Source organism: Perca fluviatilis, chromosome 13 (genome assembly GCF_010015445.1).
Source record: "Perca fluviatilis chromosome 13, GENO_Pfluv_1.0, whole genome shotgun sequence".
NCBI lineage: Eukaryota > Metazoa > Chordata > Actinopteri > Perciformes > Percidae > Perca > Perca fluviatilis.
In genome coordinates this window covers 28,477,412-28,621,590 of record NC_053124.1, presented here as the reverse complement: position 1 = coordinate 28,621,590, position 144,179 = coordinate 28,477,412, and the positions used below count along the sequence as shown (strand labels likewise).

Genomic DNA, 144,179 nt, shown 5'->3' with positions numbered 1-144,179 from the left:
TCTTTACCTTTCCTTGTTATGTGCGTAACATCTGGGCTCTCTGTTCCTTCCCGCACTGATTCTTTTCCAACGATAACATCTAAAGTGGCCATGTCAGAAATGCATAAAAACGAAACAAGTTATGTACGTGCAGGGTGCAATTTGTGCAGAAAGCAGGGTTGGGGGAGATGTTTTTTGATCATGCCCAACAAAACAAAACATGCAAGAATTAAATCCCCCTTTCAATAACATGGATTTTGGCATGACTCAGCCAGCCATGCCAAAACATTGATTTATCAATGTCAATATCCAATCACTAGAAAATAATCTCAAAATGAATTAGGACAATATGCTGTCAACGTACAACACAGCGCCTTCAAGCCGGAGAGCAGAGTTCACTATGTGCGAGTGTTTTAATCCAAACCACAATCATTTTCCTAATTTTGGTGCCTAAATTTAGCTGTCATCGCCGCATGATGCTCACGTTTTCTGGTTAAACTCAACTTCCGCGGCCCCTGAAAGGAGCGTCATCTGGCGCTGCCTGTAGCCGGCTCACAGCCACCTTTGGCGGCTAAACAACTGCCGCTGGTAGCCGGCGTCCCGGAGCTCTGTAGCAGCTAAATACAACCAGCAACTGCCGCTCAGATTTGATCATGTTCACGTTACAGCGCTTTACATTGTTTAAAATAGGCTACTAATATTTAATATATATATGGTCTAGGCTATTGGTGAAGTGGATGATCACTTTGAGGTGGGGGATACATTTTGTCCCCACCAGGGATAAAAAATAATTCAGCAGAGGCAGTGACATGTATACCAGAAAGGGGGAAATCCCACGCACCCCCACACCGTAAACATCCGTTACATTCAAGCCATTGCAAAATGAGTCGATAAAAAGCTAATTAAGACACTTCATAAAACTCTCTCTGTATCGAGCGAAATATCATTACCTCTTCTGAAGAGTCCATCATGTTTTTTCAATCATCCGTGTCCATATGCAGCAATTTAATGTGACCAATATTTGGTTAAGGCAGAGATTTTCAAAAGGGGATCCGGGACCCCTAGGGGGTCATCAGAGTCAATGCAGGGGGGCAAGTTTTTTCTAAAATTAACATATTATTAACAAATATAAATCCTCACTGATGATAGGCTTACTGGCCAATAGGCAAGGTATAGTCACCAAGGTAGCCATCCACAGATACAGTTCATCCTAACGATTCACTGTGCCAGATTACCACTGTGTAACATTAAAAGATTAATAAAGTCATGCCAACATTTATTATTTTAATAGCTTAGTATTCTATGCAACAACAAAAAAAGTAAAAAGTATAAAGGCTTTAGGCTGCCCTACACATTATTGCAGGCCCAGTTTAATATGCAACTTAATTTTATGCAATATATGTAGTAGGGGGTCCCTGCTCGGTCCCTCTTTCAGTTAAGTGGTCCTTGGCTTAAAAAACGTTGAAGACACCTGGGCTAAGGAATAGGTTGAATAACAACACCACAAATGACACATTATCTTTATCGGGGTTGTCTGTCCGTCCGTCCCATTCTCTTAAAGGCCATGTCTCAGGAACGCCAGGAGGAAATCTCACGAAATTTGGCACAAACGTCTATTTGGACTCAAGGATGTGCTGTCAAGTTCATCGTACACCAAGCATAAGTGTGAAAACATTCCGGTTACGTGCATGTGATCAACTTCTACCTAGAAACCAAAACAAAAAACAAGGTCTTTGGCCGACATATTTGTTCGATGAATAATCAACACCAACAGAAACTCGTAGCAGTGAGTTTTTTTTTATAACCTTATCAGATAAGTTGTCAAACGGAATGATAACAAACTAAGTTGTGTCTTTGCTTTAGTTAGTTTCCTTTAGCAGTAAGAGATTAAAAATATCCTGCCCCATACCACAGAACAATAATGTAAATAGGGCAAGATTAGAGAACAGTATAAAGTATGCAGAGCTTTGATGTTTAAAATATGCTTTACTTTTGCAATTACTGCAATGCTTCTTGATATTTTAGTGATTAAGTATTTAATATGAGAGTTCCAAGTAATTTTATCATCTATAATAACTCCTAGAAATTTGATTTCATGCACCAACTCTATAACAACACCCTCTATCTCAATTGCTTCGTGAGCATTTGAATTAACGTTTCCAAATATCATCATTTTGCTTTTACTCAGATTTAATGATAATTTATTTAGTTTGAACCACTTATTAACACGTTTGAGTTCCAAGCTTACAATTTGACACAGTTGTTGTAAATCGTTTCCAAATGCCAAAATATTTGTATCGTAGATAGAAGGAAAAGAGCATCATGCTCAACCAAAGACAAAATAGGAAAGTGGGATGTTACACACACAGTCACATGTCAACAGTGTGCACACTGAAGAAAGTATAGCCGAAATGTGAAATGAGCTTTATTTAGACTTTGGGAATTGAATATACCAGTTATTTAGTTCTAATTTGAAACAGTGGTTTATTAATAGTCAAATGTCAGCGCTAAAAACACTTTCTTTCTCCTGCTGCCATCTTGTCAATGTAAGTGTATCTTGCGCTTGCATTTACTGTGCATTGTGCTTGTAATAATATTTGCTTAATGCTCTTATGCCCTTTTTTGCCAATGTTATCACGTAATTGTTGGATGTATTATTATTAATGTCATTATTTTTGTTAATGTTTTACAACGAGTTGCTGCTTGCACCCTATTTCTATCACTGTGTTTCATCTTTACCTTTCCTTGTTATGTGCGTAACATCTGGGCTCTGGGTTCCTTCCTGCACTGCTTCTTTTCCAATGATAAAAACTAAAGTGGCGTGTCAACATGTCAGAAATGCATAAAAACAAAACAAGTTATGTACGTGCAGGGTGCAATTTCTGAAGAAAGCGGGGGGGGGGATCATGCACAACAAAACAAAACATGCAAGAATTACATCCCCCTTTCAATACCATGGATATAGTGCGACTTGGCCAGCCATGCCAAAACATTTCTTTATCAACTTCAATATTCAATGGAAAATAATCTCAAAATGAAATCAGAATCAGAAATGCTTTAATAATCCCAGGGGGAAATTATTATTGTTACAAACTCCAGCTATACAAACAACATATATTATCCAGACAACAAATATATTAAAAAACAAATTTATAGTAATCAGTGTTCGAATTACGTGGGAGCCAGAGGGAGCCGAGCTCCCATAGAGTGAGGACTGGCTCCCATGAAAGCACCAAAGTCAAAGATCTGAGGGGGTCTCTCATATCTGAAGGTGTCTGCCATATGTGGCATTGTAAGTTAATCTTGATCAACGCTCATTATCCATCCCTGTGCGATCTCTTACCATTAAAGATGTTAAATTAAAATATAGTCTACTACGGGCGTAGACCTGAGCCTACCCTACGCTCATGAACGCAGCATGACTGCACTTCAACACCACACCAAATGTGGCGGTGATCAAAGATTTGCAGAAAAAATATAAACGTTGGAGGCCATTAATCGGCACGCAAAGTCCTTGAAATCCATTCTGCAGTTAAGCATCATATATAGCCATGGCAAAAAGAAAACAAGGCAGTTTAATTAATTTTGGTTTTCCTAAGAAATTGTGTAGCGATGACGTTAAAAGCACGACTATTCACCTGTTGCAAGCCCTGTTGGGACACCTCCCACCGGGGTGACAACGCAAGAAGAAGCTGAAGAAATAATGTCCTCTCTGGCTGAAGATGATCCTAACCCCTCTTGCTCCTTTCTCTCCCATTAAATTGGAACAGCCAGCAGTGGAGAGACTGGAAGGATGGAATGGAAGCTTGCGGTGCGTCGCTAAGGTCTAATTGAACGGAGGAATTATGGTATTCTTCGGTAGCCTGAGTAATATTAATCTCAAAAACAGATTGGTGCTTTGTTTATAGACTATTTGTGGGTGGCTGCAGGGCCGGTACTAGCCCTTTGGTTGCCCTAGGCGAGATTGAGTTTTGCGGCCCCCTCCCCCCCAGTCTTGCATTACCAGATCTCCACAGCGCAGTGTCAGCAATAGAGTAGCAATGTATGTTCATTTTAGTTTCTAGCTTCCATGTAAGTTAGATGGCACCAACATTTGGTCCAATCATAACTGGTCTGGCAACCCAAAGGCCAGTTTTTTGTTTCCAGATTTGTGTGCATGGTGACTTATGATGGGGGGGTCTGGGGGTCCACCCCCTGAAAATTTTGAGCATTAAATACTTCATTTTCCTGCATTCTGGTGAATATTTATGCACTTTATTTATTATTTTTTTATTTTATTTTTTTTACCTTTTTCTGAATCAATTTATGCTGGAAATATCTTTATCTAAAGGGAAACATAGATTACAATCCAAATATAAAAACATAATGGAATATTTTGCAGTAAGGCTCTCTGTATTGCTTTCATCTATTTATTCTCCTTTGAATCGATGTTTCTAATTATATCGGAGTCAGCACACATGTAGCCTATAGGCATCATTTACTCTTCCCACTTTCGCTTCTTTTGTTGAGGAAGTAACGAAGTAACCTGAATGATATATGAATTCATTTTAATGAATTAATAAACCCCTGGACTGTAATATTTCAGATGTGTTTGAGCATGTTCAAAACTTTGTGCACATTCAAAATACAATATATCTCATCTGTGTTCTCTGAGGTTTGGAGGTGGTGTGATATTGTGAGAAAAATAAAGTGATAATGCAATAGGCTACTACAAGAATAAAGTCACTATATTTCAGAAAATAATTCACCTGCACCATAAGTCTGCTGTGCATTACGTGATTGCTCTGCTGATACGGTAGATCTCAGACCTGCTGCCAGACACAGAGCCCCATTTGGGATGCTGGTCTCTGAATGAGACAGTTTAGGGAAGTGGCTGAACGCTGCTCTACATCGGAGGTGGAAACACAAAACTACGCAGAAATAGGGACACATCTGCCGCAGCATGCCCACAGCAGAGCGCGTCCATTATAAACCTGAAGCTGCACAGACCAGGGAAGGCGCGCTGCAGCAGCTCCGTGTCTGTGCCGCTGCTCGTCTCTATTTCTACAGCGAGAGTGGACACTAAGAACGCTGCTCGTCTCTATTTCTACAGCGAGAGTGGACACTAAGAACGCTGCTCGTCTCTATTTCTACAGCGAGAGTGGACACTAAGCGACGCACAGCTCTGCTTCAGAGCTCCGTGTGTTTGAGTCTGACCCAGAGACTGGAAACGTCGCGTAATGAAAGGTTGACAAGTAAACGTGTGACTGAGGGGGCGCCCTAGGATGATCATGTTTAATAAACACGTTTTATTTCGCTTGTCATTCATAATTCTATTATTAATGGGAAGTAGACCTAAGGGCGACACGGCACCCCCAACACTTTTGACGCCCTAGGCAATCGCCTAGGTCGCCTATAGCAATCGCCGGCCCTGGGTGGCTGTTTGCAGTTTGACCTATCTATTCCTGTCGATAAAGTATAATAGGGTAAATCCTGTATAGTGCATACACTTGTAGCTGTTATGTATCTCTGTAAGCCATTACAACCGACCCTGCCCCCCACCCCTCCCCCCCGTGGAAAAAAAAGTGGTATTGTGGAGGAAGGCAGGGTGTCGGATCTAGTGTTTTTGAGCTTGAACCACCAAAATCTTGGCCTCGGCTGCTACTCTTTTTATCATCTGCCTCTCGTTAGTTTCCCAACTTGAAGCAATGGAAACAAAAAAACTGGAGAATCACTAAAATGTAAATCGAAGAGGAGATGCCTTTGATTCAGTTGCAAGATGTAGAAATACGACTTCTTTTCTCTCTTCTTTTGGTAGAAAAGAAAAACATCTTGCACAAGGAAATGAAAGAGACAATTGTCATAATGTGAAATGGGTGATTTGTTTTCCTTTAGAACAATTTAGGGACTTTCCCCTCCCGCAAAATGTCTCTTTTATTTCCTTATGCAAGATTTTTTTCTTATGTTAATGTTAATGTTCATGGCCTTCCTCTTTCTTTTCCTTGTTGCAACCCACTTTTGGGTGAGGTTGTCAGTGCCCACATTCCAGATGTCTTACGTTTATTTACGTGTGTAGTACCAACATGCAAAAATATTTACTGACACTGAAGATTTATTGGCATTGCATGGGACCAAGATGCCCTTGAGCAAGACACCTAATTCAAACATCTGCTGCAGTGGATCTGCAGTTTGTACTGAGTGCCTCCAGCCTGTCTTAGTTTTGATGAACAGGTTGAAATATTGTAACTATCTTGGATTAAAGTCATTCTGAGAACAGGCGTGACATTCTTAAAATCACTGAACTCCACTCACACAAACTCAGATGCCCTACTGTTATCAAGTAAAGGAGCCATCTGGTTTACTATCAGATTTACATTCTGCAGTAGAAACCTCATTTGCAATCAAAGTCTCAGGTAACACTAAGGGCATTTCTTTGTGGGAATTTGGATATTTTAACAACCTAACAACTGTGAACAAATTATTTTTTGTGGGGGGGTTAGTTCTGATATTTTTGAGATTCAGTATATTTAATGTGACCAATGTGACCAATCAGCAGTACCTTATGTAACAGATTTTTAAACATTTAATGTAAGGAACTGGCAAACAATGCATATAACCTTTTAAAGAGCACACGTTTATAACAAACTTACAAATACTGCCTATTTATGCCGTTTGTATGCTGTTACTGTCATTCTCTACAGTAGGTTGCTCTTTGTTGTCACTGTCTGTCCATTTGTCCGTGTTTCTCTCTGTTGACACTGTACATATTGTCTGTCTGTTTCTCCATCTTTTTATCTGTTTTTAACTTTCTAACTGCAATAAAAAAAAATTTGTATGGCTGTCTGTGATTATACTTGAGGGTTTTTCCTTGCTCAGAATTGGTCTTTGGGGGAACACATATAGCAGGGGGGTGTGGAGGTCCTTCCCCAGGAAATTTTGAGGGTAAAAGACTTCAATTCCTGCATTCTGATGCATTTTTAGGCACCAATTTATGGTAAAAACGTCTATATTTTTGGCAAGGAAATCACAAAATTCTGGTGGCAGGTAACAATTCAAAATGCAAAATATATTATTATATTCAGTAGTCCAGTAAAGGGGCTTTCACATCTGGGACAACAGGGGTTTATGGTAACTTTTTTTCCCCAAGGAGCACGTTTTTGCTCCCAGGTTGAAAAATGTAGGATTGACTTACATAGGGCTACTGTTTTTACTGCTAAATTGTACAATAACACAATTATGTTATGGATACAAAACATTGTGAAGTGTAATGTTTTCTACAGCAGTCGGAGCTCCGACGAAGTTCTGCGCCCGTCAGCAGTAGCTTCTCGCTGCGTGGCTGGTCCCCCAGAGCAGCATGATCACCGAGAGGGTCCGGTACAGCCTGAACACTGCAAACGGAGATCCCGTTGGCAGGTGACATGCTTGATTTTGACTGGACGTCCCAATTTGAGTAACCTCTGATTGGGTCGGTAGACCCATCTCGGGACCCCTCCTGTCGGCCTGTAAAGACAATTTATTTGTATATTGAAAAAAAAAAAAATCTACTCAGATCAAATCTACTCTGACATTTGCCAGAATTGCCAGATGGCCAATCCGCCCCTGTGACCAATATTTGGCTAAGGCAGAGATCTTCAATTAAAAGGTCTTAATATAATTCCAACATATTATTATCAAATATAAATCCTCACTGATAGGTAAGGTATAGTCACCAAGGTAGCCACCCACAGATACAGTTCATCCTAACGATTCACTGTGCCACATTGCCACTGTGTAACATTAAAAGATGATGAATAAAGTCATGCCAACAGTTATTATTTTAATAGCTATGCAAGAAACATCCCCTGGATGCACTGGAGGGGCTGGGCTGATGAGAGCTTTGTTGGGTTTGAGCTCTTGTTCCCTCAACGGATCGCTCACGGAACTACTTTGCAGGGATTGGGAGGCTCTGGTACGTGGAGGGTATGGGCTCTGTGGGGTGACCCTGGCCGGGCTCCTCCTGCGTCCCACCAGGATTAAGACCTGCACGTTGCACCTCGTTCTCCCGCTCCAAACATTTCATTCTGGCCTGGTAGATTCTTATGCCACTTTGGTTCTTGCACAAAAGTCCGTTTGCATGGGTCGATAACATTTGGTCTGTCCGATTGGAGATCTCATGCTCCCTCCCTCTCGGAATCTCCTGGGCCCTGTTTTTCAAAAGTAATCCACTAGGATTTTGGATAACGGATTGAATCAAATCTTGAAAATGGGTTTTTCAAAAGAAAAAACGGATTACATAATCGGATTAGATCACGTAATCCAATCTTGGTTTTGATCCGGCTCAAACCTTTAGTTTGGGTTTTTCAGAACTTTTTTGTAGGATTTGGATCACTTTGATCCAAAAAATCTGGATTAAATTGATCCCATCAGAAGGGTGGATTCAGCGTGGATTTCATGCCCAAAATGTAATGAAAACATTAAAAATGTATCAAATAATACTATATTAGGATCATGCAGTATCTTACAAGAATTACGCTTTCACTTATGTAAAATCACACAGTGGCCAGAAACATTGGCTATCAAACGTTTTAACAAATAAAACTGAAAAGTAATAATCAGCCCCTTACTTTCAGTCAGCACTCTCTCAGAGTTCAGTGAGGATCCTGAATATCCAATGTTGACCTAAATGACTAATATGATAAATGAATCAGCTGTGTGTAATCAAGTCTCCGTATAAATGCACCTGCTCTGTGATAGTCTCAGAGGTCCGTTAAAGCGCAGAGAGCATCATGAAGAACAAGGAACACACCAGGCAGGTCCGGATACTGTTGTGGAGAAGTTTAAAGCCGGTTGGATACAAAAATTTCCCAAGTTTTAAACATCCCAAGGAGCATTGCAAGCGATAATATGAATGGAAGGAGTATCAGACCACTACAAATCTCGAAGACCCGGCCGTCCCTCTAAACTTTCAGCTCATACAATGAGAAACTGATCAGAGATGCAGCCAAGAGGCCCATATCACTCTGGATACTGCAGGATCTACAGCTGAGGTGGGAACTCTGTCCATAGGACAACAATCAGTGTATACTGCACAAATCTGGCCTTTATGGAAGAGTGGCAAGAAGAAGCCATTTCTTAAAGATATCCATTAAAAGTGTTGTTTAAAGTTTGCCAAAAGCCACCTGGGAGACACACCAAACATGTGGAAGAAGGTGCTGTGGTCAGATGAAACCAAAATCAAACTTTTGGCAACAATGCAAAACGTTATTTTGGCGTAAAAGCAACACAGCTCATCACCCTGAACCCACCATCCCACTGTCAAACATGGTGGTGGCAGCATCATGGTTTGGGCCTCTTTTCTTCAGCAGGGACAGGATGGTTAAAATTGATGGGAAATGATGGAGCCAAATACAGGACCATTCTGGAAAAAACCTGATGGAGTCTGCAAAAGACCTAGACTGGGTTCTTCCACACATATCAACTAACAAAATCTACAATGATGGTTCACAAAAAACATATCCAGGTGTTAGAATGCCAAGTCAAGTCACCTGATCATCAATCTTGGAAAACGAAAACTGCTGTTCAAAGCTCTCATCCAACCTCACTGAGCTCGACTTTTTGCAAGGAGAATGGGCAAAATGTCGTCTCAGTGCAACATAACACCCCAGCACTTACAGTGTACGCAGCAAAAGGTTATAGTAACTAAGGGGTGATAATTTATTTCATTTTTATTTTTAAAATTGTTAATTTTTCACAATTTATTTTATTCTTCACAAAATTACTTTATACTTTATTTTGGAAATTGGAAAAAGTTAGGGAATACTTTTCGAAGTGTATCCTATTTATTCATAAGGTTTTAATTTTATTTGTTCATCTGTCAGGCTACAGTGATTAGGTAGGCTTTAACGTATTCAGCCTTTCAGTATAGGCCTACAGGAAAGTAGAAAGAGTTTGGCCTCATAAAATAATCCCCCAAACAGCTGTCAAAATTGACCAAAAACAATAAATTTTATTCTATCACTAAGTGATATATATATTCATCACAATCGAAAATATTTTCGTTTTTAGAATATTTATTAGTGATGCATGCAATGATTACAGAATAACCAAAAAAATGCAAAAACAAAACAAATCCAAATCAGAAATAGTGTCTAACTATTGCGTCCCTTGTTGCACGTCCTGTTTGCTCGTTCTGGCAGAATGCAGGAGGTTGGTTAGGGTCTCCAAGGGCCTCAGGTGCATCATTGTCAGCGCAGAGAGGGACATTGCGCTTAGTAGCGATGTTGTGCAGGACAATACAGGCAAGGGTTATGTTGCATGCTTTCTGTGGTTCTGCTCTCAGGTAGTTAAGGCATGCAAAGCGCCTCTTAAGAACTCCATTTAAACGCTCAATTGCACATCTTGCTCTGCAATGAGCAGTGTTGAAGTGTGCCTGCGCCGGTGTATTTGCTGTTAGAAAAGGAGTCATCAGCCATGGTAGGAGTGGGTAGGCACTGTCTCCTAATATTATGCCATCCGGTCGGTTGGTTTGGAGATCTCTATATAGAGTGCTCTCCCTCAGGATGCGTGCATCATGGACAGACCCAGGTCACTTGACAACGCAGTTGGTGATGATGAGGTCATCACACACAAGTTGGACATTGATGCTGTGCCTCCCCTTTCTGTTCATAAACTCCCATTCATTCTCACGAGATGCTTGTATATGCACATGTGTGCAGTCAATTGCTCCAATAGTATTGGGCATATTCCCCAAAAGAAAAAAGCTGCGCTTGGCCTGGGCAATCTGGTTGTCCTTTGGAAAAGAAACAAATTCATTGACCAGGCTGGCCAGTGCGATTGACACATCTCTCACCACATCACACACAGCTGATTTCACCACTCCCATATAGTCACCAACAACTTGATAGAAAGTCCCACATGCATAAAATCGGAGAGCAATGAGGATCTGGTCTACCACAGACAGACCGTGACTCCTTTGTGTTCTGTGTTGAAGTTTTGGCCTGAGAAGGTTCACAAGGTACTCTATATCAGCCTTCCCAAAGCGAAACCGGACATACAGCTCCTCAGTGGTGTATTGCTCCAGTGGCTTGGTACGTCCAACATACACCCTTTGACGGTATCCTCTCCTGGCAAAGTGGTGGTGGCGGTGGACAACACCTGCCATGTCACTGTCTCTCTGTGAATCCTCTGAGGAAGGCTGATTTATATGGCTGTGTAGTTGGTCGTTTCAAACACACATAGACCTTTTTCACGGCAGACATGTTGACATGTCATAGTAGGAAAAGCACAGGTGTATTCAAAACCATTACTGATGGCTGCATTCCACTTAGGAGAGGTCCTGGTATTGTGCATGCTGACTCACTGAAATATCTTACTGGGACCCTTGATGGAATGGAGCCATCGTTAAGGTTATCAATTTCAGCTGTGCTTTTCCTACTATGACAAGTCAACATGTCTGCTGTGAAAAAGGTCCATTACAACTGATTGGTTTTGGCTTGTGTTCAATTGAGGCAATTGGACCCAAGGCTTATAATTGATGAACAATGTTCACTATAGTAAAGCAACGGAACCATGGACTCAAGAAGCTGTAACTTCACTGCTGCTGAAACCAATGCACTACTAGAGGGTGTTCGGTGCCATTATGGAACAATAGTGGGAAGTTTTAATTCTGCTAAGGATACCAACAAAAAGAAAAATGATGTTTGGACTTTAATCACAGAAAATGTGAATGCCATAGGGTCTGGCCATTGGAGGACCACAGACCAAATCAAATTGTGGTGGAAGAATCTTAAGGCCAGGGCAACAAAGGACCATGCTGAAGCCAAAAACCCACAAACAGGCAACAAGCCATTTAAGAGGGGAGATTACACAGATGTGGTCCTCGACATCATTGGAGGTGAGAAGTCGCAAGCTCTCCATGGTATTCAAGGTGTTGTAGGGGATGGCGAGCCTTGGATTGAGGAGGAGAATCTGCCAGTTCTTCCTGAGGCTGATCCAGAGAGCGTATTTATATTGGATCTCAGCTCTGTTCCTGAGGAAGAAGCTGGATCCTCATTGGTTGAGCCAGTGGTAGTTGCCACAGGATCTCAGAGGAAAGGCTTGAAGCGCCCTTCATCAAACAAAGATGATGATTACAAGGCACTTCTGCAAAAAGAGACCGAAAGGGCAGAAGCACAGCTTCGTCTGGCAGAGGAACATCTGACTCTGACCAAACTGCAGCAAACCAAGGCCAGACTTGAGATCCGCCTCCTAAAGGCTACGCTCAGACAAGCTGGTCTCTCCACATCAGATGAGGAAGTCTGATATTATTGTGGAGTATTTGACATTAAGTCTTTTTTTTTTAATTCAATCTATATACATCTATATTTGAAACTTGTTATTAATATCCTCAATGTACAGTGTTTGTGTTGTAGGTCTCAGATGAGCGGACTGCTGGAAGAGGATGGGGTGTGTTTTTTCTTGTTTTTAGTTTTTTTTTAAATGTGTGTGTTTTCATTTCAAATATAAATAAACTTATATTGACCCCACACTGGCTATTCTACTTGTTGCTCTTTACATATCTATAGTTCTACATTGTGATTTCCTATCCTGTTTGAGCACTGGTTATCCAGATTTGGTGATCCTGAAAAGTTCCTATCCGGATCAGATTGATCCAATCCGATGTTGCTTTGAAAAACTGCCTCAAAAGTAAGCTGGATTACGTGATCACGGATCGCAAAAAAAAAGGATTACTAAATCTGGATCAATTTTATCCGGATTAAACCTTTTGAAAAACTGGGTCCTGGGTGTATTTCTCTTTAGGGCTTTCTGTAGATTTTTTTGGGGTTCTTTCTCACAAAGACAGCTTAGTATTCTATACAAAAAAATTGTAAAATGTATAAAGGCTTTAGGCCGCCCTACACATTATTGCAGGCCCAGTTTAATATGCAACTTAATTTTATGCAATATATGTAGCAGAGGGTCCCTGCTCGGTCTCTTTCAGTTAAGGGGGCATTTCATAGATGCACTGGTGGGTAAGAAGGGAGACCTTATATTCAATCCTGGCGGAAACGGGAAGCCAGTGAAGTGAATAGAGAATGGGTGTGATGTGGTCGTATTTTCGCACTCTCATCAGGATCCTTGCAGCACTATTCTGAACATACTGCAGCCCTGCAGGCTTTTGTTAGGGATCCCGATGAGAAGTGCGTTACAGTAATCCAGCCTGGAGGAGACATAGGCGTGGACCAGTTTTTCAGGATCTGCTAAGATGAGTGAGGGAAGGAGTTTTGCAATATTTCTGAGATGGTAGAAAGAAATCCTGCAGAGGTTTTTGATATGGGCTTCGAAGGTGAGTTGTGGGTCAAATCTTACACCAAGATTGGTGACAGCCGCGGAGAGGGGAATGTCATGACCAGATATAGTTATACCGGTTATGGAGGAAGTTGTGTTTCATCCACACCTTTATCTGCTGTAATTAGGTTGTGTGTAAAGCACCTTGAGTTTGAAAAAAAGCATGATTAAGACACAGACAGAAAAAAGAGTAGCTTCCTTTTGCATAACGGGTGCAGGGGCGAGTAAATTTAATTGGAAGTGGTTTGTAGCGAGGGCATAGTGGACACGGGGAATGCAGGAGACGTCACAAATTAACAAGGACATTTTCAGCCCTTTTTTCTAAGTGTTAAGAGGTGGCGGCAGACAATAAGAGATGATGTTAATTACAAAATTAGAAGTATCAGAATACTGAGTACTGGCCCATTTCATAAAGAGATGATATTTTATACCCCAAAGGTCAACTTTACTGTGACATCATATTGTTCTGCAAAAACACTTTTCTGGCCATTAACGCCATAACTCAGGAACAGAAGGGGAGGCATGTGGTAGGACACTGAATTGCTGACACTATTAGGCTGCGTTCGTCAAAAACGCCTGCGGGCTTGCGGCGAAAAGTTGAGACCGACTCAACTTTTGGAAAAACTCAACGCCACGTCACGCTGCAGTGGCCAATCATGTAACCAGAGATCAGACTTGTCGGTGTGTTAAAGAACACAACAGGGAGTCCCATGAATGGGCCACAACCCTGTGAAAAATTGCTGGATCGATTTTGGTGTGAATGCACACCTAACTTTAATGAGTGACTTATTTGAATAAAATATTTTAGCATTGTACATCCTCATTGTTAAAGCTCTTGTTTTGTGAAGCTGACCAACACGTTAATTACTCATCATTTCCAGATGCATTTCAAGTCCTGCCTCATACTTGAGTGCTTTTGTTTTTTTCCACTGGTACACTACACTACAGCATGCAAATAACCTGTAACCACGCCTCATCGATACAAAGAAGAAAAACTGCAACTAACTGCTTAATCACTCCATGCACCTGCAGTTTAAATGTCTGATTGGTTGCTTTCAGTTATAAATTAACTACACATCTTCTTTTTTTTGTCAAAAAATGTAATTTTCAGATTTTCAGGTATTTTGTATTTCCAATATGTGTACCAAACTTCTACTATCTTGAACTTACATGTCCACACTATTTGTTTTCCCATTTATTAATGGGATCACCTAAACGTAATACATTTTTGTGAAAAAAAAGAAGAAAAAAAACTTGCATTTACACTTTCCATAAAAAAGGAAACTGTGGCAAAATTTCTTTTATTCATTTTAACAGTTTTTACCCTGTATGCACATTACGAAGTAAATGGACTACTGGCTGTTGTTACAGATGTAGTGTGTAGATAGTTTTGCTTTGCTCTGGCTAGTCCACACAGCATTCCGGGATGGGAGAAAAACATGCTCTGGTTTATTGGCATTTCTTTAAACCAATCACAATCTTCTGCGCCGGACACAATAACTGTGCCGCTGCAAAACAGCCTCAGGAAGGAACTTGTTTTGGTAGAACGTGTACGTTAAAGTTAAGTTAGTCGTGCAACAGAAAACTCAGATTGGACAGATAGTCTAGCTAGCTAGTCTCAATTTACCCTGCAGAGATCTGAGGAGCAGTTAACCATAGTCCTCAGAAATCGACCAACGTTTAAAATTCCAACACAAAGAAAGCGAAAAGGAAACGGACATCCGGCCGAAAAGAGTCGGCAGTACCTAGGCAATCCCGGAAATCATCTGGATCACAGACTGCACCTTTAAATCATGAAACTTGTTTTTTATTAATTGTGTTTATGAACTGTATACCGTAGTTACAGTTAACGCAGGTGAAACCTGGGTTGCCACTACGTTGTACCTGCATTCCTGCCATTCCAGCGCATTGCGTCTCTGCAACTGTCACATTTTGGCATTGCTTTGATTTTTGTTAAAACAATCCCATACCTAATTACAGTTATAGTTGAAAGCAATGAACCACAGCTGATGGTGTTTGAGTCAGCAGTTATCTTTAACCTGTTTAACGAATTGCTTCTCTGGGAAAACTCCTTCATTCCTAAACCAAGAGCTTCACCATACGGTTTCGTGAATGTTTTGGTTGACTTTTGGGATTTAATATCTCTGTCCTTTTCACAGAACCAATGAACTTTTACCATGATTTGTCCTGGGCAAGTAGTTTTAGCTGCCTAAACTCAACCAAGCCATAAAAATCAAAAAATGCTCGCAACTGCTGAACATCATATTCGACAAAGGGCATATTTTGTAGTTCAGGTATGATGAGCTGTTGATAAGAAAACAAGCAGCAGAGAATATAAGCACCATTGTTTGCTTTTATATTAATTTTACGGTAATTATACCCAAGTACAATTATAAGTATGTTAATTCAAAACGGGCTTATGACCAAATATCAATAAATAGATTAATTGATTTGTGAAAGGATTACATATCCTTCCTGGAAGTAAATGCTGTGGACTTTTAGTTTTTGCAGAGTTGGGGTTTCCTGTATTCGCGTACTACATGGAGAACATACACACCTGCATAAACATGTTCTCATATTGTTTAAAAATTGCTCCAATCTCATCAGCTGATGCAATGAAACCCATCTCTGAACTGCATTGGGTTTCTTCAAAATCCCCAAATAAGGTGCAGGCTGTCAAACTGTAACTGGTTTCAACGTATGCGTTCAAGTACAGTCACAACACTGACATCAGTTCAGCGTTGGCAAAGCAAACAGTCATTCACAAGTTCAGTAGTGACGACATAATTTGACCCATTACGTCTCAAATAAATGATTCATCCTTTGTGCGATTGTCCTAATTGCAGGTTTTTTTGTATGGATGTGAAGGAGTAAAAGGAGGACACAAAGACGTGCATCATTGAAAACATGCACGTACATGAACTGACTGAACCACAGTTTATTTTTAAACCTTGTTGATGTATTGTTTTATTTTGGAGTTAAGTTTCTGCCTTAAATCTATAGATTGCAACCTTTAAATTCAACTCAAATTAGACTACTATGGGTGCCCAGATGGCTCAGTTGGTAGAGCATGCACCCATACATAGTTTACTTCTCGACGCAGCGGGCCCGGGTTCGACTCCGACCTGCGGCCCTTTGCTGCATGTCATTCCCCCTCTCTCTCCCCTTTCATGTCTTCATCTGTCCTGTCAAAAATAAAGGCAGAAAATGCCCCAAAAAATTATCTTTAAAATTAGACTGCTATTAAACTAGAGACCATTTTGTGATGGGATCACACCAGCTGTGCCACAAAACGGGCCAATGGCCCCTTCCTTACCTCCCACCCCCCTACTTCCAGCACCCTTACTTGGATCACACCTATATTCAAACTCAAGCTTCATTTGGATCTCCGCTGCACACCTGTAAAGATTCGGGACTGCATTTTGCACGATTGTGACACTATTGTGGTGTAATCTGGCCGCACACAGACACAAAAGTACTCAGTAACAGTCTCTTCATTCCCGCTGCAGTGGTGTTTTCAGGACCATATTTTGCCGTGATGACACACACACACACACACACACACACACACACACACACACACACACACATACATAAACACACACACATACACACACACACACACAGACACACACAATACCAGTGTCATTGTCATGGCTTTGCTTGTGTGCATGCGTGCCTGCGTGTGTGAAACTTATACTGAATGTGATATTACTTTGCACAGCAAGTTAATATTTACTGCATCTTAACTATAAAATGTTGCAAAAAAAAAATGTTTTAAAGCCTGCTACTGATAACGCCGGTTTTGATCTCATCCACAATTTTCCACCGTTTGTGATCTTTGCAAAAAACTCAATTTGAGATAATTAAAAAAAAATGTATACAGAGATAGTACTTTGGTTCGAATTATTACCCATTATGTTAACAAGACAAAAAGTACACAGCCCTGGTGCTTGGAACTAAATAATAATATGACTAGAAGGGCACTCGGAGAGCGCAGACCTCCACCAAGGCCATGTACATCTCCAAGGCATTCTCATGAACTGGTTGGTAAGACATCGTAGGAAAATGTATGCACACCAATTCAAATGACATCCTGCAATTGTATCCTACGAAATTAGGCGACCCCGGCTGGTCCCGTAATGTCGGCTACAGAGCTCCATGAGTTTTCGCTTGTATCAGCGGCAGTTGGCGGTTGTGTTTTAGCTGCCAGTAGGTGACTGTGAGCCGGCTACAGGCACCGCCAGATGACGATCCTTTGAGGGCCTCTGGCAGTTAAGTTGCCAAAAAAGCACAAAAAAGTGAGCGCCGTGCAGTGACGACAGTTAAGTTTAGGCACCAAAACTACTAGTTAAGTTTAGGGAAAAGATAACGTTCCACATCCGGAATTGCACAGGTGCCGCCGGGAATTCCACCTGATGTCCTTCTTTTCGGCCGGATGTCCGTCATCTTCCTCTTTCTTTGTGTTGACATTCTAAACTCTGGTTGATTTCTGAGGACTATGGTTAATTGCTATTTAGATCTCTGCAGGGTAAATCCAGACCGCTCTGTCCAATCAGAGTTTTCTGTTGCATGACCAAAACAACTTTTGAACGTACACATGTTCCACCAAAACAAGTTCCTTCCCCAAGGCTATTTTGCAGAGGCACCGGGGGCTTAGCGCCATCCAAGACAATTCAATCAGGTTTATTTGTACATATGCATTATATGAAATGTACAGAGTCTTTGGAGATTAGACTCCATCGTTATAAAAATATTTTTTTAAAGGGGTAGAGAAGCCAAAACATGTCCCCCGATGGAGTCTAGACACTAGTGGTGGTGATGAAGGAATAGATCAGAGCTGCCGTTAGTGTTATTAGTACCACATATGCCTTTCCTGCTATGACAAATATCTCCTGTGAGCAGGGTTCAAAATTAGCACATTTTACCAGCCAATGTTTAATGCTGGTAAAGTTGAAACAATTCACTAGGTATTTTGGCTGGTAGACGAAAAAGATCATTTTGAACCCTGGCTGAGAGAAATTAGCCCAAAATGGCTCTCCGACAACACTGACGATTCCCACCTTGTGTGATCCAAGCAAGGGTGTGGGAGGATGCGCAGCTAACAGCCTTTTTAATTATGTCCTTTATTTCCTTGTATTTCTGCAGAGTTCCCAGTGTGCTTAGTCACTCCATCATGTTTTGTTGACTAATAAATGAAAGCATATTATGTGAATAAAACATTCCTCTGTACTTCTCTGGAACCAAATTATTTGTGTAATGAGGTACCGTGACTCTCAACCGTGGCATGATTACGTTTTGAAAGGAGTTAATTTAATCTCATCATTTTAGTTTAGTTTATTTCCTTATTCTGAAAACACCCGGCAGTCTTTGTTCCTTTTCAAAGTTAGAGGTAAAACTAACCCTGGGAGCAGAAGATGGAAACATACAGTGTGATCACTCCATGTGATTTAAAAAAAAACATTGAACTTATTTTCATTTAAAGTGAAGTAAAGACATCAGTTCCTGCATCACCTTAGTTGTGTTTATACTTACACACAATCCGAAATGTCACTGTCTCATTACTGGAACACCCTTTAAATGACAATTTTGGGGATTCACTGTTACTAATTTAACTGGAGCACATTTAGACCTCAGAACCAAACTTAAGTGTCCATCACAACCTATCCCCACACACACTGGGTTAACACAAACACACGTTTAAAGCTGGTCACTAAATATCATTTTTATTGCTACTTCGTAAAGTGATATAAGACGAGGTTTTTAACCCCTAGTCCTGAGAAAAAAAAACAATATTTCATTCAGCTATATTTTTTTTATGGTTGAAATTTCAGCACAGAAATATAAAGAAAATAAAGACGTGATCATACACTACTTCATACACTTTCGAGCTAACAAATGAATCAAAAGCAAACATGCAACTAAAGACTATCTTTGGATGGGATCACACCGGCGCAATGCCAATTCAGGCCATCGGCGTAAAGCAGCACGTCTGGTCACGCCTTCCTTCTCTGGAAGCCCTCATGCAACATCTAAAAACCAAACTACCCGTAATTCAACATAAGAGAGAATATTTGGGTGTAGGTGTTTTCTTTTTTTCTTGGCCAATGAATAAAAAGCATGTGACGTGCACCTCTACACTCCTCTGTACTTCTGTAGAACCAAATTATTTGTGTGATTTCTGTGATCCGTGACTCTCAACCGTGGCATGCTTACGTTTTGAAAGACGTTTATTTATTTTCATCTTAGTTTAGTTTATGTCCTTATTCTGATAACTCCCAGCAGTTTTTGTAGATCAGAGCTGCCGTTAGTGTTATTAGTACCACATATGCCTTTCCTGCTATGACAAATATCTCCTGTGAGCGGGGTTCAAAATAAGCACAATTTATTAGTCAATGTTTAATGCTGGTAAAGTTGAAACAATTCACTAGGTATTTTGGCTGGTAGACGAAAAAGATCATTTCGAACCCTGGCTGAGAGAAATGAAGCCAAAATGGCTCTCCGGCAACACTGATGATTCCCGCCTTGTTCATCAGCTGTTGCTAATTGTGCTAAATGTTGGTGAAAGGTTAAAACACTCCACCCTGAGGCTGAATGTCTGTTGCATGAGGGCTTCCAGAGAAGGAAGGCGTGACCAGAGGTGTGCTGCTTTACGCCACTGGCCTGATTTGGCGCCTGTGTGATGTCTTTCCGTAGAATGTTTCCTACTGTAGTATCCATCACCTTTCTGATTCCACGTTGAGCAATGACACAATGGTGATACAAGTTTGAATTATGATTTACAGTTTTAACATCTGCCTGCTTGTCCTCCTTCTCTACACCAGAGGGTCCCAACCTGGAGGCTGAGATAGTTTCCATCCTTTTCTATCTGATGTTCCTCGTACAGCAAGATACTTGTCAGGAAACTTTACAGATGTGACAAGATCAAAATGAAGGCCAGGTTGGAAGATAAGTGTGATCCAAGCAAGGGTGATAGGAGTTAGGGAAAGGGGCCAGTAAAGAAACAAAGACTGCCGGGTGTTTTCAGAATAAAGAAATGAACTAAAATGATGAGATTAAATTAACTCCTTTCAAAACGTAATCATGCCATGGTTGAGAGTCACGGTACCTTATTACACAAATAATTTGGTTCTAGAGAAGTACAGAGGAGTGTAGCGGTGCACGTAACATGCTTTTTATTCATTGGCCAAGAAAAACAGAAACCACCTACACCCAAATATTCTCTCTTATTCTGAATTAGTTTGGTTTTCGATTTTATATTGGTCCATGTTACATGAGGGCTTCCAAATAAGGAAGGTGTGACCAGAGTGACCTATCCAAACACCTGAAGCGCATTTTCAGTATATTTTCCTTTGTAATTATGTATGGTTTGCAAAAATGGGAACTGCTGCATCCATTTAGATGAGAGAAGTGTATGCGCGTTGTGCACACGCTACATTATGGCCAAGCATGCGCCCCTAAAATAGCATCTGAATAAGGCACTACTGACTTTAGACTAGCGCCACTGACTTTAGACCAGGTTTTTCCTGGTCAGTGGGCGAATTGTTTTCTGAAACTGCAGAATAGCACAAAGTAACGTTTGCGCCGGAACACGCCTCCTCTTTTCGCTGAACCGCCCCCAGGAGCGCAAATACATTCCCTAATTTACCGACGTGCGTCTGTGGAGGGAAAAGTCCGCTGTGCGTTGGGTGCAAAATAGGAATGATACATGCGTCGGTGTACAAAGGCAATTGCGCTGAGTGCAAGATAGGGCCCACTGTATGTTTCCATCTTCTGCTCCCAGGGTTAGTTTTACCTCTAACTGTGTTTTCAGAATAATGAAATAAACTAAACTAAAATGATGAGATTAAATGAACTCCTTTCAAAACGTAATCATGCCACGGTTGAGAGTCACGGTACCTTATTACAAAAATAATTTGGTTCTAGAGAAGTACAGAGGAGTGTAGAGGTGCACGTAACATGCTTTTTACTTATTGGCCAACTAAAACAGAAAACACCTACATTGTCTTATTCTAAAATTAGTTTGGTTTAAGATTTTATCTTGGTCCACGTTAAATGAGGTTTTCCAGATAAGGAAGGTGTGACCAGAGGTGTGCTGCACAGAATATATTACTCATCAATCAGTCAGATTTATCCTGTCGGTCTGGGTATTGAACCAACTGCCCTTTTGTTTACAGGTTTAAACACTAGCAAGGTGATGCAGGAACTGATGTCTTTACTTCACTTTAAATGAAAATAAGTTCAAGTTTTTTTTAAATCACATGGAGTGATCACACTGTATGTTTCCATCTTCTGCTCCCAGGGTTAATTTTACCGCTAACTTTGAAAAGAAACAAAGACTGACGGGAGTTTTCAGAATAAGGAAATAAACTTCAAGAAGAAGACTTCAAATTTCTTTTTTCATCACTCCTAATTGATCAGCTGTTCCATGGCATTCACTTGTCAGCAGACAATTGGATTCAGCTGTTTCATTGTTAGTTAAACCAATCAGATTCAGCCATGCATCACAAGCCAATCACAGCATGACATCCTGTTTTAAATCTTCTCTCTCCTCCCGGTTGTCAGCTGTCGTTTCAGGAATAGAGTGCGTCCCACCTCCTCCCCCTCAACCACCGGTCGTCTCACCCACGTACTCCGGGGACCGTCAGCTGAATGGCAATCTTGATTGGGTCCTGGGCGCCTTCATCACCACCACCAGTGTCTGGACTCCATCGGGGGGGATATGTTTGGGTTCACTACCCCTTTTATAACATATGGATTCGATGGAGTCTAATCTCCAGAGACTTTGCACATTTCATTTTTCATATTTTGTCCTGTACAATAAACATGTTCATATTTGCAAGGAAGTCTCTCCTGATTGAAATAATTTGGTTCTAGGTACAGAGGAGTGTAGAGGGGTTTCACATAACATGCTTTCATTTATTAGTCAGAAAAAACATGATGGAGTGACTGAGCACACTGGGAACTCTGCAGAAATGCAAGGAAATAAAGGACATAATTAAAAAGGCTGTTAGCTGCACATCCTCCCACACCTGTTTCATGTACTCATGTTTTTACAATCACATGGAGTGATCACACTGTATGCTTCCATCTTCTGCTCCCAGGGTTAGTTTTACCTCTAACTTTGAAAAGGAACAAAAACTGCTGGGTGTTTTCAGAATAAGGAAATAAACTAAACTAAAATGATGAGATGCATTCATGCCACGGTTAAGGGTCACGGCACCTTATTACACAAATAATTTGGTTCTAGAGAAGTACAGAGGAGTGTAGAGGTGCAAGTAACATGCTTTCATTTATTGGCCAACAAAAACAGAAAACACATAAACCCAAATATTCTTTCTTATTCTAAACTTAATTTGGTTTTAGATTTGATCTTGGTCCATGTTGCATGAGGGCTTACAGAGAAGGAAAGCGTGACCAGAGGTGTGCTGCACAAAATCTTACTTTGTCATACATTATCACTCTGCCCAGTATTAAAATCACAACATCAGATGATACTGAAAGAAGACATCAACAACAAGTTCTATAATCTTGGTATGACCTCAATGTAGTAGAACAATACAAATACTTGGCAAGAATCTTGGCTTAGATAAACACTGCAACCTGAGTAATTAGGCCTAATCGGTGTGCAACACGCAAGGCACAAACACTTCAGGTATGGAGGCAGGTGATCGACAAGTTCACACAATGGAAAGGACTGATAATAGATGGAGAAAAAGGACTGAATACTGCAATCATATATAAAAAAAAAAGTTACAGACCCCCCCCCCCCTCCTATTGGCCAGGTTTTACACTCTAAGATATATCTGTGTATTAACAGATGTATGACTGTATTTTGTAACAGAAATTGTCCATAGAACGTGATTGTATTGTTGCACACTTGTACTGTATTTTAGTTTTTTAATTTTCCAGTTGGATAAAGAGGTCAAGGTTGTCTGGTTTTCTGACCTTTTATGACACTTATTACAAAATTTGTGTCGCTTTTTCGACATGTTTTGAAACATTTTTTTTTACAATGTTTTTGATGGGAGGGGGGGTGTTTCAAAGTTTTCAGAAGTAAATTAACTGAACAGCTTTGTATGAGAGAATTTTTATTTAACAGGCCTAACAGTACATGTTCTGTATTTTAAGTGTAGCTACACACAAAATTTCTGTTTTATAATTACGGGACAAAGTCCAGGTAATGAGCTCCCAGAACGTCTTCTGTTATTTTACGGATTTATGTCTTACAATCTGCTTTCTTCTTCTTCTTCTTCTTCTTCTTCTTCTTCTTCTTCTTCTTGCCATTCTTTTGGTCCTTGGGGAAAGTATGTTTTATTTTTAAGTGGAGTAGGGGCAACTATTATATCTTCTATAGTCCCTGTTTTCTCTTACTGGTCACAATCAGATTTAATCTTTCATCATGTTTATGCTATATATATATATATATATATATATATATATATATATATATATATATATATATATATATATATATATATGGTAAGAATTGAGAGAAAAAAAAAGCAATTCAAATTCTCTCCAAATGTGTTTAAGAGCAGTTTACCAAACAACCATTGAACAAGCAGAACCTGAATTTGCTAATCTCAGTTTAACCGTCCAGTCAGGCTGTACTGGACTCTCTCGATGATTTTATTTAAATGTTTTTGTCAATGGGGGTTTCATTTAGGCAAGCATAATAGGCATTTTTGTTTATCAAATTGTCAGAAATAACAGGCAAATGCATAGATTCCTGTATAAATAAAGTAACAGACTCATTGCCTTTACTGTATGCTGACCAACCATGTTTACTGTCTTGCCTAGTCACCCCCCCATCTCCCCCCTGGCCCTGTCTGAGTCAGGAAAAACCCTGTTAATAGATTGCCATTTACATGTACATTTTAATTCATTAGTACTTATTTTAATATAATCTCCCATTATTTACTTCCCTTTTTTATGATTATTATTAAACCGCAGTAACAGTGTGCATGAACCAAATACAGAGTGTGGACTAGTAGTTGGAGAGGTGCCAGTTCGCCTCCTGGGTACTGCCGAGGTGCCCTAAAGCAACTGAGTGGAGCACCAAATATGTGGCAGCCTCTTCATTCAATGTGATGACAAGTTTAAGCAGAAAAACGGGCCCTGGTGGAACACGTGTACATTCAAAGGTTGTTTAAGGCCGGCTACACACTGGCTGGCTAGCAGCAGCAGCGCCGCGTCACTCACGTTTCTCCACACAGCTGACACGCAACAGAAACACCACGCTCACGCCATGCAGGCAGTGTGTAGCCGGCCTTAGTCGTGCAACAGAAAACTCTGATTGGACAGATGGTCTACACACAAGCCACAAACACTTCAGGCATGGAGGCAGGTGATCGACAAGTTTATACGATGGAAAGGATAACATATACCAAAGACCTGTGACTGATAATAGATTGAGAAAATGGACAGAACACTGCAATCATATGAAAAAAAAAGTAAAGACACCCCCCCCCCCCATTGACCAGGTTTTACACTCTAAGATATATCTGTGTATTAACAGATGTATGACTGTATTTTGTAACAGAAATTGTCCATAGAACGTGATTGTATTGTTGCACACTTGTACTGTATTTTAGTTTTTTACTTTTCCAGTTGGATAATTTGTCCTCCGACATCTTTTGTCAGCTACAGAGTCTTTTGGGAGATTAAAGAGGTCAAGGTTGTCACTTTTTTGACATTATTGCTTTTTTCTGACCTTTTCTGACACTTATTACACATTTTTTGTTGCTTTTTCGACATTTTTTGAAACTTTTTTTTTTTTTTACAATGTTTTTGATATGGGGGGGGGGTGTTTCAAAGTTTTCAGAAGTAAATTAACTGAACAGCTTTGTATGAGAGAATTTTTATTTAACAGACCTAACAGTACATGTTCTGTATTTTAAGTGTAGCTACACACAAAATTTCTGTTTTTTAATTGCGGGACAAAGTCCAGGTAATGAGCTCCCAGAACATCTTCTGTTATTTTACGGATCTGTCTTACGATCTGCTTTCTTCTTCTTCTTTTTGTCCGAAAAAAATAGCAATTCAAATTCTCTCCAAATGTGTTTAAGAGCAGTTTACCAAACAACCATTGAACAAGCAGAACCTGAACTTGCTAATCTCAGTTTAACCGTCCAGTCAGGCTGTACTGGACTCTCTCGATGATTTTATTTGAATATTTTTTTAAGGACTTTTGTCAATGGGGGTTCATTTACGCAAGCCTAATAGGCATTTTTGTTTATCAAATTGTCAGAAATAACAGGCAAATGCATAGATTCCTGTATAAATAAGGTAACGGACTCATTGCCTTTACCGTATGCTGACCAACCATGTTTACTGTCTTGCCTAGTCCACCCCCCCCCCGGAAAAACCCTGTAAATAGATTTCCATTTCCATTTTAATTCATTAGTACTTATTTTAATATAATTGCCCATTATTTACTTCCCCTTTAATGATTATTATTAAACCGCATTAACAGTGTGCACGAACCAAATACAGAGTGTGGACTAGTAGTTGGAGAGGTGCCAGTTCGCCTCCTGGGTACTGCCGAGGTGCCCTTAAGCAACTGCTAGGAGCACTGAATATGTGCTAGCCTCTTCATTCAATGTGATGAAGCTCCACACGTTCAGGCAGAAAAACGTGCCCCGGTGGAACACGTGTACGTTCAAAGATTGTTCAAAGATAGTCTAGCCAGCTGTCTGGATTTACCCTGCAGAGATCTGAGGAGCAGTTAACCATAGTCCTCAGAAATCCACCATCAAAATTCCAACACGAAGAAAGAGGAAGGTAATGGACATCCGGCCTAAATGAGAGAAATCCGGCAGGATTTTCGTCGGCAACGGAGCAATCCCGGAAGTGGAACGTCGTGGATATAGACTAGATCCACCTGGATGTACACACATTCCCTTTTTTTTTTTTTTTTAACTACAGCAGCTAAGCCCATTCATCCCTGAATTCTTATTTCAAATGCATTTTCAAGTCAAGTCAATTTTATTTGTACAGCCCCCAAAATCACAAATTCGTCTCAATCATGCAGCATGAGACACCCTCCGGGTCAGTCAGAACAAATGGAATCGAGATTCATTTTTTCAAATTCAACACTTTTGTAAAAGCTAAATCAGTAAGTTGCAGAAAGTGTGCAGTGCTAGCTTACACAGAAAGCAGAGCAACAGGAGACACAATATCAGATTGTGTGTGACACTTGACCTGCGTGATATGAAGCAGGTGACATGTTTTCATAGTGCTGCACGGTTGGTGTAATCTATCTGTCAGATAATGTTTCCTTCACACGAACTATTAAGCCATTAAAAATGAAGAATCTACTGCTCCCTCTCGTGGTCAGCTCTGTGAAGCAGATAAAATGCTTATTTTTAATTTGCTAAATTAAAAACAGGCCATACAGCCATTTACAGACTTATTATCACAGTACAAGACATTTTCAAGTATCAAGTTATTAGAGTATATGGTGAAAAGCAATCACTGGAAACGAACCGTTATTGGAGATGTTCATCACAGCTGTCAGTGTTATCATCCATCAGTTGGAAATAAACAATAGGTTGTTTAGGAAACTTGTCCTTTCATAAAAGGCTTTAATGACTTGAGGGTACATTTGTGGAAGCCACGACATTTGCTTTTATTTTGTGGAATGTAAAAATATTAAGATTCATTTTCCTCCAAATGAAACCGACATTGAACACGTATAAGTGAGCAGGTCACTGTAGTGAGAACAACCGAGCCATTCCATTCTCTGCTCTTTCACTGACCCGACTCTGAAATGTAGATTTAAAGTGCTCGTATTATGCCCATTTTCAGGTTCATAACTGTATTTAGAGGTTATATCAGAATAGTTTTACATGGTTTAATTTTCAAAAAACACTGCATTTTAGTTGTACTGCACATTGCTGCAGCTCCTCTTTTCCCCCTGTGTGTTGAGCTCTCTGTTTTAGCTACAGAGTGAGGCATCGCACTTCTGTTCCATCTTTGTTGGGAGTCGCACATGCGCAGTAGCTAGGTAAGGACTACTAGCCAGTCAGAAGCAGAGTATGAGGGCGTGCCACGCTAGCAGCTAGGCGAGCATTATAACGTGTGTTACAAAGTGACCACGTTCGTCTCTGAAGTAAAGGCTGGACTACAACAGAGCTGTTTGGAGCAGTTTGTGAACAGTGTTTTCTGTTGGAGATGGTAAGTCCCCTTTGGGGTGGACTTTGGGCTTTTTCACTTTGTAAACCTATAACGTGCACAAAAAAGATATATAACACAATAAAGGAAAGGGAAAAAGCCAAAAAGCATAATATGAGCACTTTAAGGACCTGCAAAATGAATGATGAATCTACTTTAAGCCACTTTTGTAAGGAAACCTGGCCGTCAGTTTACGCTGCAGCTAAAAGTGCAGCCGATTGATCCCGTGTGGTAAAAGCGGTGAGTGAATTCTGGCACCGCACAAAAAAAAAAGATTTCCCCTCCTTTCCTGATGGTAGGGCCCTTAACGAACAACACAGCAGTCCTCAAAAGAACCTTTCCCCATCACGTTGTTTCTCTCCAGCGCTCAGTCTGTCCCGCTGAAGTTTTTTAGGAACCCGAAAAAGAGACAGTAACACAAAAACAATAAAAATAAAAAATCAGGGATGTGACCATGAACTGCTAAAAAAAAAAAAGACAACAAAAATCATCCATTCGCCATCAGGTGGTGGATTTTGTCCCGAAACATAATTAATAATAATAAAAAAAAAGGAAAGAAAACACACCCCTGACAAATAATAATCCACTTGAACTCTACTTTAAAACCAGCATTTTGTTTTCCAACCGTTTGACCTCTTCCCCCTCCTTGTCCACTCGGCGGAGTCTCACTCGTACTCGGCGATCAGCACCATCATGCCGACTCCGAACAGCAGCGCCAGAATCTCCATCAGAGACTGGCCGAAGCTGGAGCGGCCCGCCAGCAGTTCTGGCAGCACGGTGACTGTGGCGATGTAAACGAAGCCGCCGGCCGTGAACGGCAGGATCCAGGCGGTCGCTGCAGCGCCCACGCCCTCGGCCAATAGGGAGCAAGCTGTGCCGGCCAGAGCTCCCAGGGCAGTCAGCAACTGGAGACACATGGCCTGATGGGAAAGATATAGAAGATATTTACTACTGTCAATATTTCAGAAGGGCAAGTGACACAACATAAAAAAAATAAAAATTCTTTATTAATCCCACAATGGGGACATTCACTCTGTTGCAGCAGCGAGGGACAAGGGGAAAAGTACAAGACACAGTAAATAAATACACGTGAAGAGAATAAAAAGGAGCAACGCAATTCCATTCTGCCCCTACATGCAAATTAAGGACTTGATGATGATAATGGTTGACACGTGTTTTAGTAAAAGCCAAGAACACGTGTTTGCAGCTCCAGATAACCAGAGTTGTCCCATTGCTTCACTTGTTATTAACGTGCCTAATGTACTGGTTTGGCTGGTAAGTGTCTGAGTTATGTGAAAAGCGCTTTTTAACTAGGGCTGGGTATCACGATGATGACAATGATTTCCAAAATCAATTCTGATTCAAAAGGTTCCGATTTGAGTACATACATTACAAATGCTTAATTAAAAAGGTCCCATGACATGGTGCTCTTTGGATGCTTTTATATAGACCTTAGTGGTCCCCTAATGCTGTATCTGAAGTCTCTTTTATATAGACCTTAGTGGTCCCCTAATACTGTATCTGAAGTCTCTTTTATATAGACCTTAGTGGTCCCCTAATACTGTATCTGAAGTCTCTTTTATATAGACCTTAGTGGTCCCCTAATACTGTATCTGAAGTCTCTTTTATATAGGCCTTAGTGGTCCCCTAATACTGTATCTGAAGTCTCTTTTATATAGACCTCAGTGGTCCCCTAATGCTGTATCTGAAGTCTCTTTTATATAGACCTTAGTGGTCCCCTAATGCTGTATCTGAAGTCTCTTTTATATAGACCTTAGTGGTCCCCTAATGCTGTATCTGAAGTCTCTTTTATATAGACCTTAGTGGTCCCCTAATGCTGTATCTGAAGTCTCTTTTATATAGACCTTAGTGGTCCCCTAATACTGTATCTGAAGTCTCTTTTATATAGACCTTAGTGGTCCCCTAATACTGTATCTGAAGTCTCTTTTATATAGACCTTAGTGGTCCCCTAATACTGTATCTGAAGTCTCTTTTATATAGACTTTAGTGATCCCCTAATACTGTATCTGAAGTCTCTTTCCCGAAATTCAGCCTTGGTGCAGAATTACAGCCACTAGAGCCAGTCCCACAATGAGCTTTCCTTAGGATGTGCCATTTCTGTGTCTGTAGCTATTGAGCAGGAGAGAGGGGGGGCAAGGTGGAGGGTGGGGCTGTGGCCTTGACCAACTGCCACTTTGCTCGTTTGAAAGCCATGATGTTCACACTGTTGCAGCAGCAAGGGATAGGGGGATAAGTGCAAGACATAGATAAACAAACAATAAATAAATATAAGGAAAGAGAATAAATAGTAAAAAAAAAAAAAAAAAAGAATGACAGAATTCCTACAATTTGCTCCCAGCTCACACTTTGATGATTTGACACTCACATGTGAACTGGGAGTTTTAACATCAACAGTAAATTGTAGTGAGCTGGATGGTTGTACACTATAGTTACCATACCAATCAGAGAAGGGGGATCACCGTGCAGAGAGCAGAGGGGGATACCTCACAAAGCAAAGTCCATACCTATATGCCGATGACGGGGTCTATTCAATATTGGGCTGATAAACTTCATTCATACTCTTTTTAAAAAAAAAAACTCCTGCCGATTCTCTGTGACCGAAAGTTGTTTTTTTTTGTGCTTTTCTTTGACGTATATAAACCGAAGCCTGAGCAGTCAGCTACCTTTTTTTTGGTGCAGCCAGACTGGACAAGGATGGCAAAGTCTCCGATCTCATGCGGGACCTCGTGCAGCAGGATGGTGAGCGTGGTGATGGCGCCAACCGCTGGGCCAACCAGGAACGACGCTCCGATCGCCAGGCCGTCGGTAAAATTGTGCGTGAAGTCGGCCGCCAGGTTCAGGTAGCCCGACACCTTGATGTCTGTGTCAGTGGAGAGAATGGAGAATTAAGGTCAACGCTTATAGAAGGGGTCTTCAACGTCTTTTAGGCCAGGGACCCCTAAGCTGAAAGAGAGAGCGAGTAGGGACCCCCTACCGCATATATATTGTATACAATGAAGTTACATATTAAGAAATGGATATTATTTATGCATTAAATGTTAAACAAATATCTGGAAGGAACAGTGACACCTTAAGCTTAACGGTATGACTATCATAGATACCTACAGTAAGCCTACCTATGTGTAAATCTTTTTTTTCCCCCATCAATTTATCTTTGCAGTTAACATTTTGCATTCATATTATATAATGTATATTTGTCAGACTTCTTTCAATTTTTTGAAATAAGAAACTTTCAAAAGAATATATTTTTTCTACATCAGTTGGCAGCCCCCCCCCCCCGCACTAACTCTGAGGACCCCCCTAGGGGTCGTCCCGCCCTGTTGAAGATCTCTGGCTTATAGAATGTATAAGCAAACTGTTTATCAGCCTCAACTAGGGCACTGGATCAGGAAACTCTTCGGTAGGAATGAACCAGCCGTCTCTGTTAGCTGGAGGTCACAAGGTGCCTGCAGCACATACCTGCGGTGACGTGACTTTTTCCTTCTGCCCCTACATGCAAATCAAGGACTTGATGATAAATGGTTGACACGTGTTTTAATAAAAGCCAAGGACACGTGTTTGCAGCTCCAGATATCGGAGTTGACTTGAATCCAAAACCACCCCCATTGCTTCACTTGTTATTAACGTCCCTAATCTACTGGTTTTACTGGTAAGTGTGTCTGAGTTCTGTGAAAAGCGCTTTATAAATAGAGCTGGGTATCACCAATGATTTCCCAAAATCAATTCTCATTCAAAAGGTTCCGATTCAATTACATACATTACAAATGCTTTAATAATCCCACAATGGGGAAATTCACACTGTTGCAGCAGCAAGGGATAGGGGGATAAGTGCAAGACATAGATAAAAAAATAATAAATAAATATAAGGAAAGAGAATAAATATTTTAAAAAGCCACAGACTTCATTCAGGGCATTTCACTCATTTCCTTCTTAATTTTTACACAATTTTACAGTTTCATGTAAACATGTCTTTGCAAATAATTCTGCATAAAAAATTTAATCCTGTATATGGACACACATTTTGTTTAAGGGTGCCTTAAAATCCTATAATTTGCTCCCAGCTCACCTTTGATGAGAGAATGGAGAATAAATAAGGTTAAGAGCTTATAGAATGTATAAGGAAACTGTTTATCAGCCTCAACTAAGGCACTGGACATTTTCGTAGGTATGAATCAGCCGTTTTTGTTAGATGGCGGTCACAATGTTCAGACCATAAAGGTTCCAGCACATACCTGCGGTGATGTGACTGAACTGAAGTCAAAAGAGCAACACAACTACATTCTGCCCCTACATGCAAATTAAGGACTTGAAGCCAAGGACACGTGTTTGCAGCTCCAGATATCCGGAGTTGACCTGAATCCAAAACCACCCCCATTGTTTCACTTGTTATCAACGTGCCTAATGTACTGGTTTGACTGGTAAGTGTGTCTGAGTTCTGTGAAAAGAACTTTATAAATAGAGCTGGGTATCACCAATGATTTCCCAAAATCAATTCGGATTCACTAGGTTCCGATTTGATTACATTTCAGATACAATTTGATATCAATTAGGTTAGGGAAATTTCAGTTACAATACCAATTTTGCGTGGATATAAAAGAGATTATTATGCTGTTAAGAAGCTACCCTTTTAAACACACCAGGTTAATGTTAACAATAACAACTGACCCACAAAAAAGTTCTCTAGACTCTATTCAAAAACGATTCTCGATTCAAAAAAACAATTCACAGTATGTAAGTGTAGTTACTTTCCCCATGTGATTGCAGTAGACATACACATTAAAAAAAAATTATTAAAATGAAAAAATATGAATCGATTTTTGGAATTCTATGAATCGATTTTGAATCGGTAGAGCTTGAATCGCGATACGAATTTGAATCGATATTTTTTGCACACACCTACTTTTTATAGGACTAACACATTAACATAATAAAAACTCAGTTGCAGATTGTATTAACCAATATCAGATCCCTCAAACAAACTATTTTTAACCCAGACCTATGTACAATTAAAATGTATTATCATCATCATTTACTGAATAGAACTCTACATAATAAACACTATGTTCTACACCTGACTGAGTTTTAAATTTTTATTTCAGAAGCTAGAAAAAAGTAGTATTGGATACTTCTGTTTTCATTAGATTGTAGGAATGATTCAGGGCAGTTAGTGAGTATATTTTAAACTTAAAAAAAAAAAATTAAATTAAATTAAATGCACAAGCCTGAGCCTCTGGTGTTACATTTGCATAGGTCCTTCTGTTCTGCTGAACCAACCTCAGTTGAGCAAATTGGTAATTATCTGAGTTTTAACCCGGGTGTTGTCTTCGGGCCAAATTTGACCCATTTCAAAGTGTTTTAAATCAGAAATATGGATTTCTTTCAACCAAATTGCCCAAAAATAACATGGAAGGGTTCCATACAACGTTCTTCAGGTAAAAAAATTTTTTTAAATGGTTTCAAAACAGTATCCGGACTAAACTTTGACATAAACCAGTCTGTGATCCACTCAACATCCTCTGATCTTAACTATTAGTCAAAAGAATTCATAATTTCTGCCTTTTTAACTAAACACTTTTGCATAATTTGATATAAATGAGGTTTGTTGACCATGAATTCCAAGAAAAAGTGTAAAACCTATTATTAAACCAGCTCAGGTTTTAATAAAGGCGCCAAAAGAATGGGAAAAGTGACAAATACATCAGAAAAGGCGACATGATCATTTTCAATTTTGACTTGGCAGGACAAGTTCATGGTTGACGGGGAGAGGCCATACGAGGGTTATGTTGTGAATATGTTATGTGACTCGTCACCACACTGCAGTTCGGTACCTGACCAGCAGAGGGAGCTGTTGAGCTCACCTACTTAGTTCAGGAGTGAAATCTGTGAAAATCTAGGTTTTGTTCACCTGTGCTCTTCTCCTGTGTCTCCTCTTTCTTTGGCACCTTCTCGTCTTTGCTTTCTTTCCCCTTCTTCTTCTTCTTCTCCTTTTCTTCTTCTCCATCACTGTCCTTTTCCTTGGGAGCATCTGAAAATGTTACATAAAGTTCAAATTAGGCCCGTCTGCAGATCAACTATGGAGATCATGAGCAGTGGCTACAGAGGCCGATTTAATGATGATTTTTAAAGTTCATAAGCCCTTCTGGTCAATACACTGGACATACAAATATACACGGTAACACATGCGGGGGCAATATGAATACTTGGTCCTGCAGATGAATATTTGATGTACTGTATAACAGTGAAAAAAATGATTCTGTCAGGAAGAAGTTCCAGCGCCGTACCGTGCGAGTGGCCGTGGGAATGTCCGTGGCCTCCCTTCAGGGCCCGCACAAACTTCTCCACAACCAGGAAGGCGATGATCCCACCGAGAACCCACAGACCCACTGACATCATGTGATCGTGGGCGGCTCCTGTGCAGGCAGAGGACAATCAGCGCTGGTTAAAACTGCGATACATCAAAACAGTTCAGTACATACTGTCATTGTTTTCAGCCTGTTTTGATTAATGGTCAGCCCATTGAAGCGGTAGAGGAGTTTCAATAGATTTAGGAACCTTTTGTTGAGTGCACTTCATCTTAAGTTTTACAGCCAATACAGAATATTTTGTTTTTTTAAAGCGACGTCTTGCTGAAAGTGTTTAAACGTGTAATATGTGTGCGTGGTATGAGCACTTGGGGGCTTAGAACAAAACATGGGCAGTACATGATTGGGAAAGAGCAGAAACAGCTGGGATGCATGTACTGTATGAAATGCAGATGAAGCAAAAAGCCACACAAACTGTCCGATTCTGTTCACCCCCTTCTTAAAGAATTCATAAAATTTCCCTCAGGAAGACGCAACAGAGCCTCTGCAGCAACCAAAAACCTTCACAAAAAGCCTTTCGTACCGAATGCGATAACTTTGCTAAATTTGCAAACCCCTTTCACACTGTTATTGCTGTCTGTACTGTGCATGTTGTGCTATGTATTGTATGTATAGTGATTTATGTGTTTTTAACCAACCTGTAAAGCCGAAGTCAAGTTTCCACATTCATGGACAATAAAGATTCAGGGTTCATACGCATTTTAACCAATACTTTTCAATGACTTTTTGGCAAATTTCCATGACTATGTGTTCCTGAAAATGTCAGTTGACATTATACAATAAGAATAAAAATCTGTGTTAAAGTTTACCCTCAGAGGTTTAACTATAAAATGAATGATAATTTATGTGGTTCATAGTGGGATTCATAATATCGCTCCCCGAATAGAACGTTGAGGTTAAGACGACGTTTAAAATACATTTATTAATGACATATTATTATGCTGTGTTAAAAAAAAATTCCATGACTTCTCATAAACTTTCTGGGTCTTTTTATGTTTCCAAAACCTTTCCAGGCCTGGAATTTGCATTTTTCAAATTCCATAACTTTTCCAGGTTTTTTCAAAACGTATGAACCCTGAAGATTAACTATCTTTTAGTTAATATTACTTCTGCTGATTCCACTATACAGCTGTGTACATGTTATCATACATTAAAGTAGATTCACTTCAGTATATTTTTGGGGGCTTTTGTAAATTTCTTGGGTTGATTTTTTTTAAAAACTGAAATCACCCATCAACAACAAGAACAGTAACTGAACATCACATTAATTAAAAGAAAAGGATATTGCTGCGTACCGTGGGAGTGGCCGTGGTCATGGGACTCCTCACTTGCGTGCGAGTGTCCATGATCTTCTTCTCCGTGGTGAGAGTGGGGCTCTGTGCACAACAAATAGGATACACAAGAGGAAGCAGACATTAAACTCAAAACAGACAAACGGAACATCCTGCTACCGTGTCTGTGTTTTAGATGAGCATTCGGTTAGCTCGATGGTGTTTTAAGTCCCCAACGTCTCCTTCCAGGCACCGCTGCGACCGTTGACTTCAAGGCACCTAACCCTAACCATAACCCTAACCATTGCCTAATCCTAGTGCCTTCCAGGAAGCGCTGCCTGGAAGGAGACGTTGGGGGCTTAAAACACCGATAAACATTCAGCTATTGGTTCAGACGACTGAAAATATTTTTTTTGTATGGGTGTATATCAGGGCTGCTCGATTATTATAACTGTGAAATTTCCCTAAATACATATTTCCCTAAATACTGTGAAGTTTCCCTAAAACTGTAAAATTTCCCTAAATACTAAATAATTCACATTCAGAACATTAGACAAGCATTCTACTTGCAAAACATAATGTGCAAAATAATCTTTTTACTCAGTTATTCGTTTTTTGTGATCATTAGGAGCTGAAATCATAATTGAAATTTCGATTAACACACACACACACACACACACACACACACACACACACACACACACACACACACACACACACACACACACACACACACACACACACACACACACACACACACACACACACACACACACACACACACACGTCTAAAGTTTGCAGAAGTGTCAGGAATGGGAATCTAACTCTGCTGGTTAGTCTCCAAACAGCATCAAAATGAGCTCTGAGAGCAAAAAACTATGTGAATATGAGCTGTGAGGAGAAAAAAAAATGTCCTTCCCTCGTGCGTATGGAGTAGATAACCTGCCGCAGAATATGTATACATCAAACAGATCAGGGATTAAAAACTTCTATGGATGGACTACCCACCCAAAGCGTGCGGTATGAGGTGGAGGAAGGCGTCTCCCAGCAGTCCACCTGAGGCGAAGCTGAGCAGCACTTTGAGCAGGTTCTGGTGCTGGTCGCTGTTGGACTGGACTGGGATCAGAAACAGGATGAGGAAAGGAGCGGCGCTGATCAGCAGGGTCGCTCCGATAGCCTGCGCACAGGGATGGGAGGGCGGGAGGGGTTACTGTTGACGAGTGTCATCAGAACTGCAACGTCATCAACAACGCAGCACAAAGGACAAAACAGTTCAAAACAGTAAAGCAGGAGTTAGACGGGGAAAGGAGGCTAATCTAGGTAAAACATGTACGAGGAGCTCAGATTTGTAAGCATAAACCTGTTTTGATTATGATATTGTTATATCAGCACCAATGACACGACAATAAAATCGTTACATGGAAAGCCTGATCCTTACAGAGGATATAAAATGATTGCAAAGTTTTTGGCCATACATCAGTCTGATTTAGTCCTGCTATTGGAGTTGAATGAAAATTAGAGTTGAGCAGATGTATGCTCAATTATTTTATATATTGTAAGGTGTTCAGGTAAACAAAATAACATGAACACATGCAACAGAATACGATAATGATGCAACACTACAAGTTATGGCTTTTAAATGTCTATTTCACTAAATGACTGTACCAGCAAAGCCCTTAAAATGCTCATATTATGCTTTTTGGCTTTTTCCCCCTTTCCTTTATTGTGTTATATATCTTTTTTGTGCACGTTATAGGTTTACAAAGTGAAAAAGCCCAAAGTCCCCCCCCAAAGGGGACTGACCATCTCCAACAGAAAACACTGTTCACAAACTGCTCCAAACAGCTCTATTGTTGTCCAGCCTTTACTTCCAGAGACAGACAAGGTCACTTTGTAACACACGCGTTATATTCGCCGCCTAGCTGCTACGTGGCACGCCCTCATACTCTGCTTCTGACTGGCTAGTAGTCCTTACCTAGGTACTGTCAGGGCACGCCCTCATACTCTGCCTGACTTGCTAGTAGTCCTTACCTAGGTACTGTGGGCGCGCCCTCATACTCTGCTTCTGACTGGCTAGTAGTCCTTACCTAGGTACTGTCAGGGCCTCATACTCTGCTTCTGACTGGCTAGTAGTCCTTACCTAGATACTGTCAGGGCAGCCCTCATACTCTGCTTCTGACTGGCTAGTAGTCCTTACCTAGATACTGTCAGGGCGCTAACTCTGCCTGACTGGCTAGTAGTCCTACCTAGATACTGTCAGGGCACTCATACCTGCTTCTGACTGGCTAGTAGTCCTTACCTAGGTATTCAGGGCAGCCCTCATACTCTGCTTCTGACTGGCTAGTAGTCCTTACCTAGCTACTGCGCATGTGCGACTCCCAACAAAGATGGAACAGAAGTGAGATGCCTCACTCTGTAGCTAAAACAGAGAGCTCAACACACAGGGTGAAAAGAGGAGCTGCAGCAATGTGCAGTACAACAAAAATATGGTGTTTTCTGAAAATTAAACCATGTAAAACTATTCTGGTACAAACTCTAAATACAATTATGAACCTGAAAATGAGCAGAATATGAGCACTTTCAACATGTTGGGGGGTGGAGAGTTTACTGCCGAGAGCGAGATGAGAAGATCAACACCACTCCTTTGTTTACTTGTTCAACATGAAGCTGCAGCCGGGGGGGGGTGGTTAGCTTAGGTTATTATGTGGCAGACTATTACTAAGCCAGACGCAGTGACTTCCTGGAGTCTTAACGGACGGATACCAGAGCGTTATCAGTAGGGCTGCACAATGAATCCCGTTTTGATCGAAATCGCAATATGGACTATCCATGGTTGTACAATATCCAAATCACAGGGGTGGCGCAATATTTGTCAAAGGCAAAATACGTGTTGAACCATTCTGAATGAAGTGTTGTGGTGCTACAGAGATGCCCCGTCCTACAAATCATATCCTACAGACTAAAGAAAACATCTTTGTTTAAGATCCTCGCAGAAATCGCACTATAATAATTAAATCTTTTTAAATATATTTCAATGAAAATGAGAATAATTATACAAAAATGTACATTCTCTCCAATATCGTGAATCATATCGCAATATCTATCAAAATAATCGCAATTAGATATTTTCCACATATCGTGCAGCCCTAAATGGGAGGAAACAGAGCTGTATTCAGTCAAACCAAGTCTAACAGAAAATAGATTTCCCTGTCCTAACAGACAACCCGTTGTTCCCGTCTTAACTCATGACCACACCTGTGTCCACAGCTCCACCGTGTCCCTTTTCTCTCCTTCTGCCTCCCTCTTCACCCTCTCCCCTCCGTGGGCGTGTCCGTGTCCACTCTTCTCCTTGTGCACCCGAACAACATCCTCCGCGTCCTGATGAGCGTGCCCATGTCCGTGATCGTGAGAGTGAGCGTGTCCGTGATCATGAGCGTGCCCGTGATCATGAGCGTGCCCGTGATCGTGTCCGTGGCGCTCCTCTTCCTGTAGAGGGACGTTGGCCTCGGCACTCCACTTGCTCGCTCCATGGAACATCTTCACTTCGTCGTGATCGTCTTCTCCATGGGAGTGGCCGTGGTGATGGTGGCCGTGGTGATGGTGGCCGTGGCCGTGGTCGCCATGGGAATGGCTGTGGGCAGTGGTTGAATGTGAGGCTAACAGGAGTAGTGTAGATGTGGCCAGTGTCAGCGCCAGCAGACGTATACAGCCCATATTATCCCCTTTGACAAAGAGAAAAGTGAAGAAGGCAGAATAAATAAAAACTCAGAGGTCGGGCTGCTCGAAATTATATGACTAAATGATGACTAAAATCACAATTTTGGCTAGGTGCTGCATTCACTGAACAAAAACAGGGAAACAAATCAACAGTGAAACCACTATAAAAATGTGAAAATTTCCTTAATACATTTCCCGTTAAACTTTTTAAATTCCCCTTCAGAACACAAGCCAAAATAAGAGTTTACGTGCAAAAAAATCTTTTTGCTCGATTACAATGTTTTTGATCGTTAAGAGCCAAAATTGCGATCGAAATACTGATCAAATGATTGGACTCAGTTGCCCTAATAAACATTTTAACTCTAATAAACACCAGACAATTAAAGAAAATGATTTATGTTCTGCCTTGCTACATTGGAAACATTATTGTGATAATGCAAATAAACCAATAGCTTCACTTTCCTATCACTGTCTTTACAAAGTACAGCATTTGCAATAAAGTAAAAAAAAAAAAGAAAGATGGAACCATCACTTTGTCCCTAGCCGTTTTATATATTTGGCTCATATGCGCACATCAGACAATTGAAGAGGAATACACCATTTATTTTATGGCATATATTGTTGTTTTTTAGATGTGCATTTACAGTAGCTGCATAAGAAAGTTGTAAGTGTGTGATTTTATAGAGTGAAGGACTGGTCAGTAGCAATCAGTTCAAGAGAAGGCTTGAAAGTATCAATCTTTCTCCTTGTTACTTTAAGCACCAGGAACAAACAAGTTCCAGCAATTGCAACAGCTGTTACCATAGAGAAAGTAGCAAGCTAGCTACTGCATTCATCTTGTGACCATTGCAACTACTGAATGATCTGTGTTGAAAAATAACCTGGGGAAAAATGCTGCTCTGATTTTATTTCAGTTGTGGGAAATTGTGGCCACTGATGAAGAGAAACAATACAGCTACAGTGTGTGTGTGTGTGTGTGTGTGTGGGGGGTTGTTTTGTTACCCCAACTTGTGTAAGCAATCAAATTATCATATGTAGTCAAATGTGTTCCAGATTAACACCAAATCCTACTTAAATTATCAGATAGCAGTGCACCTTCACTGAGATAGGGGTGTATGATCTATCTGTAGGTAGAGATCTTCTTTCTACATCAGATCAGCCAGTTTGTATTATGGTGCCAACATGGCAGCTATCCAGGAAGCACTCAAAATGGGGATGCATCTGCTGCATTAAGGTCAGTAATGTAAAGAAGTACTCCAATGTGTTGTGTCTTAAGTAAAAGTAGCAACACCAAAGGGTAAAAAAAACATAGTACGTCACTCTAATGTTGCAGCCAATAAAGGTGGGCCTTATTTTAATTGCCTCAGTGCTGGGTATCATAACCTGTAATAATATAACATAATGTATTAGTTTATGTAGCTATGTTTTGTATTGATCATCTGAAGAATAACTTATGTAACTACAGATGTCAAAAATACATTTTGTGGAGTAACAAGTACAATATTGACTTCCCAAACCGAGTAGAAGTATAAAGCAGCATTAAATGGAAACACTAAAATTAAGTCCCTCAAGTACCTCAAAATTGTCTTTAAGTACAGTAACGTTACTTGAGTAAATGTACTTAGTTATGGTCCACCACTGATTCATGTTATAAATGCTCTGCTATTCACTGACTGCCTCGCCATCATGTAAAACTGTTGTAATTATTATATTATAACAGTGTGAACGAGAGTAGCACGATACCTGCTGATGTGCGCAGACTGTGTTAACTGCAACGACACAAGCCTTGTTAGCTTATTCAACAATCACAGTTTTCACTTGCAAGTCATAGTTAGCTTTGTTTTGAAATGGTGTTTACTTGGCGGCTTCAAACATCGTATCTGGATGTAAAGCGGATAATCTGTTATCTTTAAAAAAAAAAAAAAAAAAAAGAAGAGTTAACTTTAATCCCACAGTAAACAGCAAAAACTCCAGGTCATCAAACAATGAAATCGCATCACCGGTTTTCACAAGTTGTACAGAAAGCTAACGTAGCTTTACTGTCTGGCTAGCTAACTTGCTAACATGTAGCTGCAGCAGTAGCAACATCCCTAACTGCGACATACAATGAAAAACAAACAATTTCTTACTTACCGGATTGTGTCAGATATCACTGACCCGCTGGGCTGCTGAATAACTCTCTATTATGCGTACAGTATGTTAGGTAAACTCCTAATGTTTCTGTCTGCCTTGATGCTACTGTTAAGACGTGGCATTTACTTTGGAGTAAACTCATCAAGATCTCGCGAGAACGCATTCGATTCCAAGTGTGCCTCCTTCTGTGCCCCGTCATAGGCCCTACTGAGATGAAAAAAAAATTCTAAGGTTTTTTTTTTTTTTGACAAGATTATAATAATATGTGAACGTATTTTTAGAATATTTCTTAAACTTTTCCACGCATAAATACTGGAATAATTGGATTTGTGAAGATGTAAAGAGAAGACACAGGACGTCTCAATAGAAGTATCGCGAGATGAATGTGGCGTGTTGACTAATCACTTTAAGCTGCTAGAGACAGCAGCATCCTGGAGGAGAACAGGATGGAAGTCCGTTGGTCTGCAATAAACGTGTGTAGCCTGGTTATTAATGTATGTATTGAAAATGGGGCTTTTTAGATTTAAAAACAGCATTACAATAAAAAAATTTATAAAAAAAAAAAATTATAAATTGCAGTGGTGGGATGTAAGTAATTTTTTTTTAAGCTTTATTTCTTCAGGGAAGGTTCACTGAGAGGCAGCCTCTCTTTTGCATTATGTCTACATTGTGGTACAGTAATTTTAGCATATTGGGTCGATTTGCAGAAACATCAGAATCAGCATTTAGAAAATGCATGGTATGCAAAAGCTGCATCATTACCAGGAATGGAAAGTTATTTTTGTTGTAAGCTACCTGTGTTGTACCTGCCTATGGTGGAATAACTGTGGGCCTACTCTAGGCTACCTAAATACAATTGAGGTACTTACTTTACTTGAGTATTACCATTGTATGCTACTTTATACTGTACATTTCAGAGGGAAATATTATATGACTTTGAACTCCACTGCACTACACTTGTCTCACAGTAGTTACTTTCCAGATTCCCATTTTCTATACCTTTCCTGTCCACTGAAAACCATGTAGCCTATCTCTAAATGTGATAATGTGAAGGTTTTTGATAAATAGTGTTTCTTTAAGCGCCGTACCTGGGGTGACAGAGCTTTCACCATTGCAGCACCCCCTCCCTCTGGAACTACCGTTACACATCCGTAACTGTACTGACCTGGACACATCCAAAACACTAATCAAAACACACCTCTTCAGATTAGCTTTCCACATACAATAGTCTTATATTCCTCACCTGATAGTTACTGGTTTTATTGTTTTTAATTGCTTTTAATATGCTTGTTTTATGTGTTGGTTTATGTGCTATGTGTGCTGTTTTTTTACTGTAGTGTCTTTAAGTACCATGTAAAGCGCTATATAAATAAAATGTATTATTATTATTATTATTATTTATGAGTTGAAAAATGAATGGCCACAAAGCAGAAAGTAGTAGAAAGCTAGTATAATGTTTCCATGCGTCATTTCCAAGATGTCACATGTCTTCTTTATGGTTCGGATGGACACGCCCCCGCAGGTTCAGTATGAAAGGCAAAATCAGCTGACTGTAGCTCCAGGCGGCTTTTACTAAGCAAAACAAGATGAAGAAGTTATTTGTGTTGCTGCTCTTCTGTCACGTTACATCTGCAGGTAAGATCCCATTGGGACTGCTGTAACTTGTTTAAAGTCACTTTGTAGCGCGACATTGGGAATCTGCAGCTGCACTTTCTCTTTGTCACGACTTTGCAATAACACCATTACGTGTCTATCTATCTGACACTGAATGCATATGTTCTAATTATTATAAGGACCCGAACACTGAAAGAGCGATGAACCTATTGTTTTAGAAAATAGTATTATTATTATTTTCTGCTGCGCAATCGCATCATTGAAGGGCTTGAAATGACTTTTTTCCCCCCATAACTTTATTGAAAAAGTAGGCTTCAAATATTCAAATATTTCAGACACTACTCAAAATAATGCTCCAGAAAAACTACAATATGATTTTAAATAACTAAAAATAGTTTTAAGGGGTGATTAAACAATATAAAATAACAATGAGACAAAATGAATATACATTATTCTTCAGAAGGTTCACCAGACAACATGACAGTTGTGTTAATCTTTTGTTTCTATAAGTTTGATTGTTTTATATTCCTTGAATTCACATAAAAAAGCAGTGAAATTGGGGCATTAAAATTTGCCAGATAAAACCAAAAAGTTGACAATGAATTCAATTTTCAAATTCTCATGTTCAAAATAAAAAAAGATATATTTTTTAAATTCAATATTGCTATATGATTGGTTTTACACAATATACAATGCATAATTCGAGTCCATAAAGTAATTCAATGTATAGGCTTGAGATGAAGGAGGGCAAATGTCCCCCAATATCATTGTTTATAGTTGGTCTGACGTAATTCAGTCAAAATGATATATTACAGTGATTCCAACACATTAGCTATAGGTTTCCTTAATAAGAATTACATCAATACACAATTGCAAAAGAGCATGAGTTCAAATAGGGCTACATTCAAAAAAATATTGTAGCCTACACTGGCCAACATCACTCGTTGCTCAGTGTGCAAACTTACAACCTAAATATGGGATAGGGACTATTTTCTATGAACCAAACATTCTTTGTCCTGCAGTGAAACACTCCCTGAAATATTTCCTTACTGCATCTTCTGGAGTCCCAAACTTTCCAGAGTTTGTGGGTGCAGCGCTGGTTGATGAAGTCCAGGTTGGTTACTGTGACAGCAACATCAAGTCTGCAGAACCCAAACAGGACTGGATGAGAAAGTTAATAAAGGATGACCCACAACACCTGGAGTGGTATGCTCTGAAATGTTTAGGTAATCAGCAGGTCTTCAGAGCCAACATCGACAGCTTGAAGCAACGCTTAAACCAAACTGGAGGTACAGTATGTTTATGTTCATTGGCCCGTAGCCAGCCTAGTGGAAGGTGTGTGGGTGTGTGTGTGTGTGTGTGTGTGTGTGTGTGTGTGTGTGTGTGTGTGTGTGTGTGTGTGTGTGTGTGTGTGTGTGTGTGTGTGTGTGTGTGTGTGTGTGTGTGTGTGTGTGTGTGTGTGTGTGGGGGGTCGTTTTGCAGTTTTTTTTTCTCATTTTGTATTTAATTATGAGGTTCAAATACTTCATTTTTGTGTCTTTTTATGCACCAATTTGTGCTGGATTCTTAACAGAGCAAGCTTTTTGATGCACCGGAAATATTTACTACAATGTTGTCAAATGGCTTACCAATATCATGTACCACCTCTCTATCTATCTCTCTCTCTCTCTCTCTCTCTCTCCCCCAGGTGCCCACATTTTACAGAGGATGAACGGCTGTGAGTGGGATGACGAGACCGGAGAAGTTGTTGGTTTTAATCAGTACGGTTATGATGGAGAAGACTTTATTGCATTGGACCTGCAGACGCTGACATGGATCGCTCCAAAACAACAGGCTTTTATGACCAAACTTAGATGGGATGCTGAGAAAGCTAGATTAGAATATAATAAAAACTACTACATCCACAAATGTCCTGACTGGCTGAAGAAGTATGTGCACTATGGGAGAAGCTTCCTGCAGAGAACAGGTAATCACGTAGACAAATGTACTATTGTATGGGCTCGGTGTTCATGTGGCTTTTCTGTTTCTAATGCACTGTAACATTCAAATGAAAAGGAAAAAATAGATTAGATTAGATATACTTAATTAATCCCAAATTTGGAAATTCCAGTGCTACAGCAGCTGCAAAGAAAACTCTTGCACACTGTCTAACTTGCAGAAAATATACTAAGTTTAATAGTTGGCAACGTTTCGGTACTAGACCATCATCAGGCAAAATAGTGCTACAGCAGCAAATTATAAGACACACAGCACACATACAGAATATACAAGAAATAATAAATAGGATAGAATACAAGAAAACCATTCTAGTGTCAGTACATTACACATACGTATTCTTATCTTTTTCTGTCTGCCTCTCTGCAGAGGTTCCCTCAGTGTCTCTCCTCCAGAAGTCTCCCTCCTCTCCAGTCAGCTGCCACGCTACAGGTTTCTACCCTGACAGAGCCATGATGTTCTGGAGGAAAGATGGAGAGGAGCTTCATGAGGACGTGGACCTCGGAGAGATCCTCCCCAACCACGATGGATCCTTCCAGATGAGTGTTGATCTGGACCTTTCATCAGTCCCAGCTGAAGACTGGAGGAGGTACGACTGTGTGTTTCAGCTCGCTGGTGTGGAGGACGACATCATCACCAAACTGGACAAAGCAGAGATCAGGACCAACAGAGGTGAGACTGGAATCAGACGTGATGGAGCTTGGTTTTTGTTACCTTTGCCAAGGTGGTTATCTTTGTTGTCTTTCATATTTCAATCAGGAGACTTCATTTCAGATATGTGATGATTTATTGTACATCTGCGTGAAATGTACAGTACAGTATTTGGAGATTAGACTCCACCATCATTTACAGTTTCTGAGAACATCTTTAAAAGGGGTAGGGCCGAAGTATGAACCCCCCGATGGAGTCTAGACACTGATGGTGGCGTGAGGAGCCCGAAGACCAACGCTGAAGGCCGCCTTGAGAGGCCTGTTGGAAGAGGACCCAGGAGCCGTGAGGGGAGAAGACCGGAGGTGCATGGGAGGAGGAGGGTGGTGCTCCCGTATCCTGAAATGACAACTGAGCAGCAGAGAGAGAGACCGGTTTAAAACAGGGATGTCGTGCAGTGATTGGCTTGATATTCCTTGGCCGCTTCTGATTGGTTACGACTAAAGTGAACACCTCTACAGCTGATCCATTCAGGGGAGTGAGGAGTGATTATGTTTAGGAAGTCGTCCTGAAAGAATTTGCGCTCAGCTCCATTTGTTTGTTTGCAACAGATTTCTATAAATGTTGGTGGATAACAGAGGCCGTAATCCAAGAAAGAATTTATGAGAAACTGGTGTGTATAATGGCAACATTTTATTTTCAACCTTATTGTCCCCAAGAGGAAACTTGTTTCACAGCCAATGAAATCACAGAACACAGGCTTGAACATAAAACATAATAAATTCTTAACACGTGCAATTATGTTAAAGAACAGCTAAATAAATCCCCACATAAACATATAAAACTATGTACAGCAGGCACAAGTTGTGCCTGTATTGGAGACAGTGTTGACATGACAGAAATTAATTAGAGGGAGATACAACCGGATGCAATAAAGGTCTTGGTTGCACTCAAACTATTTGTCGCCAGTATGGCTGGCTATGAGATTTAGATTCTGTGAAGTTATACTTTATTACATAACCAGCCATAAGTCTTAAACACATTGTGCAACTGTATGCACATTTAGAGGACCGGTGCTGACATTTACTCCGAGAGTTCCTGCAAAGTAACTTTTCACATGTAGATGGCGCCACGAGTTAAGTTATCCCATGCACCAGAGAACAGTGAAAAAGAGCGAAGAGCAAATGGCAGTTTTGAATTAGTGTGGCTAATTCAAAAAGTACATTTTACATTTTTGCTTTTACATCCTAAACTCTGAAGTGTAGAAGCAAACTCTTCAGCACGGCTTGATAAGTTGCAACAATGTGAATGAACCCAAAGTGTGAATGTTGTGTGTTGGTTCCAGTTGGTCCCCCAGAGTTCCCTGCTGGTGCTGCTGTTGGAGTTGCTGTAGGACTGCTGCTGCTGCTGGTACTCTGCATCTCTGGACTCTTCATCTGGAGAAGGAACAATAATGGTGAGGAACACTAATGACTTTAATAGGAATACCGCTGATAGACTCGTCCTGCATATTATTTGTGGTACTTTTGGGAAATCAATCCTTTCATAGGCAATAGTGAATTTATTAGTTTTCTCCTTTTATAAATTCTGAAATGTAAATGTAATGTAAAAAGTCTAACATTGTTTTCTCTCATCTGTATTTCAGGCTTCCGGCCTGCTAACAGTAAGAATTCTACCTTAAAATACTTCAAATCGATTTTCTTTTGCCCCCTTGTGGACAAGCAACTAATATCCTGTTCACCATCCAGTCCTTCCAGTTTTCCAGTTTTTTTGTGATTGTTGCGGTCAAAAATCCTTGATTATGAGGCACATTTTCTTAAAAAATGCGATGGAATATGCGTTATATTTGTAAGTATGCAAACTTTGGCTGATTATGCATTGAATTATGCGATCGCATAATTGCGTTTTTCTGGAGGGACTGACCATAAAAACTAATGTTATCCAAAATGTGGACATCAATATGAGAAAAATATGACTTTTACAATTTATTTACTACTTGTCTTGACAGGGTGACAGTGAAGATCAGAAGAGGATGCTGAACTCCACTGAGTGAGGAGTCCACATTTTCCTAGACAGGATTGTCTCTAAGAAAAACCCGTCTAGAGATTACTGACTGATGCAGGACTGACAGAGCCGGGACGGTGGCTGCCTTTTAAGACTGTAAGACATGAAGTTGGAAGAACCACTAGACGCACAAGTCCCAGCGTTCCAATAATACCGTACTATTTAGTATGTCAGGAAAAAGATTTAGTACATCCCAATGCATAGAATGTCAAATGCAGTTTGCCAAAAAATACCAGGATGTGCTACTGCATCTGGTCAGATGTTGCAGTAGACAAGCCAGCATGCTTTTCTGGTTATACTGACCCACAATCCTTCAGAGGTTTGAATGTGAAAAGATGTTGCAATGAAATCTGAGCCATATTGTGTGAGTGAGGGGATGGATGTATGTATTGTATGAGGTTTAAAGTTCATATAGTTGTTTCATACCATTAAAGTATTTTTCCTGAATTCCTCTTTGGTAAATGTATTTTGTTATTAATTGAATGTTGAATACATATAATCAGAGTTTATCATGATAAACTCAGGTATTGATCAGCAGCAAGCAGAAAGAGTTCAAGCTTTAAAGTCACAAACCATAACATTTTGCCTGGATATAAGATGTGTTAGTACAGTAAGCATAAACTCTATTACTTTTTGTAAAGTGCTTCAGCAACAGTAAGTGAGGATGGAAAGAGAGTAGAAACAGCGCCAAAGCAAGAGCAAAATGAAAACCAGCATCAGGTGTTCAAACATCAACAGAGGTGTTCCATTTGTCTTGTTGGAGCAGTTTTCAGCGTCCACAGCTCCAGATCAGTTCAGGAGCATTCAGCCTGTCACACACAGATCACCTGATCTCATCTTTGGCTTTAAGAAGCTCTCAGCTCTCTACAACATCAACGAAAGCACTCTTGGAGTAGTTGTTTGTTGTCGATATTTTTGATCAGGACTGTTTTCAAATCAGCCACACAGAACACAAGAAGAAGAAGACACTACTGCACCCCCACAAACTGCAGAGTATCTGATCTGGAGCTGACAGTGACCCCTGACCTCCCGCAAGATTTAATTCATGTCTGCACATTACATTACATTATATTACATTACAGTCCTGAATTCCCACTATTTCCACTAGGTGGCAGTATCGGCCTACAGCTGTTACGGATATACATATTCATGCTGCTAATAATTCTTACATTTATATTACATTACATTATATTACATTAGCCTACATATTATTCTAGAAGATCTGAGCAGCAGAAGGTAGAATACTCCTTTCATATGTGAACACAGCTGAGAAACCAGAATAAAGCCCCGCATGTCTCCCCATCCTCTAACACAGGCTGAAATTATTTTTAATATTAATATTATATAAGTATATTAGATTATAAACAAGGTAAGGGGAGACTACCCCAGGTGAATATGACAAAATAATGAACTAACAGATGGCAACATGAAACTTCCCCACTTAATTACTTACATTGAGACATATATTTTTGTATTACAAGTTTTCTGAAATGTTATCTTTAAATATGCAAATGAGTCATTATCTAATGCTACTTTTGGTGAATTTAGGAGAAATTTTCAGGTGCAAATAGACAAAGTGTAGTAAAATAAACACCTTAATGTGTATTTTGTATGTTTGTTTTTTTTTTTCCCCCCAATAGTCTGAAAGAAGACATTCTATGGAAGCAAAATAGCCCAAAAACTCAAAATTGAAAAATGATGGTTTTGCCTGGGGTGTTTCCTCTTAAGACGACCATGTATGAATTAAGGTGACACATTTTCTTTTTTTTTTCTTTTTTTTTTACTACTTATGTTATGTAAGCTACGTTGTGTATATACAGTGCCTTGCGAAAGTATTCGGCCCCCTTGAACGTTTCGACCTTTTGCCACATTTCAGGCCTCAAACATAAAGATACAAAACTGTAATTTTTTGTGAAGAATCAACAACAAGTGGGTCCCAATTATGAAGTGGAACGAAATTCATTGGCTATTTCAAACTTTTTAACAAATAAAAACTGAAAAAGTGGGCTGCAAAATTATTCAGCCCCTTTACTTTCAGTGCAGCAAACTCTCCAGAAGTTCAGTGAGGATCTCTGAATGATCCAATGTTGACCTAAATGACTAATGATGATAAATAGAATCCAGCTGTGTGTAATCAAGTCTCCATATAAATGCACCTGCTCTGTGATAGTCTCAGAGGTCCGTAAAGCCCAGAGAGCATCATGAAGAACAAGGAACACACCAGGCAGGTCCGAGATACTGTTGTGGAGAAGTTTAAAGCGATTTGGATACAAAAAGATTTCCCAAGCTTTAAACATCCCAAGGAGCACTGTGCAAGCGATAATATTGAAATGGAAGGAGTATCAGACCACTACAAATCTACAAGACCCGCCGTCCCTCTAAACTTTTAGCTCATACAATGAGAAGACTGATCAGAGATGCAGCCAAGAGGCCCATGATCACTCTGGATGAACTGCAGAGATCTACAGCTGAGGTGGGAGACTCTGTCCATAGGACAACAATCAGTTGTATACTGCACAAATCTGGCCTTTATGGAAGAGTGGCAAGAAGAAAGCCATTTCTTAAAGATCCATAAAAGTGTCGTTTAAAGTTTGCCAAAAGCCACCTGGGAGACACACCAAACATGTGGAAGAAGGTGCTGTGGTCAGATGAAACCAAAATCGAACTTTTGGCAACAATGCAAAAACGTTATGTTTGGCTAAAAAGCAACACAGCTCATCACCCTGAACACACCATCCCCACTGTCAAACATGGTGGTGGCAGCATCATGGTTTGGGCCTGCTTTTCTTCAGCAGGGACAGGGAAGATGGTTAAAATTGATGGGAAGATGGATGGAGCCAAATACAGGACCATTCTGGAAGAAAACCTGATGGAGTCTGCAAAGACCTGAGACTGGGACGGAGATTTGTCTTCCAACAAGACAATGATCCAAAACATAAAGCAAAAATCTACAATGGAATGGTTCACAAATAAACATATCCAGGTGTTAGAATGGCCAAGTCAAAGTCCAGACCTGAATCCATCTAGAATCTGTGGAAAGAACTGAAAACTGCTGTTCACAAACGCTCTCCATCCAACCTCACTGAGCTCGAGCTGTTTTGCAAGGAGGAATGGGCAAAAATGTCAGTCTCTCGCAAAACTGATAGAGACATACCCTCAAGCGACTTACAGCTGTAATCGCAGCAAAAGGTGGCGCTACAAAGTATTAACTTAAGGGGGCTGAATAATTTTGTAACCCAATATTTCAGTTTTTATTTGTTTAAAAGGTTTGAAATATTCAATAAATTTCGTTCCACTTCATGATTGTGTCCCACTTGTTGTTGATTCTTCACAAAAAATTACAGTTTAATATCTTCATGTTTGAGGCCTGAAATGTGGCAAAAGGTCGAAAAGTTCAAGGGGGCCGAATACTTTCGCAAGGCACTGTATGTGGATCGTAATAAACTAAACAAAAAAAACAAAAGTTTCACCGAGTAACAAGTGACGATGCTCAGTCTAAATTCCCATTGGCTCAGATGAAGGGTGATGACAGCGCTCCTTCTGGTTTTATCCTCAGTTCACCCTGATTTCTCGAGCTAGTGATAATGGGACAAGCGCCTCTTTTACGCAAGTCAGGGGGGAGTGGCCAGACATAATTACCTCAAAACAATATTTTTAAGTTTAACTCCTTAAGCAGTTACAGTGGGGTCACATATTATGACAACTTACCCAATATGCTGGTCCCTTAAATATTTAGTTCTTTACAGTAGAATATGAATATTTTAAATGTAGGTCTAGTGTTAGGTTTTAGGTAGGTTATTACAAATGTAAGTGGTGCATGCAGCAGCGCCCTCTGCGGTCCCAGTTTCTGATGGTCAGGCTGCTCGGAGAGACCAGTGTTATTTCTCCAGGTTGGAGGACGGCTCGTTTTGATGAAAGTGAGTTTGGAGCTCGTTGTTTCCCTCAGTGCGGTAGGAAAGATGCGTCGTTTGTGATTTAATATCATTTCGCTATTTGATCCCGGAAGTTCGAATCTGTTTTCTTTCTAACTTTACCGAAGTCCAGGCCTCAGACACGTCTTTATCAAAACAAGATGAAAAAGTTCCTGTTGTTGCTTCTCTTCTGTCACGTCTCATCTCCAGGTAAGATCACATTTTAAATCTTTACTTTACTTTGAACTCAGCTCTGCGTTTAGTTTCTGTGTAGCTCTGGAACACAGCTGGAGTTTAGTTTCACTTTAACTTCAACTCGAGACTATCATGTTTTAGATTAACTGAATCATACGGCCATCATATTTATAATAAAATAATGATATGTGTCTATTTACTGAATCTATGAACCTTGTTTGTCCTGCAGTGAAACACTCACTCAAGTTTTTCCTCACTGCATCTTCTGGAGTCCCAAACTTCCCAGAGTACGTTGCTGCTGGAGTGGTGGATGAAGTTCTGGTGGGTAACTGCGACACCAAGAAAAAGATAGTAGAACCCAAACAGGACTGGATGAAAACATTTTTAGAAAACAATCCTCAGCATTTGGAGTTTTATACTCAAACATGTTTGGAGATTGAGCCAAATTTCTTCAAAGCCACAATGGATGACTTAAAGCAGCGCTTCAACCAAAGTGGAGGTACAGTATTTATACATGTTACATTTAACTTTTACTGCTAAACTGTAAAGTGACCTAAACTCATTCCCACCCTGAGATAATGAAATTCTAAACATCAATAGTCAAAATATCTTCACAATAACATAAACAGGAAGAGGAAATACAAGACCTGTCCTTCATTGACCTGTCAGATAATGTGATTGACGGCCTTATCATCTGTCTGGACAGGTTATATTTCAGGAATCCAAATGTTTAGTTTACCATCTGAAGCTTTGTGTTGCTGCATAACGCTTAAAAAGTGAAATAACTAAGATTTTGATATTGCATGTTGGAAAATTGGAAGCCTGTCTATATCATGTACTTCATCATGTACAGAATAAATATTCTGTTAACAAAGTAAACTTTCATTGCACAAAATCAGACTAATGAAATGCAGCTGCCTTTCCGAGATGCTAATCCAAGAAGTATAAAATAATGCAATAACTATAAGTTGTTGGTCAATGAACCTGGGACTGCATCCAAGGCTGCAGATGTTAGACAGCACCAGTTGATAACAGAACACAAGGAGGAGAGAGATCAGGTCCTCAGCTGGACACCAAGCAGGGATGGTTCATTTCATGTTCCACATCTGAAACCCTAAACTATGGAGTGACCCACACTGGTGTCACTTTGTAGATATATAACAGTTGGATGTGCACAGAATGCACACTTGTTTCATTGCCATCAGCAGTCATCTGGGAATGTACAGAGTAGTTACTATTTAAGCTGTGAAATAGAAATGGGGTTCCATCACCCATAGCAACCTCTCCTTCAAACACCACACCATCAAATCAGCAGAACTCCCTATTGTGGGAGTAATGTTATGTTTTATTTTTGATTTTTTGCTTCATATGATCATTTTAATTAATGTAAAGTGTCTAAGTACCATCAAAAGCACTCTATAAATAAAATGTATTATTATGCATTATTAATAATTCCAGTGTCTGTCTCTCAGGTGTCCACATTCTCCAGAGGATGAGTGGCTGTGAGTGGGACAATGAGACTGGAGAGGTCAATGGTTTTAATCAGTATGGTTATGATGGAGAAGACTTCCTAGCATTGGACCTGAAGACAGCGACATGGATCGCTCCAAAACCACAGGCTGTCATCACCAAACAAAGTTGGGATGCGGACAAATCTAGAATAAAACACAATGAGATTCTCTTCACTGAGATTTATCCTGAATGGCTGAAGATGTATTTGGACTACGGCAACAGCTCTCTGTTGAGAAAAGGTAGAATCACATTTCCTGATGTAGTTTGATGAACACAACAATGTTCATACAGTCTGCTCAGACTGAACTGCCATTTTATTATCACTCCAATCAGTCTGACATCACCTTCTTTTTGGCTGTTTTCTGTGGTGGTAAGATTTGATCTAGCCCTCCTCAATCAGTAGAGACTGACAAGTTAGAGTGCTCTGACATTACTTTCTATCAATAGCCAATGATAGCCAGTGCACAGTTAGCATACGGTGAGTAAGTTTAACTGCATTGACAGGTGGTCTGTCAGTTGGTCCGTTTGTCCTTCAGCTTGTTACAGACTGACTGGATGGCTGTAAAATACTGTACATATATTCATGGTCCCCAGAGAATCAATTGTAAAAACTTTGAACCTCTGACTTTTCAGCTAACGCCATCATCAGGTCAAATCCTTCTGTTTATCCAGCCATTTGATTTATGACCAAATACCTGCAAAACTAATGACATTCTCTCAGCCTCAGCTGTACTTTAGGTTTAGCACTAATGAGGAAATATTAGAATGCTAACATGCAGAACTGAGATTATAACCTGCCAAACATCAACATGCTGCTAAAATTAGCTCAAAGCGTCGCTGTACATCAGAACAACCTCAGAACTGCTAGCATGGCTTTAAACTCTTAGTCTTGTTGTTTGATTTTTATTTACTTATTTATTTTACTACTGTTAACAATTCCCTATTGTATTTTTATTCATTTTTCTTTTTCCGTTGTTTTCTTTCCTTTAACGTTTGATCTCTCTCTCTCTCTCTCTCTCTCTCTCTCTCTCTCTCTCTCTCTCTCTCTCTCTCTCTCTCTCTCTTCTCTCTCTCTCTCTCTCTCTCTCTCTCTCTCTCTCTCGCTCTTCTCTCAGTGTCTCCTCCAGAAGTCTCCCTCCTTTCCAGTCAGCTGCCACGCTACAGGTTTCTACCCTGACAGAGCCATGATGTTCTGGAGGAAAGATGGAGAGGAGCTTCATGAGGACGTGGACCTCGGAGAGATCCTCCCCAACCACGATGGATCCTTCCAGATGAGTGTTGACCTGGACCTTTCATCAGTCCCAGCTGAAGACTGGAGGGAGGGCACACGTGTGTTTCAGCTCTCTGGTGTGGAGGACGACATCGTCACCAAACTGGACAAAGCAGAGATCAGGACCAACAGAGGTAAGACTGGAATCAGATGTGATGGAGCTTGGTTTTTGTTACCTTTGCCAAGGTGGTTATCTTTGTATTCTTTCATATTTGTTTGTTTGCAACAGATTTCTATAAATGCTGGTGGATTATGTTATCCACCAGCATTTATAGAAATCTGTTCGGCCGTAATCCAATAAAGAACTTATGAGAAATGAGTGTGTATAATGCCAACATTTTAATTTCACAGCCTATTAAAGCACAGAACACAGGCTTGAACATAAAACATAATAAATATGTAAGACGTACAATTATGTTAAAAGAACAGCTAAAAACTCCCCACATAAACATATAGAACTACTGTACAGCAGTCACAAGTTGTTCCTGTATGGGAGACAGTGTTGAGATGACGATATGAGGGAGAGGGAGATACAACCGGATGCAATAAAGGTCTCGGTTGCACTCAAACTATTTGTCGCCAGTATGGCTGGCTGTGAGATTTAGATTCTGTGAAGTTATACTTTATTACATAACCAGCCATAAGTCTTAAAAACATTGTTCAACTGTATGCACACTTAGAGGACTGGTGCTGACATTTACTCCAAGAGTTCCTGCAAAGTTACTTTTCACATGTAGATGGCGCCACGAGAAAATGGTAATTAAGTTAGCTCATGCACCAGAGAACAATGAAAAGGAGTGAAGAGCAAATAGCACCACAGTGTGGCTAATTGAAAAAGTACCTTTTACATTTTTGCTTTTACATCCTAAACTCTGAAGTGTAGAAGCAAACTCTTCAGCACGACTTGATAAGTTGCAACAATGTGAATGAACCCAAAGTGTGAATGTTGTGTGTTGGTTCCAGTTCATCCCCCAGAGTTCCCTGCTGGTGCTGCTGTTGGAGTTGCTGTAGGACTGCTGCTGCTGCGCTGGCACTCTGCATCTCTGGACTCTTCATCTGGAGAAGGAACAATAATGGTGAGGAACACTAATGACTTTAATAGGAATACCGCTGATAGACTCGTCCTGCATATTATTTGTGGTACTTTTGGGAAATCAATCCATTTATAGGCGATAGTGAATTTATTAGTTTTCTCCTTTTATAAATTCTGAAATGTAAATGTAATGTAAAAAGTCTAACATTGTTTTCTCTCATCTGTATTTCAGGCTTCCGGCCTGCTAACAGTAAGAATTCTACCTTAAAATACTTCAAATCTAGTGACCTATATTTAGAATAAAATAAAATATAATAGTAGTCTAAATATAGGGCACTATTCAAATCGATTTTCTTTTGCCCCCTTGTGGACAAGCAACTAATATCCTGTTCACCATACAGTCCTTCCAGAAAAATGCTTTTTTGAGTTTTTTTGTGATTGTTGCGGGCAAAAATCCTTGATTATGCGGCAAGTTTTCTTAAAAAATGCAATGGAATATACGGGATATTTATGCAATTTTATGTGATGAAATTGCAGGAACTTGCAAAAATTGCGGGAACTTGCAAAAAACTGTGGTTTGATGAAAAAGAGAAAAAAAAGTGATTCCCCCCAACACGTTGCTTTTCGATGATGTTCACGTCGCATAACTACGTCACTTCATAACGTTCCCATGGCAACAGGGGAAAACGGTTGCTCGTGTAAACGCAACATTTTTCAACTTTCTGCTAAAATGTATTATGTGTAAACGCAACATTTTTCAACTTTCTACTAAGATGTATTATGTGACTTTTTTGCAACGAAAATGCGGGGATTATGAAATCATGCAAGCCCCACATATTTTGGACAGAAATCGGCAATTTATGCGGCAGAAGTGCAGCGTATTTGAAAAAATGCGCCCCCCGCATAAATATGCGGACTTTGGCTGAATATGCATTGAATTATGCGATCGCATAATTGCGTTTTTCTGGAGGGACTGACCATAAAAACTAATGTTCTCCAAAATGTGGACATCAATATGAGAAAAATATGACTTTTACAATTTATTTACTACTTGTCTTGACAGGGTGACAGTGAAGATCAGAAGAGGATGCTGAACTCCACTGAGTGAGGAGTACACATTTTCCTAGACAGGATTGTCTCTAAGAAAAACCCGTCTAGAGATTACTGACTGATACAGGACTGACAGAGCCGGGACGGTGGCTGCCTTTTAAGACTGTAAGACATGAAGTTGGAAGAACCACTAGACGCACAAGTCCCAGCGTTCCAATACTACCGTACTATTTAGTATGTCAGGAAAAAGATTTAGTACATCACAATGCATAGAATGTCAAATGCAGTTTGCCAAAAAATACCAGGATGTGCTACTGCATCTGGTCAGATGTTGCAGTAGACAAGCCAGCATGCTTTTCTGGTTATTCTGACCCACAATCCTTCAGAGGTTTGAATGTGAAAAGATGTTGCAATGAAATCTGAGCCATATTGTGTGAGTGAGGGGATGGATGTATGTATTGTATGAGGTTTAAAGTTCATATAGTTGTTTCATACCATTAAAGTATTTTTCCTGAATTCCTCTTTGGTAAAGGTATTTTGTTATTAATTGAATGTTGAATACATATAATCAGAGTTTATCATGATAAACTCAGGTATTGATCAGCAGCAAGCAGAAAGAGTTCAAGCCTTAAAGTCGCAAACCATAAAATATTGCCTGGATATAAGATGTGTTAGTACAGTAAGCATAAACTCTATAACGTTTTATAAAGTGCTTCAGCAACAATAAGTGAGGATGGAAAGAGAGTAGAAACAGCGCCAAAGCAAGAGCAAAATGAAAACCAGCATCAGGTGTTCAAACATCAACAGAGGTGTTCCATTTCTCTTGTTGGAGCAGTTTTCAGCGTTCACAGCTCCAGATCAGTTCAGGAGCATTCAGCCTGTCACACACAGATCACCTGATCTCATCTTTGGCTTTAAGAAGCTCTCAGCTCTCTACAACATCAACGAAAGCACTCTTGGAGTAGTTGTTTGTTGTCGATATTTTTGATCAGGACTGTTTTCAAATCAGCCACACAGAACACAAGAAGAAGAAGACACTACTGCACCCCCACAAACTGCAGAGTATCTGATCTGGAGCTGACAGTGAACCCTGACCTCCCGCAAGATTTAATACATGTCTGCACATTACATTAGATTATATTACATTACAGTCCTGAATTCCCACTAGGTGGCAGTATCGGCCTACAGCTGTTACGGATATACATATTCATGCTGCTAATAATTCTTACATTTATATTACATTACATTATATTACATTAGCCTACATATTATTCTAGAAGATCGCAGCAAAATACATTGGCTACAGATCTAGAAGATCTGAGCAGCAGAAGGTAGAATACTCCTTTCATATGTGAACACAGCTGAGAAACCAGAATAAAGCCCCGCATGTCTCCCCATCCTCTAACACAGGCTGAAATTATTTTTAATATTAATATTATATAAGTATATTAGATTATAAACAAGGTAAGGGGAGACTACCCCAGGTGAATAGGACAAAATAATGAACTAACAGATGGCAACATGAAACTTCCCCACTTAATTACTTACATTGAGACATATTTTTGTATTACAAGTTTTCTGAAATGTTATCTTTAAATATGCAAATGAGTCATTATCTAATGCTAATTTTGGTGAATTTAGGAGAAATTTGCAGATGCAAATAGACAAAGTGTAGTAAAATAAACACCTAAATGTATGTTTTTTTTTTTCCCCCCCAATAGTCTGAAAGAAGACTATGCTATGGAAGCAAAATAGCCCAAAAACTCAAAATTGAAAAATGATGGTTTTGCCTGGGGTGTTTCCTCTTAAGACGACCATGTATGAATTAAGGTGACACATTTTCTTTTTTTTTTTTTTTTTTACTACTTATGTTATGTAGGCTACGTTGTGTATATATGTGGATCGTAATAAACTAAACCAAAAAAAACAAAAGTTTCACCGAGTAACAAGTGACGTTGATGCTCAGTCTAAATTCCCATTGGCTCAGATGAAGGGTGATGACAGCGCTCCTTCTGGTTTTATCCTCAGTTCACCCTGGTTTCTCGAGCTAGTGATAATGGGACAAGCGCCTCTTTTACGCAAGTCAGGGGGGAGTGGCCAGAAATAACTACCTCAAAACAATATTTTTAAGTTTAACTCCTTAAGCAGTTACAGTGGGGTCATATATTCTGACAACTTACCCAATATGCTGGTCCCTTAAATATTTAGTTCTTTACAGTAGAATATGAATATTTTAAATGTAGGTCTAGTGTAAGGTTTTAGGTAGGTTATTACAAATGTAACTGGTGCATGCAGCAGCGCCCTCTGCGGTCCCAGTTTCTGATGGTCAGGCTGCTCGGAGAGACCAGTATTATTTCTCCAGGTTGGAGGACGGCTCGTTTTGATGAAAGTGAGTTTGTAGCTCGTTGTTTCCCTCAGTGCGGTAGGAAAGATGCGTCGTTTGTGATTTAATATCATGTAATGCGTGTGCAGGTTCTGTAAAGATGAATGCCCACAAACCATTTAAACAGTAAGCGAGAATTGTATTCACTTCACAATAGTTTGTCCTAGTTGGCGATACAGGTTAGAAATTGTAATCACCTCAAAACAGTGGCATAATTCCTAACACTGTGCCCCTTTAACACAAGAAAAGAATGACACATTTATGAATACAACAAATGCCATAAAACAAACAATACACCCATAACCTTCATAAACAAAGATGCGTCCGGTCTAAAATCAGCCACTATAAACGATAGACGAGCCTCACCACATCCGCGCACCTTCACACTACACAATACAAACAAACGTTCACAATTCATATATCACAACAGTATAAATAGCATATAAATAACATCATGCACATAACAAGATTTACACATACCATTAATAAGCTAAAGTGCCCAAAAGAGGAAGGAACCTGCTCCCTTTAACGCGTAAAAACAACAACATTACCCTCCAGCTGAGTTTGACGCTACCAGCAGCGTGCCCGGCTACCGTGCGCGTAACCACACCTGTAGCGGCAGCGCCTCACATTCACCCCCCCCAGAACACAAATCATCGCCCCGATGATAGGGCTAAGAGCCAACACTTAGGTACCTGCCGGGTCCAATACCTCACAGCATGGAAGATTTACTTAAGTTATCCATAATGGTGGACAGAATCTCTTTTAAGGTACCTAACCATAAATTGTTAAGATGGGCCACTACCTGGGCTCCAGCCCGTCCCCCTCGCCTTGGCACTGCAGACCGTGGTAGATGAAAGGGATTGGAATGCACTCCGGCCGTGCTCCTAGCCGACCGTTGCAGCCCCACTGGAGAAGGGTCTCGTTCCTCCTCTGACAACTCTGGGTCCGACACCTGTTGTGCAACAGCTGCTATATCCCCCATCTCACTCTCTCCTGATCCTTCAGGGCCCACCTGCATGCTCACCTCCGCTTCCTTCGAGTTGCTGTCCTGTCCCGGGGCGTCATTGCAGACACCCCCATCAAACTCCACTTCTGGAGAAACCTTCTTGAGCAGCACCCCCATGTCCTCTTCTGACTCCTCATCTGCTGAAACCTCGTTCTGCTGCACGCCAGCTCTCACACTCTGCCCCAGAGGTGGTTCCACAGACCCAGCCTTACCACAGGGCCTGAGCTCCATCCGATGTACATTACTGGGGGCCAAGGGCCCATCCACTGGAGCCACAGTGTACACCCCCCCCTTGGGGTTCGGCCGAGGCAGCACTTGGTAGGGAACTGGCAGCCATACGTCCTGAATCTTATGCCGACCCTTAAAGGTGCGATTCCGCCTATAGAATCAAACTGATCCTCCTGTAAAGCACTCTGTCGAGATGAGGGCCCATGGCTTTGTCTACGGGCATCCGCATGCAGGGTCATTTGCCTACGTGCATGATTGTGAGCTGTCTTTAGTTGCTGCTGATGCATATGGATCCAATCATCGGTCGTCCCTCCAAACTCCTCTCCTCCTACTCCCAATAAAACATCCACTGGCAGGTTGGGGGACCTGCCAAACATCAAGAAATATGGGGTGTAGCCAGTACTGGCATGTTCTGAGGTGTTGTAAGCAAAAACCACCTCCGGCAAGTGCTCCATCCATCTCCTCTTTTTTTCTGGGGGCAGCATCCTCAATAGATCGTGAAGGGTGCGATTAAAACGCTCGCACTGACCATTCCCCTGGGGGTGATATGGGGTGGTGCGGCTCCGGCTCATTCCATACACCTTGCACAGATTCTTTATCATTTCTGCTTCAAAACACCGCCCTTGATCCGAGTGAATTCTTTGAGGAACTCCGTACTTCTGAATCCACTCCCTCACCCTTGCCACCGTCACAGCCTTCTGATCTCGGGTGGGCACGGTCACTGTGAACTTGGAGAATACATCGGTGAACAGAAGTACATTTTCACGACCATCGCTAGATGGCTCTAATACTGTAAAATCCATGGCCAGCACCTCCAATGACTCAAACTTCCCCATTCCGTCACCACTTTCGGCAGTGGGGCCTTAGCCACAATACAGCGCTCGCATCTCCAACAGTACTCCTCAATCTCCGCGTGCATTCCTGGCCAGTAGCATCTGGCCCGAACCAGCTGGAATGTCCTCTTGACGCCTTGATGTCCATGACTATCGTGCATATGGTGCAGGACTTCCGCACGCACACTGTGGGGCAGCAGCAGCTGCTTCAGACGTCCCCGTTTCGAGTCCAGTAGCTCCCGATACAGTACCCCAGCCTCCTCCGTAATAGTCTCCCACTGCCGCAGGAGCTCCAATGTTTTCCTGCCCTCCGTTACACGTTCTGCCCGGGTGGGTTTCTGCCCTCGCCGCCAATATTTCAGGAACGCCACGAACACTGTATCAGCCTGCTGTTTGGAAGCCAAAAAGTCACTAGAATACATTGGGAAGCTTGATGAGGCCCCCATAGTAGGGCTGGGCGATATGGACCAAAAGTCATATCCCGATATATTTTGGCTGAATATCGATATACGATATATATCCCGATATTTTTTTCCGCGAAGTGAGAGCAAATGTTCAGTCAAAGCCCAAATCAAATATGACATGTCACAAGTAGTTTCATAGAAACAGTTGCAAAATCAAATAAATAATAAACCGGTTTCTTCACCTGGTTCATGATTAAATGCTCAGCTGTTCAAATAACAATAAAATGTAAACCTAAATACTGTATAACAGGAGTAACTTTTTGAAATCAAAGCTCCATAGGCTTTTTGTGATTCGTTCCAAAGGTCAATTAAGCTTTTGATATTAATATAATCTACTTTGTTCAAAATGTAATGCCTCATGCCTGTAAGCCTAGGTTATAGTCCCATTCTTCCACTTGATACTGCTTCCACTTAAGTAAACTAAAAGATGAACTATCGACTACAAAACAAAGAAACTAATTAATGTGTTACAAAGAATATTTATTATGATCGGTTCACAGATCTGAGTTCAAACGGAAACTTCACCCTTCTGAACTAAGAGTTTCTGCTTCAAGGTGAAGTTTAAACAGACTGAAATGTCCAGGCTCATTCCTCCACTATTTATTTCTGTATGTATTTATGCGTTACATGTAATTTTAACGGGCACTGAGCTCCAGATCCTGCAGCCGCAGACGGTCGCTGCCCCGCTGTAGCCTCTCTCCGTCCGCCTGCCGGCCGAAACTTAGTGGAACTTTCCGCCAATATCGACATACAGTTCGTCCTGGACTACGTGTAAGATCCTAACGGTCACAACTCTGTCTTTGGCTGGTCCGATCTGGATCAGCGGGGACCGGCGCAGCAGCGAGCTGTTTTGTTTTTTGCCGGGGAAGAGACGCTGCGGCCGGCCACGGGGCTCTCCGCCTCCCGCTGCCGCCGGAGCTCAGATTGCTGGTCGAAGGCGGCATATATAATCATAAAACACATTGTCACCTGTTAAATGTTATCCATTGCGGTTTGTTCTTTTCATTTCCTCTATCGAACATAATTAAGCAGTACAAAAGTCCGGCATCTTTAGCGTTGATCTGAATGCTTCGGACCCCTGTTCCAAGATGGCGGCGGGTTTTGACGTATGTTTAGAACCTCACGGCGACATATCTATGGGAGCAAGGATCACATTTGAACTATATCGATATATGCGATATGGTCTAATTCCATATCTCATTTAAAAATATATCGATATATTTGTTTATATCGATATATCGCCCAGCCCTACCCCATAGTATTCATTGCAGCTGTGAACTGGCCTCCTACCCCGGCTGCCAGAGTAGTTTTCACCTGCTCGATGGTTTGACACACCCCTGGGCCATCGTCCTTCACATACTGCCTTGACAACCCATCCGCATTTGCATTCTGCTTTCCAGGCCGGTAGCGCAGCTCAAAATCAAACTGAGCGAGCTCCGCCACCCACCTTTGCTCCACGGCTCCCAACCTTGCGGTCGCCAGATGACTCAGTGGATTATTGTCCGTAAAAACAGTGAATCGCCGTCCCAGCAGGTAGTCATGGAACTTATCTTTAACAGCCCACTTAAGGGCCAGTAGCTCCAACTTCATAGCACTGTAGTTATCCATATTCCTCTCAGAGCGCCGCAACCCTCGGCTTGCATAGGCCACCGGCCCCCGGCCCCCCTCGCCATCCTGCGACAAAACCGCCCCCAACCCTTGATGGCTAGTGTCAATCTCCACATACAAAGGCTTAGTGAAATCCGCATAGGCCAGCACTGGAGCTGAGGTGAGCCGCCTTTTTAGTACATGGAACGCACTCTCACATTCCAAACTCCACAACTGCTTGAAGGGGACCCCACTAGACCTGGAGCCCAGGCCCTTGTGGGAACCCATAGCCGAAAGAGCGTGGAGAGGGGCGGCAATACGCGAAAAGTTTTCCACAAACCTCCCAAATCCCAAACCTCGCAAATCCCAGGAAAGACAGAAGCTCTGCAAAATTAGCAGGGCACCTCCACTCGGCCACAGCCCGAATTTTCTCTGGATCGGTTGCAACACCCTCTGCCGAGATAACATGGCCCAAAAATGGCACCTCAGGTTGGAACAGTGAACATTTGCTCCACTTCACCTTCAGGCCGTGCTCCCGAAACCTGGAGAGCACCATCCGCAGTCGAGTCAGGTGCTGACTAAACGATGTGGAAAACACCACCACGTCATCCAGGTACAGCAGCAAGGACTGGAAATGCTCGTCACCGAATATACGCTCCATGAGTCGCTGAAAGGTCCCAGGTGCATTGCAAAGACCAAACGGCATTCGATTAGATTTAAACAAGCCGAATGGTGTGCAAAATGCAGTCTTCTGCCGGTCATTCTCTGCTACCACCACCTGGTTGTAACCGCTCGCCAGGTCCAGCGTTGAAAACCACTGGGCACCTCCCAGTGCATCCAATGACTCTTCAATCCTGGGCAGAGGGTACGCATCCTTCCGGGTCTTGGTGTTAAGTTGCTGGTAGTCTACACACATCCTCAAAGTCCAGTCCTTCTTCCGCACAATTACCAGAGGCGAGGGCTGCAACTCTCCCTAATAACTCCCTGCTGTAAAAGCTGCATTATATGTGCCTTAACCTCCTCGTACTGACTTGGGGGAAGTCTGCGATAGCGCTGTTTAACTGGGGTGTTATCTAAGAGTGGAATCTCATGCTGTATAACCTCGGTGCAGCCCAACTCACTATCACTTCTAGCAAACACATCAGCATTTTCCTCCAGCAACTCCCTCACCTGGGCTAACTGATGCTCATCCAAATAAGCACTACTGAATTCAAAAGGAAACCTAGGTGACTCTGCCGAAGGCTGCACCAAGGTGGCCTCTTGCATATGGACAGACACTTCCACTTCCAATGCGTGGTTCCAAGCATACATCTGTATGGCCAACATTAACAACAGGGACTATCAGCTCTCCTCCCTGCATCCACACATATGAGGTAGACACCAGCAAGTTACCCTGCTCACAGCGCCAAATGTAATGCGTGTGCAGGTTCTGTAAAGATGAATGCCCACAAACCGTTTAAACAGTAAGCGAGAATTTTATTCACTTCACAATAGTTTGTCCTAGTTGGCGATACAGGTTAGCAATTGTAATCACCTCAAAACAGTGGCATAAGTCCTAACACTGTGCCCCTTTAACACAAGAAAAGAATGACACATTTATGAATACAACAAATGCCATAAAACAAACAATACACCCACAACCTTCATAAACAAAGATGCTACCGGTCTAAAATCAGCCACTATAAACGATAGACGAGCCTCACCACATCCGCGCACCTTCACACTACACAATACAAACAAACGTTCACAATTCATATAGCACAACAGTATAAATAGCATATAAATAACATCATGCACATAACAAGATTTACACATACCATTAATGAAGCCTAAGTGCCCAAGAGGAAGAAACTGCTCCACGCTGCCAGTTAATCAGTGTCCAACAAACATTACCCTCCAGCTGAGTTTGACGCTACCTTATGCCGTCATCAGCAGCGTGCCCGGCTACCGTGCGCGTAACCACACCTGTAGCGGCAGCGCCTCACAATCATTTCGCTATTTGATCCCAGAAGTTATAATCTGTTTTCTTTCTAACTTTATCGAAGTCCACCACTGTCCGGACACGTCTTTATCAAAACAAGATGAAAAAGTTCATGTTGTTGCTTCTCTTCTGTCACGTCTCATCTCCAGGTAAGATCACATTTTAAATCTTTACTTTACTTTGAACTCAGCTCTGCGTTTTGTTTCTGTGTAGCTCTGGAACACAGCTGGAGTTTCACTTTAACTTCAACTCGAGACTATCATGTTTTAGATTAACCATCTAGATGCATGACCTACCAACACTCTTCCATGTGTGGGGTCAAAAATGACCCCAATTAGAATTAAAGCGTTTTATATATTAAACTTAAGAAATTTCTTTCTTAAGTCAAAAAACTACTTACTACTTAACAATACAATATCACACACACACACACACACACACACACACACACACACACACACACCATGATTGTGATCAAGAGTATATTTACATAGTGTGCATGTCTAAGGGCAACACAGTCTCACAGGCGTTAGTGAAATGTTCACGTTATTTTTAATCTATTGATTCGTGTACAGACACGATTATCTCGTTTATTTCGTGTTGCTGAGAACGTCATTTATTCGTGTGGTCAGCACATAATGGGAAGCATCCACCACCCCAACCAACCTCCCTACGCGGATTTTCGGCATTTCATACTACTCGCTACTGTAATCGTGCTTCGATCACGAAATATGCTTCCCATTGAAATTCATTAGTTTAAAAATCGTCCTCACCAACATGAAAAAAAATAGATATTAAATAACGTGACCATTTCACGAACTACTGAGAAGTGCTGTAAATGCTAGCAGGTTTACAGCCACTACTAAAAATAATAAATCATATTGAAATCATTTTTGCTCTACTGAAAGCGCATGAAATCTTGCAAAACGTGCTTGTCTTTATAGCTTGTAACTATTGTTACATTCCATAGACTAAACATTTAATTGTCTGATTATCTTTCAGAAATCAGTATTCAATGTTGAAATGTCAAGCGTATAACAATTAAATCAGTGTGGAATTAGGGTAAAGTAAAGTAAACATGAAGGGATTTTGGTAAGCACTGTTTCGAATAAGAATACACTAATGCAGTTAGTAGCAGTGATCAGATCAGTGATTGGTAGAGTATTAAAAATAATATTAACATTTAGTAAAAATAACCTTCAGGGTGGTGAGACTGCTGGCATTAGATGTGTGGATCAACAGTAAATGTATACCTGACAGTCACAGTTGATAAAAATCAAAGGCTCCTAGGGTTAACCTTTGAAATTCCATAGAAAATGCTTGGGGTCATTTTTGACCCCACGTATGGAAAAGTGTGGTACTGATACAAAACATGCAATTACTTAAAAAATATAACAATTAGATACAAATCCAAATTGCCTCATGTAAAAGACAACCTACTTGAGGAATCATACTACCATCATATTTATGATACAATAATGATATGCGTCTATTTATACTGAATCTATAAACCTTGTTTGACCTTCAGTGAAACACTCACTCAAGTTTTTCTTCACTGGATCTTCTGGAGTCCCAAACTTCCCAGAATTTGTGGCTGCTGCAGTGGTGGATGAAGTTCTGGTGGGTTACTGCGATACCAAGCAAAAGATAGCAGAACCCAAACAGTACTGGGTGGAAACATTTTTAGAAAATAATCCTCAGCAGTTGGAGTTTTACACTCAAAGATTTTTGGAGATTGAGCCAAACTTCTTCAAAGCCAGAATAGATAACTTCAAGCAACGCTTCAACCAAAGTGGAGGTACAGTATTTAAACATGTTACATTTAACTTTTACTGCCAAACTGTAAAGTGACCTAAACTCATTCCCACCCTGAGATAATGAAATTCTAAACATCAATAGTCAAAATATCTTCACAATAACATACACAGGAAGAGGAAATACAAGACATGTCCTTCATTGACCTGTCAGATAATGTGATTGAGGGCCTTATCATCTGTCTGGACAGGTTTGATTTCAGGAATCCAAATGTTTTGTTTGCCATCTGAAGCTTTGTGTTGCTGCATAACGCTTAAAAAGTGAAATAACTAAGAGTTTGATATTACATATTGGAAAATTGGAAGCCTGTGTAGGCTTTTTTTTCATCATGTACGTAATAAATATTCTGTTAACAAAGTAAACTTTCATTACACAAAATCAGACTAATGAAATGCAACTGCCTTTCTGATATGGTAATCCAAGAAGTAGAAAATAATGCAATAACTATAAGTTGTTGGTCAATTGAACCTGGGACTGCATCCAAGGCTGCAGATGTTAGACAGCACCAGTTGTATGATAACAGAACACAAGGAGGAGAGAGATCAGGTCCTCAGCTGGACACCAAGCAGGGATGGTTCATTTCATGTTCCACATCTGAAACCCTAAACTATGGAGTTACCCACACTGGGTTTTTTTATATATATATATATATATATATATATATATATATATATATATATATTTGTATATATATATATGTATATATGTATATATATATATATATATATATGTATATATATATATATATGTATGTATATATGTATTGGTATGTATGTATGTAAGTGTGTGTGTGTGTGTGTGTGTGTACTGTATATATATAACAGTTGGATGTGTACAGAATGCACACACTTGTTTCATTCCCATCAGCAGTCATCTGGGAATTTACAGAGTAGTTACTATTTAAGCTGTGAAATAGAAAATAAGTAATTAATAAGAAATAAGTACCGTCAAAAGCACTCTATAAAAAAATATTATTATATTATTATTAATAATTACAGTCTCCGTCTCTCAGGTGTCCACATTTTCCAGGAGATGAGTGGCTGTGAGTGGGACGATGAGACTGGAGAGGTCAATGGTTTTAATCAGTATGGTTATGATGGAGAAGACTTCCTAGCATTGGACCTGAAGACATCTACATGGATCGCTCCAAAACCACAGGCTGTCATCACCAAACAAAGATGGGATGCTGACAAATCTAGAATAAAATACAATGAAATTTACCTCACTGAGATTTATCCTGAATGGCTGAAGATGTATGTGGACTACGGCAAGATCTTTCTTCTGAGAAAAGGTAGAATCACATTTCCTGATGTAGTTTCATGAACACAACAATGTTCATACCGTCTGATCAGACTGAACTGTCATTTTATTATCACTCCAATCAGTCTGACATCACCTTCTTTTTGGCTGTTTTCTGTGGTGGTAAGATTTGATCTAGCCCTCCTCAATCAGTAGAGACTGACAAGTTAGAGTGCTCTGACATTACTTTCTATCAATAGCCAATGATAGCCAGTGCACAGTTAGCATACGGTGAGTAAGTTTAACTGCATTGACAGGTGGTCTGTCAGTTGGTCTGTTTGTCATTCAGCTTGTTACAGACTCACTGGATGGCTATAAAATACTGTACATATATTCATGGTCCCCAGAGAATCAATTGTAAAAACTTTGAACCTCTGACTTTTCAGCTAACGCCATCATCAGGTCAAATCCTTCTGTTTATCCAGACATTTGATTTATGACCAAATACCTGCAAAACTAATGACATTCTCTTAATTTTTCTTTTTCTGTTATTTTCTTTCCATTCACGTTTGACCTTTCTCATCTCACTCGCTCTCTCTCTCTCTCGCGCTCTTTCTCCCTGTTTCTCTCTCTCTCTCTCTCTCTCTCTCTCTCTCTCTCTCTCTCTCTGTCTCTCTCTCTCTCTCTCTCTCTCTCTCTCTCTCTCTGTCTCTGTCTCTCTCTCTCTCTCTCTCTCTCTCTCTCTGTCTCTCTCTCTCTCTCTCTCTCTCTGTCTCTGTCTCTCTCTCTCTCTCTCTCTCTCTCTCTCTCTCTCTCTCTCTCTCTCTCTCTCTCTCTCTCTCTGCAGATCTTCCCTCAGTGTCTCTCCTCCAGAAGTCTCCCTCCTCTCCAGTCAGCTGCCACGCTACAGGTTTCTACCCTGACAGAGCCATGATGTTCTGGAGGAAAGATGGAGAGGAGCTTCATGAGGACGTGGACCTCGGAGAGATCCTCCCCAACCACGATGGATCCTTCCAGATGAGTGTTGACCTGGACCTTTCATCAGTCCCAGCTGAAGACTGGAGGAGGTACGACTGTGTGTTTCATCTCGCTGGTGTGGAGGACGACATCATCACCAAACTGGACAAAGCAGAGATCAGGACCAACAGAGGTGAGACTGGAATCAGACGTGAGGAAGGAAACACACATCTAGTTTACTCTAACAGTCCTGGAGTTCATGTATTTTATGTGTTGGATGGGAAGTTTTGTTTCCTTAAATGGTTTTGTTGTCAGTTTCTTTTTTCTAGTTTTTTTAAATATATATCTTTAATGATTAGATCATTAAACCAATCTTTACTTTTACAGTAATGTAAACTAAAAGTTTTAAACTGCTTTGGAGAAATGATTGTTGTCCACCACCATGATGTTTGTGCTGTCTGCCCACCGGTTATATAGCTTTGATTTAATGAAAAAGAAACATTTCAATAATGAAACAAAACACTTCTTTTTAACCACTTTCATACATGTAACAAAGTGTCTGTATACAGGTTAGTGGTCTGGTTGATAAATGGATGTTCTTCTCTTCTAAACTGCTTCATCTGTTCAGGTTGGGACTATTGTTGTTGTTTTCTGCTCAACAGAGAAGCCCACTAACATGACCATCCCCATCATCGCTGCAGTGGTTGTTGTGGCTCTCGTCCTCCTCGCTATGATCGGAGTCCTAGTTTACAGAAAGAAGAAAGGTGAGAGACTCAAACAGAAAGATTGCCTCATTTCTATCTCAGTATTTAGATTTTAGACTTAAAATGAATGCTTTGATCCAGACTTTAATGATGCAGTAGGTAGGCTAAGACTTACAAAACTAACTTTCTGTCATATTTGCTGAAACTGACCCTATGTTTTAAAAAAAAAAAAATCCGGCTCCTCTGGCACCACCTACAGCCTGTAGTGCGAATAGTAAAAATCCACAGTGCCCTGTTCAGATGCACCAATTTTTTTGCTAAGTCCTGGATCTTCCCCAATCCTACAGCACCTTTTAAAAGTGAAGCAAACCTCAAACTTGAGCAGTAAGAGGTGTGAGCTCAGTGCATATCGTTATGATATGACTAGAAGAGACAAATATATATTTTAGGTAAACGTTCATTAATATTTATGTGTTGATATTTCATCATATTTGCTTCTATTCTTCATATATTATGTTTAATGTGTGTTTACTTTTAGATAATCCAGTTGTATTTTATGTATTAGCGTTACAGATAATCCACTCCGAGACATTTCTGTCCCTTTAAGGCTGACCGGCAGTTTGATGGCCCTCAACCAACAGCTGAGTGTAGATAGAGTTTGGTTTGGTTTTGGAACTTTAGGAGTGCCATAAAGAAGAATAAATCTGTAAAAGAAGAGAAACTAAAATTGTGGAATTATAAAGAGTAAGAAATAAAAGAATAAAAAATTAAATCCAAAAATTTTGAAACATAAAGAGAAATGGTCTAAATAAGTAAATAAAAAAATTGGAAATATGAAAAAGAAATAATAGAATGAATAAATGTGGATATATTGGAGCCAAAATTATAATTTTGATATTAACTTATTTTTGGATGAATTGTGCATGAACCCATTGATATTGAGAGTAAACCAGACTCATTATGAACTGGAAAATAAATTAAGAAAGGGAACGAATCCACTGCTATATATATATATATATATATATATATATATATATATATATATATATATATATATATATATATACATACATACATACATACATACATACATACATACATACATACACACACACACACACACACACACACACACACACACACACACACACACGTTTTTTGACTTTTGGAAAGTTTATTTTTTGTACAAGGGAGAGTGGATTAATAAAAAGCCTTTTTGTGAGATGTGTGCTGAGGATACCTATCACCTTAAAGGATAACACTCTGGAGCTGCTTCTGGATCCTACAATGACAATAGCATGATGATGTAATAGTAATAATAATAATAATGTATTTGTAAGTTTGACATCTGAAACAATTTCTTTTTTTCAGGCAAATGCTCTCAATTTTGTACAACTATTATTTTAGATCTTGAGTAGATTTTCAAAAGTAGAAATGAAGACCCAAACAGAAGTGTAAAATATATTTCTAACCAGTGTGAGTGAGTAGTAGTGGCTGTTATTTAGTGGAGAAGAGATGTTCTGTCATTTGCAACTGCAGCATCTAAAAATCATGTTTTTTCTTTATATTTCAGCTGAAAAGACTCAAGACAGTAAGTAGAACTTGTTTTGTACCTACGTTTTGCAGCTTTCATTTTGTTTGTATTAAAATGTTTTAAGTTGAGCAGATGCTCATGTCTATATACACAAAGTGCAGTGCAGCACATTCCAGTAAGCCTTTTTCAGCTACTGCTGTCAGTAACTGCCTTTATTCTGAAGTTGGACAAGTGGACGTAAATAGTTAAATTACGTTACATATTGTATATATATAATATATATCTTAACATTGGCACATTTTGCGATGACAACTATAAACCCAGATGTGTATAAATATGAGCAAAGAACACCAGCTGTTCTGATAAGCATTATTGTGAGTTGATATTTGATGTTACTTATTTACGTGTGTGTGTGTATGTGTGTGTGTGCGCGCATGTGCATGGTGTTATTTTTTTATTTTTTTATAAATTATTATGACAGAATTGACTTAATGCTTTTTTATGGGGGTGTGGTGGGGTGGGGGGCTCGATGGGTTTCTCTGCCTGAGGATTTATTCTGTTCTGTTTTTGTAGACGTGATGATTTCATCTGACACTTATCCTAGGAACTTTGATTAGCCAATCAGATTCAGATCTGTCTGTCTTCTTCACGTTATTTTGTGTTCTGTTCGTCTCAGAATCACCAACCTACAGCAACGTGCCACAGAACGGTAACTAATGGCTCTGTACTGGCTCTGTCTGCCTTACACATCACCTGCTGCACTGCATACAGTCATCTCCATGTTGTCCCAAAGCAACACCAAACTGTCAGCTCACTAGCAAGGACCACACCATCAACCACATACGTCTTGAACAATTTAATAATGAAAGATGATTGGAATGTGAGACCTAAAGTCGCTTGTAGTCATCAGTTGACTTGACATTGACTGCGTTGTGGGGAGGCTTCGGTAGAGAATCCGCCGTAGCACCCGGGCATGACGGACCCTTTAGGACCTAAAGAAGAGGAGAAAGGAGAGGAACAGGAAGAGGGTGGGAGGGAGGGGTGCAGAATGCAAGAGTGAATGAGAGGAGAGGGTTAGGTGGTATTTATAGGAATAATGGAAGAGGCGGGTTTGAGGTGTGGCCCTGCTCCTGAAACTATGCTAGGTAGCCTCAGGAACTGCCTTTATTCTGATGTGAGACAAGTCCAATCATTTAATGCCAAGATTGAATGATGCTAATGTAGAGACACAAAGAAGTGGGGGAGGGGGAACGGCTATCTTGTTAGATAACCTCTCTGCCCCATGGATGGTGCTGCAGTTGTTAGAGCGAGCCATAGAGCGTGGACGTTATATTCTCCTGTTTGGAATACCCAGACACATGAATAGCAGAAAAATAATTTAGTCATAGGGCTCTTTGACAATATACATTTTAATTGGACTTAAATAGACAAGTCTTTTGCTTTAACTTATAATGATGAAGTAAATGTTGATTGCATATGTAAAGGCTGTAGAATAGTGACACCATCTGCGTTTAGATTGGTTCCCTAAGCCTCGCTCTCACTCTGCAATTCTGTCTGCCACCGGGTACGATCTACCTGGAAAATGAAGGCTTCATTTATTAAGTTGTCAACTATTAAATTAATTGCCAACTATTTTGATAATCGATTTATCGGTTTGAGGTTTAAAAATTCTCTGATTCCAGCTTCTTAAATGTGAATATTTTCTAGTTTATTGGCTCCTTTATGACAGTAAACTCAATATTGAGTTGGAGACAAAACGGGACATTTGAGGACGTTGACTATGAAAATATTGGTTAGTTGCAGCCCTAGTGATGACAAGGACAGCTTGAAGTGCGTTATGCACTCCATCCTGTCAGATTTCACTGTCCGTGTCAGCCATCATATTTCATACACCATGTGTCACAGAGATAATCTCCTCTTCATCTGACAGATGGACACATCAGGTTTCTATGTATGTGTCGGTCTGTCGTTCTGACTGTATGTACATAAATCTATCTATCTGTTTTTTTGTCCTTTACTTGATTGTTGTGTAAATTATCTTCTATTTTTTTCTCTTCAGGGTCAGACACTTCTTCAGATAGCTCTCCTAATGGTTCTAATGAAGGTGTAAACAGCAGCACACCATTGACCACAGGTAACTACTGGCTCTGTCTGTCTGAAATGTCACCTGTATTTATGCATGTTTTGAGAAATTCATTTACTGTTACAGTACATCCCAGTGGTTTCACAGCTTTCCAACATTTATACATGATTGAGATATCATTATTCTTTGCACTGTTCATTTATGAATGCTTATTTTTATATTTGTCAGGTTAACTGGTACGGTGTGAAGAGAAGGGTGAAGAAATTGGCAACATTAAACGTTATTTACAAAACTTTTACACAATCTGTAATCCAAACAAAAGGGCCACCTCACCACCAACATGGATTGAATATCACTTATATTTATGGGGTCAGAAAGCTGCATTACAATGAGGCTTTAAAGCTGCACTAATCAATATTTGTTTATGAAAAAGTGATGAACTGACATATCTGTTATCTGATATGTGTAATGTGAAAGGTAACACTTGCAGTAACAATCCCACTGAGAAAAATCACCAACTCTGGTTCTTTAGTTAGTTGTTTAATATTTAGTTTGTATATTTCTTTAAAACTGAAGATCTTGTTTTGATTCCAACCAGGCCAAAGTAAGAAATTATTGTTATTTTTTGTTTCGTACTATCTATCTTTCGATCTGTTTTGAAACATTATATTTTAATTTTAGCTGAGACCAAGGGTTGTGGGATGTTTTCAGCTTCTCAGCTCATTGATAGAAATGTTGTAAATATTTCCTGCTATTTTGGGAGGAGGGACGTTTTCTGTCTTATTTTTATAAACATAAAGAAACAGTGATGCTCCAAATCCCTTCTTGTGTTGGGTTAAGTATGAATGTTGAATGAAGTTGTCCTGATATTTTATTCCTTTTGTACGTCTGTTTTGCTTTTCAATAAAATCCTTAATATTCCAAATCTTCTCTTTTTGTGATTCCACATGCTTACACATCTGTGACTGTAGCTAAAATGATATGAATATTGTGGCTACATTTAGTTTGTTTCTGTCCTTTGTACTGTAAACTTCATGACCTTTAGTTTATTGATATAAATGAAAGGTGAATTTAATATGGATGACTCACAGCGTCTGAAATAGTTATTTGAAAAAGAGCACCTTAACATTGGCAGCTTGTTTAGTAAAATTTTTTTCATAATGAAAAAACTAAACAACAGATGGAATCGACAACAAAACCACTTTTTCCTGGTTGAAAAAACCAAAGTTGATGTTGTCCATGTTGTGATTATCGGCGTCTTACTTTGATGACTTCAGTTTATCTCAGCAGCTACATTTGTGCTATGTTCCAGAGAAGGCTACACATGATTATATATCGACGTACTTTCATTTAAATTGTGTCTATTTTGTCATTTTTAAATCATTAATGTTCAGAAGATAAATCTTATTGGCACAACATTAGCTGTCTGTTACTAAACCTTTTAAAATACCAGCACAGCACACAGGAATGACAATTAAAAATAAGAGATCTCCACCTATCTAGCGAGAAAGTTTGTCTCAACATTGGGGGGGGGGGGACATATTATAACCGGGGTGTCTGGTGGTTGTCCCCCAGGAAATTTGGAGCCTCAAACACTTAATTTCCTGAATTCTGGTGAACTTTTCTGAAACAGATTGTGCCTTTTCTGCATGCAAATGTCTTTATACATGTAACTATTATTATTATGATTATTATTATTATTCATTAAATAATCTGCTGTGTTGTTCAAAACTTTCTGCATCTTCAGAACATTACACGTGTTTCAGGATTTACTTCTTTTTTTTGGGGGGGGGGTAATTACAAAGAATGAAACACTTTTACATTTTGGAAAACAAAATAACATTTTAGAAAACAAATTTACATTTTGGAAAACAAAATAACATTTTAGAAAACAAATTTACATTTTGGAAAACAAAATGACATTTTCGAAAACAAATTTACATTTTGGAAAACAAAATAACATTTTCGAAAACAAATTTACATTTTGGAAAACAAAATAACATTTTAGAAAACAAATTTACATTTTGGAAAACAAAATAACATTTTAGAAAACAAATTTACATTTTAGAAAACAAATTTACATTTTGGAAAACAAAATAACATTTTAGAAAACAAATTTACATTTTGGAAAAAAAAAATAACATTTTCGAAAACAAATTTTACATTTTGGAAAACAAAATAACATTTTAGAAAACAAATTTACATTTTAGGAAAACAAATTTACATTTTGAAGACAAAATAACATTTTCGAAACAAATTTACATTTTAGAAAACAAATTTACATTTTGGAAAACAAAATAACATTTTAGAAAACAAATTTACATTTTCGAAAACAAATTTACATTTTAGAAAACAAATTAACAAGATGCAAAACACTTTTTACCAGTCCCGAAACAAATTTACAAATGACAGATTCTTCACGGAAAGGGAATGTACCACATACCGGAAGTGATGAGGTGTTGTATACATGTCGCCTTTGACTACGGCAGTTATGGATCGAATGCGTCAATAGAGCCGCCATCTTGGAACAGGGAGGCACTCCCTTATATACTGTCTATGGGCCGTCCTTAATGCATCAGCGTCAATGTAGGCAAAGGTCTAACGGAAATAAAATCACTATAAATCGTCAAAATCTACGCGATGTTCTAGTTTTTTCAACAAAAAGACAAAGAGACTAATTAATGTGTTAATACAAAGAATATTTATTATAATCAGTTCACAGATGAGTACAAACGGAAACTTCACCCTTCTGAAATAAGAGGTTCTGCTTCAAAGTGAAGTTTAAACACTAATGATTCATTTATTTCTGCATGTATTTATTTATTTAACGGACTTTAAGTCGTGGTTCGGTCGTCCACAGTCCGGAGTCCCCCCAGACTCCCTTTAGGAAACCTGTGATTTAAACTTCAGCAGGCTGTGACAGTCCCGCTCCGTTCAGTCCTGGATCTGATTCTCCCCCCGCTTCCCTTCCTCCAGCCGGGCCCAGCAATACGGCCTGGGTCTCCAGCTGCGTGGTGTCGGTTTTGGCTCCCAGGAATGGGCAGTGAGCTCCAGGTCCTGCAGCTGCAGACGGACTCAGCTGCCCCCTGCTGTAGCCTCGATCCCGCGCGGCTGTCGACAATCGTTCCCCTGTTTTTCCAATGTTTCCGTTCAGGTGCGTCATATAAAAACTCCAAACACCGACCACACGTAAGTCACCATAAACTTCATTCACGCCATATACTCACTCACAACAACACAAATTGACTGCGCCCCCCAACAACACCTCATCACTTCCGGTATGTGGTACATTCCCTTCCGTGAAGAATCTGTCATTTGTAAATTGTTGTTTCGGGACTGGTAAAAGTGTTTTGCATCTTGTTAATTTGTTTTTTCTAAAATGTAAATTTGTTTTCGAAAATGTAAATTTGTTTTCTAAAATGTTATTTTGTTTTCCAAAATGTAAATTTGTTTTCTAAAATGTAAATTTGTTTTCGAAAATGTTATTTTGTTTTCCAAAATGTAAATTTGTTTTCTAAAATGTTATTTTTTTTTCCAAAATGTAAATTTGTTTTCTAAAATGTTATTTTGTTTTCCAAAATGTAAATTTGTTTTCCAAAATGTAAATTTGTTTTCCAAAATGTAAATTTGTTTTCTAAAATGTTATTTTGTTTTCCAAAATGTAAATTTGTTTTCCAAAATGTAAATTTGTTTTCCAAAATGTAAATTTGTTTTCCAAAATGTAAATTTGTTTTCCAAAATGTAAATTTGTCTCGAGCTTTGTAAAAGTGTTTCATTCTTTGTAATGTTGCATTGCACTTCCCGGCCACCGTATTTAATGACTCCATTAACCTGGCCTTTTCTATTTATTGGGGTTAACCCTACACATGTTAGAGGACCTCGTTGAAACGGCGCATTTCTCTAAGTAAGTCTCCACGCTGTATTGATCTGGAGATATTATTTAAGACATAAAGTAGGCCTTTGTATTGTTCTGTCCTATAGGACAGTGTTGACTCTTTAACGAGGGTAGAGGGGACAAAATCAATGAGGAAATATTTGTCCATACACAGAAACACACATCTCTTCATCAGCAGGTCCTCACGTGAAGTTGAAGTAATATATCTGTTTGAAGGAAATGTAATTCCTGGATAGATTTATAAAACCTTTTTGATTTTGACCCCTGGCAGAAGTTGTTAAATGAGGACAGTGACTTAGTTTTTCATTTGGAGAAGAACAATGATTTCATTGGCAAATCTACATTTTTGAGTTTGAAAAAAAGCAGATATTATGAATTATTTTGACTAATAGAGTAGTTAAGACCAGAAGATGTTTAGTGAATCACAGACTGGTTTATGTCAAAGTTTGGTCAGGATGCTGTTTTGAAACCATTTCAACATATTTTTTTTCAAATGCCATGAAATGAAATGAAATAAAATAACCAAACTTCATTGGAAGTAATCATTAATCTCACCTGTGAAGAACATGGATGCATGGATGTATATGTTGTATGGGTTCCATACAGAGTACATGCATGCATCCAAGTTATTTTGGGGCAATTTGGTTGTTAAGAAATCCATATTTCTGATGTAAAAATCTTTGAAAACGGGTCAAATTTGATCCGAGGACAACACAAGGGTTAACATAAAACAGTGGTGATCAACAATATTTGACACAAGGAGAGCTTCTCAAGGGGTTGGATAGTCATCATTTCATCAGATGTGTTTTAATGTTACACTTAAACATTTAAACTCCACAAAGCCTCTGAGCCAACACTGGACACCATGGTGGAGTTCCTCTCTACCAGTCCTCCTGATGCTGCTGTGTCTCTGTGTCCTGTCCTGTCCCCTGGACACCATGGTGGAGGTCCTCTCTACCAGTCCTCCTGATGCTGGATGAAAAGAATTGTCTAGTGTGTGTGTGTGTGTGTGTGTGTGTGTGTGTGTGTGTGTGTGTGTGTGTGTGTGTGTGTGTGTGTGGAGTGAAACATCTAACATCTAACATTTTTACTACAACTTTCACGGATTATGGTTTTATTCATGAATAAAGTGCTTCTGGAAAAAACACTACAGAGTTTATTTGTAGTGTGTTGGAGGTTGGTAGTTGTTTGATAAGATGAAATGATTTCTCCTGAACTCCTCTTTGTTAAAGGGATTTGAAGGTTCCAGGCAGCAGGGAGGCTGTTCATTGACACTAAATCCATTCTTCATGGATCTGATTTGAGTGGTCTTAATTTCAGAGGAGATACAAGAATCCTCCACAGGGGGCGCTGCCACTCTGCTGCCTGCTCTGGAGACAGACTCAGGTATTGATCAGCAGTGATATAGACTCAGGTATTGATCAGCAGTGATATAGACTCAGGTATTGATCACCAGTAATATAAAGTACAGTTGTGGGTCCCAAGTAATAAAAATTAATTATTGATTACAACAGAAAAAAAATATATTAAAAAAAAACTAAATAATAAAATAATTAAAATTTATACTGTTAATGTAATATTATTTATTATTATTTTTTTTTTTTTTTAAATATCTATAACAAAAGATCTGAGTTTTCTTATTAAACAGAAAATCTATAATGTTTTATAAAGTGCTTCAGCAACAATAAGTGAGGATGGAAAGAGAGTAGAAACAGCGCCAAAGCAAGAGCAAAATGAAAACCAGCATCAGGTGTTCAAACATCAACAGAGGTGTTCCATTTCTCTTGTTGGAGCAGTTTTCAGCGTCCACAGCTCCAGATCAGTTCAGGAGCATTCAGCCTGTCACACACAGATCACCTGATCTCATCTTTGGCTTTAAGGAGCTCTCAGGGCCACCTCAGCACATTTACTCACTACAACATCAATGAAAGCAGCTTGGAGTTGTTGTTTGTTGTTGATATTTTTGATCAGGACTGTTTTCAATCAGCCACACAGAACATAAGAAGAAGAAGACACTACTGCACCCCCACAAACTGCAGAGTATCTGATTTGGAGCTGACAGTGACCTCTGACCTCCCACAAGATTTAATACATGACTGCACATTACACTATATTACATTCCATTACTGTCCTGAATTCCCACTGTTCCCACTAGGTGGCAGTATCGGCCTACAGTTGTTACAGATATACATATTCATCCTGCTAATAATTCTTACAATTATATTACACTATATTACATTAGCCTACAGATCATTCTAGAGGATCTGAGCAGCAGAAGGTAGAATACTCCTTTCATATGTGAACACAGCTGAGAAACCAGAATAAAGCCCTACATGTCTCACCATCCTCTCACACAGGCTGAAATTATTTTTAATATAAATATTATATTAGTATATTAGATTATAAACAAGATAAGGGGAGACACCCCAGGTGAATAGGACAAAATAATGAACTAACAGATGGCAACATGAAACTTCCCCACTTAATTACTTACATTGAGACATATATTTTTGTATTACAAGTTTTCTGAAATATTATGTTTAAATATGCAAATGAGGCATTATCTAATGCTAACTTTTGGTGACTTTAGGAGAAATTTGCAGGTGCTAATAGACAAAGTTTAGTAAAATAAACACCTATATGTGTATTTTATATGTTTTTCCCCCTCAATAGTCTGAAAGAAGACATGCTATGGAAACAAAATAACCCAAAAACTCTTAAGACGACCCTGTATGAATTAAGGTGACACATTTTCTTTGTTTTCACTATTTATGTTATGTAAGCTACGTTGTGTATCTATGTGGATCGTAATAAACTAAACAAAAAAATGAAGTCCCGCATGTCTCCTCCTCCTCTTACATAGGCTGAAATAACATCATTTTACTTTCTCTTTCGATCATAACCTCAGTGGGGCCGTTTTACTGAGTAACAAGTGACGTTGATGCTCAGTCTAAATTCCCATTGGCTCAGATGAAGGGTGATGACAGCGCTCCTCCCTCATTTTACCTCTGGTGCTCGAGCTGGTGATCATGGGACAAGCGCCTCTTTTACGCAAGTCAGGGGGGATCGTGGCCAGACATAACTACCCTAAAACAATATTTTGAAGTTTGACTCATTAATTTAGCAGTTACAGTGGGGTCACGTATTCTGACGGCTGCTACTGTACTTATAATATATGGTGACCTCAGAGGTACTGGCTCTGTGATGACTATAAATAAGAAAACGTGTCCAGATTAGTGTGAAGGGATGGCATAATTACTCCAAACTATATTTTTAAGTTTACCTCCTTTATTAAACAGTTACAGTGGGGTCACACCGGACTTTCACTCATGAGACTCGGGTTCGCGCCCTGCGTGTGGCGTTTTGTTTCCCCGTATCCGGCGTGTGTTTCCCGGCTTTTGAGGCGTCCTTTCCCCGTTGTTTTTCTCCTAAACCCAACCTCCGCTATTCCGTTATTGTCGCGCTTCACCCGCGGTGTGTTTCCTGGCTTTTGAGCGTCCTTTCCCCGTTGTTTTTCTTTTAAACCCAACCTCCGCGATTCCATTATTGTCGTGCTTCGTCGCGCTTCACCCGTCCCGACCAAGCGCGTCAAAAGGGACGAAAAAGGGACGGGAATAGTGGCAACCAAGCACGTTTACATGAGACGCTAAAGGAGACTTTTAACGTCAAATAAGAACGAGAAAGGCTCCTGTCCGAACGTCCTTATTTTACGAGTTGGGTGTGAGAATGTGTTGTTTGATGAAAGGGAGTTTGGAGCTCGTTGTTTCCCTCAGTGTGGTAGGAAAGATGCGTCGTTTGTGATTTAATAACATTTCGCTATTTGATCTCGGAAGTTTGAATCTGTTTTCTTTCTAACTTTACCGAAGTCCACCACTGTCCGGACAGTCTTTACCAAAACAAGATGAAAAAGTTCCTGTTGTTGCTTCTCTTCTGTCACGTCTCATCTCCAGGTAAGATCACATTTTAAATCTTTACTAGCTGAAGACTGGAGGAGGTACGACTGTGTGTTTCAGCTCTCTGGTGTGGAGGACGACATCGTCACCAAACTGGACAAAGCAGAGATCAGGACCAACGGAGGTAAGACTGGAATAGGAAGTGCACACAATGCATGCAATTGATTAATAAGTAATGTGTGTACAACAGGTAGCCTATAATACACAGATGAATGTACTTTTGTTCTAACCTGTTTTGTCTATCTGGTTGTTGACATATTGTTGTTATTTGTTCAACAGAGAATCCTTCAGACAGGACCATTCCCATCACTGCTGCAGTGGCTGTTTTTGCTGTTTTCCTCGCCGCTGCCACTGGATTCATTTTTTACAAAAAGAAGAAAGGTGAGAGAGGAGAATGGAAAAGTTATCTAGCCTACTTTTGGATTTGCAGTTTACAAAAACAAAGAAAAGTGAGAGACCAAAGGAGTAAACGGTTTTCTCATTTACTTGCAACAAGCAACCAACAGAGAGACTGTAGCATGATGATGATGATAAATGTAAAAGGTGAAGGGTAAAAGATATTTAACGTAAATAGGAGAATGAGTAGGAGAGGATCACATTTGATAGGAAAAGATGACAAATTGTGTTTTCAACTGTGACAACTGAAATGATTTGTCTTCTCTTCTTGTTTCAGCCAAACTCCCTCCACCATGTGAGTAGAACTTGTTTTTATTCTATTGTATCTGGTCTGACCTGCTGTTACCAGGATGTGTTACTGCAAAGCAGACTTGAGTAAAGACATGGAGAGAAATAGGCCTTTTGTGTACATAGTGCAAAAATGGGGGCAAAAACAAAAGTGTTGCATTTATAATTTTGTTTAGTATATATACAGTATATACAGTGCCTTGCGAAAGTATTCGGCCCCCTTGAACGTTTCGACCTTTTGCCACATTTCAGGCCTCAAACATAAAGATATAAAACTGTAATTTTTTGTGAAGAATCAACAACAAGTGGGTCCCAATTATGAGGTGGAACGAAATTCATTGGCTATTTCAAACTTTTTTAACAAATAAAAAACTGAAAAGTGGGTGCAAAATTATTCAGCCCCTTTACTTTCAGTGCAGCAAACTCTCTCCAGAAGTTCAGTGAGGATCTCTGAATGATCCAATGTTGACCTAAATGACTAATGATGATAAATAGAATCCAGCTGTGTGTAATCAAGTCTCCGTATAAATGCACCTGCTCTGTGATAGTCTCAGAGGTCCGTGTAAAGCGCCAGAGAGCATCATGAAGAACAAGGAACACACCAGGCAGGTCCGAGATACTGTTGTGGAGAAGTTTAAAGCCGGATTTGGATACAAAAGATTTCCCAAGCTTTAAACATCCCAAGGAGCACTGTGCAAGCGATAATATTGAAATGGAAGGAGTATCAGACCACTACAAATCTACGAAGACCCGGCCGTCCCTCTAAACTTTCAGCTCATACAATGAGAAGACTGATTAGAGATGCAGCCAAGAGGCCCATGATCACTCTGGATGAACTGCAGAGATCTACAGCTGAGGTGGGAGACTCTGTCCATAGGACAACAATCCATATGTATACTGCACAAATCTGGCCTTTATGGAAGAGTGGCAAGAAGAAAGCCATTTCTTAAAGATATCCATAAAAAGTGTCGTTTAAAGTTTGCCAAGAAACCACCTGGGAGACACACCACAACATGTGGAAGAAGGTGCTGTGGTCAGATGAAACCAAAATCTAACTTTTGGCAACAATGCAAAACGTTATGTTTTGGCGTAAAAGCAACACAGCTCATCACCCTGAACACACCATTCCCCACTGTCAAACATGGTGGTGGCAGCATCATGGTTTGGGCCTGCTTTTCTTCAGCAGGGACAGGGAAGATGGTTAAAATTGATGGGAAGATGGATGGCGCCAAATACAGGACCATTCTGAAAGAAAACCTGATGGAGTCTGCAAAAAACCTGAGACTGGGACGGAGATTTGTCTTCCAACAAGACAATGATCCAAAACATAAAGCAAAATCTACAATGGAATGGTTCACAAATAAACATATCCAGGTGTTAGAATGGCCAAGTCAAAGTCCAGACCTGAATCCACACCGAGAATCTGTGGAAAGAACTGAAAACTGCTGTTCACAAACGCTCTCCATCCAACCTCACTGAGCTCGAGCTGTTTTGCAAGGGAGGAATGGGCAAAAATGTCAGTCTCTCGATGTGCAAAACTGATAGAGACATACCCCCGCGCTTTACAGCTGTAATGCGCAGCAAAAGGTGGCGCTACAAAGTATTAACTTAAGGGGGCTGAATAATTTTGCACGCCCAATATTTCAGTTTTTTATTTGTTTAAAAGGTTTGAAATATCCAATAAATTCCGTTCCACTTCATGATTGTGTCCCACTTGTTGTTGATTCTTCACAAAAAATTACAGTTTTATATCTTTATGTTTGAGGCCTGAAATGTGGCAAAAGGTCGAAAAGTTCAAGGGGGCCGAATACTTTCGCAAGGCACTGTATATGCTGTAAGGAAAAGGACACTGTTACTGAGCTGCCTTTAATAAACAGTATATACTGTATATATACTGAACAAAATGATAAACGCAACACTTTTGTGTGACCAATAAAATAAAATGAAAACTGAAAAGGAAAGTTTAATTTTTCTTTAGTTTTTCATTCATATAGCACCTTAAAAGCAAACAAGTTTGCACCAAAGTACTTCACAAAGACAAAAACATATGTATAGAAGCAGATATAAAAAGCTCTTGGGGTTGGACGCTGCTGGTTGCTAATATAATATATATAAAACTTTATTGCAGACCCAGGTCCATATAACACACAATACAGTATAAAAAATATAAAAGAGATGCAAAAATACATAACAATTACACATTAACCCATAGGATATACAGGCTATTGCACCAATGCCATCTTAACCTAGAAGTGTATCTAAAACAGCTTTTCAGAGGGCTGACTAAAGCTTCAATTACGTGGTTGTCTGACTTGTCCAGGTGACACATAAAACATAAAACAGCAGTTGTCTTAAGAGTGCCTCACAGGTTGGCACTCTAGTGGACACAAACACATGACTGGCACTATGTCACCTAGGGACACGGAGCAACAGCATCATTGCATCATTGTATGCTACCTTGAGCCTCTGCATGCTCTTTTTCTTATATTTAGACCACAGTTGAGCAGTATATAGCGGTGTGATGTAAGTTCTAAACAGAGAACACTTCACAGAATCAGAGCACATGGAAAACTTACTTATAAGCATGTTAGCTTGAGAGTAAATTTTACAGCGCTGTCGGTAAAGGTCTTTGTCATCCTTCCATTCATCAGATATGACATGATCTAAATATTTAATTTCCTCACACACAGTAAGAGGACTATCTGACAGATAAAAGGTCGGAAAAATTGATTTCCTGTCCTCATCGCTTCTAACTATCATTATGTGACTTTTCTTAGCGTTATACTTTATGTCATAATCAAGGCCATACTGAGAGCACACCTTCAGCATCTGCTGCAGCCCAGCACTATATGGACAGAGCAGGACCAGGTCGTCTGCATACATAAGATGATTAACAATAGTGTTGCCCACAAGACAGCCATTTTTTAACCTATTTAGCTGATTTGATAATTCATCCATATAAACATTAAATAAAATAGGAGACATAATTCCTCCTTGCCGCACTCCGTTACTAACACAGAATGGAGCAGATACAACATTGTCCCATTTAACCTGAAATGTTTGGTGGGCATACCAACATGCAAAAATTCTCACTAAAAATTTAGGGCCACCTCTATCTAGCAATTTTTCAAACAATCGTTCATGATTAATTCTATCAAATGCTTTTGATGCATCAATAAAGCATAGAAATACAGTTCCATGTTTTCTTTTGAACCGAAACTGATTGTCAGTAGTAAGGACATACATTTCTAGCTTTGTTAACAATATTCTCTCCAGTACTTTCGACAAGGTACTGGCTAATACAATTGGTCGATAATTGTCAATACTATTGAGCTTACCAACCTTTAAGCACAGGTACTAACATTACAGACATAATAGCATTTGGCAGGACCTGCCTCTGGACAGGCTGCATCATCCTCTGTTTATTAAAGGCAGCTCAGTAACAGTGTCTTTTTCCTTACAGCTCCTGACAACAGCTCTGAGCTCTCTGAGGAACTGAATCCAGAGACCTGATTTACATCCTTCCTGGTTCCTCTGAGTTACAACACACCTCACCTTGCAACAGTGAGGATGTAAGAACACAGCATTCAAAATATACCCTAAATCTTGGTTGGTTTAGTGAGGAGTGAGTGTTGAGGCTCAGAGAGTCTTTCCTTCTGTTACCACTAGAGAGCAACAGAACTCTGACCTGAGTCAGCTGTTAGAGAAGTCAGCACAGAGAAACAAGCTGCTACAACATTAGCACCAGCTCCAGCATTTCAATGGGTTTCCTTACGTTCATTTTTCAAATATTACAACACAATTGGTCTTTTCTTATAAATATATAGCATTTGTTCTGTGTAAGTCCATTTAAAAAGTGAACTTATGGCACTCTGTATGACTTTTCAATATTTTTCCATTGTGGTGTTGATACGGTTTTGTGTACAATTTAAGTTGACATTAAATGAAATATGATGTGCAGCAGCGTCAATGGTTTTCAATACAACTAGTCTCGCATTGCCAGACCTTCCTCCACAGCGCTGCTAATCTAGGTCTAGCTAATCCCCACAGCAAAACGTGCTCTGCTTTATTGGCATTTCTCTAAACCAATCACAATCGTCTAGGGCGGCACTAAGCGCAGAGGCGCCTTCAAAATTGCCTCTGGAAGGAACTTGTTTTGGTGGAACGTGTGTACGTTCAAAAGTAGTTTTAGTTGTGCAACAGAAAACTCAGATTGGACAGATAGTCTAGCTAGCTGTCTGGATTTACCCTGCAGAGATCTGAGGAGCAGTTAACCATAGTCCTCAGAAATCCACCGGAGGTTAGAACGTCAACACAGGCGGAATTTATGGCCGCACCTGAACAATCCCAGAAATGAAACGTCGTCGATATAGACTACAGTACAACAAATCTAAATTAAAGCTGCAAGCAGCGATGACGGGCCCTCGCTTCTTGCCCCGGGGGGTACTGGCAAATGCAACATCACATGTAGACCACACATTCTAAGTTTCATGTAAATTGCAAAACTTTTGCCAAGATAGAACCGTTCATGTTTCCACACCCACCTACAGGAAGTTGTTCCTCCATAACTTGCGCATTGTGTTAGCTATCAAAATTCTTTTGATAACTTTTAGTCACGAGTGTCAACCGATATATCTATATCCAAGTTTTCGTGTAGATTGGACTCACGGCCCAGGAGGAGTAAGACAAAGTATGTTTCCCATATATCGCGATGTGAATAATTAATAAAAAAAATTCTAACAGCGCCATCTAATGGCCGATGCACTATAAATTTGGCGTGGATGCTCAAACCCCTATACAGAAACAACTTTGTCATATTTGGTGTCAATCGGGAATAAATCTTAAGATACGCAACTTCCTGTTTCGACAGCCCTCTACAGGAAGTTGGTCCTCTGTAACTTGCGCATTGTGTTAGCTATCAAAAATTCTTTTGATATATTTTTGTCATGAGGGTCCACCGAGTCTACGTGTACATTTTTTGTGCAGATGGGACCTCCACTCTAGGGGGAGTTAAAAAAATAGGTTTCGCTCAAAGCAAATTAGCTAATTAATTAAAAAAAATTAAAACAGCGCCATCTAAAGGCCAATTGACGACATATTTGGCAAACAGCCTCATTGGCACATGAGGAACAACTTTCTTAAGTTTTGTGTCCATTGGAATAGCCGTTGGCAAGATATAACAATTCCTTTTTCCACTCCCACCTACAGGAAGTTGGTCCTCCATAACTTGCGCATTGTTTTAGCTATCAATATTCTTTTGATAACTTTTTGTCAAGAGGGTCCTCCGAGTGTATATGCAAGTTTTTGTGCCGATCGGACTCACGTCCCATGAGTAGTTAGACAAAGTAGGCTTCCAATATTTTGATGATTAAATAAAAAAAATGAAAACAGCTCCATCTAATGGCCGATTGCAGCAAACTTTGGCACAGTTGCTAAACCGGCCAGGAGGAACATCCTTGTCAAGTGTCGGGGCAATCGGAATAATTGTTGTCAAGATAACGCAACTTCCTGTTTAGACAGTAAGTTGCTATAACTTCCGCATTTTTTCAACTATCACAATTCTCTGGATAACTTTTCATTATGAGGGTCAACAGATACTTCCTGCAAAGATTCAAGAAGATTGAAGTCACGGCCTAGGACGAGTTTGAAAGAATGTAAAACACCTGAAAAAAGCATAATTAAAAATGGGCGCCTTCCGGTTGGGCGGAGCTAATGAATGTAAATGGGAAATATGTCTGCAATGATTAGAGCAATATGGGTATCAAATCTGGTGAAGATCGGAGCAACTATGTCCAAGTTAAGGCCTTCTACGCATTAGGGGGCGCTATGGAGCCCGCTTACAGGTATGGGCCAAATCGCTGTACAGTCTCACAAAGCCCCCAGGTGTTTATGTGGGTTTACCTTGTGTGAGTTTTCGATATATTGAGGCCGTCAAAAATGTGCCCAAGGGCTAAAACCAATTAGGGTCACATAGGCCACGCCCACTTTGACCAGTCCGTACCTTACTATAGGGGGGGCCTCATGAGTGGCCCTAGATGGTACCCATCAAATTTTGTAAAAATCGGATGAGCAGTTCATGAGGTATAAACTTTATGTACTTGTAGTGCCCCCTAGTGGCCAATGTTCGTAAAATGTGTGGGGCACCTCCAGAGGGTCATGGCAAACAAGAATCTTAAGTTTTGCGTTAATAGCAATTATTTTGGTTGAGATATGGCAAAGTTGGTGTTTTCATACTTAGCTACACACATTTGTTTGTACGTAATATGTGCAATTTTTATCCTATAAAAATTCTTTGGATAACTTTTTGTCAGGTCCGTCTAGAGATGCTACCTGCCAAGTTTCATGCAGATCGGTCGCATGGTCTAGGAGGAGTTTGGCAAAGTAGGTTTTCAATGAATCGCCATTTTTCACGCATAAAAGTCTAGGCGGAAATGGGCGTGGCCTATATCAGGAGATTCAGCTGGATCCAGGGAATGCAAAGATATATGGTTTTTGAATGTGCGATGTACGGCTTGGGAGTTATAGGGCCAAACGCGGGTTTTTCTGCAATAGCGCCACCTGGTGGTGCATATGAGTAATTATTTTGAATCTTTGCAATTTTCACCAGTTGTGACATGTTTGCAAATTGTTGTTGAGTTTTCGTGCATGCTAACCCCCTCAAAAATGCGACGATGGACTCGGAAAAATAATCTGACGAAAAACAATAGGTTCCTTTGCACTTTCAGTGCAAGGCACCGTTGGGGCACCGTTGGGGCTTTGCACTTTCTTGCTCGGGCCCTAATGACTTTTGGAAACTTTTGCAATTGCTCATGCAGTGAATGCTGTATCCGGAAAAGGGCGCAGAACTGATGAAGTAAAAAAGACATGGTTTGATCTAAAATCTAAGGCATACAAAAAGAAAAACGCCATTGTGTGGGGTAGTCCTAGTCTGCAGAAATATGCACACTTTGGGCATATAAATTGCGTGATCAATCACCTATTATTGGACGGCAAGGTTCCCCGCTAACATAATTGATGTGAACTGAAGGCAAAGCAAGGAGTGTTTATTTGTATAGGCCTAGCACAATTCATACACAATGGCAATTCAAAGTGCTTTACAAATGAGCAGAAGTGTAAGTGTAGTGTGTATTTATTAAAACAAACAAACTTATAATTATGTGTAAAATAATGAAAAAAAAATAGTTACAAAATTATAAAGGAGAGACATTACATTTTAAATTAGAACGGACAAAAACGGTATAACTACTTGTTTTGCGAAAACATGTCAGCTCTCAATTGTGCGTAAGAGTGCTCTTGAGTGTGCGTAGATTCTGTTCTTCCCTAAGAACAAATCCCAAATAAGAAAACATTGGTGAATGCCAGAATCTTCGTGAAAACTGCGTAAGTGGGGTTTAAAACAGATTTGTTCTGAAGAACGTTTGGTGAATGAGGCCCATTGTCTGTTTTTGAAAGTCTATTTCCATTACACGTTGAAAAAAATAATAAAAACAGACATTTATAATGTTTACAAATGGCTTTTATTGAAAGCTGCCACTGCTATACTGAATCTATAACACTATATACTATAAAAAATGACAACCATAATAAAACATCAATAGCACAACTATGTAACAGAACCAGGTGCACATCTGGAATTAAAATGTTTCCGACATGCTTGTAACACTAAGACAGGAAGAGTTTGATCCAGTGTCGGTATCTCGTATGAATACCGACAAACACAGGCATCAGAAGACTTTTAAACATGAAATGGATTCAGACTTCATGAATAAGTATTGGTCGTGTACGTGCGGATCTTGCGGCTCAGGTTTCGAGCCAGCCGGTCGACGGCGCTGCCGATGTGTCCCAGTTCACTCTTGGACGTCAGACCGTCGATGTTTCCGCTGTACCACAGCACCCATCCGGCCAGAGACATCAGCACGAACAGAGCTCCTGCACACAGAGCACTCGTCAGGATTTATACATTATCACTACACAGACTGGTGGAGAACGTCACACAGTCACACAGAAATATTATCATGTTGCATCTGCACGATTACAATTAGTGAAAATCCACCTCCAGTTCCAATTAAAACCAGAAAAGTGAATGATCCAAAAAAAGACTTAACTATTGCAAAGATGTATTTAATGTGTTATTTTATTTATTCTATTATTCCCGCTAGAAATGGAAGTGGCATTGTGTATTTATTTTTGTTATTTCTTTCTCTGTCTTGTCTTCTTTATTACTGTCCTTTGTCTATGATTTTTTTGTCCTATTTTTGATGTATTTTTCTCCTTCTTGTGATTCTTATTTTATCTCCGTATTGATTTCAATTTTATTTTTTATTTTTATATTTCAATTTACATCCTGTAAACCAAAATATATATAGCTAGTTAAGCTTTTTTTGTTTGTTTGGAGTACTGAAATTGTTTTAACAGACACTTGATAAAGCAGTTCTGCAATGTTATTGTTAAGGAGTGAAAGAAATAAATGTGTACAGATACAGTATATATTCATTATTGTTTTAGTGCATTGATGCAGTTGCAAATTAGATTTAGCTTTTTAACATTTTAAATTGAAACACTAGAACAAACAAAGCTAGTCACAAAAATGTCTGTGAATGAACAATCACACTGAAGCAACCATAAGTCAATCAGATCAGCATAACTGAGAGCACAACTCAACCTCCAACAATGGAACATGGTCATCTTTTCTACTTTTATCTCTGTTTTCTACTTTTTATCTGCTTCCTCTTTTCTACTTTTATCTCGGTTTTCTACTTTACGCATTTGCAACTCATCATTTCTATTTCACATCATGCTTCCATTAGTGTTGATCCGTTATATCATACCAGTATAGACCAGTAAGTCTCCAAAGTCTTGTCCTTTGATCTCCATGGGGGCGAAGACCCCCACCAGCAGAGCGGCTCCGCCCAGTAAGTCCATCAACACAGCGAAGGCCAGGGCCAGTTTACAGTGGGAGAGGCCGTCACACTGGAGAGAAATAGAGTAAAACCTCACTGGAAGTCTAAGACCGCAAGACCTCGTAGACCATTGAAGCACCCCAATTTGGACAACATACACTTAATGTCTGGTAATAAACCTTTTGTTTGTAACCAGTGAGTGACCAAGGTATTTATACTCTAGACCAGTTATTCATTGATGAAGGTATGTTGAGTTTTGAGGACCTGAGAGCTAGCTTTGAGATCCCTAGGACATCCTTCTTCCTTTATCTTCGCTTAAGGTCATCCCTAAAATGTCATAGAGTACTATGGGGAAACCATTAAATGGCTTGTTGATTTTCCTGCAAGAGGATTAGTGTCCTAGCCTGGTTGACACCAGACCCTTCTCAGTTGTAACTGAGAGTGGGTCTGGGAAAGGTTCATTCACAGCTCATTTCCAAAGGGGCGTCACCAATGGACGCCACACAAATGCCTCTGGGCGCATTGGATAGTCCTTCAACCAATCAGACCAACGAGCCGGGTGACACTTTTCACATTCAGTATCCAACTAAAGAAATGTGATTTGGGTTTTTAGTGTCGTCCCTCCAAGCCCTGCTTTTTCCTTGCAGGTGTTGAAGAATTCCCAAACAGCTGACATATTGCAGGTTAATTCACGATGTTCCCTACATAGCGCGGACACGCGCTTCACACCACGAGCGGGTATGCGCCACACACGGGGGAAAAGTTGAGAGAAAGGAAAAACAGACTGTGCTGTAGGCCTGGCCAACTCAATTCCTTTTAAGGATTCGGGTTATTCTGAGTCACTCACTAAACTGATCTTTTGAACTGACTAAAATGTTTTCAATGTGTATGTGTATCTGTATTTTACTTTTTTGAAGACAAAAAAAAACATGAGCTGTCGGCGAGGTGAGCTTACGGACTGTCTGCTCGCCCTAATTGCATTTTAATATACTACATTTATACACCAAACCTACAGTAGGCCTAGCTAGGCTACATTCAGAACATTGTATGTTATTTCAGAAGTGAAAGAATGGCTTTTGTTGTTGATTTGCTTTACCCTGAGCTCGAAGAGAGACTTCACTCGCGTGCTATGCTTGCTCGTCTGAATCAGATTCACTCATAACAATGTAGTCGGCTGATTCGCGGGAGAACTCATGAGTTATCGACAACTCATGAGTCATCGAGGGCTCGTGAGTTGTCTGCGAGCTGAGCCGAGGCGAGCTTATAATGTTTCGGACTGTCTGCTCGCCCTAATTGCATTTAGCATACTACATTTATACACCAACACCTACAGTAGGCCTAGCTAGGCTACGTGCATAACATTGTATGTTATTTCAGAAGTGAAAGAATGGCTTTTGTTGTGGATTTGCTTTACTCTGAGCTCGAGGAGAGACTTCACTCACTCGTCTGAATCAGATCCACTCATATAGCCGGCTGATTCGCGCGAGAACTCACCTGATGAATGAATCCCCTGACAACTCATGAATCACCGATAACTCATGAATCACCGACAACTCATGAATCCCCGACAACTCACGAGCACTCGTTGACTCGTGAGTTCTCGAGTGAATCCCATGGTCTGCGAGCTTCCGGCTCTGAGTCTGCGGGTTGGGACCTAGTCGGGACTGTCTCTCCGCTCACTGCGCTTGAGTTGACTTGTGGAGTTGCTGTTGCCTACGAAATCTACGGAAAAGTTTTTTGCAGCTAAGATGACTAGCATAGTAGAAGCTAATGTTGCAAGAGGTTTGTGTGTGACCAGTGGTGTAGTGGTCCCTGGAGAAGTGGGTATACTCTCAGTTTTCACGTTTTTTTAAAAAAATTTTAAGTAGTCCAGAAAAAAGCCCTGTTTTAGAAACAGTGACATGTAAGACTATGATTTAGTTTACCCAAAAATCTGTCATTTCTACTTGCTCACTATTATAAAATGATCATGACTTGATTAGGAGCAGTTTGTAGTTACTACTGGTCACACAAGCAGCCTGGATGAATGTAAAATGTATTTATCATGAGGCAAACATGGTGTTTCGATTATATTTTGCACATTTATTTAAATAAAATACTTCAAATCTGAAGTTGACAATGCATCCTTGTTCATATTTCATCTTAAATAAAACACACAAATCATTCTCTTCCAAACATCAAAACCAATCAGATAAACTTAAAAGTGCATAAAATTGAATTTGGTTTTCAATAGCTGAACACTATTTATATAGAATACTTCGTTAGATATATATAAATATCGCTACAAATATTGAATATCATCATTTTTTGAATTAATGCTTTGTTTTGAACATGTTCAGTTATCGGTAAATCATTCAACAAAATAATATGTTACAACAATATTTAGTTAACAATTAACAAAAATATATGCATTAACAACACATCAACAGTGATATACAGTGCCTTGCGAAAGTATTCGGCCCCCTTGAACTTTTCGACCTTTTGCCACATTTCAGGCCTCAAACATAAAGATATAAAACTGTAATTTTTTGTGAAGAATCAACAACAAGTGGGACACAATCATGAAGTGGAACAAAATTCATTGGATATTTCAAACCTTTTAAACAAATAAAAAACTGAAATATTGGGCGGCAAAATTATTCAGCCCCCTTAAGTTAATACTTTGTAGCGCCACCTTTTGCTGCGATTACAGCTGTAAGTAGCGGGGTATGTCTCTATCAGTTTTGCACATCGAGAGACTGACATTTTTGCCCATTCCTCCTTGCAAAACCAGCTCGAGCTCAGTGAGGTTGGATGGAGAGCGTTTGTGAACAGCAGTTTTCAGTTCTTTCCACAGATTCTCGATTGGATTCAGGTCTGGACTTTGACTTGGCCATTCTAACACCTGGATATGTTTATTTGTGAACCATTCCATTGTAGATTTTGCTTTATGTTTTGGATCATTGTCTTGTTGGAAGACAAATCTCCGTCCCAGTCTCAGGTCTTTTGCAGACTCCATCAGGTTTTCTTCCAGAATGGTCCTGTATTTGGCTCCATCCATCTTCCCATCAATTTTAACCATCTTCCCTGTCCCTGCTGAAGAAAAGCAGGCCCAAACCATGATTCTGCCACCACCATGTTTGACAGTGGGGATGGTGCGTTCAGGGTGATGAGCTGTGTTGCTTTTACGCCAAACATAACGTTTTGCATTGTTGCCAAAAAGTTAGATTTTGGTTTCATCTGACCACAGCACCTTCTTCCACATGTTTGGTGTGTCTCCCAGGTGGCTTTTGGCAAACTTTGCACGACACTTTTATGGATATCTTTAAGAAATGGCTTTCTTCTTGCCACTCTTCCATAAAGGCCAGATTTGTGCAGTATACGACTGATTGTTGTCCTATGGACAGAGTCTCCCACCTCAGCTGTAGATCTCTGCAGTTCATCCAGAGTGATCATGGGCCTCTTGACTGCATCTCTGATCAGTCTTCTCATTGTATGAGCTGAAAGTTTAGAGGGACGGCCGGGTCTTCGTAGATTTGTAGTGGTCTGATACTCCTTCCATTTCAATATTATCGCTTGCACAGTGCTCCTTGGGATGTTTAAAGCTTGGGAAATGTTTTTGTATCCAAATCCGGCTTTAAACTTCTCCACACCAGTATCTCGGACCTGCCTGGTGTGTTCCTTGTTCTTCATGATGCTCTCTGCGCTTTAAACGGACCTCTGAGACTATCACAGAGCAGGTGCATTTATACGGAGACTTGATTACACACAGCTGGATTCTATTTATCATCATTAGTCATTTAGGTCAACATTGGATCATTCAGAGATCCTCACTGAACTTCTGGAGGAGTTTGCTGCACTGAAAGTAAAGGGGCTGAATAATTTTGCACTCCACTTTTCAGTTTTTATTTGTTAAAAAAGTTTGAAATAGCCAATGAATTTCGTTCCACTTCATAATTGGGACCCACTTGTTGATTCTTCACAAAAAATTACAGTTTTATATCTTTATGTTTGAGGCCTGAAATGTGGCAAAAGGTCGAAACGTTCAAGGGGGCCGAATACTTTCGCAAGGCACTGTACTCTCTCAACCCAGCACTGGGTTTCTGACCTTTGCCCATACTACAGTATATTCCAGACAAATTTGCTTTCTGCAGGAGCTTTCACACTGCACTGTCTAGAACGCACAGAAGAGGCAGCACGATGGCTCTTCAACCAGGTCCTTGTATATTTTCTAGGATCAAACTTGGAAGTTGGTGGGCCGTTGATATTAATCATCATCAAGTTTGATATGTTTGAGATCAGAAGGACAGCCCTCTTGTCTGAGCTTATATTGTTCATAAGGCTACATACAACATACACCATTCAGTTCCTGCAGCTCAATGAGGCTCTCATGGTCAGAAAAGGGTCGGTTCTTTTTGGCCAGATGGTAGGCTGTTCGAAACACAGCTTCCTTCATGTAGGACTCAGTCATAGTCTCCACTGCATTCTCAATGGCAGCTTCTTTCTGTTTCTCTGCCACCTTCACAGCCTGAGTGTGGGCCTTGGACAACGCATGTTTCCTCACCTTATTTCTCAAGACTGACAAACTTGTTGTTCTACTTCCCTGGCCAGACACTTGAATTTCAAAGTTCATCCATTCTCTTGAGAGCGATACACCTTGCTCCTTGTCGATCCCAATGGAGTTCACACTGCTACAGACCAGACATCCTGCGAAGCATAAACAAACAATGTAACTACTCCTGTATCCACAGCTGTACGTGTGTATGGTCCTTTACACACACACACACACACACACACACACACAAAGTTATCTGTTTCAGAAGTTACCCAAACTAGCAATCTACCTAAACTTACCCAATTTTTTGTTTTTGGATCCCAACCAGGGGTTCTTGGATTTGAAGTCTTCTGTTTGTTTAGCACTCCACAGGTCTGGCCAGTCATTATTGATGTCTACAGAAACAACAAAAATAATTATGCATCTCCCTGTCTCACACACACACACACACACACACACACACACACACACACACACACACACACACACACACACACACACACACACACACACACACACACACACACACACACACACACACACACAACTGTGATCACAATAGTTGTCAGCAAGACATGGGTCCCCCTCTTTACATTAACAATCTGCATAACCAAGTGGAAATATTTTCAGCAAGTAAAGCTGAAGCATACAGGAGATTAGTGAGTGAAATAACAAAAAAACAACAAATTTAGCACAAAATGTACAAAATGTTATATAACAGTAGCATTGTAAAATTGTAAATGACGCTGTTATCATTTTAGATTGAATTGTAGCAAGACTCAACTGAACCGGGTTAATGATACTAGAGACTCGCGATTTGTGAGTTAATTTAAAGATCCGAGTGAATCACGACTCAAACAGGTTTACTATGCTGTGGCGTCTATGTGTGCGTGTGTCCTTGAGAACTGTAACTCGTATAACTTATGTTGTCAGTTAATTGTAGCACTGACCGGCATGAAATCGGCATATCTCAGACTGACCTGCCGGTCACTGGTCATGGCCAAGCACGTGAAGCACAGCTTCGGTAGCCATCATGTTGAATGTAAACAAAAAGCTGCTCGCCGTCGCTGCGCTATCCTCGTCGCGTAAAGCCCGCCTCAACAGTTGTGATTGGTGTAAAGCCCGCCTCAGCAGTTGTGATTGGTGCCTCGATTTTGGGGACATTGGAAATGGGTTTGAATGGGCTCTTCGCCAGACTGACTGACTGACTTGACTGTCTCAAATTTGCCGGAGGTTCATCAGGGTTTACCCAGGCTATTAGTGTCCGGGATTTGTGCTAAATTGATGCAAGTATCCGTAGGAGAACTCCTAATAGTAAAGAAATGGGAGCGAGAGCTGAGCCTGGAGGGGAACGTAATTAATTGGGATATAGTTTGGGACAACATTTCCCACTGTTCCAAGAACCCAAATCACCAGCCGATCCACTTCAACATATGTCATAGGAAATATTGGACTCCTCAGAAGAGATACGTCTCTAAAGTCATTCTGACTCCCTATTGCACGTTCTGCCAACCTGAACAAACTGGAACTTTCCTACACGTGGTCTGGGAATGTGAACAGGTGCATGAGTTCTGGAATAAAACAACATCAATAATATCTGATGTGATAGGATGTCGAACTCCTACTGACCCGATTGTTTTGTTACTTAATGACGACTCTAAATTACATCGGCTTGGGAGACAGAAGCTAGATTTGGCTAGCCTGCTCAACCGCGACCAAGAAGCGCTGGCTCCTCCCCACCCACTCGCTTTGTATAAAACATTGTTTGGCGTACTTCCTGGACATAGTTATGCTCAAGCTCTCTACAGCAAGGATTAATAAAACCAAGTCATCAATTATAGACCTATGGAGAAACGCAGCAGCGTTTAGGAGCTATCAGTCCTAATGACCTCAGCATCACAAGAATTAAAGGAGAGCAACTAGGCAAGGTGTGATTTCTGTTTTTGTTTCCTCGAGACCGCAGAGGGTGGGGGGTGGAAGAGGGTTGTTATTCTTGTTCAATTGTGTTTGTCTGTTCTGTATGTTTAAAAATATCAAACAAATAAAAAATTGATCTTAAAAAAAAAAAGCTTGCAGTTTGCACTGCTGTTTAATTCTTTTTGTATGGATATTTTGTTTTTCAATAAAAAGGTCTGGCTCTTTATGTAAAAACACGTTTGAGCTACACGGAAAGGACAACATCAGCTGTGCAAATGCTGTGACATACTGTTACACAAGGTTAGAGGTAATCCCTAAAAGCTTGTTAAAGCACTTATTACACACAACATTAATTAATAGTAAAATTTTTCACGTGCCTACCTGTCTGATTTTAAAATGTTGCTCTTTAACATTAAGCCACTAAGCTTGGATATTCTTACCTCTGCTGAAGTGGTAAATCCCTAACGATAATGATGACGAGATAGCAGCGCCGACATTAAACGCTGACTGTGGTGATATCAACATGCAATATTGTTGACGAAAAAGAAAACACTAAAATGTAGCCTAGTTAAAAGAAAAACTTCCCCCTTCTCTCAAGTTCACATACTCACAATCCATCTCTGTACTCCACCACTCTAGCCTGGGAAAACCGTGACGAACTTCCGGCAAATTTGAGATTTGCTCTGCAAGTCAGTCTGGCCAAGAGCCCATTCAAGAAATGAGCTGTGAATGAAGCTTGCCCAGACCCACTCTCAGTTACAACTGAGAAGGGTCTGGTGTCAACCAGGCTACCACCACACACTACAGCACTTGCTTTTCAAAAATAGGCAGATGCCTAATTTTGAAAAGTAAGTGATGTAGTACAACCAGCAGAAGACTAATTATGTGTGATGTAAGTTTAGAGACATTACTCTTTTTAATTATTAAAATATAAAATGTTTTTAGCAAAAAATATTCCCCAGAATTATGATTATGCTTATTTTTGTTAAACTATGTGTTGTAGTACAACCAGCAGGGGCCCTTATATGTGTGTAGTAGTGAAATGACTCTCTGTAATTATGACATATATTTAAAAAAAATTTGCCAAAAAATATTTACCAGAATTATGAATATGCTTCTTTTTTTAAGTACTGTAAGTGCTGTAGTACAACTAGCAGGAGACACGTTATAATTTTAGAGACACTATCTAATTTAATCATTAAATTAATTAAAATTTTTGTTGTATCTATTTTCGGTGTTGTAGTTTGTAGACGGTCCCTAAGCACTCGCCGGTGTTATGTGCCTTCTGGTTTTTCCACCTACTGGTTTCCGAGCCTGTCCAGATGCCGTGTAAACCTATCAACCTACCCACGTCAACAGATTCGCTACATATTCATAAACATTTTACTGGCCTTTGCATGTCGCAACTCAAATCAAAACTATACTGAACTGAACTGAAAATATGAGGCCTACATTACTATAACATTGTACAGCGGGAAAAATGTGTTTTAAAAGTATTTAGGATGATCCGTGTCGCGCTGGATTCGTACCTCCCTCAGCAAAAATAAAAACTTAAGAGTCCACTTCACCATCCACTATACTATCACGTTTAACACACCATCGATCAGGACATGACTTTATTTTTTCTTTTCCGTCAGTAGGCCATGAATCACTGTTTACCTGAGTACTCCGAAACAACAGGTTACCTTGATTTAGGCTTAAAAACATAACTATATCATGCACTCCAACCTTCTGCTACACCTCTGCGCTGCCCATCTGCAAGGATTCATCATAAATTATAGCAGGCAGCACACGGATTCTGAAACAATGGGTCTAAAACAACTGTTACCCTGGGCTGGAAACGTGATCTCGAAGCTCTCAAACAGCTACAATAACATGTTCCTTGGATTTATGAAAAGAAGCGATATTTCTATTGACATGGCTTAAATGCCTACAGCTACGTTTCCAATAGCATACAACGTTATGTTTACGACCCTAGCCTACAATAACATTGTACAGCGGGAAAATGTTTAAAAGTAATTAGGATGATCCATATCGCGCTGGATTCAAAACTTTCTCAGCTAAATTAACAGCATACCAAACCATTGCACTGTCCACTACACTACCACATCAATCACAAAAAGCTTTAGAACATGACTTTGTTTTCTCTCAGTAGGCCATGAATCACTGTTTATCTGAATAATCCGAAATAACTGGTTACCTTGATTTAGGCTTAACAACGTAACGATACCGTGCACTCTAACCATCTGCGCTATCTGTGTGCAAGGATTTGTTATAAATTCTACCAGGCGACACACGGATTGTGAAACAATGGGTCTAAAACAACTGGTTACCCTGGGCTGGAAACGCATGATCTCGAGGTTCTCACAGCTACAATAGGCTACCTTGGATATGAAAAGAAGCAATATTTCTATTGACCTTGTTCTACGTTTCCAATAGCCTACAACGTTATGTTTACGACGGAAGATAACGTATTTGAAACCTACCCAAATACAAAGGTCGCGTTTATAGAAACGGAAATTTTTTAAATTTTGTAATGTTTTCGTTGTCGCCTACCTTGTATTCTCTATGTAGCGCTGTCAACCCCGGATATCAGTAAACGGTTTTGAAATTGGTTGGTGTAAGTGAAAGGTGAACCTTTTTTTTTCAACACTTCGTCTTAAGAGTGCATCGTTGCAAGTTGTTTCAAACCAATTCAGAACAAGCTCCGTGTGTTACGTGATTGCAAGATAAATGAGGTTGGAATACGGTGTGTGGGAATATAGGCGAACATGGTAAGGTTTAAGGTCATAAAATGAAAAGCAGCAAATCCTTTATTGGGTTAAATATTTTGTCTTCTGTCATATGGCGCTGTATAACTTTGGAAACGTAGATGTAGGCATGTGAACCATGTCAATAGAAATATCGCTTCTTTTCATAAATCCAAGGAACATGTTATTGTAGCTGTTTGAGAGCTTCGAGATCACGTTTCCAGCCCAGGGTAACAGTTGTTTTAGACCCATTGTTTCAGAATCCGTGTGCTGCCTGCTATAATTTATGATGAATCCTTGCAGATGGGCAGCGCAGAGGTGTAGCAGAAGGTTGGAGTGCATGATATAGTTATGTTTTTAAGCCTAAATCAAGGTAACCTGTTGTTTCGGAGTACTCAGACAGTGATTCATGGCCTACTGACGGAAAAGAAAAAACAAAGTCATGTCCTAATCGATGGTGTGTTAAACGTGATAGTAGCCTATAGTGGATGGTGAAGTGGACTCTTAAGTTTTTATTTTTGCTGAGGGAGGTACGAATCCAGCGCGACACGGATCATCCTAAATACTTTTAAAACACATTTTTCCCGCTGTACAATGTTATGTAGGGCTCATATTTTCAGTTCAGTTCAGTATAATTTTGATTTGAGTTGCGACATGCAAAGGCCAGTAAAATGTTTATGAATATGTAGCGAATCTGTTGACGTGGGTAGGTTGATAGGTTTACACGGCATCTGGACAGGCTCGGAAACCAGTAGGTGGAAAAACCAGAAGGCACATAACACCGGCTGCTCGTAGAGACAAGTGTTATTTCTCCATGTTGGAGGACGGCTTGTTTTGATGAAAATTAGTTTGTAGCTCATTGTTTACCTTACTACGTTAGGAAAGATGCGTTGTTTGTGATTTAATGACATTTTGCTATAGAGTAATTGATCCCGGAAGTACGAATCTGTGAATATCTTTCTAACTTTACCGAAGTAAAGTTAAAATAGGTTGATGGTATCGTCTGCTATTGATCGCAGGCCCCTGAAACTTTCCGAACTGTCAAACCGAATGAAAAATGTCCTGAAACACCAGTGAAGACGTCAAAGTCACGGGGTATACTTCATTTGGCACAATGTGGTGGAGCAGATTTTCACAGAAGTGAAACTAATTTCCCAACTTCTGTATCATGTGCCCAACTCTCATCAGATCAGAGACACTCCCTCTTCAAGAAAAAAAACACAGGAGACAAAACAGCTGAACCAGCTCGGTCCTCAGACACGTCTTTATCAAAACAAGATGAAAAAGTTCCTGTTGTTGCTTCTCTTCTGTCACGTCTCATCTCCAGGTAAGATCACATTTTAAATCTTTACTTTACTTTGAACTCAGCTCTGTGTTTAGTTTCTGTGGAGCTCTGGGACACAGCTGGAGTTTAGTTTCACTTTAACTTCACCTCGAGACTATCATGTTTTAGATTAATTGAATCATACTGCCATCATATTTATGATAAAATAATGATATGCGTCTATTTATACTGAATCTATAAACCTTGTTTGTCCTGCAGTGAAACACTCACTCAAGTTTTTCTTCACTGCATCTTCTGGAGTCCCAAACTTCCCAGAGTTTGTGGGTGTTGCAGTGGTGGATGGACTTCTGATTGGTGACTGCGACAGCAAGAAAAAGATAGTAGAACCCAAACAGGACTGGGTGAAAACATTTTTAGAAAACAATCCTCAGCAGTTGGAGTTTTACACTCAAGGATGTTTTGAGATTGTGCCAAACTTCTTCAAAGCCACAATGGATGACTTAAAGCAACGCTTCAACAAAAGTGGAGGTACAGTATTTATGTGGTAAATGTACAGTTACATATAACTTTTACTGCTAAACTGTAAAGTGACCTAAACTCATTCCCACCCTGAGATAATGAAATTCTAAATATCAATAGTCAAAATATTGTCACAATAACATACACAGGAAGAGGAAATACAAGACATGTCCTTCATTGACCTGTCAGATAATGTGATTGACGGCCTTATCATCTGTCTGGACAGGTTTGGTTTCAGCAATCCAAATGTTTAGTTTGCCATGTGAAGCTTTGTGTTGCTGCATAACGCTTAAAAAGTGAAACAACTAAGATTTTGATATTGCATGTTGGAAAATTGGAATTACTTATATCAGCCTGTCTGTCCTGTCTTTTTTTTCATCATGTACAAAATAAATATTCTGTTAACAAAGTAAACTTTCATTACACAAAATCAGACTAATGAAATGCAGCTGCCTTTCTGAGATGCTAATCCAAGAAGTAGAAAATAATGCAATAACTATAAGTTGTTGGTCAATTGAACCTGGGACTGCATCCAAGGCTGCAGATGTTAGATAGCACCAGTTGTATGATAACAGAACACAAGGAGGAGAGAGATCAGGTCCTCAGCTGGACACCAAGCAGGGATGGTTCATTTCATGTTCCACATCTGAAACCCTAAACTATGGACTGACCCACACTGGTGTCCTTTGTATATATATATATATATATATATATATAACAGTTGGATGTGCACAGAATACACACTTGTTTCATTGCCATCAGCAGTCATCTGGGAATGTACAGAGTAGTTACTATTTAAGCTGTGAAATAGAAATAGGGTTCCATAACCAAAACAAACCTTTCTTTCAAAAAAAAAAAAAAAAAAAAAAAAAAAAAAATTTTTTTTTTAAAAAATTTTTTTTTTTTTTTTTTTTTTTTTTTTTTTTAAAAAAATTTAAATTAATGTAAAGTGTCTTTAAGTACCGTCAAAAGCACTCTATAAATAAAGTGTATTAAATATGAAATATTAATAATTCCAGTCTCTGTCTCTCAGGTGTCCACATTCTCCAGAGGATGAATGGTTGTGAGTGGGACGATGAGACTGGAGAGGTCAATGGTTTTAATCAGTATGGTTATGATGGAGAAGACTTCATAGCATTGGACCTGAAGACAGAGACATGGATCACTCCAAAACCACAGGCTGTCATCACCAAACAAAGTTGGGATGCTGACAAATCTAGAATAAAACGCAATGAGATTTTCCTCACTCAGATGTATCCTGAATGGCTGAAGATGTATTTGGACTACGGCAACAGCTCTCTGCTGAGAAAAGGTAGAATCACATTTCCTGATGTAGTTTGATGAACACAACAATGTTCATACAGTCTGCTCAGACTGAACTGCCATTTTATTATCACTCCAATCAGTCTGACATCACCTTCTTTTTGGCTGTTTTCTGTGGTGGTAAGATTTGATCTAGCCCTCCTCAATCAGTAGAGACTGACAAGTTAGAGTGCTCTGACATTACTTTCTATCAATAGCCAATGATAGCCAGTGCACAGTTAGCATACGGTGAGTAAGTTTAACTGCATTGACAGGTGGTCTGTCAGTTGGTCCGTTTGTCCTTCAGCTTGTTACAGACTGACTGGATGGCTGTAAAATACTGTACATATATTCATGGTCCCCAGAGAATCAATTGTAAAAACTTTGAACCTCTGACTTTTCAGCTAACGCCATCATCAGGTCAAATCCTTCTGTTTATCCAGACATTTGATTTATGACCAAATACCTGCAAAACTAATGACATTCTCTTAATTTTTCTTTTTCTGTTGTTTTCTTTCCATTCACGTTTGACCTTTCTCATCTCACTCTCTCTCTCTCTCTCCTCTCTCTCTCTCTCTCTCTCTCTCTCTCTCTCTCTCTCCCTCTCTCTCTCTCTCTCTCTCTCTTCTCCTGTCTTTCTCTCTCTCTCTCTCTCTCTCTCTCTCTCTCTCTCTCTCTCTCTCTCTCTCTCTCTCTCTCTCTGCAGATCTTCCCTCAGTGTCTCTCCTCCAGAAGTCTCCCTCCTCTCCAGTCAGCTGCCACGCTACAGGTTTCTACCCTGACAGAGCCATGATGTTCTGGAGGAAAGATGGAGAGGAGCTTCATGAGGACGTGGACCTCGGAGAGATCCTCCCCAACCACGATGGATCCTTCCAGATGAGTGTTGACCTGGACCTTTCATCAGTCCCAGCTGAAGACTGGAGGAGGTACGACTGTGTGTTTCAGCTCTCTGGTGTGGAGGACGACATCGTCACCAAACTGGACAAAGCAGAGATCAGGACCAACAGAGGTGAGACTGGAATCAGACGTGAGGAAGGAAACACACATCTAGTTTACTCTAACAGTCCTGGAGTTCATGTATTTTATGTGTTGGATGGGAAGTTTTGTTTCCTTAAATGGTTTTGTTGTCAGTTTCTTTTTTCTAGTTTTTTTAAATATATATCTTTAATGATTAGATCATTAAACCAATCTTTACTTTTACAGTAATGTAAACTAAAAGTTTTAAACTGCTTTGGAGAAATGATTGTTGTCCACCACCATGATGTTTGTGCTGTCTGCCCACCGGTTATATAGCTTTGATTTAATGAAAAAGAAACATTTCAATAATGAAACCTACAAAACACTTCTTTTTTAACCACTTTCATAAATGTAACATAAAGTGTCTGTATACAGGTGTGTGGTCTGGTTGATAAATGGATGTTCTTCTCTTCTAAACTGCTTCATCTGTTCAGGTTGGGACTATTGTTGTTGTTTTCTGCTCAACAGAGAAGCCCACTAACATGACCATCCCCATCATCGCTGCAGTGGTTGTTGTGGCTCTCGTCCTCCTCGCTGTGATCGGAGTCCTACTTTACAGAAAGAAGAAAGGTGAGAGACTCAAACAGAAAGATTGCCTCATTTCTATCTCAGTATTTAGATTTTAGACTTAAAATGGAGCTTGACGTCCGACTTTAATGATGCAGTAGGTAGGCTAAGACTTACAAAACTAACTTTCTGTCATATTTGCTGAAACTGACCCTATGTTTTAAAAAAAAAAAATCCGGCTCCTCTGGCACCACCTACAGCCTGTAGTGCGAATAGTAAAAATCCACAGCGCCCTGTTCAGATGCACCAATTTTTTTGCTAAGTCCTGGATCTTCCCCAATCCTACAGCACCTTTTAAAAGTGAAGCAAACCTCAAACTTGAGCAGTAAGAGGTGTGAGCTCAGTGCATATCGTTATGATATGACTAGAAGAGACAAATATATATTTTAGGTAAACGTTCATTAATATTTATGTGTTGATATTTCATCATATTTGCTTCTATTTTTCATATATTATGTTTAATGTGTGTTTACTTTTAGATAATCCAGTTGTATTTTATGTATTAGTGTTACTGATAATACTCTCCAAGACATTTCTGTCCCTTTAAGGCTGTCCGGCAGTTTGATGCCCTCAACCAACAGCTGAGTGTAGATAGAGTTTGGTTTGGTTTTGGAACTTTAGGAGTGCCATAAAGAAGAATAAATCTGTAAAAGAAGAGAAACTAAAATTGTGGAATTATAAAGAGTAAGAAATAAAAGAATAAAAAATTAAATCCAAAAATTTTGAAACATAAAGAGAAATGGTCTAAATAAGTAAATAAAAAAATTGGAAATATGAAAAAGAAATAATAGAATGAATAAATGTGGATATATTGGAGCCAAAATTATAATTTTGATATTAACTTATTTTTGGATGAATTGTGCATGAACCCATTGATATTGACAGTAAACCAGACTCATTATGAACTAGTAAGTTGTGTTAATTTTTTTTGGTTTGTGTTTTTTCTCTTTTTTTTTCTACTTTTTTGGAGGAGTTTTACTCTTTTTTTTTTTTTTTTTTTTTTTTTTTTCCTTTTTTTTTTTTTTTTTCTCTTTCTTTTTTTTTTTTTTTTTTTTATTTTTTTAAAAAAATTGGAAAATAAATTAAGAAAGGGGACGAATCCACTGCTATATATATATATATATATATATACATACATACATACATACATACATACATACATACATACATACATACATACATACATATATATATATATATATATATATACACACACACACACACACACACACACACACACACACACACACGTTTTTGGACTTTTGGAAAGTTTATTTTTTGTACAAGGGAGAGTGGATTAATAAAAAGCCTTTTTGTGAGATGTGTGCTGAGTTTACCTATCACCTTAAAGGATATCACTCTGGAGCTGCTTCTGGATCCTACAATGACAATAGCATGATGATGTAATAGTAATAATAATAATAATAATAATGTATTTGTAAGTTTGACATCTGAAACAATTTCTTTTTTTCAGGCAAATGCTCTCAATTTTGTACAACTATTATTTTAGATCTTGAGTAGATTTTCAAAAGTAGAAATGAAGACCCAAACAGAAGTGTAAAATATATTTCTAACCAGTGTGAGTGAGTAGTAGTGGCTGTTATTTAGTGGAGAAGAGATGTTCTGTCATTTGCAACTGCAGCATCTAAAAATCATGTTTTTTCTTTATATTTCAGCTGAAAAGACTCAAGACAGTAAGTAGAACTTGTTTTGTACCTACGTTTTGCAGCTTTCATTTTGTTTGTATTAAAATGTTTTAAGTTGAGCAGATGCTCAAAGTACACAAAGTGCAGTGCAGCACATTCCAGTAAGCCTTTTTCAGCTACTGCTGTCAGTAACTGCCTTTATTCTGAAGTTGGACAAGTGGACGTAAATAGTTAAATTACGTTACATATTTTATATATATAATATATATCTTAACATTGGCACATTTTGCGATGACAACTATAAACCCAGATGTGTATAAATATGAGCAAAGAACACCAGCTGTTCTGATAAGCATTATTGTGAGTTGATATTTGATGTTACTTATTTACGTGTGTGTGTGTATGTGTGTGTGTGCGCGCATGTGCATGGTGTTATTTTTTTATAAATTATTATGACAGAATTGACTTAATGCTTTTTTATGGGGGTGTGGTGGGGTGGGGGGCTTGATGGGTTTCTCTGCCTGGGGATTTATTCTGTTCTGTTTTTGTAGACGTGATGATTTCATCTGACACTTATCCTAGGAACTTTGATTAGCCAATCAGATTCAGATCTGTCTGTCTTCTTCACGTTATTTTGTGTTCTGTTCGTCTCAGAATCACCAACCTACAGCAACGTGCCACAGAACGGTAACTAATGGCTCTGTACTGGCTCTGTCTGCCTTACACATCACCTGCTGCACTGCATACAGTCATCTCCATGTTGTCCCAAAGCAACACCAAACTGTCAGCTCACTAGCAAGGACCACACCATCAACCACATACGTCTTGAACAATTTAATAATGAAAGATGATTGGAATGCGAGGCAATAAGTCGCTTGTAGTCATCAGTTGACTTGACATTGACTGCGTTGTGGGGAGTCTTCGGTAGAGAATCCGCCGTAGCACCCGGGCACGATGGACCCCTTTAGGACCTAAAGAAGAGAAGAAAGGAGAGGAACAGGAAGAGGGTGGGAGGGAGGGGTGCAGAATGCAAGAGTGAATGAGAGGAGAGGGTTAGGTGGTATTTATAGGAATAATGGAAGAGGCGGGTTTGAGGTGTGGCCCTGCTCCTGAAACTATGCTAGGTAGCCTCAGGAACTGCCTTTATTCTGATGTGAGACAAGTCCAATCATTTAATGCCAAGATTGAATGATGCTAATGTAGAGACACACAGAAGTGGGGGAGGGGGAACGGCTATATTGTTAGATAACCTCTCTGCACCATGGATGGTGCTGCAGTTGTTAGAGCGAGCCATAGAGCGAACATTATATTCTCCTGTTTGGAATACCCCGACACATGAATAGCAGAAAAATAATTTAGTCATAGGGCTCTTTGACAATATACATTTTAAATTGGACTTAAATAGACAAGTCTTTTGCTTTAACTTATAATGATGAAGTAAATGTTGATTGCATATGTAAAGGCTGTAGAATAGTGACACCATCTGCGTTTAGATTGGTTCCCTAAGCCTCGCTCTCACTCTGCAATTCTGTCTGCCACCGGGTACGATCTACCTGGAAAATGAAGGCTTCATTTATTAAGTTGTCAACTATTAAATTAATTGCCAACTATTTTGATAATCGATTTATCGGTTTGAGGTTTAAAAATTCTCTGATTCCAGCTTCTTAAATGTGAATATTTTCTAGTTTATTGGCTCCTTTATGACAGTAAACTCAATATTGAGTTGGAGACAAAACGGGACATTTGAGGACTTGACTATGAAAATATTGGTTAGTTGCAGCCCTAGTGACGACAGGGACAGCTTGAAGTGCGTTATGCACTCCATCCTGTCAGATTTTACTGTCCGTGTCAGCCATCATATTTCATACACCATGTGTCACAGAGATAATCTCCTCTTCATCTGACAGATGGACACATCAGGTTTCTATGTATGTGTCGGTCTGTCATTCTGACTGTATGTACATAAATCTATCTATCTGTTTTTTTGTCCTTTACTTGATTGTTGTGTAAATTATCTTCTAATTTTTTCTCTTTAGGGTCAGACACTTCTTCAGATAGCTCTCCTAATGGTTCTAATGAAGGTGTAAACAGCAGCACACCATTGACCACAGGTAACTACTGGCTCTGTCTGTCTGAAATATCACCTGTATTTATGAGAAATGACAAGCATTTACTGTTACAGTACATCCCAGTGGTTTCACAGCTTTCCATCATTTATGCATGATTGAGATATCATTATTCTTTGCACTGTTCATTTATGAATGCTTATTTTTATATTTGTCAGGTTAACTGGTACGGTGTGAAGAGAAGGGTGAAGAAATTGGCAACATTAAACGTTATTTACAAAACTTTTACACAATCTGTAATCCAAACAAAAGGGCCACCTCACCACCAACATGGATTGAATATCACTTATATTTATGGGGTCAGAAAGCTGCATTGCAATGAGGCTTTAAAGCTACACTAATCAATATTTGTTTATGAAAAAGTGATGAACTGACATATCTGTTATCTGATATGTGTAATGTGAAAGGTAACACTTGCAGTAACGATCCCACTGAGAATAATCACCAACTCTGGTTAATGGATAAATGAAACACATCTACGTACATACATTCCATCTCCATACATCCACTCCTAGGGTGTGGCAGCGATATCGTGATATAAACCTTGAGATAACAGATATTAACATGAAATCTCAGATACAATGATAGGTTGGATCAATCAATAATCATCGTTCAACATTTATTTCCAGTTGTTTAATATTTAGTTTGTATATTTCTTTAAAACTGAAGATCTTGTTTTGATTCCAACCAGGCCAAAGTAAGAAATTATTTACGTCTTTGAGATTTTTCTTAATTAATCAGGAGTGCGTTGTTGTTTTTTGTTTCGTACTATCTATCTTTCGATCTGTTTTGAAACATTATATTTTAATTTTAGCTGAGACCAAGGGTTGTGGGATGTTTTCAGCTTCTCAGCTCATTGATAGAAATGTTGTAAATATTTCCTGCTATTTTGGGAGGAGGGACGTTTTCTGTCTTATTTTTATAAACATAAAGAAACAGCGATGCTCCAAATCCCTTCTTGTGTTGGGTTAAGTATGAATGTTGAATGAAGTTGTCCTGACAATTTATTTCTTTTGTACGTCTGTTTTGCTTTTCAATAAAATCCTTAATATTCCAAATCTTCTCTTTTTGTGATTCCACATGCTTACACATCTGTGACTGTAGCTAAAATGATATGAATATTGTGGCTACATTTAGTTTGTTTCTGTCCTTTGTACTGTAAACTTTATGATCTTTAGTTTATTGATATAAAGGAAAGGTGAATTGAATATGGATGACTCACAGCGTCTGAAATAGTTATTTGAAAAAGAGGACCTTCACATTGGCAGCTTGTTTAGTAAAATTTTTTTCATAATGAAAAAACTAAACAACAGATGGAATCGACAACAAAACCACTTTTTCCTGGTTGAAAAAACAAAGTTAACGTTCTCCATGTTGTGATTATCGGCGTCTTTACTTTGATGACTTCAGTTTATCTCAGCAGCTACATTTGTGGTACGGTCCAGAGAAGGCTACACATGATTATATATCGACGTACTTTCATTTAAATTGTGTCTATTTTGTCATTTTTAAATCATTAATGTTCAGAAGACAAATCTTATTGGCACAACATAAGCTGTATGTTACTAAACCTTTTAAAATACCAGCACAGCACACAGGAATGACAATTAAAAATAAGAGATCTCCACCTATCTAGCGAGAACACATTATAACCGGGGTGTCTGGTGGTCGTCCCCCAGGAAATTTGGAGCATCAAACGCTTCATTTCCTGCATTCTGGTGAATTATTATTATTCATTAAATAATCTGCTGGGTTGTTTAAAACTTCAGAACATTACATGTGTTTCAGGATTTTTTTTATTTTTTTGAAATTATGCACCTCTTAACAACAAATATTTACTTGCCGCACCACTCTGTCATTTAATGACTCCATTAACCTGGCCTTTTCTGATTATTGGGAGGGGTGAAATGGTGCATTTCACTAAGTCTCCACGCTGTATTGACCTGGAGATATTATTTAAGACATAAAGTAGGCCTATGTATTGTTCTGTCCTATACAAAATATTTGTCCATACACAGAAACACACATTTCTTCATCAGCAGGTCCTCACGTGAATTTGAAGTAATATATCTGTTTGAAGGAAATTTTAATTCCTGGATAGATTTCTCAAACCTTTTTTGATTTTGACTCCTGGCAGAAGTTGTTAAATGAGGACAGTGACTTTGTTTTTCATTTGGAGAAGAATAATGATTTCATCGGCACATCTACAGAAGGCTGAGGACTTAATAAAATAAGAACAGGTTCTTGGAATGAGGCTTTAGAGAGAAAACATCAGTTCAGGGATGAATTTAAGACATGAAGAGATCATGAAAACATGTTTTTTTTCTTAATGAGAAAATAATGTACAGTTATTTTAGGAAAGAAGGTCAAAAACATATCAGAGAACTTTATCAAATGTAGTGAGACTTTTATTATAACATTCAGAAGATATGGTTTAACCCTTGTGTTTTTTTCACCGTCATCCATGAACTTGTCATTCCAGGTCAAAAATGAAAAATGGTGAAAAATGCGTTGTTTTTTTCCGACTTTATTTATGCTTTTTTATGCTTTTGGCGCTTTTTAAAACGTTTTTGTCCCTCTTTTCAATGCTTTTTTTAAAAATTCATGGTCAATAAACCTAATAAAATGACATTCTACCTAATTTTTGAGTTTGAAAAAAAGCAGATATTATGAATTATTTTGACTAATAGAATAGTTAAGATCAGAGGATGTTCAGTGAATGTTGAGCCAACACTGGACACCATGGTGGAGTTCCTCTCTACCAGTCCTCCTGATGCTGCTGTGTCTCTGTGTCCTGTCCTGTCCCCTGGACACCATGGTGGAGTTCCTCTCTACCAGTCCTCCTGATGCTGCTGTGTCTCTGTGTCCTGTCCTGTCATCAACAGCACTAATAAACTCTCTGAATGGTGGAGAGATCATCTGCAGTCTGTGCAGCTGGCTGAGTCTTTAGAAGAAGGTTTTATTCACCAGAAACTGTTTTTATGTGATGAACTGGATTTTCTTCTTCATTTAAAAATGACACCAGTCAGACATCATGTGTAAATAAAATATAAAGATGAAAAGAATTGTTGAATGTGGACTTGGTGTGTGTGTGTGTGTGTGTGTGTGTCCTCTTTGTTAAAGGGATTTTAAGGTTCCAGGCAGCAGTGAGGCTGTTCATTGACACTAAATCCATTCTTCATGGATCTGATTTGATTGATCTTAATTTCAGAGGAGATACAAGAATCCTCCACAGGGGGCGCTGCCACTCTGCTGACTGCTCTGGAGACAGACTCAGGTATTGATCAGCAGTGATATAGACTCAGGTATTGATCAGCAGTGATATAGACTCAGGTATTGATCAGCACTGATATAGACTCAGGTATTGATCAGCAGTGAGCAGAAAGAGTCACAGAAACAATATCAATATAGATATTCATCCTGCTAATAATTCTTACATTTACATTATATTACATTACATTAGCCTATAGATCATTGTAGAAGATCTGAGCAGCAGAAGGTAGAATACTCCTTTCATATGTGAACACAGCTGAGAAACCACAATAAAGCCCCGCATGTCTCCCCCTCCTCTCACACAGGCTGAGATTATTTTTAATATTAATATTATATTACTATATTAGATTATAAAAAAGATAAGGGGGGAAACTCCAGGTACAAAATAATGAACTAACAGATATCAACATGAAACTTCCCCACTTAATTACTTACATTGAGACATATATTTTTTGTATTACAAGTTTTCTGAAATGTTATGTTTAAATATGCAAATGAGGCATTATCTAAAGCTAACGTTTGGTGAATTTAGGAGAAATTTGCAGGTGCAAATAGACAAAGTGTAGTACAATAAACACCTAAATGTGTATTTTGTATGTTTTATTTTTTCCAATAGTCTGAAAAAAGAAAGCAAAATAACCCAAAAAACTCAAAATTTGAAAAATTATGGTTTTGCCTGGGGTGTCTCCCCTTAAGACGACACTGTATGAATTAAGGTGACACATTTTCTTTGTTTTTCACTATTTATGTTATGTAAGCTACGTTGTAATAAACTAAACAAAAACAATGAAGTCCCGCATGTCTCCTCCTCCTCTCACACAGGCTGACATAACAACATTTTACTTTCTCTTTCTGGTTCAGTTTCACCGAGATACAAGTGACGTTGATGCTCAGTCTAAATTCCCATTGGCTCAGATGAACGTTGATGACTCAGTTCACCTCTAGTGCTCGAGCTGGAAGGACGGTGTCTGTTTCTCTGGATAAACAAACATAGAAGTTATTAATAAGTCTATCAGAGGTTCAGAAGAGACAGCTCACAATGAAGACCTGGTTTGTCCTGCTCCTCCTGGGACTCATGGTACAGGACGCGGCGGCAGGTCAGTTCAGATTTTTATTATTTATTAGTAGAATGTAAAAGAAAAAAAATGCTTCTTGTTTTTATAAACTGTATTATTACATATACTGTTTAAGGTTCTATCTTTGATGTTTAGTTCCAGCAGTCTTTAGTGAAGTTCTGAAAAGGAAGTGTGTCTTTTGAGCCATTATTTGATAATATCCGGAGCAGTAAGACCGAAGCAGTCTGATCGATCTTAATGTTAAAATGGCGGCATGACTCCGCAGAACAGCAGTCGGACACACACCATGGATGTATTAAGAGACACACACTCCGAGAAGTCAAATATCAAGTTAAAACAAAGAGTTTCTGCTCCAAAATTAGATTTACTGCACGTGCCAATTTCAGTCTTTAAATTGTTTTTAACTGTTTAATATAAAAAGTGTGTTGTCGTTAATTTAGTGTTATTATAATGATGTTTTTCTTACAAATGAGGCTACTTCTTTAATAGTTAACATATGCTGACGTCATTATATGTGATCTCCACATCTGGACAGGCTGCTGTGTAGGTTTAGATTTTTATTTGGAATCAACAAGTCAGCTGGTGTCGTTGTTCTTCCACTAATTTAAACTCCATTAGTGACATTGGAACAGGATACAGAACTCATTAATGATCTCAATCACTTCACACCAGATATATCAACTGGCATCTGCAGACATGTATAAAGTACTAGAGACCTATACTTAAGTAAAAGTACAAGTGCTCTATCAAAAAAGTGACTTGAATAGAAGTTTTTTAAAATCTACTACTCAAGTACTGAAAGTAAAAGTACAAGTATTGTGTTATTTAGTTATTCAAGAAAGCAGAGTTTGAATATCATATTGTTTATATTATTTCAATTGTTTAGCCTAAGGCTGTAGCCAAAGGAATTAACAAATATTAAATATATTATATTATATTAAAAATAACAAATAAAATGTACAATTATCACACTGTGCAAGTAAAATGAACATCCTCTCCAGTAACGATTAAAGCCCCAAAAACGTATCACCCACTAGCTAGTAACATGTGTGATGAACAGGAAAGTTAGCAAGCTAGCAACATACAGATAAACTAGAAGCTTCACATCACAGATTGTTAACATTCAGGACTCACTGCTGACTGAAACAACTCAGGACTAGCTTCATCTGCTGCAACAATGGCTAAATATAAAGAGTACAAACTTACATCGTCTCTGACTTCCGAACGGGAAACAGAAAGAAAGCGATCTTGGAGATTTCTTAGCGTACGTAACTAACGTAGCCGTAACGACACATACTGTAACCTCCACAGTCTCCGTAGCGTGAGGAATTCACAACAGTAACGAGTAACGATGCAGCACAAAAAAAAACTATCGGAGTGAAAGTATTAAACTCATCGAAAATATGTACTCAAGTAAAAGTGGAAGTAGGAGAAAAAAATAATACTCCAGTAGAGTTCAGATACAGCCTTTTAGTAGGTACTTAAGTAGAGTAGTGAAGTAGTTCTAGTTCGTTACTATACAGCTCTGGTCAGCTGGCACCAAATGAAAACAGCTTTCAGGATTGAAAAGGAGCGAGAAGGGGGGGGGGCGGCCTCTGGCTCACCCAGTAAGAGCATTTGCACCACGTTAGCTAAGTCTTACAGCGGCGCGGGTTCGAATCCGACCTGCTAGCCTTTGCTGCGTGTCATCCCCCATCTCTCTCCCCCTTTCCTGTCTATCCACTGTCACTACTTAATAATAATAATAAAAACAAACCTAATAAAAGGGAAAAGCACCAGAAAATAATCTAAAAAAGAAAAGGCGGAAGAAGAAGAAAATATATATTATATTACCCTCTCATAATAAATAAAAAAACTAATATTTAGAAAATAATTTGACAAAATGTGAGCACAGAAAAGCGATAGGGAAGGATAGAATAGATAGAACAGCTATTTGTACATTAGATTGTTACACTGATTGTTTTGCTTAGGCCTACTATAAAATAAAAATTGCAACTCGTAAAAAATTTAAATTTGAAGCAATTCATCAGATAATTCCACAGTTTGACTCCACAAACTGAAACATGAATATAGTTGACTGAGTTTGAAGATAAATCCTCCATCCATATTATTAGCTGATATCATCTTATAGCAGATATATATTGGTATCAGTGGATATGTTGGCTGATAACAGGAAACAGTAAACTAGGTCTGAGCTCATTTAGAAACCGAGTCATCATTACATAGTTTGTCCACCAGAGAGCACAAGTTGATCTTTAAACTGGGAAATGTTCTGATCAGTGTGGCTCTGGCTCAGACTCATTATTTATGTCATGTGTCCATATATATGTGTCCATATATATATATATTATCTGTTATATCAGATTTTAAAACCAAACTAAAAGTATTGATATCAGCCTCAAAGATCCAGCATCACCGAGCTCTACTGTTGTTTAAATATTTGATCTATTCATTTATTGATTCTGGGACAGATTTGTAATTGATGTTTAGGTGACTACTGGAGAATTGTAAAGTGCAGCTTCAGCCAGAAATGTGATCTGTGTGTTGATTCAGAGAACAGAGGACAGTGGAGGATTCTGAAACAGACCATCCCAAACTCCCAGACACCTGCAGAAAGTTGACTCTGTTGATCCTGAAAATAATGTTGAATAAAGTCTGAGAGTCAGGACTGAAAGAGAACAAACATCAGCTGATGGTGGAGGAAACGCTGGAGATGAATCCAGTCTAGAACTGATACTAATAGAAACTGAACACAATGACTACATGAGGAATAGAAAGATCTATCACTTTCTACAAAGAGAACTTTCTCAAATATCAAGTTGTGTCCGTTCACATTTTTATGAGATCGTCTTCAAATTCAGAAGATTTTTACTCATATGTGGTTATCAGAGATATTCAGAGTTAAATTTAAATATAATTCTAAAGTTAATATATAAACCTAAAGATTAAAATAAGAAACTGAGTCAGATATTTATTTCTTGTTGTTATTCCTACATCTAAAACTCCCAAACCCTCTGACAACAACAACATCCAAAATGTATAATCCATTCTTACTGGAATATGAAAAATGAAAGCAGGAAGAAAAGAGCAAAGAAACCCATTTCTTTCTTTTTTTTAATTACAAATGTTATTAGGAACACATTGGTGTACATAATACAGCACAACAAATATGCATCTTTTTCTGATTTTAAAGAAAAAATAAAATAAATAAATAATATATATACGTAGAAAAGAATGGAATTAAATACTTAAACATAATTGAAAATCCCGAGAAAATAAATGAGTGAAAGGAAAAAATTCTAAAAAAGAAAATAGAAAGAAAAAAGAACTTGGTTACACAAGTGGACACAATAATTAAAATAGTGAAAAAAAAAGAATAAATAAATAATAATAAAACAGTTAAAAAGCCCATTTCTGAAGCGTATAAAGAGAAGTGCTGCAAGTTTTATCTTCCAGAAACTCTGAGTTCAGATTTGGTTTACAAAACCTCAGAAGAAGGAACAGAAGTCGTCATCGGTCACAATTTATAGAATCAAATAGAGACCGTAAGAGACTTTATATCATCAAATAGAAAATGTTTTTAATGTGTTGAATATAGAAAATAACATCAGAGTCCCATGCTGCAGCGTTGTATGTGTGGGGGGGGGGGGGGGGGGGAGAGGAAAAGGTGAAGGGAAAAAAAAAAAAAAAAAAAAAAAAAAAAAAAAAAAAAAAAATGGGGGAGGAAAATTTTACAAACTGCTTTCTACCAATGAAAGGCAGGAACTCAACTCTCTGCAGGACCTAAATATGGGACTTAGTCCAAGTTAGACTTCAGAATGAAAAACATTTTCAAGACCAAATCATCAGAAATATTAAAGTGAAGAGTTTCTGAAGTAAATGTATTTGTGTATTTATTGACTTCACCACAGAGATTATTATGATGTATTTAATGTAATCTTCTTTTTGATTCTGCGTGCATGAAAATAAGATAGTCGAGTGATTTCTAGAAGTGTGTAGAGACGTAACGATGCAGCGTCAATCTGTTAAAGATCATAGAACTGGCTCAAGATTACAGCTGGTTGAGATTCTTCTCTAAAAAAGATTTTATTTTTATTTGAAGATTTATTCTAGTTATTTTGAGATGGGATTTGTTTTAAAAATCTAATTATTACATTGTTTATTTTTGTATTTCTTTTATTTTTGTTATTTGGGATAAAATACAATATCAGTTATATTTTTGATAAGAGGACACATCTGTTGTTTAGTAGTTTATATAAAGGAATATTTCCCAGTCATTTATCTGCAGCTCGTTCTGTTAACACATCGGGAGAAAATCGTATCCTGAACTTATAATGGTGAATTGGATCGTGAGTTTAGTGCATCGTTACATCCCTAGTTCTATAAAAACTGACATTATTACATTCATATTTTCTTACAGTGACTCACTCTATGAAGTATTTCTACACTTCGTCTTCTGGAGTCCCAAACTTCCCAGAGTATGTGGCTGTTGGATTGGTTGATGACTTTGAGATGGTTCACTATGACAGTAACACCAAGAGAGCAGAACCCAAACAGGACTGGATGAGCAGAGTCACAGAAGATGATCCTCATTACTGGGAGAGGGAGACTGGGCACTGGGTGCGTGAACAGCAGCTCTCCAACGCCGACATTGAATTTGCAAAGCAGCTCTTCAACCAAACTGGAGGTTTGTTTATGTTTCACTTTCTACTGATATTATGTAAACATAGACACACACACACACACACACACACACACACACACACACACACACACACACACACACACACACACACACACACACACACACACACACACACACACACAGATTAAACAGTTTGATGTATTTCCGTGACTGAAACACAGTCCGACTCAACATTAACATTACTGAGACTGAGTGGACTGGATGCTGCTATACTACACTGATCCAGTGTTTCTGTCCATCCCATAATAAGCAGCAGAGACCATTACCACTTTATCTCCACTAGATTAGATCAGAATAAGTGGAGTGGAGCGGCCACAGTGAGCTGGTCCAGAAGAACTCTCCTGCAGGACCCAGTTCATCCCAACAGTTTGATAACACACAGCTGATAGAGGAACATTACTGACTGGTTTCTTAAACTACGGAGCAGGGGTCTCATTTATAAACGTGGCTTATGCACAAAACGGGGCTGAAAATGTGCGTACGCCACTTCCCACCCAATGGTTGTGATTTATAAAAAAACTAAATTGACGGCAGAATGTGCGGTCCTTCACGCAAACTCTGACCCATGTAGTGTTAATTTTGTCATCTATTTTTAATTTAGTCTTAGTGTTGTGCCAAATGTCATTGTTAGTTTTAGTCATATTTAGTCATTCACATATCTTTTTTTGTTAGTCAAGTTTTAGTCAACTTAAAGTCTCGTCATTTTAGTTTTAGTCAAAAGAGAACTCAATATATCTTAGTCAAGTTATAGTCAAAACATTTTAGTCCTTTTTTAAATAAATTATTTCTGATAACCATTTCAGTCAAATAGTTATATAGAAATAAATTATATAAAGTTATATAAATATCGAGCCTCTTCCTTCTTTCACCAGTAAATTCCTGTTAAACGACAAAAACAACCACTGAATGGGAAAAGGGTATTTTACAATAACATTGAACAAGGCTGGTGAGGCGAATTTGAAGTGAACGCAACACGTGTTGTTTTTCAGACAACGGCAGCAGCAGACTGTCGTATGTCCCCCTGTTGGGATCCTCTACAGTGAAATACAGACAAACTTTACACCGTTCAGCTGTCAGCATTTTAACCGTGTTTACTCCAGCTGCTAGCTAACGGTAGGCTAACGTCACCTGCTGTCAGGTGTAGTGTTGACTAGCTAACGGTAGGCTAATGTTACCTGCTGCCAAGTATAGTATTAACTAGCGTCCCCTGCAACAATGTTTCGGTTGACTCTAACGTCCGTTAGTGAGCATCAGAGAGAAGCGCAGGCATTTAAGTGGCACCGAAATCCGCATTGCTACTCGGTCCGGTAGATAACGGTCGTTAAGGCACCGGTCGGTGCCGTATTAGCACTGGTTCTCGGTACACAACCCTAATAACAGCTGAATATTCTATCTCATGATGGAAAAGTCTTTAAGACTGTAGATGAAAATGAAGAGAGATTTTATCTTAGTTTTTATTTTATGCAAAACATAGTCAGCGTTTTTGGACATTGGCGCAGTCTCGTCATCGTCTCGTCTTAGTCATGGAAAAAAATATTGATCATGAACATTGTTTTAGCCTGTGGGGTTCTCCACAACATCGAGCAGGAAAACTGGGTGCCATAGTCCAGCACAGCCCCAACTGGGGGCTATACGAAGGAGACAGGATATTATTCATCGCTTTTAAAAAGGTAGCCTATAATGTTATATTTGGCAATGATATTCAATACAGGAAACATGATGATTGAGGTTTTCGTTTCTGTATCGTTAATGGCCACAAGTGAACGGTTTTTTTCTGCCATTGACCGACATTTCGGCTTGTTGTTACAGCCCCTCTGCTGTCAGGAGACAGGATCGGGGTGGTGGTCGAGGTGTCAAAAGTATTCACATTCATTACTCAAGTAGAAGTATAGATACTAGGGTTTGAAAAGACTTTTGTAGAAGTTGAAGTATCAACTCAAGCTTTTTACTTAAGTAAAAGTACTGGTTTCAAAACTACTTAAAGTATAAAAGTAAAAGTAATGTAAGGCAGAGATCTTCAACAGGGGGTCCTCAGAGTCATTGCAGGGGGGCCTCCAAATTATTGTAAATTTTTGAGTCTTTAAAAAAAAAAATTAAAATGCTTTAACATAATTCCAACATATTATTAGCAAATATAAATTCCCACTGATGATAGGCTTACTGGCCTATAGGTAAGGTAGTCACTAAGATATCAGCCCACATATAGCCAACAGTTAATCCTAGATTTACTGTGCCACATATGTAACATTAAAATATGATTTATAAAATAATGCCAACAATTAATATTTAATAGCTTATGAAAAAAGGGTATGTAAGAAGGCTTTAGGTTGCCCTAACAGTTATTGTAGGCCCAGTTTAATATGCAACTTAATTTCATACAATATGTAGTAGGGGGTCCCTGCTACATCTCACTTTAAAGGGGTGATAGAATGCAAAACTGATTTTACCCTGTCATAGTTGAATAACGACAGTAAATAGGACATACATAGAAGCTCAAAATCCCATTGACACCCCTTTACTATGAAAATCTCATATTTTGAAACTGCCGCTGAAAACGGGCGAATCTTAACAAAGCTGGAAGTTGACGTCAACCTCCCAAAAACCGGAACCTTTGTCAGCCCATGGGTGTATTAAGAGAACAGTCACGCCCCAACATTTACATAGGCTACACAACTGACCTGAGATCAGGTAGTCTTCCGAATCTAGGTCACGCAGATCTCTGCTGTTCCATTACAGAATTCACTTCTGAAACTTTTTTATGCGAGAAATCAACTATGTAAAGCTCAAATATGGGCCGCTTTATGAAAATGGATGGCTAATTGCAAATTTTGTCCGACTGTGTGTCGGAGTTCAGCAGCCGGTGCTGCCTGTGTTGCTGCCTCGCCGCCCGGCCTGCCTTCCTTCACAGACCCCGGTCTGCTGTGAGGTACTTGGAGCTCCGTCACGACTGGCAGCCCACTGCACTCCATACCCGCGCAAAGTCACCGTCTCTTGGGCTAATGGACAACCAAATGCCCCTGCCCTGACAGAGCTCCAGAGCCTGCAGCTCCCCTCTTCCTGCTAGCTAAATGCCCGGTGTATGTGAGTGAGAGCGCGGTCAGCGAGCTTGTTACGCCAGCAATCTCTTACCACAGGTTTCAGTTAATCTTTTAATGTGTGTAATTATAATGTGTTGAGTTATTTAAACAAACGATTGGGGAAATAAACGCCGCTTGTCCGCGAGTCTCATGATATAGTTCTGATAAATCTTATCATATAAGTCTGGTATATCAAAGCTGTCCCCGAGTACCGTAATGCCGGCTGTTTTGGAAGGTATTATTAATATAGGTAGTCTATAGATCAGGTTTCCCTACACTGCGAGAACAGGCCGAAATTATAATACAATTACAATTTGCAGCAATTCCTGAACGTCTGAGAAGTTTTTTGCTTTTCCCCTGCCAGTCATCATGATTTGGTGTAACGAAAGAACATCTGCCAGGTCATTAGCATACTGATCAGCATTCATGAGGTGCTTTGCATTGACTATTTATGGTTAAAAATGGGCGTGTACAGGGCGGGATAAGAGGCTGATTCACCTACACACACTTGTGGGTAAAATGTGATTTATAAAAGGAACATTGCTTGTAGATGTGCATACACACGGTTTTATAAATCTGAATTTCTTTTTTTACGTACACTTTTAGTAAGGATCTTACACACAGTTTTAGAAATGAGATCCCAGGCCTGTAAACGTGACACAGGCTGCTTCTGATGGGTCCTCATATGAGAGGAGGAGCAGGAGGTTTTAATGAAGCTGCTGACAGGAGCGCATGCTGAATGTCTCCTTCACATCTCAGCTTTAAAAGGTTCAACAGGCACCACTCCACTGTACTGACCTCAGTCTGGACATCCCATAATATATAGAAAAATAGAAGAACTACAGATTAGATGAACTTTACTTGACCACAGCGTGTCTGTGTCTAATAAACATAGGAAGTGATGAAACTATTAGTCAATAATCTGTTAGTTGATTACAGAAAATTAATTGACATAAATTTTGATAATTTTTTATTAAAAAGAAATGTTAGAATTTTGCTGCTTTTCTTTGTTTGAATTTGTTTGGTTAATTGATTAATAAAAATAATTGATAATGAAAATAATTATTAGTTTGCGTTATCAACTGTTAACGGATGAATGATTCTCTCTCTCTCTCTCTCTCTCTCTCTCTCTCTCTCAGGTGCCCACATTTTCCAGTACATGTACGGCTGTGACCAGGATTATGAGACTGATGAGGTCAATGGTTATATGCAGTTAGGTTATGATGGAGAAGACTTCATATCATTGGACCTGAAGACAGAGACCTGGATCGCTCCAAAACAACAGGCTCTTGCCACCAAACACAAGTGGGACAATGACAAAGCTCGGACAGCAGCGTTTAAACACTACCTGACCCAGCAGTGTCCTGAGTGGGTGAAGAAGTATCTGAACTATGGGAGGAGCTCTCTGCTGAGAACAGGTAGAATCACATGACCTGCTGGAGTTTAATGGACACAACAATGTTAATATTTCTCCTTGTGTTTCTAACCAACAGTAACATTACAATAAATATTAGGGCTGTCAAACGATACATTTTTTCTTAATCTCGATTAATCGCATGTTTTATCACATGATTAAAATTCTATTATTTTGCATTTCAGAACTGTTTTTAAGTACATATTAACAATGGAAAGCAATTCTTACCAGTGTATCTTGAGTGGGAATCAAATGAATGCAAGGAAAGTTACTTTATGTACTTGACTTTAAGATTTGTATTTGTTTATTATTTATTTACTGTAAACAAAAGAAAAATGTGTGAATCTGTCATTATTGCACAATTCAGAACATGCCAACCGTAGTACATCTTTAAGACCCAAGTCTTCTACGATGCTGACAGGTCTGCAGTTAGTTGCCACCCATTTTGCAAGAGCTGTAGTATTTTTTTGGATTTGGTTTCATCCACAGGTCGGCAACTAGCACTCTCCAAAATAGTGCTTTGCCTGAGCCCACTAGCATCAACGTGAGTCACGTTAACTGTACTATGCTTAGCACGTAGGTGGTAGCTCAAGCTTGACGTGCTTCGGTGATATTTTAATTCAGCTTTACACAATGTGCCTATGTGGCTTTCGACTTGTCTACAAGCCGTCCGGGAGTTTTGGAAAATAAAAAGCGCCATTCAGAATTGTGTTGCCGCTGTCTTTCTCCATCATGCCTGCAGCAGGAGGATGTGTTACGAGGAAGTATGACAGCTTGATGATAAGTAAAGGTGCGGCAAAGGGTCAAAATAGTAGCCTGTAAGGCACGATGCGAAGCAGAGTGAAGTGAAAATAAATTAATAAATGGCGGCATGTGATTAAAAAAAAATTACGTGTTATGCTCGGCCCTTAATCGCATCGCGATTAACGCGTTAATGCTGACAGCCCTAATAAATATTAAACAACAGGGACCAACTTTGACTCAGTTTACACACATTTTCTCTTTCTCTCATGTTCTCACTTCTCTTCATCTCTCTGCCTCCCTCTTCTCTTTGCATTTATCACCACTCTTTTCCTCACTTTTTTTCTCTTTCTTTCTGCTTTGTTTGTTTCTCAGTTTGTCTCTCTGTCTCTTTCTATCTTCCTCACACTCCCTGTCCTCCCTTTTTAATCTATCTCACCTCCATTTTTTACACTTCAGTGAGGTTTATTTGCATTTCATAAAAAAGTTATTTAAAATACATTACATCAAACATGAATGATAATATTAATCTCCAGTAAATAATAATAAAGACTTTGTCTCTCTCTCTGCAGGTCTTCCCTCAGTGTCTCTCCTCCAGAAGTCTCCCTCCTCTCCAGTCAGCTGCCACGCTACAGGTTTCTACCCTGACAGAGCCATGATGTTCTGGAGGAAAGATGGAGAGGAGCTTCATGAGGACGTGGACCTCGGAGAGATCCTCCCCAACCACGATGGATCCTTCCAGATGAGTGTTGACCTGGACCTTTCATCAGTCCCAGCTGAAGACTGGAGGAGGTACGACTGTGTGTTTCAGCTCTCTGGTGTGGAGGACGACATCATCACCAAACTGGACAAAGAAGACATCAGGACCAACAGAGGTGAGACTGGAATCAGACGTGATGGAGCTTGGTTTTTGTTACCTTTGCCAAGGTGGTTATCTTTGTGGTCTTTTATATGTGTTTGTTTGCAACAGATTTCTATAAATGTTGGTGGATAACTTAGGCCGTAATCCAAGAAAGAACTTATGAGAAACTGGTGTGTATAATGCCAACATTTAAATTTCAACCTTAATGTCCCCAAGAGGAAACTTGTCTCACAGCCTATTAAAGCAGAGAACACAGGCTTGAACATAAAACATAATAAATACGTAACACGTGCAATTATGTTAAAAGAACAGCTAAACAAAATCCCCACATAAACATATAAAACTATGTGCAGCAGTCACAAGTTGTGCCTGTATGGGAGACAGTGTTGAGATGACAGAAATGAGGGAGAGGGAGATACAACCGGATGCGATAAAGGTCTCGTTTGCACTCAAACTATTTGTCGCCAGTATGGCTGGCTGTGAGATTTAGATTCTGTGAAGTTATACTTTATTACGCAACCAGCCATAAGTCTTAAAGGAATACGCCATCGTTTGTTGAAATAGTGCTTATCACGGTCTACCCTGGCTGTAGATAGGTGGGCCAATGCATTTTTTGTCTCAGTGCAAGTAATTAGGTTTTTTTTGTCTTTTGTTGGCTCACTTTTACTCACAACATGCTAACCGGCAACATAGGATTCCATTCACTATGCTAAGCTAACTAGCGGCAGCGCTGCCGGTGTTGCACCGGACTAAAACAATGCATGCACAAAAAATGCGTTGGCCCACCTATCTACAGCTAGGGGACACCGTGATAAGCTCTATTTCAACAAACGCTGGCATATCCCTTTAAACACATTGTGCAACTGTATGCACATTTAGAGGACCGGTGCTGACATTTACTCCCGAGAGTTCCTGCAAAGTTACTTTTCACGTAGTTGGGCGCCCACGAAAATAGTAATAGCATTATATGCCAGGGGGCAAAGCGCCATTGGCAAAGGCCATTCTCAACCAAGCAATCAATGGAGCTGGAGGCTGTGACCCTGGCTCGCGACCCGCTGCCCGAGCGCTGCCGACGAGCTCTGCCCGGGCGACACTGCGTGGCACATATTTCCGGTAGATCTCCCGCTGGGTTACGAAAGGATAACGGGAAACACGAATCAAACGAGCCCATGTCTCTGGGGGCGCCAACAGATTGGGTTAAAAAAACAACAACGGAAAAACTCCGGTAGCAAAGTCTGTGTTTCCCCTCACACCAATTGCCAGAGTGATAGAGAAATGGCTCTGCCAATTGCTATTTGGCAAGTGGGCGGAGTCAAACGTTTAGCTCCACCCACATTGAGCCACTCCTCGACTGCGTACTGCAGTCAGGGCTTACTCATTAAGTTAGCTCATGCACCAGAGAACAATGAAAAGGAGTGAAGAGCAAATGGCACCACTGTGTGGCTAATTGAAAAAGTACCTTTACATTTTTGCTTTTACATCCTAAACTCTGAAGTGTAGAAGCAAACTCTTCAGCACGACTTGATAAGTTGCAACAATGTGAATGAACCCAAAGTGTGAATGTTGTGTGTTGGTTCCAGTTCATCCCCCAGAGTTCCCTGCTGGTGCTGCTGTTGGAGTTGCTGTAGGACTGCTGCTGCTGCTGGCACTCTGCATCTCTGGACTCTTCATCTGGAGAAGGAACAATAATGGTGAGGAACAAACATGTTTTTACTCCACTAATGACTTTAATATGAATACCGCTGATAGACTCAGTTCTGCATATTATTTGTGGTACTTTTGGGAAATCAATCCATTTAAAGGCGATAGTGAATTTATAATTTTTCTTCTTTTATAAATTCTGAAATGTAAATGTAATGTAAAAAGTCTAACATTGTTTTCTCTCATCTGTATTTCAGGCTTCCGGCCTGCTAACAGTAAGAATTCTACCTTAAAGTGCCCATATTATGAAAAAATCACTTTTTCTGGGATTTGGGGTGTTCTTTTGTGTCTCTGGTGCTTCCACAAACATACAAACTTTGAAAAAAATCCATCCATGCTGTTTTGGGTGAGATACAGTTTCTGAATGTGTCCTGCCTTCAGTCTCCTAGTGAGCTGTTCAAAATCGGCTCGGACTGTGACGTCACAGTCCGAAATGAGCTGGCTAACCACAACCGTTAGCTCGTTAGCATGCTAACCGTTAGCATTAGCATGCTAACGCTAATGCCTAACGCTAGCATGCTACGTCGTTTTCACAGTCCGAAATGAGCTGGCTAACCACAACCGTTAGCTCGTTAGCATGCTAACCGTTAGCATTAGCATGCTAACGCTAATGCTAACGCTAGCATGCTACGTCGTTTTCAATAGCAAAGCACTGCTACAACACACACAAGTTCACCATAATCTACAAAAGAACTACTTACATGTGTGCCCTCATTTAGAAGTCTCCCAGCTAATCCTGCCTTGTAACTGACCAAAGTTGGAGAAACAGGCTTTCTTTTACTCTCTCTAGAGTTAGCTAGCTGACATGATCTACATCTGAACTACTGAGCATGTGCGAGTGCAGTTAAAGATAGTACAGAAGAAGAAGAAGAAGAAAAGAGGTCTCACTCTGTAGCTAAAACACAGACCAGGTGAAAAGAGGATCTGCAGCAGTGAGAGAGAGCTGTGCAGTACAACAAAAATATGGTGTTTTTTGAAAATTAAACCATGTAAACCTATTCTGGTACAACCTTAAAATACAGTTATGAACCTGAAAATGAGCATAATATGGGCGCTTTAAAATACTTCAAATTGATTTTGTTTTGCCCCCTTGTGGACAAGCAACTAATATCCTGTTCACCATACAGTCCTTCCAGAATTTTTTTTTGTGATTGTTGCGGGCACAAATCCTTGATTATGTGGCACGTTTTCTTTAAAAATGCGATGGAATATGCGGGATATTTATGCAATTTTATGCGATGAAATTGCGCGAACTTGCAAAAATTGCGGTTTGATGAAAAAGAGAAAAAAAAAGAGAAAAAAAGTGATTTCCCCCAACACCCTGCTTTTGGATGATGTTCACATTGCTTAATTACGTCACTTCATAACGTCACTTCATAACGTTCCCATGGCAACAGAGGAAAACGACTGCTCTTGTGGAAAGTAAACGCAACATTTTTCAACTTTCTGCTAAAATGTATTATGTGACTTTTTTGCAATGAAAATGCGTGGATTATGAAATCATGCAAGCCCCGCATATTTTGCACGGAAATCGGCAATTTATGCGGCGAAAGTGCGGCATATTTGAAAAAATGCGCCCCCCCGCATAAATATGCGGACTTTGGCTGAATATGCATTGAATTATGCGATTGCATAATCACGTTTTTCTGGAGGGACTGACCATACAAACTAATGTTCTCCAAAATGTGGACATCAATATGAGAAAAATATTACTTTTACTATTTATTTACTACTTGTCTTGACAGGGTGACAGTGACGATCAGAAGAGGATGCTGAACTCCACTGAGTGAGGAGTCCACATTTTCCTAGACAGGATTGTCTCTAAGAAAAACCCGTCTAGAGATTACTGACTGATGCAGGACTGACAGAGCCGGGACGGTGGCTGCCTTTTAAGACTGTAAGACATGAAGTTGGAAGAACCACTAGACGCACAAGTCCCAGTGTTCCAATACTACCGTACTATTTAGTATGTCAGGAAAAAGATTTAGTACATCACAATGCATAGAATGTCAAATGCAGTTTGCCAAAAAATACCAGGATGTGCTACTGCATCTGGTCAGATGTTGCAGTAGGCAAGCCAGCATCTTCTAATAAAAAAAAAACAAAAAAAAAATAATCAAACATCATCCACAATACTTACTATTATCAATTTAACAACTTAGTGTGTTTAAAAATACAATATATACCAACTTTTTTACACAATTTTACCCTACCTATCAATAACTAGTGCTACTTACACAATCTCTATTTAATGCAGAATGCTGTGTTGTAGTGGTACCTACACTAACACTTTAGTATTATCAAAAATCTACCTATGCTATACACATTCGTATAACTTGTTCAAACCAGTGTGTTGAAAACAAACTGATGCTTGGGAAGACATGTACAACCCCACTGAACCAACAACTAAATCACTAGCTAACCTACTTTAACTTCGAACTAAGACCAATACAACAACAGCTTAAAAACACACATAGTTTACACTTACATTCTCAAGCCACACCTCTCAACATTATCCTCCGACAGCAGTCGCTTTCTTTTTTCTCACTTTTTTTCTGTGGCGACCCCGCCGGTGTAGGCGTCGCCACTTATTCTCCGACATTACGAACTCTTGTACAAAACTAAAGTAACGCCAATTTTACAATGTAAGGAGTAGAAAGTACCGATATTCGTGTTAAAATGTAAGGAGTAAAAGTAAAAAGTCGCCACAAAAAAAAATAGTAAAGTAAAGTAGAAATATCCGAAAAATCTACTTAAGTACAGTAACGAAGTATTTGTACTTCGTTACTTCCCATCTCTGCTTTTCTGGTTATTCTGACCCACAATCCTTCAGAGGTTTGAATGTGAAAAGATGTTGCATTGAAATCTGAACCATATTGTGTGAGTGAGGGGATGGATGTATGGATTGTATGAGGTTTAAAGTTCATATAGTTGTTTCATACCATTAAAGTATTTTTCCTGAATTCCTCTTTGGTAAATGTATTTTGTTATTAATTGAATGTTGAATACATATAATCAGAGTTTATCATGATAAACTCAGGTATTGATCAGCAGCAAGCAGAAAGAGTTCAAGCTTTAAAGTCACAAACCATAACATTTTGCCTGGATATAAGATGTGTTAGTACAGTAAGCATAAACTCTATAACTTTTTGTGAAGTGCTTCATCAACAATAAGTGAGGATGGAAGGAGAGTAGAAACAGCGCCAAAGCAAGAGCAAAATGAAAACCAGCATCAGGTGTTCAAACATCAACAGAGGTGTTCCATTTCTCTTGTTGGAGCAGTTTTCAGCGTCCACAGCTCCAGATCAGTTCAGGAGCATTCAGCCTGTCACACACAGATCACCTGATCTCATCTTTGGCTTTAAGAAGCTCTCAGGGCCACCTCAGCACATTTACTCACTACAACATCAGTGAAAGCACTCTTGGAGTTGTTGTTTGTTGTCGATATTTTTGATCAGGACTGTTTTCAATCAGCCACACAGAACACAAGAAGAAGAAGACACTACTGCACCCCCACAAACTGCAGAGTATCTGATCTGTAGCTGACAGTGACCTCTGACCTCCCACAAGATTTAATACATGTCTGCACATTACATTACATTATATTATATTATATTATATTATATTATATTACATTACATTACATTCCATTCCTGTCCTGAATTCCCACTATTCCCACTAGGTGGCGGTATCGGCCTACAGCTGGTACGGATATACATATTCATCCTGCTAATAATTCTTACAATTATATTACATTATATTACATTACATTATATTATCCTACAGATCATTCTAGAAGATCTGACCAGCAGAAGGTAGAATACTCCTTTCATCTGTGAACACAGCTGAGAAACCACAATAAAGCCCCGCATGTCTCCCCATCCTCTCACACAGGCTGAAATTATTTTTAATATTAATATTATATTAGTATATTAGATTATAAACAAGATAAGGGGAGACACCCCAGGTGAATAGGACAAAATAATGAACTAACAGATGTCAACATGAAACTTCCCCACTTAATTACTTACATTGAGACATATATTTTTGTATTTTTTTTTTGTATGTACAAGTTTTCTGAAATGTTATGTTTAAATATGCAAATGAGGCATTATCTAATGCTAACTTTTGGTGACTTTAGGAGAAATTTGCAGGTGCAAATAGACAAAGTGTAGTAAAATAAACACCTAAATGTGTATTTTGTATGTTTTTTTTCCCCAATAGTCTGAAAGAAGACATCCTATGGAAGCAAAATAACCCCAAAACTCAAAAATTGAAAAATTATGGTTTTGTCTGGGGTGTCTCCCCTTAAGACGACACTATGAATTAAGGTGACACATTTTCTTTGTTTTCACTATTTATGTTATGTAAGCTACGTTGTGTATCTATGTGGATCGTAATAAACTAGGGCTGTCAAACGATAATTTTTTTTTAATCACAATTAATCGCTGAATTTCTATAGTTAATCGTGATTAATCACATGTTTTATCACATGATTACTAATTATTTTGCATTTCAGAACTGTTTTTAACTATATATTAACAATGGAAAGCATTTCTTACTAGTGTATCTTGATTGGGAATCAAATGAATGCAAAGAAAGTGACTTTATGAACTTGACTTTAAGATTTGTATTTGTTTATTATTTATTTACTGCAAACAAAAGCAGAAAAAAAGGGTACTAAACAACAGTCAGCGACTTGTTTATTGTTAAGGCATGGTCAAAATTAAAGATTTTTATAATAATGTAATAACTATAACAATGACTTATTTCACCATTAAATTGCTGTTGAACGACAAAAACAACCACCAGATGGGAAAAGGGTATTTCACAATTACTGTGAATGCACCACGAGGCTACCTGTTTTAAGTGAACGCACCGTCCGTGTTGTTTAATTCCAAGGGGGTAAGCTTCCCTTCAGAACTCGAACCTCCTATGGTGCCATTTTGATGCTACAAAGCGATCACCTCCTGTTAGCATTCCATTGACTGCCATTCATTTTGACGTCACCTTGACAGTGAATAACTTTACATCTGAAGCGTTTAAAGACTCTTTTTGCCCAATTGTTTATTTCTAAAGAAACACGACAATGTATAAAAGGCTCCATTACCTTGTACCTCACGTTATGGCTCCGTAGCAGACATTTTTGTAAAAATAGGCTAACGATTGTGTCATAACCAAGCGACTTACTGTCAGGAGAAGCTCGCAGGCAGTTTCGACTTACGTTAGCTGTTTAGGTTTAATTATTACTATTGTTATCTCCTTACATATACCTGCGCTTTCCGTCTCTGCAAGATTCGTAATGATTGAGATTTCTCTTGGCACAGCTACCAGAAGACTTACAACTTTCAGACACGTTGCTCACGTCACATTTACATCGTCTCTCTCAGTTGGAGGCTGCACAGTAACGCTCAGCGCTCACTGGAAAAGTGCTTCTAATATCCTTCACTGGTCTCCGTCCAGAGCAACGGGATCTGTTGGTCCATTTTATATATGTCGATGTTTAATTCCGACAACGGCAGCTGCTGCGCTGCAGAGCAGACTGTGTTGCGTCCTGGTGTTGGAATCCTCTACAGTGAAATACAGTCACACTTTATACCACTGTTTAACGTTAGCTGTCAGCATTTTTAACAGTGTTTAATCAAGCTGCTAGCTAAAGGTAGGCTAACGTTACCTGCTGGGATCAGGTGTAGCAAAAAGTACTTAGGCACCAAAATTTCCGTTCTTATTCGGTCTGTATTTTACCGTTTAGGTCGGCACGTTCGGTACCCAACCCTACTTACCAGAGTCAATATAGTGTGCAGTAACTTCTAAATAATTTTGATTACTCACTGACGTCCAGTAAACACGGGTTGATGATGAGACAGCGTTGGCACTTTGCACTTTGGTTTCAATAACACGTCGGGGAGCACTCTCCAAAATAGTGCTTTGCCTGAGCCCAATTAGCATCAACCTGAGTCACGCTTAACTGTACTATGCTTAGCTTCGTAGGTGGTAGCTCCGCTTGACGCGGTTTCGGTGATATTTTAATTCGGCTTTACACAATGTGCCTATATGGCTTTCGACTTGTCTACAAGCCATCCGGGAGTTTTGGAAAATAAAAAGCACCATTCAGAATTGTGTTGTTGCTGTCTTCCTCCAAAAAGGAAAGGTGCAGCAAAGGGTCAAAATAGTAGCCTGTTAGGCACGATGCGAAGCCGAGTGAAGTGAAAATAAATTAATAAATGGCGGCATGCGATTAAAAAAAATGTACGCATCATGCTCTGCCCTTATGGTATTAATGCTGACAGCCCTAAAATAAACTAAACACAATAAATGAAGCCTTTCTCCCTATCCTACACAAGCATCATTTTACTTTCTCTTTCGTTCATAACCTCAGTGGGTCACAAGTGACGTTGATGCTCAGTCTAAATTCCCATTGGCCAGATGAAGGTTGATGACTACCTGCACACAATTCGAGGAAATTAGAGAGTGGATAAATTAGCAAAGGAGGCGGTCAAAAAAAGGAAATGTAGAACTGAATATTGAACTGTCAAAATCAGAGGGGAAAAGCATTGCGTGGAGGGACATTTCCAAACAGTGGCAACACTATTGTGATGGTGGAAATAAAGGGAGACACTTGGATGCAATACAAAATAAAGTAGGAGGGTAACCGAAAAGAGCAAGTAATTATCAATAAATTGAGAATTGGTCACAGTAGAATGAACAATATACTTTTTTATAATAGGAAAACACCCAACTGGACACTGCAGTCTCTGTGAGATAAAAAGGAGACAGTGGAGCATGTCCTGATGTCGTGCAGGAAACACAATCGAGAAAGAGGGGTCATGTTCGTAGGATTACATAAGTTAGGGCCAGTGGAAATCAGGTTCAAAGATGCCCTTGAAAGTGGGGTTTCCGTAAATGGACGGAAACATATATATTTACATTTTCGAAAAGCACTGGACTACTTAGAAAATTATAGTAGGACATTAAATAAATAGATAACGAGTGATTACCAGTAGGAGGCAGTAATGCAACGCATAGGATGCCCACTGCCGTAAAACACTGAAGAAGAAGAGAAGAGAAGAGAAGAGAAGAGAAGAGAAGAGAAGAGAAGAGAAGAGAAGAGAAGAGAAGAATGCTCCTTCTGGCTTTATCCTCAGTTGACCCTGGTGCTCGAGCTGGAAGGACGATGTCTTTTCTCTGCATAAACAAATATAGAAGTTATTAATAAGTCTATCAAAGGTTCAGAAGCGACAGCTCACAATGAAGACTTGGCTTGTTCTGCTCCTCCTGGGACTCATGGTACAAGACACGGCGGCAGGTGATTAAGATTTTTTATTATTAGGGCCCGAGCACAGACAATTTACATATTTTAAGGGTTTCGGGAATAGGCGCACAAAAATAGCTCGCTAGCGCCCCTTACAAAGTAAAAACAAATTGAGCCCCTGCAGTGCGTTTAACGTAGACTAACGAAACTTGGTACACATATGTAGCATTTCAAGACGTACAAAAAAGCTCATTGGAGCCATACGCTATGCCCAACAGGAAGTCCGCCATTTTGAATTGAACATTCAAAATCAGTGCGATTTTGGCCATTTCCACATGTCGTACTTTAACAAACTCCTCCTAGAGATTTCATCCGATCAACTTCAAATTTGGTCTGTGCCATCTTAAGAAGTTAAAGATGAAAAGTTATTAAAAGAAAAACTTTTTGTCATAGGGCATGGCCGTGGCTGGGCGGCCATTTTGTGTGTTTCTCCATCAAAACAGGAAGTGGGTGTAACTTGAGTGTACATTGTCCAACTGGCTCGAAACTTTTCAGGATTCATAAGAGTCCAACTCTGAGGAAGATTACTGGACAAAATTGACTCAAAGTCATAACGCCCCCTAGTGGCAACAGGAAGTAGGCCTAAAAGTCAAGGTGCTATACTTTAACCAACTCCTCCTAGAGATTTCATCCGATGGACTTCAAACTTGGTCTGTATCATCTCAACACCTTAAAGATGAAAGGTTATTAAAAGAAAAACTTTTCGTCAGACGGTGTGGGCGGGCGTGGCAGCCATTTTGAGTGTTTAGCGATGAACAAAGAAGTTGTTGTAACTTGAGTGTACGTTGTCGTATCTGCCCGAAATTTCTCATGAATCACAAGGGTCCAGGCCTGAGGACATCTACAGGCCAAAATTGACTTTTGGTCATAGCGCCCCCCGCTGGCAACAGGAAATGCGCCTTATATGACAAACATCATCCGATTTACATGAAACTTATAATGTGTGGTCTACATGTGATACTGAGCCGGCCTTTATAGTATAACCACGCCCACTCACACAGACCACGCCCCCTTTTATAACTGGTGACCCGTTTAAGATAGAGTCTTATGTGAGGTATCAATGAACTCAGCAGAGACTCTTTTTTTATTGGTAAAGGTTTGCCCTGACCCCCCATTCACAACTAATTAACTGTATGACGTAGAGTCTTGTGTGAGGTATCATTGAACTCGGCAGGGAGTTCCCTTTTCTTTGGTGATAATTTGCAGTGTCTGAGTGCCGTGCAAATGTACGGTCGCAAGGAGCGGCATCCGCCAGTAACCCCGACGAGCGCAGAGGTTACTGGCCCGTCCATTGCTGCTTGCAGCTTTAATTTCTTGTTGGTATTCCTACATCTAAAATTCCCAATCCCTATGACAACAACAACATCCAAAATGTATAATCCATTCTTACTTGAATATGAAAAATGAAAGCAGCAAGAAAAGAGTCGTCATTGGTCACAATTTATAGAATAAAATAGAGACCATAAGAGACTTTATATCATCAAATAGAAAATGTTTTTAATGTGTTGAATATAGAAAATAACATCAGAATCCCATGCAGCGTTTCTATTGTGGTCCAAGGTTTGTGATTTCAGATGATGAGGAGTGTAAACTACTAAAGATGCTTCCTGATGAAGAAATGACTCCACTAACTGGAAACTAAACTAGTTTCACTTCACACTGACATGTTTTTACAAACTGCTTTCTACCAATGAAAGGCAGGAACTCAACTGCTGGACCTAAATATATGTCACCTTTTGTATGGTTTCAACACCGGGGCGGACAGGGTTTGTTGTAACGCTAGCTAGCTACTCAGCGAGACTTGAGAGACGGGTGTGGGTGGGGATTGGCAGGGGAATCTCTGCGACGGCGAGGAAGTTCAATGCCTGTTGTGCAGCAGTAGAACATCTCCCAGCTGCCCGGAATTATCTCCCATTCACTTTTCAGTAATCTTAACTTTTCGTTTTGGTACTTTTGTCAGGTTAATTTAGCTAATCGTAAAGACAGCTAAACACGAAGGGGGGAGAAATTCAGCAGGGAATTTGTAATTAATCACAAAATGATGCTGTGTGGCAAAAAAAGCAGTATTACGGTTACAAGTATTTTTTTCTGTGACATTGTATGATTTACAATTACTCCTGAACGTATCATCTTGGTGCCAGTGTTCTGACGGAAGTTAGAGTAACTAGACAGTGAAAGGTTATATGACGCCACTGACGGGCGACTAAAGGAAACGTCCCGTGTCTGAAAATAAAATAACAGTGTAAGAATACAACTCATAAAAATATATAACATAGGTATGGTCGTTTTTAGACATTTTAATGCAGAAATGTTACAGTTTTTACCTTTAACACATTGTGAGGAACTCGTATCCTTAACTTAAAATTGTGAATCAGATCGTGAGTTTAGTGTATCATTACTAGAGCCCGACCGATATATCCGATATATCGGCAGGCTGATATTATCGGCCGATATTAGGCATTTGCCAAACTATTGGTATTGGCATTTATAACAGCTGATAAATGAATATTTAAAAAATAAAAACAGACGAAACACCCTTCAACCATGTTATGAGTGTTGGCATGGCATAGTTTGTCCACCAGAGGGCACTTTACAACGTTCCTGTTGGCAACACTTAGATTTTTTTTGTTATTGTGTTTTTGTTCGAAGGACTTTAACTTTCATATCTTAATAAAAACTGCCTCAAAATCATATTTTATTTTGTATTTTTATACAATTTATTTATCAGAACTTTAATATATTTTGATGTTCCTCTGTTCTGTTGTGACAATAAAATAAACAAGTTTATTTTTAAACTTCATTATCATATTATTTTAGTGAAGACTAAAATAACTACAAATAACTAATGTTATGGAAATGTGTTTATGTTTTGTTACGCGTTTTTTTTAAAATATATATCAGCCGATATATCGGAATATCGGATTTTTATATCACCAAATATTTCGATCGACGCTTCAAACTCTCTTATAATCGTTACATCCCTAGTTCTACAAAACGAAACATTCATATTTTCTTACAGTGACCACTACTCTGAAGTATTTCTACACTTCGTCTTCTGGAGTCCCAAACTTCCCAGAGTTTGTGGCTGTTGGATTGGTTGATGACGTACCGATAGATCACTACGACAGTAACACCAAGAGAGCCGAACCCAAACAGGACTGGATGAGCAGAGTCACAGAAGATGATCCTCAGTACTGGCAGAGGGAGACTGGGTACTTGGTAGGTCAACAGCAGGCCAACAAAGCCAACATTGGCGTACGCAAGCCGCAGCTTCAACCAAACTGGAGGTTTGTTTATGTTTCACTTTCTACTGATAAAATTGTTGTTTATATTTCCATCCTTTTATTTTAGTAAACAGGTTAACACACACACACACAAAAACACACACACACACACACACAGATTAAACCGTTTGATGTTGTTTCTTCCGTAACTGAAACACAGTCCGACTCAACAGAAACATTTAACTGAGACTGAGTGGATTGGCTGCTATACTCCACTGAGCCAGTGTTTCTGTCCATCCCATAATAAGCAGCAGAGACCATTACCACTTTATTTCCACTAGATTAGATCAGAATAAGTGGAGTGGAGCGGCCACAGTGAGCTGGTCCAGAAGAACTCTCCTGCAGGAACCAGTTCATCCCAACAGTTTGACAACACACAGCTGATAAAAGCCAACATTACTGCCTGGTTTTTAAACTAACTACGGAGCAGGGGCCTGTAAACGGGCCACAGGCTGCTTCTGCGGGTCCTCTATGAGAGGAGGAGCAGGAGGTTTTAATGAAGCTGCTGACAGGGCGCATGCATATCTCCTTCCCCAGATCTCAGGGTTTAAAAGGTTCAACAGGCACCACTCCACTGTACTGACCTCAGTCTGGACATCCCATAATATATAGAAATATAGAAGAACTACAGATTAGATTAACTTTACTGGACCACAGTGTGTGTGTGTCTAATGTCTGTGTAAACATTTATTGTACTGAAACTCAGTCAGTTCCTACATCTGGTGATTACAGAATATTGATCCATCATCAACAAGATAATTATAATCAGATCATTATTTGAGTCTTTTATCATGAAAAAGTCAAATATTTTGTTGTTTCAGTTTCTCAAATATAATTTTCTACTTTTCTGTTTTTTGTTTTTTTAAATCTCTTTTATTCATAAAGAACAATCAAGTTACATACTTACAGAAATACATTTGTTTAACTTTTCATTTCCAAAACAAAAGCCCGCTGGCCACCCTCCCACACACCCACCCTCATCAGAACCTCTGTGCGTCTCAGTATGTCACCAGTCAAACAAAAGACTGTAAGTGAATCACCTGTATACACTTACACATAATCAATTATAAAAAACCAAACCAGTAGTACATAAAACAATAATGCAGACTTCTTTAGGCCTCGGCCATCAAACTGTCTTAGTGCATTACATATCATTGGGGAATCTCAGGAAGAGACTTAAGTTTTTAGAAATAGAAATATGTTATTAATGGGTTCCAGTTACCATAAAAGGTCATTGGACCCTCTAAGTGCATATTTTATCTTTTCCAATTTCAGATACATCATAAGATCAGTCAGCTATGCAGTATGTGCTCAGTTATTGGGATTTTCACGCCCAACCATTTCTAGGGTTTACAAAGAATGATCTGAAAAGGAAAAGAAAACATCCAGTATGTGGCAGTCCCTCTGGGGGGAAAATGCCTTGTTGATGCTAGAGAAAATAGTACTGATCTGGGTTGGGATGTCTCGGATCAGTTTTAAAATGGTTCTCATCCTACCTTTCTGGTAGGCGTTTTAGTGTTCATGTTAATCAGATATTGTCTGAAACTGCAGAGTTTTCGTTGTGGGATACCTCAGGGGTCTGTCTTGGGACCTATTCTGTTCCTCTTGTATATATTTCCTTTAAGACAGATAATTAGTCAATTTAGAGACATATCGTACCATCTCTATGCGGATGATATCCAACTTTACTGTTCTTTTAAGGAAACTGAGTTCTCCAAACTGGTCATCTTTAATTTACTGTTTGTCTAGTATCAAACAGTGGTTATGTGACAACTTTCTGTTTTGAACTCAGAAAAAACAGAAACTCTAATTATTGCCCCTGAAAATGTAGCGTCCCTGAGATAAAGCATCATATTGGGGACTTAAGGCCGTCCAGCGGCGAGTCTCAGGAGCTTAGGTGTGGTTTTTGACTCAGCTAGGTCGTTGGATCACCACTCTAAATTATTAGTTAGGAACTGTTTCTTCCACCTGAGAAATATCTCTAAGTTAAGACCACTTGTCACTAAGGATGAATTAGAGATGATCATTCATGCTTTCATTTCTTCACGCTTCGATTACTGTAACAGTCTTTTTACTTGTCTGAGTAAGAATCAGCTTTATCGTCTCCAGACTGTTCAGAACTCTGCTGCAAGGCTTCTAATGCACATTAACAAAAAGCACACACATCACGCCTGTTTTGTAGCACTTCACTGGTTACCAGTCCAGTATAGAATTCAATTTAAAATTCTTGTCATTACTTTCAGAGCCTTGCACGGTCAAGTTCCTTTCTACATCTCTGATTTGATACAGCTACATACCCCCACCTGTAGTCTGAGATCATTAGGTCAGATGCTATTAGTGGTTCCTGCACTGCACAATTTTAAAACTAGAGGGGATCGGTCATTCCAAGCAGTGGCTCCTAGGCTGTGGAATGACTTGCCTCTCTTCCGTTATCTTGGATTCTGTCGAATCTTTTAAAAAGCAGCTGAAGACTCTGCTGTTCAAGCAGGCTTTACTTAGTCGATGGGTTTTTTATGGTTGTTTGTTATATTTTCTATTTGTATTTCAATGTGCTCGTATTGTGAACTTCTTGTGTTGAATTGCATTTCATTGTGAAGCACTTTGTGATTTTTATCTGTGAAAGGTGCTATACAAATACATTTTTACTTACTTACTTACTAGAGGTCAGAGGAGAATGGGCCGACTGATTCCAGCTGATAGAAGATCAACTTTGACTCAAATAACCACTTGTTACAACCGAGGTATGCAGCAAAGCATTTGTGAAGCCACAACACGAACAACCTTGAGGCGGATGGGCTACACCAGCAGAAGACCCCACCGGCGTCCCACATCTCCACTAAAAATAGGAAAATGAGGCTACAATTTGCACAAGCTCACCAAAATTGGACAGTTGAAGACTGGAAAAATGTTGCCTGGTCTGATGAGTCTCGATTTCTGTTGAGACCTTCAGATGATAGAGTCAGAATTTGGCGTAAACAGAATGATAACATGGATCCGTCATGCCTTGTTACCACTGGGCAGGCTGGTGGTGGTGGTGTAATGGTGTGGGGGATGTTTTCTTGGCACACTTTAGGCCCCTTAGTACCAATTGGGCATCGTTTAAATGGCACAGCCTACCTGAGCATTGTTTCTGACCATGTCCATCCCTTTATGACCACCATGTACCCATCCTCTGATGGCTACTTCCAGCAGGATAATGCACCATGTCACAAAGCTTGAATCATTTCAAATTGGTTTCTTGAACATGAAAATGAGTTCACTGTACTAAAATGGCCCCCACAGTCACCAGAGCTCAACCCAATAGAACATCGAAATAAGTCCCTTTAAATTAGAAGACACTTCCAAGATATCCTCCAAAACAGATGGCTCTGGTTCATTTGGAAAATCTGTCGTTTTACTACGAATAAAGTGGCGAATCTGTAGATACCTAAAATAATTTGAGCAGGAGAGATCAAATTTTTCACATATATCTTGCAAATACACCATCCTTACAAAAATCTTTAAATCTGACAAGGCCTTGCCTGTTCCATTCCAAGAAAGTTGCATCTATAGCTGGAATAAATGAATGATTATGGCAAATTGGGGATGGAATGGAAAAATTAGGGAGATCTAAATGTTTTCTAAATTGTTGCCAAATACTTAATGTATTAATGACCGTTAGATTTGAAGTATGTGTTGAAATAGCCAGAGGGATTTTAGAAGTTACTAAAGCTGAGAGTGATGTTGCAAGACAAGAATTATTTTCAGATTCACACCAGACCATATCTGATGACTGACGCCAATAAAGTATTTTCTGGCAGTTAGCCGCCCAATAGTAAAATTGTAAATTTGGCAAACCCAAGCATAATATGATGTTATATCAATAGATTGAAAACATTATTTAGGCAGATGAATTGGAAGGCACTGAAAAAGATAAAGAAATCTAGGGAGAACATTCATTTTAATACAGTTAATCCTACCAACCAATGACAAATTAATGGCACTCCATCTCTGAAAATCAGACTTTAATCTATCTACTAATGGAGTAAAGTTTCTATGGTATAGCTCCGGAAAGGTTTGAGTCAAATTAATACCTAAATACTTCAACCCACCTCTGGACATACAAAAGGGTAATTCTGAGTCCTGAAGAGACCGGGCCAAGGCATTTATAGGAAAGCATTCCCTTTTAGTTAGATTCAGTTTATAACCAGAGAAAAATAATAAATGTTTGCAATATATTCAAAACATGGGGAATACAATGTATAGGATCTGATAGGTACAACAATATAACATCTGCATACAAAGATAACTTATGGGTAAATCCCCATCTATGAATTCCACACATTTCTGGCTTTGACTTAAGCACAATAGAAAGAGGTTCAATAACTACAGCAAACAAAATATTTTGATATCACAAGTAAGGAGGGAAAGAGATGATATGACCCACATTCCTTTCTGTCTTTCCCTGGGTTTAACAGTAAAGTTATGGAACTTCAGTCAATGTCCTGGGCAAAGTACCATTAGATTTCGAGTCGTTAAACATTTCAAGTAAAAGTGGAATTAGTTGCCCAGCGAATTTCTTAAAAAAATTCAACTGGGTACCAATCAGGGCCTCGGTGCCTTTCAATTTTGCATGGTCCTAATTACGTCCGCACTTGGGTGTGTGAAACAGGGAGCTCTAATTCTGCTCTACCAAGCACTAATTGTGGGCATATTTAAATTGCTGAAAAAATTATCCATAACTGTATTGTCTTTAGGAGCCTCAGATGAATACAAATTTGAATAAAATGCCTACACACAATACACAAGATATGTTGCTCAGATGCTCTACTTTTAACTGGTTGGCTAAAAGACGACCCAACTTTTCCCCCTGTTCATACATAATGCCCCGTGATTTCAACAACATCCTTTCAGTTTTTTCTGATGCCAACAACTCATACCTAGCCTGAAGAAGCTGAACATTGGCAATCTATCACGATGATATAATGGGAATTGAGACTTAGTTGGGTTTAAAGGAACTTTTTTATGTATCAGGATAGCCACCACCCTAGACCTCTGAGTAAATCCTGAATGAAATAATTGGCCCACCTATGTTTTCCTTAATCTGAGCTGATCTTTCACCAATAAGTGAGTGTCTTGCAAAAAAGCAATTTCGCATTTAAAAAATTTCAAATGTGCAAATATTCTTGCTCGTTTCACAGGTCCATTCATCCCCTTTACATTCCATCTTATAAACCTGACAGCTTCACCCAAGTCTTCATTAAGCCTATTATTCATAACAAACTCAAAACTGGTAGGCTACAAGTACTTAACAAAACTGACTCACAGTGAAAACACATGACGCACCTCCCCATACCCTTAAACCCCCCACACCCCACACAACATAAACATAACAAACTGAAACCCATAGCGCGTGAACTGCCTATGTCTAGATCCCAAAATGGGATAAACTGCAGGCTCGCTAAAGATGCCTTACCACTGAACATCCTTTAAGAACTATGTTATTATCTACAAGAGTCCAAACATCTGTCAGTTTACATCAGTATGAAAGTGCCATACATTTTACAAGCTAATTAAAGTAAGTGTGCTTTTATCAATTAACAGTAGAGTACCTAGTTATCATGCAGTCTAGGTTGATTCCTCTGAGCTCGTATTTAGTCCATCACCTCCCTTCACTCGATGGACCAAATGCGCTTGTTGTAGAATTCCTGTGCTTCGTCTGGCGATTCAAAGGTAAGCGTCTCTTCCCCCAGAATCACTCTCAGCTGGGCTGGATACACCAGGCGGAATTTCACTCCCATACAACGCTTGTTTACCTCCGTTGAAAGCCCTGCGTTTTTTCGCCAAGGTAGCACTCAGGTCGGGATAAAACTGAAGGCTAGCATTGTGGAACTTAACCTCATGGCTCCTTGCCCAACGCAGTGCTGCTTCTTTTTGTTGAAAGCTTCGAAAACCACAAATGCTCTAGCAGGCTTCCCTTGCGCCGGTTTAGGAGCCAAGGATCTATGTGCTCTCTCCAGTTCAGGTGTTGTAATGAACATATAAAGTGATGAAACTATTAGTCAATTATTTGTTTGGTCAATTGATTAATAAAAAAATAATTGATAATGAAAATAATTAGTAATTTAAGTTATCAACTGTTAACAGATGACTGTGTCTCTCTCTCTCTCTCTCTCTCTCTCTCTCTGTCTCAGGTGCTCACATTGCCCAGAGGATGTTCGGCTGTGAGTGGGATGATGAGACTGGAGAGGTCAATGGTTTTCGTCAGGATGGTTATGATGGAGAAGACTTCATATCATTTGACCTGAAGACAGAGTCATGGATCGCTCCAAAACCACAGGCTGTCATCACCAAACACAAGTGGGACAATAACAAAGCTGAGATAGCTCAGTATAAACACTACCTGACTCAGATTTGTCCTGAGTGGCTGAAGAAGTATCTGAACTATGGGAGGAGCTCTCTGCTGAGAACAGGTAGAATCACATGACCTGATGGAGTTTAATGGACACAACAATGTTAACATTTCTTCTTGGGTTTCTAACCAACAGTAACATTACAATAAATATTAAACAACAAAGACTCACTGCATCACAGTTTACACACATTTCTCTTTCTCTCATGTTCTGACTTCTCTCCATCTCTCTGCCTACCTCTCCTTTTTGCATTTATCACCACTCTTAACTTCTTTCTCTCTTTCTTTCTGCTTTGTTTCAGTTTGTCTCAGTTTGTCTCTCTGTCTCTTTGTCTTTCTCACACTCCCTGTCCTCCTTTTTTAATCTATCTCACCTCCATTTTTTACACTTCAGTGAGGTTTATTTGCATTTCATAAAGAAATGCATTTAAAATACATTAAATCAAACAGGAATGAGAATATTAATCTCCAGTAAATAATAGTAAAGTCTTTGTCTTCACTGTGCAGAGGTTCCCTCAGTGTCTCTCCTCCAGAAGTCTCCCTCCTCTCCAGTCAGCTGCCACGCTACAGGTTTCTACCCTGACAGAGCCATGATGTTCTGGAGGAAAGATGGAGAGGAGCTTCATGAGGATGTGGACCTCGGAGAGATCCTCCCCAACCACGATGGATCCTTCCAGATGAGTGTTGACCTGGACCTTTCATCAGTCCCAGCTGAAGACTGGAGGAGGTACGACTGTGTGTTTCAGCTCTATGGTGTGGAGGACGACATTGTCACCAAACTGGACAAAGCAGAGATCAGGACCAACAGAGGTGAGACTTGAATCAGACGTGATGAAGGAAAGACACATCTAGTTTACTCTTAACAGTCCTGTAGTTCATGTATTTTTATGTGTTGGATGGGAAGTTTTGTTTCCTTAAATGGTTTTGTTGTCAGTTTCTTTTATCTAGTTTTTTTATATATTTTTTTAAGGATTAGATCATTAAACCAATCTTTACTTTTACAGTAATGTAAACTAAAAGTTTTAAACTGCTTTGGAGAAATGATTGTTGTCCACCACCATGATGTTTGTGCTGTCTGCCCACCGGTTATATAGCTTTGATTTGATGAAAAAGAAACATTTCAATAATGAAACATACAAAACACTTATTTTTTTTAACCACTTTCATAAATGTAACATAAAGTGTCTGTATACAGGTTTGTGGTCTGGTTGATAAATGGATGTTCTTCTCTTCTAACCTGCTTCATCTGTTCAGGTTGGGACTATTTGTTGTTGTTTTCTGCTCAACAGAGAAGCCCACTGACATGACCATCCCCATCATCGCTGCAGTGGTTGTTGTGGCTCTCGTCCTCCTCGCTGTGATCGGAGTCCTAGTTTACAGAAAGAAGAAAGGTGAGAGACTCAAACAGAAAGATTGCCTCATTTCTTTCTCAGTATTTAGATTTTAGACTTAAAATGAATTCTTTGATCCAGACTTTAAAAGTGAAGCAAACTTCAAACTTCAGCAGTAAGCGGTGTGAGGCTCAGTGCATATCATTATGATATGACTAGAAGAGACAAATATATATTTTAAATAGAAATGGGCTAAATTAGTAAATAAAAGAATTGGAAATATAAAAAGAAATAAAAGAATAAATAAATGTGGATAGTGGAGCCAAGATTATGATTTTGATATTAACTTATTTTTGGATGAATTTATAGATAGACATTTATTGATCCTTTCGGGAATTCATCTTGCACCATACAGCACATCAGACACACAACAACAATACACAACACCAAATATCTCTACATTATAAAATAGTAAAGTGCAGTATCATTAGCACCAGTGGGCTATCATTAGTAAGGTGAAACACCAGCAGTGACATTTTTATATTATCCCAAAAGTGCGTATTATCGCCTCGTGAGACCGTCCTGATCTCGCAAGCTCCAGTTTTCCACTCGCAGATCAGTCTGGCATCAAAGCCGGTCCGGAAAGCCGTTCCACTCCCTATTCAGCCCCATTGTACGAATTTGGTTGCAGTTCCACCAGAGTTCCACTGGGGGTGATTGCGGTCCTGTGCAAAATGAATGGGACTCTATGGAGCGAGGCGTATAAATTTGTCTCTTTTGCCTGATTGTCATTAAGAAACCTCAGATTTGATTGTAGTTTTTGTAAATTCAACATAGATTATAGATCAAAAGTTGAATGAACG

At 39.5% G+C, this 144,179-nt stretch overlaps 7 protein-coding genes, 1 long non-coding RNA gene and 1 pseudogene across 14 annotated transcripts; 5 read left to right on the top strand and 4 right to left on the bottom strand.

Moving 5' to 3' along the window:
- Window positions 1-27,453: 27,453 nt before the first annotated feature.
- Window positions 27,454-41,104, bottom strand: slc39a7 (solute carrier family 39 member 7). Its single transcript, XM_039820193.1, has 8 exons — window positions 40,946-41,104; window positions 38,351-38,817; window positions 36,104-36,272; window positions 35,120-35,200; window positions 33,744-33,872; window positions 33,368-33,487; window positions 30,126-30,322; window positions 27,454-28,361 (listed from the first exon to the last, which is right to left on the bottom strand). Exons 2-8 carry the CDS (start codon window positions 38,807-38,809, stop codon window positions 28,107-28,109), a joined length of 1,410 nt encoding a protein of 469 aa, XP_039676127.1. The 5' UTR covers window positions 38,810-38,817; window positions 40,946-41,104; the 3' UTR covers window positions 27,454-28,106.
- On the top strand, window positions 33,109-85,114 carry LOC120571314 (major histocompatibility complex class I-related gene protein-like). Of its 5 annotated transcripts, none has more exons than XM_039820198.1 (10): window positions 33,109-33,116; window positions 51,311-51,387; window positions 51,602-51,871; window positions 52,845-53,123; window positions 68,624-68,926; window positions 69,396-69,497; window positions 71,011-71,028; window positions 71,648-71,680; window positions 73,031-73,105; window positions 73,283-73,979. In XM_039820198.1, the coding sequence occupies exons 2-10, from the start codon at window positions 51,339-51,341 to the stop codon at window positions 73,285-73,287; spliced, it is 1,134 nt and encodes a 377-aa protein (XP_039676132.1). In that variant the 5' UTR covers window positions 33,109-33,116; window positions 51,311-51,338; the 3' UTR covers window positions 73,288-73,979. The 5 variants fall into 5 exon arrangements, with proteins under 5 accessions (XP_039676132.1, XP_039676133.1, XP_039676131.1 ...); XM_039820197.1 differs by lacking the exon at window positions 33,109-33,116 and adding an exon at window positions 51,199-51,216; XM_039820199.1 differs by lacking the exons at window positions 33,109-33,116; window positions 51,602-51,871; window positions 52,845-53,123 and adding exons at window positions 66,251-66,520; window positions 67,550-67,828 and having other exon boundaries at window positions 51,129-51,387.
- LOC120571321 (major histocompatibility complex class I-related gene protein-like) lies at window positions 42,464-47,713 on the top strand. Of its 2 annotated transcripts, XM_039820203.1 has the most exons (7): window positions 42,464-42,580; window positions 43,582-43,848; window positions 44,247-44,525; window positions 44,924-45,226; window positions 46,548-46,658; window positions 46,848-46,865; window positions 47,211-47,713. In XM_039820203.1, the coding sequence occupies exons 1-7, from the start codon at window positions 42,532-42,534 to the stop codon at window positions 47,213-47,215; spliced, it is 1,032 nt and encodes a 343-aa protein (XP_039676137.1). In that variant the 5' UTR covers window positions 42,464-42,531; the 3' UTR covers window positions 47,216-47,713. The 2 variants fall into 2 exon arrangements, with proteins under 2 accessions (XP_039676137.1, XP_039676139.1); XM_039820205.1 differs by lacking the exon at window positions 46,848-46,865.
- LOC120571330 lies at window positions 54,078-68,860 on the bottom strand. Its single transcript, XR_005641216.1, has 2 exons — window positions 68,812-68,860; window positions 54,078-54,173 (listed from the first exon to the last, which is right to left on the bottom strand). It is a non-coding gene; the product is annotated as an uncharacterized LOC120571330 (long non-coding RNA).
- Window positions 85,115-89,345: 4,231 nt separating the features above from the next.
- On the bottom strand, window positions 89,346-91,951 carry tmem238a (transmembrane protein 238a). The gene is made up of 3 exons (XM_039819621.1): window positions 91,929-91,951; window positions 90,415-90,590; window positions 89,346-89,515 (listed from the first exon to the last, which is right to left on the bottom strand). The coding sequence occupies exons 1-3, from the start codon at window positions 91,949-91,951 to the stop codon at window positions 89,346-89,348; spliced, it is 369 nt and encodes a 122-aa protein (XP_039675555.1).
- A 2,598-nt stretch (window positions 91,952-94,549) lies between these two features.
- Window positions 94,550-99,407, bottom strand: LOC120571325 (E3 SUMO-protein ligase KIAA1586-like). Its single transcript, XM_039820211.1, has 3 exons — window positions 99,138-99,407; window positions 95,320-95,415; window positions 94,550-95,172 (listed from the first exon to the last, which is right to left on the bottom strand). The coding sequence occupies exons 1-3, from the start codon at window positions 99,286-99,288 to the stop codon at window positions 94,808-94,810; spliced, it is 612 nt and encodes a 203-aa protein (XP_039676145.1). The 5' UTR covers window positions 99,289-99,407; the 3' UTR covers window positions 94,550-94,807.
- Window positions 99,408-99,693: 286 nt separating this feature from the next.
- Window positions 99,694-144,179, top strand: part of LOC120571307 — a 212,999-nt pseudogene continuing 168,513 nt past the window's right edge.
- Window positions 112,440-127,076, top strand: LOC120571313 (BOLA class I histocompatibility antigen, alpha chain BL3-7-like). 2 transcript variants are annotated; one of them, XM_039820194.1, is made up of 7 exons: window positions 112,440-112,519; window positions 116,919-117,185; window positions 121,420-121,698; window positions 123,008-123,310; window positions 124,878-124,988; window positions 125,196-125,213; window positions 126,744-127,076. In XM_039820194.1, exons 1-7 carry the CDS (start codon window positions 112,462-112,464, stop codon window positions 126,746-126,748), a joined length of 1,041 nt encoding a protein of 346 aa, XP_039676128.1. In that variant the 5' UTR covers window positions 112,440-112,461; the 3' UTR covers window positions 126,749-127,076. The 2 variants fall into 2 exon arrangements, with proteins under 2 accessions (XP_039676128.1, XP_039676129.1); XM_039820195.1 differs by lacking the exon at window positions 125,196-125,213.
- On the top strand, window positions 141,772-142,806 carry LOC120571327 (major histocompatibility complex class I-related gene protein-like). Its single transcript, XM_039820214.1, has 2 exons — window positions 141,772-142,046; window positions 142,493-142,806. The coding sequence occupies exons 1-2, from the start codon at window positions 141,788-141,790 to the stop codon at window positions 142,804-142,806; spliced, it is 573 nt and encodes a 190-aa protein (XP_039676148.1). The 5' UTR covers window positions 141,772-141,787.

Bases quoted from the DNA above. Each gene is read 5' to 3' on its own strand.
- tmem238a (XM_039819621.1), bottom strand. From the start codon at position 91,951: ATGAGTGGATCTGATTCAGACGA. The intron at 90,591-91,928 runs GTGAGTGAAGTC...TTGCGGTCTTAG, and splicing joins AGTGGATCTGATTCAGACGA to ACTTCCAGTGAGGTTTTACT. The intron at 89,516-90,414 runs GTATGATATAAC...CTCTGTGTGCAG, and splicing joins AGACTTACTGGTCTATACTG to GAGCTCTGTTCGTGCTGATG.
- LOC120571313 (XM_039820194.1), top strand. From the start codon at position 112,462: ATGAAGACCTGGTTTGTCCTGCTCCTCCTGGGACTCATGGTACAGGAC. The intron at 121,699-123,007 runs GTAGAATCACAT...CTCTCTCTGCAG, and splicing joins GAGCTCTCTGCTGAGAACAG to GTCTTCCCTCAGTGTCTCTC. The intron at 123,311-124,877 runs GTGAGACTGGAA...TGTTGGTTCCAG, and splicing joins AGACATCAGGACCAACAGAG to TTCATCCCCCAGAGTTCCCT.
- LOC120571325 (XM_039820211.1), bottom strand. From the start codon at position 99,288: ATGCGTTTCCAGCCCAGGGTAACCAGTTGTTTTAGACCCATTGTTTCA. The intron at 95,416-99,137 runs GTAACCAGTTAT...TTGTTTCTGTAG, and splicing joins GTTGTTAAGCCTAAATCAAG to ACATCAATAATGACTGGCCA. The intron at 95,173-95,319 runs GTAAGTTTAGGT...TATGCTTCGCAG, and splicing joins ATCCAAAAACAAAAAATTGG to GATGTCTGGTCTGTAGCAGT.
- slc39a7 (XM_039820193.1), bottom strand. From the start codon at position 38,809: ATGGGCTGTATACGTCTGCTGGCGCTGACACTGGCCACATCTACACTA. The intron at 35,201-36,103 runs GTGGGTAGTCCA...TGTTGTGCACAG, and splicing joins CCTCATACCGCACGCTTTGG to AGCCCCACTCTCACCACGGA. The intron at 33,488-33,743 runs GTACGGCGCTGG...TAACATTTTCAG, and splicing joins TTCCCACGGCCACTCGCACG to ATGCTCCCAAGGAAAAGGAC.
- LOC120571314 (XM_039820198.1), top strand. From the start codon at position 51,339: ATGAAAAAGTTCCTGTTGTTGCTTCTCTTCTGTCACGTCTCATCTCCA. The intron at 68,927-69,395 runs GTGAGACTGGAA...TCTGCTCAACAG, and splicing joins AGAGATCAGGACCAACAGAG to AGAAGCCCACTAACATGACC. The intron at 71,681-73,030 runs GTAACTAATGGC...TTTTCTCTTCAG, and splicing joins CAGCAACGTGCCACAGAACG to GGTCAGACACTTCTTCAGAT.
- LOC120571327 (XM_039820214.1), top strand. From the start codon at position 141,788: ATGTTCGGCTGTGAGTGGGATGATGAGACTGGAGAGGTCAATGGTTTT. The intron at 142,047-142,492 runs GTAGAATCACAT...TTCACTGTGCAG, and splicing joins GAGCTCTCTGCTGAGAACAG to AGGTTCCCTCAGTGTCTCTC.
- LOC120571321 (XM_039820203.1), top strand. From the start codon at position 42,532: ATGAAGAAGTTATTTGTGTTGCTGCTCTTCTGTCACGTTACATCTGCA. The intron at 43,849-44,246 runs GTACAGTATGTT...TCTCTCCCCCAG, and splicing joins ACGCTTAAACCAAACTGGAG to GTGCCCACATTTTACAGAGG. The intron at 45,227-46,547 runs GTGAGACTGGAA...TGTTGGTTCCAG, and splicing joins AGAGATCAGGACCAACAGAG to TTGGTCCCCCAGAGTTCCCT.